Source organism: Oryza brachyantha, chromosome 10 (genome assembly GCF_000231095.2).
Source record: "Oryza brachyantha chromosome 10, ObraRS2, whole genome shotgun sequence".
Classification (NCBI taxonomy): Eukaryota; Viridiplantae; Streptophyta; class Magnoliopsida; order Poales; family Poaceae; genus Oryza; species Oryza brachyantha.
In genome coordinates this window covers 8,949,079-9,090,244 of record NC_023172.2, presented here as the reverse complement: position 1 = coordinate 9,090,244, position 141,166 = coordinate 8,949,079, and the positions used below count along the sequence as shown (strand labels likewise).

General features: G+C 40.5%; 15 protein-coding genes and 1 long non-coding RNA gene across 16 annotated transcripts; 11 read left to right on the top strand and 5 right to left on the bottom strand.

Moving 5' to 3' along the window:
* The first annotated feature begins 10,712 nt into the window (after positions 1-10,712).
* On the top strand, positions 10,713-11,692 carry LOC121055590 (protein TIFY 11e-like). Its single transcript, XM_040528432.1, has one exon. It carries the CDS (start codon positions 10,790-10,792, stop codon positions 11,330-11,332), a length of 543 nt encoding a protein of 180 aa, XP_040384366.1. The 5' UTR covers positions 10,713-10,789; the 3' UTR covers positions 11,333-11,692.
* A 10,372-nt stretch (positions 11,693-22,064) lies between these two features.
* LOC121055595 (protein TIFY 11e-like) lies at positions 22,065-23,291 on the top strand. Its single transcript, XM_040528443.1, has one exon. The coding sequence runs from the start codon at positions 22,069-22,071 to the stop codon at positions 22,798-22,800; it is 732 nt and encodes a 243-aa protein (XP_040384377.1). The 5' UTR covers positions 22,065-22,068; the 3' UTR covers positions 22,801-23,291.
* A 6,598-nt stretch (positions 23,292-29,889) lies between these two features.
* On the top strand, positions 29,890-30,620 carry LOC121055584 (protein TIFY 11e-like). The gene has a single exon (XM_040528415.1). It carries the CDS (start codon positions 30,004-30,006, stop codon positions 30,463-30,465), a length of 462 nt encoding a protein of 153 aa, XP_040384349.1. The 5' UTR covers positions 29,890-30,003; the 3' UTR covers positions 30,466-30,620.
* An 11,800-nt stretch (positions 30,621-42,420) lies between these two features.
* On the top strand, positions 42,421-43,626 carry LOC102700560 (F-box/LRR-repeat protein At2g43260-like). Its single transcript, XM_006662255.2, has one exon. It carries the CDS (start codon positions 42,421-42,423, stop codon positions 43,624-43,626), a length of 1,206 nt encoding a protein of 401 aa, XP_006662318.2.
* An 11,054-nt stretch (positions 43,627-54,680) lies between these two features.
* Positions 54,681-59,010, top strand: LOC102700273 (zinc finger CCCH domain-containing protein 62-like). Its single transcript, XM_015841761.2, has 10 exons — positions 54,681-54,946; positions 55,160-55,233; positions 55,666-55,780; positions 55,922-55,980; positions 56,168-56,219; positions 56,292-56,403; positions 56,508-56,606; positions 56,684-56,811; positions 57,419-57,511; positions 57,729-59,010. The coding sequence occupies exons 1-10, from the start codon at positions 54,681-54,683 to the stop codon at positions 58,828-58,830; spliced, it is 2,100 nt and encodes a 699-aa protein (XP_015697247.2). The 3' UTR covers positions 58,831-59,010.
* A 1,572-nt stretch (positions 59,011-60,582) lies between these two features.
* LOC102699991 (F-box protein At5g49610-like) lies at positions 60,583-62,550 on the top strand. Its single transcript, XM_040528283.1, has 2 exons — positions 60,583-62,188; positions 62,271-62,550. Exon 1 carries the CDS (start codon positions 60,618-60,620, stop codon positions 62,142-62,144), a length of 1,527 nt encoding a protein of 508 aa, XP_040384217.1. The 5' UTR covers positions 60,583-60,617; the 3' UTR covers positions 62,145-62,188; positions 62,271-62,550.
* Positions 62,551-64,200: 1,650 nt separating this feature from the next.
* On the bottom strand, positions 64,201-72,716 carry LOC102699717 (protein PHYTOCHROME-DEPENDENT LATE-FLOWERING). Its single transcript, XM_040528074.1, has 12 exons — positions 72,510-72,716; positions 71,347-71,419; positions 71,204-71,268; positions 71,011-71,088; positions 69,671-69,751; positions 68,886-69,047; positions 68,363-68,461; positions 66,974-68,283; positions 66,459-66,682; positions 66,208-66,335; positions 66,076-66,114; positions 64,201-65,988 (listed from the first exon to the last, which is right to left on the bottom strand). Exons 1-12 carry the CDS (start codon positions 72,645-72,647, stop codon positions 64,543-64,545), a joined length of 3,843 nt encoding a protein of 1,280 aa, XP_040384008.1. The 5' UTR covers positions 72,648-72,716; the 3' UTR covers positions 64,201-64,542.
* Positions 72,717-81,591: 8,875 nt separating this feature from the next.
* LOC102705845 (5-oxoprolinase) lies at positions 81,592-86,697 on the top strand. The gene is made up of 2 exons (XM_006661675.3): positions 81,592-81,958; positions 82,684-86,697. The coding sequence occupies exon 2, from the start codon at positions 82,743-82,745 to the stop codon at positions 86,505-86,507; it is 3,765 nt and encodes a 1,254-aa protein (XP_006661738.1). The 5' UTR covers positions 81,592-81,958; positions 82,684-82,742; the 3' UTR covers positions 86,508-86,697.
* Positions 86,698-86,773: 76 nt separating this feature from the next.
* LOC107305126 (alpha-N-acetylglucosaminidase-like) lies at positions 86,774-89,764 on the top strand. The gene is made up of 3 exons (XM_015841762.2): positions 86,774-87,534; positions 88,617-88,828; positions 89,588-89,764. The coding sequence occupies exons 1-3, from the start codon at positions 87,434-87,436 to the stop codon at positions 89,641-89,643; spliced, it is 369 nt and encodes a 122-aa protein (XP_015697248.2). The 5' UTR covers positions 86,774-87,433; the 3' UTR covers positions 89,644-89,764.
* A 79-nt stretch (positions 89,765-89,843) lies between these two features.
* Positions 89,844-92,054, top strand: LOC121055482. Its single transcript, XR_005812576.1, has 3 exons — positions 89,844-90,108; positions 90,894-91,007; positions 91,674-92,054. It is a non-coding gene; the product is annotated as an uncharacterized LOC121055482 (long non-coding RNA).
* A 1,924-nt stretch (positions 92,055-93,978) lies between these two features.
* LOC102699435 (ethylene-responsive transcription factor 1-like) lies at positions 93,979-103,168 on the bottom strand. The gene is made up of 5 exons (XM_040527988.1): positions 103,097-103,168; positions 102,888-103,012; positions 102,705-102,804; positions 95,026-95,349; positions 93,979-94,846 (listed from the first exon to the last, which is right to left on the bottom strand). The coding sequence occupies exons 1-5, from the start codon at positions 103,166-103,168 to the stop codon at positions 94,220-94,222; spliced, it is 1,248 nt and encodes a 415-aa protein (XP_040383922.1). The 3' UTR covers positions 93,979-94,219.
* LOC102705284 (alanine aminotransferase 2-like) lies at positions 102,179-108,189 on the bottom strand. The gene is made up of 17 exons (XM_006661673.3): positions 108,004-108,189; positions 107,867-107,923; positions 107,534-107,584; positions 107,342-107,407; positions 107,197-107,258; positions 107,013-107,091; positions 106,834-106,938; positions 106,322-106,432; positions 106,086-106,223; positions 105,937-106,011; positions 105,720-105,840; positions 104,617-104,771; positions 104,449-104,523; positions 104,135-104,338; positions 103,097-103,938; positions 102,888-103,012; positions 102,179-102,804 (listed from the first exon to the last, which is right to left on the bottom strand). The coding sequence occupies exons 1-15, from the start codon at positions 108,055-108,057 to the stop codon at positions 103,822-103,824; spliced, it is 1,470 nt and encodes a 489-aa protein (XP_006661736.1). The 5' UTR covers positions 108,058-108,189; the 3' UTR covers positions 102,179-102,804; positions 102,888-103,012; positions 103,097-103,821.
* A 1,776-nt stretch (positions 108,190-109,965) lies between these two features.
* On the bottom strand, positions 109,966-116,029 carry LOC102705008 (alanine aminotransferase 2). Its single transcript, XM_006661672.3, has 15 exons — positions 115,814-116,029; positions 114,257-114,307; positions 113,643-113,693; positions 113,505-113,570; positions 113,377-113,438; positions 112,867-112,945; positions 112,682-112,786; positions 112,452-112,562; positions 112,232-112,369; positions 111,910-111,984; positions 111,691-111,811; positions 111,457-111,611; positions 111,299-111,373; positions 111,019-111,222; positions 109,966-110,492 (listed from the first exon to the last, which is right to left on the bottom strand). Exons 1-15 carry the CDS (start codon positions 115,853-115,855, stop codon positions 110,376-110,378), a joined length of 1,452 nt encoding a protein of 483 aa, XP_006661735.1. The 5' UTR covers positions 115,856-116,029; the 3' UTR covers positions 109,966-110,375.
* Positions 116,030-122,778: 6,749 nt separating this feature from the next.
* On the top strand, positions 122,779-128,681 carry LOC102704737 (pumilio homolog 23). The gene is made up of 11 exons (XM_006661671.3): positions 122,779-123,060; positions 123,546-123,901; positions 124,028-124,391; positions 124,558-124,863; positions 124,962-125,126; positions 125,210-125,353; positions 125,906-126,025; positions 126,110-126,289; positions 126,632-126,780; positions 127,452-127,634; positions 127,712-128,681. Exons 2-11 carry the CDS (start codon positions 123,570-123,572, stop codon positions 128,292-128,294), a joined length of 2,526 nt encoding a protein of 841 aa, XP_006661734.1. The 5' UTR covers positions 122,779-123,060; positions 123,546-123,569; the 3' UTR covers positions 128,295-128,681.
* Positions 128,682-130,287: 1,606 nt separating this feature from the next.
* On the top strand, positions 130,288-130,962 carry LOC102704451. Its single transcript, XM_040528376.1, has 2 exons — positions 130,288-130,373; positions 130,538-130,962. The coding sequence occupies exons 1-2, from the start codon at positions 130,308-130,310 to the stop codon at positions 130,943-130,945; spliced, it is 474 nt and encodes a 157-aa protein (XP_040384310.1). The 5' UTR covers positions 130,288-130,307; the 3' UTR covers positions 130,946-130,962.
* Positions 130,963-138,039: 7,077 nt separating this feature from the next.
* On the bottom strand, positions 138,040-139,590 carry LOC107303399. Its single transcript, XM_015841763.1, has 5 exons — positions 139,027-139,590; positions 138,857-138,943; positions 138,710-138,780; positions 138,566-138,631; positions 138,040-138,476 (listed from the first exon to the last, which is right to left on the bottom strand). Exons 1-5 carry the CDS (start codon positions 139,327-139,329, stop codon positions 138,470-138,472), a joined length of 534 nt encoding a protein of 177 aa, XP_015697249.1. The 5' UTR covers positions 139,330-139,590; the 3' UTR covers positions 138,040-138,469.
* Between the last annotated feature and the right edge of the window lie 1,576 nt (positions 139,591-141,166).

Sequence of the window (141,166 nt, the reverse complement as noted above, 5' to 3'; positions counted from 1 at the left end):
TTAAAAGTGAGCCATCCTCCCGTTCCTCCATCCCCATTTCCACATAAATACATCTTGCTTCTATATATAAAAAACCGTCTAGTCAAAAAAGAAAATAGATTTCCCAAAACCCCAACCACGGTATAAAAACAGAACAACGAACTCGGCCCAAATCCTTCCACTAAACTAACATATATTCTCCCGTTTTCATATATTTTCCAAGCCACTAAATAATAAGTTTTTTTCAAAAGATTTCTATAGAAAAGTTGGTTTCAAAAAATCGTAACAAATATTTTTTTAAGTTTTTTTACAACTAATAATTAATTAATCATATACTAATCTCCCACTTTGTTTTCTGTGCTGGTTAATAAACCTCAAAAAACATGGCCTAAATAAATACATAAAGAAAAAGCAATCATATTTAAATATTTTCATTGGAGTCCAAATGGCAAGTAAAGAGGAAAGCTTAGCTAGATAGCCCCAAAAGAGGACAACCAACCAAGTACGTATGTATAGGGATATAAGTGGGCTGGCCACCAACCTATTTATAGGCCAAGTCACCTATTTAATTGATATATAAATAAATTTATGCATCGGTCCGCTTAGACTCCTACGCACACACCGGTACTCCACGGCACGAGTAGACCGATTTCATGGAGCTTTCACGCGATACGAGATCGAGCTAGCCGCGTTCGTTTGGTCAGCCGGCAGCACATTTTTGACTTGTTTTGCTCGCTCATCAGCTAGGTAGCGACAGCACCCACCTCACCTCGATCATGTAGTTTTCCTTAATTTCCCATTTGGAATTAATCGGGACTACGTGAGGATCGCTGCCACGAAGACCAACGCCGGCCAGGGCCAGCAGCCACACCACGTGTGTGCATTTGAAGCGAGGAAGAGGAGAGAAAAGCGAGACGGCGGCCAGACGCAAAAGCACGCGTTTTACCGACGTACGAACGTACGCTGGTAGTGGAGGTGAAAATGAAAGATCACGGGTCGCCTGAGACTGGCGTGCCTGCCAGCCCCATCTCCTCGTTCCTTAATTTAGGTGTGTTTGGATTCAAAAAATTTTTGAGAGAAGTATCATGTCAAATATTTGACCGGATATCGGAAGAGGTTTTCAGACACGAATGATAAAACGAATTTCACGGCTAGCCTAAAAACCGCGGGACGAATCTTTTAAGCCTAATTAATCCGTCATTAGCACATGTTGGTTGACGTAGCACTTATGGCTAATCATGGACTAATTGGGTTCAAAAGATTCGTCTCAAGATTTCTTTCGTAACTGTGCAATTAGATTTTTGGTTCATCTATGTTTAATGTTTTATTAGATGTCCAAAGATTCGATGTAATGTTTTTAGAAAAAAGTTTTGGGAACTAAACAATGCCTTATTCAATGACTACCATATTACTACCTCTGTGCCACAATAATTTTATTTTTCGTTTTCCGTATCCAATGTTTAACCATTCGTCTTATTTAAAAAATTTATACAAAAACTTAAAAATATAGTCACGCATAAAGTACTATTTATATTTTATTATCTAGTAACAAAAAACATATTAATCGTAAAAAAATTCAAATAAGAGGAAGAGTGAAAATATTGTATCTAAAAACTAAAAAATGACTTTATTTTGGGACGGGGTAGTATGCTTTCAATCAGATTTTATTAAAAAATCATTAGTAGTATGTTATAAAACTAAGTTAATAAAAATAATTTGATATATATAGATACCAATTATTTTTATTTGAAAATAGAAGAGAGTTGATGATGGAGTAAGCGACAGATTTAACATCACCACTGTCACCTTTTATAGGAGTACGGATATGCATAAATTGGTCTACGGTTAATATGTGGTCAACTCTAGTTTAAAATTAAAAATTAGTTTATTTATTTAAACTTGAGCCGGTCATGGATTACCTGTGGACCGACTTGTGCTCGTCCCTAATTTATTCCACTTGTTTAGATTTTCTTCATAGGTTAAACAACGAATTATCAAAGAAATTATTCGTTGGCTAATTTGAGTTGTGTATATATGTTATTTATAGTTGTATTGTTTTATGTTCATGTGTATTAATGTTCCATACACATTGTTTATACAGTAAGATGAACATTTTGGGACAATTAATTGTTTAATCAAACCATTTTACGTGTTATGCATCTTCTGGTTTTATAGCTGTCTTACTTACAAAATCCATTTTTCTTGGAAAAAAACCAAACGTCTTTTAGAGAAAGAAAACCCATAGTTGGAACCTCCAAAGAAAAATATCAGTGACTTTTGTAGCAGGTAATCAATTCAAACGTCACAAAATATCTCAATTTGATGTAAATACATCAATAAAATTTAACACACTATCAAAGTTCTAGACGCGGGATACCCCAACTTTCGTGTATATAACTCCAAGGAGTAGTATCACGTGCCATGTCTTATATAGATACAATCCTATGTGCATAGTCTAAAGTTCATAAGTAAAGTTTCCCCATAAGTAAGGTGTTCCTAGGAAACATAAATATGTCGAGTCCTATTTAGGTTTGACCTCTACGACTATCCTATGAATCAGATGACCCTATGTTCCCGAAATGCTGCAGTCGGAATCTCAGTACTTAACACACATGTTATAATGGCCATATAATTTTGCTGAATAATTGGTGTTTTAGGCATTGAGCTTGTCTCAATTTTTTAAAATATTATTGTTTCTTAGATATACTATGTGAACCATTCCATCGCATGTCATATGGGTTCCAGCTTATAGAGCTGCCTACTCTACCCTTCTAAGCCATGTGTTACATATTAAACCGTGTATTTTTTATAAAAACTTTCTACATAAATGTTTTTGTTGTTATGTTAAAAATTTAAAACAAATCCACCTTAAAACTTTGCAATACTTAATACTCCGTAGCTGGTTAACCAAAGGCATAAGCAAAAACAACATTTTTGAAAAAGGAAAATCTTTCTCCGCCAAAAGCAAAAACAGTACTTTTTTCTTAAACTAGCATATTACCGATACGTTGCATCGAGTTTTTATTAAAAGTGTCATTAACATCTTATTAAAAGTAAAGTTAATAAAACTTATTTGATATATAGATCTCAATTATTTTCCATTTCAAAAAACAGGAAAGAGCTGGTGGTGGGTAGGTGACAGATTCATCCATACCCACCATCACAACTACGAGTACAAAAGACTACTGTACGTGCTGATTTATCGATATATTGGGCTCTTTGGCTTAGCAAAAATGATATGATTTTTTGATAAAATACCATCAAAATCTTATTTGCAGATACTTTTCAGCACAACAAATTGGTTTCGGGGTTGGATCAACTGCAAAGGCATGACGATGATATCAAGCTAATAAATGATGTATGTCGTAAACTAGACCTTTTTGCCAACTTCCGAGTAATCAAGGGTTTTTTTATCTTGTACTGTTGTCTTTTAGTTTGTAGTTTTTTTATATTATGTCAATGTGCGTAAAATTTATTTATACATGAATTATGTAATAATTGGTCATACCTGATTGAGCAAAGACCGGAATGTTAAAAAAAATCGATACACATGATGCATACGTTCAGAGGCTTGGCACGTACGTACGGGCGAGCGACAAGTGGCGGCCGGACTCGGAGCAGCCACTGTACCCCTGATGGCGGCCATCGACGTCGACCGGAGCTTTCAACGCGGTACTGTCAGCCATTACACTCTTACAAATATTCATAATAAATTTATTATTAGACCCACATGTTATAGACTCAAACGAGTTCACGTGTCATAGACAGCAAGTGATCGTAAGAGTAGCAAAAAATTAAATTTCTCACCGATCGATGCAGAGTATCAACGATCGTCCAAGGCCGCGTTCGCCAGACACAGCTAAGTTAACTTAGCTTCCTCGCTTTTCACACGTTTTCCGAATTGCTAAACGGTGTATTTTTGCAAAAATTTTCTATAGGAAAGTTGTTTTAAAAATCATATTAATCTATTTCATATTTTTTATAACTAATAATTAATTAATTAATCATGTACTAATCTATTACTCCGTTTTCCGCGCACCGGGTAAGTTAACTTAGGTGGTGTTTAGATTGAGAAAATTTTTGGGAGAAGTGTCACGTCAAATATTTGACCGGATGTCGGAAGGAGTTTTCGGACACGAATGAAAAAACGAATTTCACGGCTAGCCTAGAAACCGCGAGACGAATCTTTTAAGCCTAATTAATTCGTCATTATCATATATTGGTTAGTATAGCACTTATGGCTAATTATGGGCTAATTAGGCTCAAAAGATTCGTCTCAAGATTTTTCTTTCATAACTGTACAATTAGTTTTTTGGTTTATCTATGTTTAATGCTTGATTTAGATGTTCCAAAATTCGATATGATGTTTTTTAAAAAAAATTTAGGAACTAAATCAGGCCTTACCCTCTCCACAACCGAGTGTGTGTTTGTGCAGCAGTATACTGTAACTCGCGTGGTTCACGTGCCTTTCTCTGCCTACTGCAATGCCGCGGCAGCCGGCGGATCGGTCGTTCCCCGGCCTGGGTCTGAATGGATGGCCAGCAGCCGGAAAACCGTGGCTGGAGGAAGTGGATGCAACGCCATGATTTGTCGCCTGATTTGATGATTTATCTTGTCGCGTTTATACGTGGAATATCCATATCTTGCTGTGCTGCGGCGAATGCATGCAAACGCCCGGATTTTGGTTTTGGGTAGAGCGACGGAAAGCCGCTGCTAGTAATGAAGCGATCGTGCGTACTCAGCCAACCACCTTGTTTTTTAGTTTTTTTTATAAACAGTAAAGTACTTAGACGGTCCTTAAACTTGTTGTATGGTATCATTTAGGTCCATAAACTTAGAAAATACATGTTTAGGTCTATGAACTCATTTTAACGTCTAAAATTATGGACCTGGATGATACATTAAAATAAGTTTATGGACTTAGATGGTACATTAAAACAAGTTCATAGATCTGGATGCTATATTAAAACAAGTTCGTGAACCTAAACATGCATTTTCTAAATTTATGGATCAAAGTGGTATCGCGCCATAATTTTAAGAACTAGCCATGTACTTTACTCTTTTATAAACTAAAATTAAATTGTTTACACTTAAATTTAGAGTTACATTTTAGGATTTTTTTCCATCATATTTAATTTTCAGTCTTTGATTTTAAATTTTTAACAACATGTATATAAAATTTTTATTTATATATTATTTCTAATTATACCATTTGATGATAGGACTACAAGTCGCAACCATACCGATTGGTTACGCAAGGAAAAAAAGGAATTGCAAGACAGAATGCGGAATAACGTGCAAAGATGAATCTGCCACCTAAAATTCTAAAGATCGGGATCTAGTTTCGATCAGACGGTGATTAGAACAAAAGAAAAGGTTAACCTGCCGGATTAAATCAAACGGCACTAGTTAAGCCTGTCGACAGACAAAAAAAATATATATACTCGGTCAAGTACGATACTCTCAGCGATGAAAATGGTCGAAAAATCTTTTATTTAGGAAACAATTAGAAACAACCTGTATTTTCCATATTTATAAAATTAACTATAGAGTAATAAATTCGATATGAGAAATTTTTAAAAAAATAAACAAAAATGGTTGAAACAGTAATTGTTTTTTAATAGTTCCCAAAAACAACATAGGAGTAGATACGACTGGGAAAAATATACCGTCTGGTCCGTCTGCACCCATTCCACTCGGATCACGCCGGCTCAAAGCTATGGGGGCCCTTTTCCATGTACCATGCATGCACCAAGGTACCCAACGCTCTCGGCCCAGCAGCCCATGTTTTCTTCTCCAGCGTCAGCACAGGTGAGGCCGCTCTGTTTTTCAAAGAACACACACGCAAAGAAACAGAGAGAGAGAGCCTTGTATTTTCAAAAGATTAAATTTCATAAAACGCAGGGTATTATGGCTCCCATCGTTTCGCAGTTGCAACTGCTTATAAGTTAAAATTTAAATTTTAGAACTTAATTTTAGACTTGATTTTCTACTGTTTTTTTTATCATGGTTTGTTTTACATATTTCACTTTTGAGCCACTATGGATACATATATAAAAGTTTTACATGCAAATTATTTTTTGTTTGAAAAAACGTGTTTTCACTTTTTTCTCTAATAAGTGAAACGATGGGAGCCTCTGACTCGAGTTGCATAAAAATCATACTTTTTTACACTTAGCACATAACCCCGGATATCATGGGGTTGAGGTTTCACGAAACCAGTAAATAAAGTTAACTCAATACTTGAGTGCAATGTAAAATAATTAAATTAGGTTATTACAACATTTATTTGATGTATTAAACAAATAGATAAATTTTAGATATAAGCCAAGGATTCATATGTATAAAAGATCAAAGAAAAATTGGTTGATGGTGTGGTTTTGAGTAACTATAAAACCATAATACCTGTGGTTATGTGCAACATGTCAAAATACTCATGGTTTTATACAACTTGAACCAAAAAATATGAGGTTTTGTGCATTTTATCGTATTAATTTATAGACAGATTATTACATACATCATCATTTTGTTCTTTTATCTATGTAATACCTCGTGAGTTAAACCTTAGGAAATAACATTCCGTAAATGTGGTAACTTAGTTGTATCGTAAATATGGTAACTTAGTTGTAGAAACTTTTCCTATTACTCCAATGTGTTTAAATAACAACGTAGTTATATGTACGACGATTTTTGTATGATATTTGTATGATGAAACGTTTCTCTTGTATTTAAGCTTTAGGGCCCATAAACATCGTTACCTTTATTTCATGTCCTCTGCACTGTTACATTTGATCGTATCAAAATCGAAAGTAAAGACCATATACATGAAAAGATATAAAATGCCCAAGGCTATCAAGTTCATATTGAGACTCGTCCACCTCTAATACCACCTCTTCCTCCCTTTATGCCGACTTCGTAAACTTTGGCATCCGTCTATCCCCTGTAGGACTCTGACAGGTTGCGTTGTGGGATGTAGAGCACTCCGCGGCATCAAACATAGTGATAGTGTTAGAGGACCAATAGACAAGGATCTTTATCCTACGCATAAATGTAAAACTATATGTCCCCTTCTCACTTGTTACTCCAAAATATTGAAACGGCATATTTTAGAAAACTACACCTACTTTCAAAATAAACTATTGGTTTGCTGCAGCTTTAGCAGGGTACGTATTTCATCTGTGGGCTTATTTGTCGAGCAATGCAGTTGGACCCACCTGTCAGTCACATGTCGATGGTAAAGTTCATCTTTTGATAAAATTCCTCAATATTATATGAAACATGTAGCAAAGTCTGTAGCAAAATGATAGTTTTAACAAAATAGTTGCAGTTTTTTAAAATGACAGGGACAGTTTCCACAAGTAAATAACCGTATTTACAAAATAAAAAACACTTTTTTGCCATTTATGTATGCATAACCTCTTTTATATTTTGGGGATGTTACAGTAAGGTATGTCGTTTGGAACGGTATAGTGTTACTTTATCTAAGTATTAACATGGTATCTCACATGTACCATGCATGATATCTAAATAATATTATATCTGGTACTAGTAGTATCATAAACAATATCATATCACCGGTTACGAATCCTCGTCGTCATCGTCGCCGTTGCCGAGCTCACCGCGCTGCCGTCGCCAGGCACGTCGTGCCGTCGTCGCCGTCGCCAAGCTCATCGCCATCACCATCTTCCTCTCTGGCACCAATAGGTACCGCTACAAACGAAGCTCCGAAAGCCCCATCGTGCACATCCTCCAGGTGGTCGTTGCCGCAGCTCGGAAGCGAGGGCTCATGCAGGCAAGCAGCCTCTCACAGCCACCGCGTTCTACAAGAACACTACGTACGTCCGGATCCCACGCACCGCTTTAGACACTATGTGTTCCGTCGTGGACGGTATACCGTCACGTAGTATTTTCGTTATATTTTCTATAAAGCGTTTGTTTGTGCTCACGCTTGCAGATATACACAACCATGGTGTGGGCGCTTGTGGATTTACGCTGGAACCCAGTTACCCCCACAAACCGGTGCCTTGAATGCGACAGCGGAGACACGGATCGTGGCCCACGCGGCCGCGCGCCCAATTGGCTCCGACGCGCTCTTGAAACGTCCCAAACCCAGCCGAAACCCCCCTCGCGCACGCACGCTCCACCTCCATGGCTCCACCACTCGGTCCAGTCCATCCCCAAACCACAAGTGAGTAACAACAAGTTTCACGGTATAACTGATATATGTCATATTATCAAAATTTGTATAGGGAGAATAAAATAGGTAGTTATTGACATAATAAATAAGAGACATATTTTATTAATATATTTTCAACCATGCAGTCATCCTCATATATTAACATATTACCTGCATTGGTCGACCTTATTTTTTTGAGCTTGCATGCAGCTAGCTATTACTTCAAGTTTAGTAGACCACTCAATCTCCTCTTCTCATCTCATATAATAAAGTTATAACTAGCACACTTGTTATACCCATTCTAGAACGAGCGCAATTCAAGCCATCCGCCGGACGACACGTTACCTATCCCCCCTTGCGCATGCTCCATTGGCAACGCGGTCGCCAATCCCTTCATTTCGTCCCCATGTGACGTGATCCCACGCAAGAGGCTTCAAAAACAAGAGAAAAACATGTGGGCACGCAGATCGAAAAGAAGTTTTCATGTTGCAATCGAATATTAATAAATCTATGTATCGTACGTTTAATGGACTAGAATATGGATGCTAAATATAGATCCAATGCGGGGTCAATTCGGATAGAGATCTGAATAGTACTAGTATGGACTTTAGAGGCATGGTTTCGAGTCTTATATAGACAAGAGCGAGGAGGCTGGTTCGGTGCGTGAGAACCCCTAGTCATCCTCGCGAGCTAAAAACCTAGCCCCGCGCTTACTGTTTCCACAAGTAAATAACCATATTTACAAAATAACAAACAATTTTTGCCACTTAGAGCATCTTCAACAGGAGGCTAAAAATTAGCTCCTAAAAATCCTGGATTGGGGGCTAGCCAATAAATTTTAGGGTCAAAAAATATCCCTATCTCCAACGGTGGCCCTATAATTGGTTCCAAAAATTTTTGAAATGAGCCACGTTAATCTTATGTCTCAATTAAAATCATTGGTATTCTACTTCAGAATACAATGCTGGATATAATCATTCTGTTTGTGTGCATAAAAACTTTATGAGTTAGTATATATTTGTTACAATACTTCAATGTATTACATCAATATATTTTTCAGATTACAATCCACGCTGAGCTAACCCTATTTAGATACATCAACTAGCAAAATCTATCAACCAGCCATGAAGCTAACCAGGAGGGAGACGGCGGTAGCAGCCGGCTGGCATCGTTCCCAAAGATGACGAATTATTGTATTGGGAACCCCATTAGAAAGCCAAAATTTAACTAAAAAGTACATGTGCTTGGGATGCTAAAAGTTTAGGAATGCTTTTGGGCATCGGTGAAAATGTGTTTTTAGTCTCTAATACCAAAATTTAATTTTCGGGACTCATATTAGCCTCTGGTTAAAGATGCTAATATACCCGAGCGTGTGTGGGCGCTTGTAGATTTATGCTCGTACCACTACAAACTGGTGCCTTGAATGGGACGCCGAAGACGGATCGTGGCCCACGTGCCCAATTGGCTGTGGTGCACTCCTGAACGTCCCAGACCAAGCCGAAAACGCCCTCGCGCACGCACTTTTTCCTCAAAAAGAAACAAACAAACCAAATCCAACCATTCAACCAACAACACTCCACCTCCACGGCTCCACCCCTAGTCCATCGCCACGCGGGGGTAAGAGCAAGTTTAACAGATATTATCTAAATTTCTATATACTCTGTTTTTTAATTGATACAATTAATTATCTAAGTTTAATCATTCGTCTTATTAAAAAAATTATATAATTATCGATTATTTTATTATGATTTAACTATTAGCATTCGTCTTATTAAAAAAATTATATAATTATCGATTATTTTATTATGATTTAACTATTACTATTAAAGTAACTTTAAGTTGGATTTACAATTTTGCATACTTGAAAAAAATTAAATAAGATGAATAGTCAAACGTAAATTTAAGTGAACTGCGGCAACTTTAAAAAAGCGGGAAAGGTACACAGATAGAGTATAAAATTAACATAGTAAATAAGAAACATGTTTTATTAGTATATGTTCAACCATATAACCGTCTTAATATATATTAACCTATTGCATGCATTGATGGTCTGACCTTATTTTCTTATAGCTCACATGCATCTGCTACTCCATATTTAGTAGGCCACTCAATCCTCTCTCCTCATCTCATCTCACACGTATAGTTATAACCAGCACACTTGTAATATTTGTTGTAGAACGAACACAATCCGAGCCATCCGCCGGGCGACACGTTCCCTGTCCCCCCCCCCCCCCGCCCCCCACCCCCCACCCCCCCCCCGCCCCCCACCCCCCACCCCCCCCCCCCCCCCCCCCCCCCCCCCCCCGGCGCTCCGTCGGGAACGCGATCATCGCCAATCCCCCCGTTTCGCCCCCGCGATCCCACGCGAGAGGCTTCAAAAAACAAGAGAAAAACACGCACGCACGCGCGCGCGCACACCACTCACCTCACCACCCGACCCTCTCCGCTGCTCTCGCGCGGGCGGGCGGGCCTCGTGCCCTCCAAACCGCCCGTTTCCACCGTCGCGTCGCGTCGCGCCCCGCTCCCTCGCATATATATGAGCCAGCACCGGCACACGCCCAAGAAGACAACGTGCGTTGCTGCCTGCAGAAGAGAGTCACAGAGACGAGCAGCATCCGGCCAGAGACAGGAGAGATGGCAGCGGTGGACTGCGGTGGCGGCCGGCGGAGGCGGTTCGCGGTGGCGTGCGGCGTGCTCAGCAGCTGCATCAAGGCCCAGGCGGCCGCCGGGAAGATGGCGAGTTGTTACTACCCCGCCTCGTCGTCGTCGGCGGCGGCGACCACGATGCTACTTATGCCGGGAGCGGACGTGGTGCCGGACGTGAGGGAGGAGGAGGAGGAGGATCAGGACGCGCGACGGGCGCCGGTGGGGCAGCTGGCGATCGTGTACGGCGGGCGGGTGCTGGTGTTCGACGGCTGCCGGGCGCAGAGCGCGGCCGAGCTGGTGCGCGCCGCCGCCGCACGGGGCGCGTGGCAGGAGGCCGACGCGCGGCGCGGCGGCGGGCGCGCCGAACTTCCGGTGGCGAGGAAGGCGTCGCTGCAGCGGTTCATCGACAAGAGGCGTGGCAGGCTCGCGGCGGCGGCGGCGCCGTACTCCCCACGGCCGTCGCGGTCGGCATTGGCGGCCAGAGCCTGGCTCGCGATGGGAACACCGGGATCAGGCTGCGCGGCGCGGTGAGACGTCTCGTCTGATGGTCGACGACGATGACGCCGCGATCGACTGACTTCCAAATTCATTCCTTTTTTTTCGAGTGATCAACGCATTTGATTTGTTTAGCTTTTGATTCGATTCGAGGCCATCTTACTGGCATACGTTTTTTTTGTAGAAGTATAGCTGAATTACTTACATACGCATTCATCTTATAAAAATAATTTAGTATGATAATGTGATGGAAATAATACGCTGTTAAAGGTTAATTATTTCATCAATTTCAAATCCTAATGCTAGACACACAGTATGTGTGTGCTGGATGGTTGTATATATACATGAATATGCAACAGGCTGCTTGGATACATGCAGAAACAAGCAACGGCTTGTGCTGATTTCTTGGCGAGTCAAGCTCGGTTTTCTTGTTGATGCGAGAACATGCGTGTGCGGCTGTTGCGGCAGCAGCGTATCTCGTGCAATCGATCCGGCCTAGACGCAACGGAATAACAGATGAGAGGAAATATTACCGTTTTGTGATAAGCAATATATATATATATATATGAGTCAAGGAGACGTCCTTGTAGATACACAGAACAATAGTCTCTGCTTCTCACTGCTTTCTCCATTGTCATCGTGCTGCGTCGCCGTACGATCCGAACCGGCCGTGGTGCTCGTCGTGCAGCGAGCATCCCGGCGAGCGGTGTCTCCGAGCCTTCGCCGCGTACGCACCTGCACGGGGGCGGTGTAAAGGTTTCTGGACAGCATAAATATACGCGGCCGCTCAACGTCGTCAACAATTCGATCTTCTTCTTAGTTTTGCAGCACCTGCACGTGAGGCGAAGGTTCGTCTTCGTCTTCGTCGAATCACTCCAGTGACTGCACTACATCGAGAGGTTGATCTACATCGATCTGTTCAGTGAGTATATATGTGTTGAATCCTTCAATCCATCTCACTGAATTCAGTTGTTGTCTAGTCCAGAATTGTTACGTACCTTTGTGTATGGTACTGTTCCTTTTAGATTAAAATATTGCGGCTAGATTACCAACTGAATAGCCCAATGACATGCATGCTGGTTTGCTAAATTATGTTTCGTTCACTAGCTAGCCTGATAGGCGGTATGAATATATACTGCAGTTTGGATTTGTTAAGTCTATTAGCTAATCTTGTAGTAGAATTAATTATTGTTAATTCTGTTATGCAAATGATTATGTTTGAAATTAAATTAGTGGCTAAGTATGTCTTAATTCCAACATAATGATCAAATGTACGTCTAATCGTTAGCGCTTTCATCTATTAAAATACAACTCTCGGATTTTCTTTTTCCCTTAAATATGGCAAGTAACTCAGGTTGGGTGGTAGGGATGGCAAAATAAATGAAAAAAAACAGACAAATGAAACACTCGGTTGGTCATCATCTCTTAGCAACCTAATTTACCAATGAAAAGGAAAACAACCTGCCAAAAAAATCAGCCCGATGGAACGGGATCCCCTGCAGTAGCATGGTGCTACTGCAAGAGGACTACAGTATGGTGCAGTTCACGGCATTAAATTACTGTTCTCCAAACATGGACAGTATTCCTCTGCATTACGGCAGAGGATCCGGGCCCCAGCCCGATAGCACAACCATTTCTGGCTTTCTCTCATCAAACAGATCTAGCCCCACCACCTTTACACCAGCTGTACTTAGGGCATATACAATGACGATTATTAGCTCACTCAGTGTGGAAAGAGAAAATTGATTGTTATGCATTACAACGGCTTAAAGTCGACTTTTAACATTTATTTAACAAAATTTTATTGTATATGATAGATTAAAAGAAAAGAATAGTAATAAAATAATATTTTCTAGTATTAATCAAGAAAACACACCTAACTCTACCTTTGTACATATACTTAAAAAATAAGTTAGGTTTGCTGACATGGTTAAGGGAAGAGTTAATACTAGACTCTACCTTTAAACATACCCTTAAACCTATATCGACCAACTTGAGAGTTCACCTAAATCTCCACGTTATAATAGCCATCAAAGACAATCCAATAGATACACGGTCACCAACACCACACTAACAGGAAACCTCCAATCCGACGTCTCCAAAAAATAGTGACATCTAGGATACCGTTGTCGCTTATCTAGAAAACCGGAACTAGGTTTTTCACATGGAGCGTTCACCCTAATGCATGGAGGTACGGAACAGGGCTTCATGACATTAATTGCCTATGGAAAGGTGCGCACCATTCGCATATGTCACCGACGTTAGTACTCCTCTATTTTCGTTGTGCTTTTCCTAGATCTAGTCCATACATTTGAGGTTGACCATTACCTTCACGTTAAGTGTTCCTAAGCACAATGAGTATATCTGCGATCGATGGTTGACAACAGGGGTATTCAAACATGCCACCGTGACCTTGAAGCTTTTGGGACATTGAGGCTACCCACTACCCCTAGGGTTGGCAATACCCTCACAAGGGCCAGGGACCCGGTAGGGTCAAGAGAGGTTTTGACCCCAAGGGAGATAATGGTCAGGGCCAAGCAATTTTCAGGAAAGGGGCGAGGGAAGAAAACTACCACGGGAAACCTACGGGTCTAGGGTATATGATTCGAATAACCATATTAAGGCTCATTAGCCCACTTTGTGCGCACTATATATAAGTGAAAACCCTATGTCCTTTCCTCTGTCTATTCCTTGTGTGACTCTAGTCAAGTAGCCATCCAGTTGTCGAACCCCCGGCCGCCCATGACTCCCAGTCTCAACCCCACAAGTCACTGCCAAACTTGGTGACCTAGTGGTTGGCGATCCCCAACCATGCGCCGGTGACCCCTCCCCCAGCCAACGCCTGCACCGACAAGGTGATCGATGATCCCTTAGCAGTACGCAACACAACAACGTTCAATGTGGTGAGCCAATGACACCTACCCCCCTCCCCCTACACACATACATCCGGCAACCTCACCCTCTAGACGATGCTCGATTTGATGTCATTCAAGGCCCTATTCGGGGCCAAGGATCTGCAAAGATCAGGACATGGAACAAATGCGCCCCTCTTCTGGTTTCGGGGTCAAGCCCAGGAACAAAACTCGAGGGTCAGGGTCGGGGCTAGAGCCGCTCTTGCACAAATTGGCCCCGACTAGTCTCTTTGCCAACTCTAACTACCGTCACGACATCACAGAGATTTGTTGAGGAGCCTTCGAGAGAGATGGGCTCAACATGACAAAGGTGGTCATCGTTTCGCGTTTTACAAAAAAGTACGTCATATTTGTAAATAAAAATAATTTATGAATTAAATTTTTATATATGTGCTCTTGACTATCTACGAGTAAAGGTTGAAAATAAATTATGATAAAAAACTCTAAAATCAATTCTAAATTTAAGATTATAAATTCAAACTTTAGCTTACACGTATAAGCATCGACAAAAAGATAAAATAGAAACCTTCGACCGAACCAAGCTTGGTGGTACAGTTTTGGCCGTAGGCACCACGACCATCCTCGTCTCCTCCAGCAAAAGCCAGTGGTGTCATCCATCTATGTTCACCTGCTATTATGGTGGTGTTTAGATTGTAAAACTTTTTGAGGAAATGGTCACGTTTGACCGGATGTTGAAAATAGTTTTTTTTTGACACGAATGAAAAAACGAACTTCACAGCTCGTATAGAAACCGCGAGACGATTTTTTTAGCCTAATTAAGCTGTCATTAGCATATGTTGGTTACTGTACCACTTATGGCTAATCATAGACTAATTAGGCTCAAAAAATTCGTCTCACGATTTCTCACATAACTGTGTAATTATTTTTTCGTTCATTCTATTTAAATGTTTAAAGATTCGATGTGATGTTTTTGGATGAAATTTTTTGGGAACTAAACATGGCCTAATTCACGGTCATATACATGCAGTCAACCTCAATCAATATAGTCCCTCCGTCCCTTAAAATAATTAGGTTTGATTTTTATGGAATAGAGGGAGTAGCTAGTTTTGGATTTTGTTTATCAGCCTAGAGAGCTAGCTACATGATTGTGAGTAGATTTGTCTATTATACATATATTCAGTCAAACCATACTAGTTTAACTGACTAAATTAAATACAAAATTTTTCACTAAATTTATCATTTAATTGATTTATGAGAGAATCAACTCTGTACCACCGACTTTGTTCCAATTCAACGTTTTACCATCGACTTTATCCAATTATATAATATACCATCGTCTTTTGTTTAACTTTTACGATTTGCCATCGCTGTCCAGTTAGCCTCCGCTAGTACTGCTTATTAATGACTAAAATACCGCTAGGACAAAAAATTTCTAACTATTCTGAAAATTCATATTATAAACATTATAATGTAAAACATCTAAAATTCAACCGAAAAGTTAGAATTTGATATTTCGGATTTTCTCCTAATTTTATAAGTTTCTGACCCAAGGTATTTTGGTCATTATAACAAAAACAAACAGTGCTAATGGAGGATAACTGTATGGCGATGGTAAATCGTATAAGTTAAGCAAAAACCTATGGCATATTGTAGAATTGAACAAACTCAATAGTAAATTATTGAATTGAGCTAAAAGTCAATGGCACAGAATGCATTTTCTCTTGATTTATTGTGGCGTTTCTCATAAGCCATGGCTTGTACTTGGATTAGGCCTTGTTCGGTTTGAGGGGGATTGGACAGGATTGGGCCATAACCTCCGGGAATTTTCCCCCCGCGGAATTAATCCTCTTCATCGGTGGTATGGAAAAATCCCACCATCTTGTGAGATAATGTGTAAAATCTCAACCTGATACTTTTCTATAAATCCATACCAAAACGAACGGATGTTTTTATGGAAGGGATTATGGAAAAGTTGGGGATTCAAACCCCACATGAATTGGGTGACATGGGATGGGTTCACCCGATCCCTCCCACGATAGATTTCTCTTGAGAATTAAATTTCAACTAACCGAACAATGCCTTAGAGGGTTTAATGTGGACGGCTTCTATGAGTTACCGCTCCAATTGTATGAAAACCTCCTTTGTTTGTAGTAATTTTGTAAAAACTTATGTATCTTTTTGTTCTCATTCTTTTTTAGCTCCTTGGGAATGCACTAATTTTATAATATTTTACAGGAATTAATGTAATTTCCATAAAATTTCTAAATAGAATATCATCCATTCCGAAGAAGTCCTTACTGTTAGCAACGTGGTTCTCGGAGTCTACCAAGATTATTGTTTTTGTGACCTGACACATTATACATTCGTACTGCCCAAATATAGAATCTGCACATGTAACACAAGATTTATCCAATGACCTCATATTATGGTATTGAACTTGTTTAAGACAATTTTTAGTGTGTGCATGCACGCGTGGGATTACTATTCTATCGCATTTTTAATACATTTACTATTTTTTAAAATAAAACAATCGTTTCATTGGAAGGCTATAAGAAAAACATCAATGTCATGTCATTCAAAACCACTATAAATCTAACCCAAGTTTGAAATATTCATAGATGTCATGTTTTGATTATAGTCCATTTGTCAAAAAAAAAGAAAGGTTGTTTTCCGAGCTTATTTATTTCTTTTTTTTTTCTCAAACGCGTAAAAGATTTGCACGTCAATATATTAGAAGGAAAGAGTTTTGGTACACGACGCACAGAAGCCTGACATGCTTAAGGCATAGACCCGAGAGGTGAAAACAGGGCGACTAAACTAGACGCGTAAATAAGAAACAAAACATAACACTAGGAGAGGGGAGGGGGACAAGACCGCTCTATACTCCTAACAGATCTCCAAAGGTGGCGACGCCGGCGGCCGACCACAACTGGCCTTCCGAGACTACTAGGGTCGCGTTCGTTTGAAGGCGTGGTAAGTTAACTTAGCTGGCGCGGAAAACGTAGTAATAGATTAGTACATGATTAATTAATTATTAATTATTAAAAAATATAAAATAAATTATTATGATTTTTTAAAACAACTTTTCTATAGAAAATTTTTACAAAAAGTACACCGTTTAGCCGTTCGGCAAGTATGCGCGCGGAAAACGAGGGGGTAAGGTAACTAACTGCAGGAAACGAACGCGGCCTAGCTCCTTCACCGAAAGGACAGGGACAGCGCCGAGTTGAAGATCCTGCGGTTTCTCTCTTTCCACAACTACCAGGAGACGAGGAGGATTAAGGAGTCGAAGCAGGTCTTCAGGTGGTGGGGAAGGTCGACTCAAGATGAAGGCCACCATTCCTGGAGGCAAGCACCACTGGGGAGAGAGGGTCGTCCAACCCGACGGCTGCAGTACCTGGATCCAGACCTACCTGGCGAATACACAACTAAGGATCGACATAGTAAAATACTAGGGATTTTGTACTATAACTTCCAGAAAAAAATTATCAAAATCAAAATTGGCAGGTTGCTTTGTGCTTCTGCATTCAGCCGGTAAAAGTATTTGTGCCAACGCAACCGTTTTCTGTTAATTAAGGCGAACATTTTCCCGAGAATCAAAATTGTCCGAGATGAAAATTGTGGGAAACCACCGCTTAGATTGCTCCTTTTATAACGAAATCAAAATTGTATTTTGGAGCTCGTTTCATGTCTAAAGTATTAGTAATTTACTGTTGTTTATATCTGTACTCCGCCATCTCTTAAGAAAGTTTGTACCGTCTCATCTTATTTTTTCTGGGGCAGATGCTGAGCCCTAATTTTTGTTTAAATCATCTTTAAATCACCATGTAAATTTTGGAGAATTTTGGAGAAAACTAAGGGCACCTTGATTGCTCGTGCAGTCGTGCCACATGGTGGTAGTGGTAGTGTGGTGGAACCTAACTTTTTATTTGTAGCAAGTGCTTTTACTTTGATGAGTATAAGCCGGAGCACAATTTTTCTTTTCATTTTATCCTTTTAGCATGAAGAATCAAAACCCGCATATAAATAAAGTATTTTTTATTCCTTATGACCTAACCTTAACCTTAAAGTTGTATATAGCAATATGCTCACGTGAACTTCTCTCCAAATGCATAAAGTTAACTATAAAAACCAATTTATTCCCTATAAGTTCACCTTTGCATGCAAATTGTACATGCCTAATAGCCCATTAGTTGAGCCCTAACCTACTCTTTGGTAATTTCTTGCTCCGTCAATGTAAATACTCAATTCATCGTGTATAATTTGGGCAAATTCTTTAGGCCCTGTTCGAATCTAAAGGTGGTAATAGGTAGATACCTAATAGATACCACGACCTAATACCCACCTCCACGAAATAAAATTTTACCTACTGGATTATCCATTTTACATTCATGGGTATATTTTTTCTCATACCCATACCCACGTGGGTATTTTTAACCCACGGATAATCCACACCTAATTATTACCACAATATAATAAAAATAACAATACAAGATTAATATCAATTGTAGTCTTGTGCTATAATTTAGCAATAAACAATGAGTACCACAAAAATAGTTAGCTAATAGTTTACCACATAATTAGAATTTTTTATGTTGGGCCGAATTTTTATGTGTAAATGATATAATTTATTTTTATTTATTTTTAGTGGGTACCCATTGGGTGATGGGTATGGATACTACCTACTCATACTCAAACCCAATTACTCATCGGGTATAAAAATTTCTCACTAAGATATCCGTAGATATAAAATCTAACCCATTTAGCCATCCTAATGGGGTAAATACCCATCAGGTATTGGGTAATGGGTCCCCATTGCCACCTTTATTCGAATCTCGTGTAGTGAGCATATTTTCTGTTATTTTTACAGTTATTTAATGATATAAAAAGATGAAATTAACTACTATAAAATTAGATATCTACATTAAAAGATTACAAACTTTTTTATATAAAAATATTTTAAAAAGCATAAGGTTTAGTAGTTCGTAAAACCTATACATAAAAGACGAGAATAACGCTGAGAATAACCTTCAAAATTTTAACATGATTTTGTTCTACCTTTTGATTTATTTACATTTTATATCTAGTAGATGATATTTTATTAGTACTTTTCTTTTAATATCGTTATATGGGTATAAAAGTTTGTTTTATTTATTTGCTTTTCCTTAACCCTTTATAGTTTCGGGGTCATTGTTACGATATATTTACAAACGAAAATAATTTAGGTATAAACTTTTATATATGTATTCTGATCAATCAAAAAACAAAGGCAAAGGCATGATAAACTCTGATGAAAAAACCCTAAAAACAAACTTTTAATTCAATGGTAACAAATTTAAATTTTAGATTATGAATATAAGCGAAAGCAAAATGAATGTTTTTTTCTTGACTGGGCCCTGCTCAACCCATACATGTTCAGGGGCTGTTTGGGACCCCTTGTCCCATCGAATGTTTGGATCATTATTATGAATAGTAAACATAGACTATTAATTAAACCCATCTATAACCTTGGACTAATTCACGAGACGAATCTATTGAGCCTAATTAATCCATGATTAGCCTATGTGATGCTACAGTAAACATCCTCTAATTATGAATTAATTAGGCTTAAAAAATTCGTCTCGTGGATTACCACTCATTTATGAAATTAGTTTTTTTATTAGTCTATGTTTAACACTTTAAATTAGTGTCAAAACATCTGGTGTGATATGGGGCTAAAAAGTTTTGGCTCCATCTAAACAACCCCTCTGTCGGTCGGCCAGCACTGCAGCCGTGCATGGTGGCCGTCGTGCCTGCCATCAGCCAGCACATCACACTGTGATGGAAGTACGAGCGGCTACGGTCCCGTGGTTGTCCGTGGGGTGGATCGGATGAAGTGCTCGCGCCGCGTGGTTCACGTGCCTGCATCTGCGCATGCGCGCGCGGCTGGATGCAGCATTTGCAGCGGGGCCGGTGTGCCGATCCCTGAATCTGAATTGGCCGGCAGCCGGAAACCGTGGCTGGAGTGGGCGATGATTGGACGCCAGAGTTATCATGTCGTGTGTTATCTCGGGGTGGGGAACGGAACGCTAAAATTTTGGTTGCAGCGACGCAAATTGCCATCACATAAAGCAGTCCTACAAAAGCCAATTCATCACGTTGTTTGGATGAGCGGAGAAAAAAAATAATGAGGAATTGCTAGAAAAGCACGGAGTGATTGATATATTTAGAAAAAAATAATTTATAAATAAAATTTTTATATGCATGATCTTACCTAAAATTAAAGGCTGGACAATAAATTATGGTAATAATTTCAAATTTGTCTTCAAATTTAATGTTGAAAAGTTTAAATTTTACTGTATAAATATAATCAGAAACAAAAAAGTGATGCTAGAAGACCGGGAAGCCGTGTATGGCTGCATCTGTTCAGGCAGTGTGGAGTATACTTAGAAAAGTTACATGTTTTGGACTGATAGAGTTTTAGCACTGATAGTACGTGCTCTGCTGTTCTGCCAGCCGAGTTTTGCTGTTGATTCTAGTATGAACGTAAGCTGGGCAGATACAGCGTTTCTGGTATGATTTTTGAAAAGCAGGCCGCTGAGCCTTTTCTATCTTAAAGATAAAGAAACACGAACCCTTAGTTTATGTAGGCTATCCGCACACGTGGTGTGGGGGCGCTTGGTGATTTCTGCTCGAACCCCACACAAAAACCAATGCCGTGCGACGCCAGGAACGGATCGGATCGGATCGTGCCCATGCGGTGCGGCGCCGGAAGCGGGTCGCTCAAAGCGCCGCCCCCCGCAACCCCAGCCGAAAATCCCATCGCCCGCACGCGATTTTTCCACGAGAAAACAAACCAAAACCCAACCAAATCCATTCAGCCAAACCCCGCGTGCGCGGTGCTCGCGCTGGCCCGCCTAAACAAACAAGCAAACGGGCGTGATCCACCGGGTGGCGATCGGCACGACGACACGTTCACCGCACGACGCACCGGCGGGTTCTAACGGGCTCGCCCGTTACCGTCGCGGACACTTTTGAAGTATATGATATAATATTAATTTTTTTTTATAATGGATGTCTATATGTATAGTAAAGAATTATATTTGTACTAAAAATTATATATATAGATAATTTCAATTACAAATAAATTTATAGCATATAAAGTATCAAATTTGGTAAAAAATAATATTTACATGAAAAATATCATTAAAAATACTCTAAATATTATATACTACAAATTATATATATATACATTTTTATATATATAAAGTTTACATTATATATAGAATTCGTACGAAAAAATTACTACAATAACACTTCGTACGAATTAATAGGCACGAACGATTCGTACGGATTAACAGGCACGCGAACCATTTGCAGGAGCCCCCATTTCGCACACGGGCAGCTCCCTCCACCGCACTCGCCTCGTGCGAGGCTACTTCTTTTTCATATTTTCATATTTGTACTAAATATTATATATATATATAAATAGATAATTTATATTACAAATAAATCTATAGCATATAAAATATCAAATTTGCTAAAAAATTAATATTTACATGAAAAATATCATTAAAAATACTCTAAATATTATACACTAAAAAGTTATGTATATAAATTTTTATATATAAAAAGCTTACATTATACATGGAATATACATGGAATTCGCACGGAAAAATTACCCTCGATGACACGTGAACGATTCGCGCGGGTTAACGGCCACGCGAACAATTTACCGGATAGCCCCATTTCGCGCACGGGCGGCTCCCTCCACCTTTCTAGCGTCGCGCGAGAGAGGCTATTTCTTTCTTTTTGTTGTTGTTGTTGGTTTTTACCCACGTTTTCGCCGGGGCGAGCGCGCCCAACCGCTCCTGTCTTTTGCCCCCACGGGGGAGTGGTGTGGTGGGAGTCGTCAACAACATGCGTGAACTTCGCTCGCTTGTGCTAGTTTTTTTGTCGTCCTTACCAGTAGCCTATATAGGCCAAATTGGCCATGAACAATCAAATCCATACACGCACACGCACAAAACCGGTGAGTCCAGAGGGAGGATCAACGTGCGTCGCGTGCTCAGAGCCCAAGGACAGAGAGACTCACCCACCGGGCAGGCGACGATGGCGGCGGCGGCGGATTGCGGTGGCGGCCGGCGGATGTTCGCCGTGGCGTGCGGCGTGCTCAGCCGCTGCGTCAAGGCCGAGGCGGCCGCCGGGAAGATGGCGAGCTGTTACCCCGCTTCGCCGGCGGCCACGATGTTGCTTATGCCGGGAGCGGACGTCGTGCCGGACGTGAGGGAGGAGGAGGAGCGCGCCCAGGGGAAGAAGCCCGAGATCGTGTACGGCGGGCGGGTGCTGGTGCTCGACGGCTTCCCCGCGGTCGGCGCGGCCGAGCTGGTGCGCGCCGCGGCGGGCGGCGGCGGCGGCGGGGGCCCCGCCGACCTGCCGGTGGCGAGGAAGGCGTCGCTGCAGCGGTTCATGGAGAAGAGGCGCGGCAGGCTCGGTGCGACGGCGCCGTACTCGCCACGGGCACGCGGGGCGCCGGCGGCCCCTTTGCCGTTCCGGCCACTGGCGGCCAGTGCCCGCAAGGACGACGACGGAGGCGCCGGGTGCTGGCTCGAGCTGGCCACGCCGGGGGGATCAGGCCGCGCGGCGTGGTGACACTGAGGCGTCTCGTCATCCGCACCCCGACGACGACGGCGGCGGCGGCGGCGCGCTCGACTGACATCAAATTTGCTTCCTTTTTCCTGCGATCAAGACAAATTGGCTCGTTGGGCTTTTGATTCGGATCGCAAGACTCAAGGCTAATTTACTGACATGTATAAAACAAGTATTATATATATAAATCTGGATTAGAGATGCAACAATTTATAAGAGAGATTGGGGTTAGGCGCCTCGATCGTTCTCTCATCTTCGAAGAATTTGCAGTTGCATTTCAAAGCATCAATGAAAGCAAACTAAACCATGTAATTCCCCATCCATAATTTGATATACATCACGCTAAAAATATCGTCTGGGCCACTGAAGTTTTTCCCCACAAGGGTGAAGGCACAACATGGCCCTTTTAATTCGTTCGACCTTAGGTCCATAGTGCAGCAGAATGTAAAAATACATTTGCAAATTTATGAATGGTTTTTTTTTCATATCGTTAATTGAATGATAATTCTAATAGTATTTTTTTTAATTCTTGGTAGCAGCTTTACCATAATAATTTAAACTACTAGCAAATTTACCATTTCCATAAAAGATAGATACGGAGTACATATGTGAGCAAACATGCAGAGCTGTGTTTTCCATAGTACTTTCTTTGTCCCAAATTAAATCGAACCAAAATATCCCTCGTCAATTAGTATGAGTAGGTGGATAGATAAAAGGTATTTACTTGTTTTAGGATAAAATGAAAAAACTAAAAAAAACAATTTATTTTGAGATGGAGTGTACTATATTTTTAGCATTTTGAGCGGCTTATATTCAAATCGATTTCTCCAGCAAGGTCACAATATTACAATAATCAATGCGATCAATCACGGACGTCCATTTATGGGTGAATAGATATGCATAAATCACTGAAAGTATTAACTTGTACTCCCAACGTCTAAAATATAGTAGGCTAGTGTTAGCTAGATTCATGTTAAGGGTTTTATCTAAATTTATAGTATTGAATGATATCTAATTTAGTACTTTTATTATATTGCTGTATGGAACGGGAGAGCAGCAAACAAAAAAGAAAGTTATGGCAGCACATCTTGGAGCGACGAAAACCTCTGCATCCTTCCTACCATACTCCTTTTATCCTAAAATATACTCCCTTCATTTCTTAATATTAGGCACAGTTGATTTTTTATATATATTTAATTATTCATCTTATTCATTTTTTTAAAAAATATGTAAAACTATATATATGCATATAAGTAAATTTAACAAAAAGTAAATTTAACTATATATATATATATATACGAATAGTCAAACGTATATAAAAAATCAACGACGTCAAATATGTAGGAACGAAGGGAGTGGCTATCAACAATCTTATCTTTGCACTTATATTATGCTTATAAGCTAAAATCTAAATTTTATTCTTAGACTAAAAGTTGATTTTTAGTTTTTTTATCATAGTTTATTCTGTAGCTTTTATTTTTAGATCAGTAAGTATATATATATATATAATATAATATAATATAATATAATATAATTTTTATCATATTTTTTCCATTGCTAAATACACCATTTAGTTTTTTTTGCTTCCACATACTTAACAATGACCTGTACTATAGTATCCGATTTGATAATTTATAGCATAACATAATATGCATTTGTTCAGAGTCGTCGTTTAAATCCGATGTACTAGCTATATTTAGGAAGGACTTGCCATCGGAGCAATGCATGGAATTTTTTGAATTTTTAATTTTATTTATTAAATATTTTACAAAATCAATTTTACGAAACAAACCTCCTGCCGCCCTCTAGGAGAGCGGAATGCTGATGTGGCAAACGGGCACCCGGCCGGGAGGAACGGCCGGCAACGGCACGTCGGGCCTTTTTACATTTAGTCCCTTTCCGCCCTCTGTAAGGGCGGCAGGGGGTAAATGCAAAATTGTCATGCCGCCTCGGGAACTTTTTATAATTAAACCACGTTTTGATCCATATATGTATAACATATGTATTTGTTTGATCACAAGCACTCTCTTGCTTTAGTGGTTTCATGTATAACATATGTATTTGTTTGATCACAAGCATTCTCTTGCTAGACCAGAGGTTGAATTCCCATTAGAGCATAATTATTCCTATTTTTGCCAACTAAAATGCCCAAACAAAAATATACTACTATGAGTATTCGACCACTGGTCTCCAAGATAGAAGAGAGTAGCAATGACCACTGAGCCAAGAGAGTATTTGTAATTAAGCAATTATATATGTTATACATATTTGTATCAAACCGCGGTTCGATCATGAAAAGTTCCAGGGGCACGCATGGGTATTTTTGCATTTAGCGGGGCTAAATGCAAATAGCTCGGCATGCCGTTGTCGTCTGTCCCTCCGAGCCAGGTGGCCGTTTGTCACGTCGGCATTCCGCCCTCCTAGAGGGCGGTAGGAGGTTAGTTATGTGAATTTTTGAAACGCAAAATTAAATTTATAAAATATTTAATAAATAAAATTCAAAATTCAAAAAATTCAGCAATACATCGCGGCAGCTACAGCCCGGCGTGGCCTGACCGATCCGATGCAGCCGGCGTGCGTGCCCGTAAATGCTGGCCCAGCATCTGGAGCTGGACCGGCTGTCCAGGGCTTGCGTCAGGAAATGGGCCCTACGTCAAGCCCAAAAGTCCAAAGCGTTTTATTAGTATTTTATAAGTAAATAGAGAACTCATCTATATTTTTTAGTGAAGTTATTATAAATATAAATAAAGAACAAACGCCCAAATGAAGTTACTCACGACTGTAAACGATAAGGCCCTAGCTGTGCCTCCTGTGAAACGTAGATCAATGGAATAGAAAAAAAAAGAGGCATTTTACAATTTTAATGCACGTGTAAATCAGATAATTAAAGAACATAGAAAAAAATATAGAAATGATAATTTAAATAAATAATAGGAAAAAAGAGAAAGACAAAAGAAAGTTTTCAGAGGGTTGGAATGTTGGGCCTAATGTTAACTTTTCTGCAAGACCTTTTGCAAGCCATCTCATAGAAAATTCATAGGATTTGTTGGAGTTTTAATCCTTTGCTTCAAAGGATCCATATATATTTTTTTCTCTAAAAAAAAATCAAATTATACATATTTGCTGATGTATCTATTGGCCCGGCCCGATCTATTGATGAGACTATAATCCGATTTGTGGAGGCACGATTTTAAGAATCGTGCTACCAACCAAACACTACTAGAGCCCTACAATCGTTAAACAGCACTTCCGAGATTTTGTTAGCCGTGCCAAGAACACGGTTGACCTAACCACGAGAATATCGGTTCGTGCAAGCAACGACAAGCGAGAACAAAGAAAAAGAGCAATCCAGAAATTGCTAGGTATAAAAGTAACCTAATTAGACGCGTTTAGTTTCCAAAAATTTTATTAGAGGGGTTACATTGATACGGTTACATATTTAAAGTATTAAACATAGTCTAATTATAAAACAAATTTCAGATTTCGCCTGAAAACCGCGAGACGAATCTTTTGAGTCTAATTAATCCGTCCTTAGCGCATATAGGTTAGTATAGCACTTATAGCTAATCATATACTAATTAGTCTTAAAAATATTTGTCTCATGATTTTTCCCGTAACTATGTAATAGTTTAATTCTTTCATGTATATTTAATGTTTCATTTAAGTATCCAAGGATTCGATGTAATGTTTGATGTAATATTTTGCAAAAAGTTTTTGCAAACTAAACATGTCTTAATATTGTGAGGTTATGTTAACACGAATCTACGAGTCGAACCGACTCTAAAAACAATTTGGAGTTTGTACGCCCACGGGAGCCAAACTAGTATAAACAAAACCTAAATTTTGAAGGCGCCGAGCCGCCGACGGCAGCAGCTAAAATAACAGGTTCAAGTGTGAACGCGGTGAAATCCAGGAGGCCCATGGCCAGCGCTGCCCTTTTAAAAGTAGGACATGGGCCTTGTGGTTTATGCATGCTGCATGAAAACATGTAAATTCAGCATGTTTCTATACATGTATTTATGTATAAGTGTAATAGTTAAACAAATGATTGAAATGCATGGATGTAGTGTTCTGTGAAACATTTTGCCTCAAACACATGTAATTACTTGAAACAAATTGCAAAAACCAGGGTTTACGTTACAAATGTATCCAAACTTATGTTTTCGTGAAATTTACTCTTTTTAAATAGATGAAGAGCAGACACATTCATGTAGCAAGACAAACAAGTTTACATGATAATTAAATAGTAAAAACTATGTGATGTTCCTATCATTTTCTATGGTATTTTCCTACCAATCGAAAGGGCCTCCACGTACCGTCAGATGTCAATTTCTCTCTCTTTTCTAAAGGAAATTTAGCAGGATCTTTGACAGTTTATTTACGGAGGACTATAGGTAGAATCACTTCTCTCCGCCAACGATCAACTTTTCACGTCTCGATCCTCACCGGCGCAGCCAAGAAACTTCTCATTGCTGGTACTACTACTCTAAGCTCGTCGTACGAGCCGTGTACGCAGTGACGGTCGTCAGCGTGAAACGGCGCTGCTTCCGTCTGCGGCCACGCGTCCGCGCCGTCTACGTTGTATGCGGACCGTACGATGTACGTCGTACGTGATGTATTTACCATACTACTACTAGTCACGCTTGTACCATAGTATTTATACGGCTGTATGAATAGCGGGAGTACAGTGCACGAGTCTACTGATCTATGTATATTTGTAAATCAAAATCACAACTTTTAATTCAAAGTTGATTTTAGGTTTTTCACCCCAGTTTTTTTTTGCGCTGGTTTTTATATCACTAGAATACATATATAAAAGTTTTATTAAAAAACTTGTTAGGGAAATAGACGCATAACCGAGAAACAGATTTAACATGGAAAACCCTTGCGGGCAAAAACCACGGGCGCCAACCGGCAATATCCACTATGAGGTGATGATTATAATAGCAGGAGAATACACCGGGCCATCACACGCTTCCCGTACAGCTTACAAGGAATATATATAAGAGGAAATCAAGAAGTTCTAATAGGAAAAGACTGACAAAATCCTGTTAGAAAACTAATCCTACTCCTACTTCAAAATAGTTAGGAGAAATTTAGTAGGAACTAGTAATATAATCCAAATACATTATAGATAATAATTCGGATCAAATCTAACAAAACTATTTTTCGTTTGTAAATATATGGTTCGACATTTTCGATCCAGCCTTTACAGTGCTGTACGGACGGACGGCGGGAGTACGTGCCGGTGAGTGCGCGAGTCTACGGCGCATCAGCGTCGGCGACTTGGCGAGCGAGTGGGTCGGTCTCCATCGCCTGCGCCGCCGGCGATCGATCGGCTCACCCGTTGCGCTGGGAAAAAAAAAATTGATTCGGTGACAGCTACGTACGTGGCCGGGATTGCAGCCCAGCCTGGACCAGCTTTTGCAGGTATCGGGTAGTGCAGGCTCACATCTGGAAATGGGCCCTGCCCAAAGCGCAAAAATCCAGAACGCTTAGACGATTTTGGGGTGTTTGGCTTGTTTAGGAAAACCATATTTATAAATATAAATATTCTATTAATAACATATATATATATATGTGTGTGTGTTTAGCGATATGAAAGCTAAGGGTGGAAAATAAAATAAAACAAAAAAAATCCAAAAATCTATCGAGATTGGAAATTTAAATTTTGACTTATAAACAGACACGAAAAGATGATCTCGTTTAGTGAAGTTATAATGGTAGTACCTGGAAATAAACCACCTGATTCGATGCAACCTAACAGCAGAAGAGAAGCAAATCTACATGTTTTAAGCTTCCAAGTTCCAACATATTGATTTGGTGATGCACTTTGGTTTACCCTCCTAAACTCTATCTTCTTAATAAATTGTTTATGGGTCTTCAGAAACAGAAAAAAAAAATAAAGGCAGCACTTTACCTCAGTTTAAAAATGTAGACATGATCCACAATAAAAGTGTTCGAATAACATTTACATTATAAATAGTCACTTCAATCATTTTATATTTAAGAGGGTGATTGTTTGGTTTTTTAGGAAAAACAATGAGCATATTTGCAAATAAAAATATTTGTGAATAAAAAATTTATATACATGTTCTTAGCTATCTAAAAGCCAATGCTACCAAATAAACCATGATAAAAAACCCCCAAAATCTACTTTATGTTTAAGGTCAAAAATTTAAATTTTGGCTTATAAGCACGAAGAAAAGAAAACAAAGATAGGGTTTGTCAATGTATTCCATTTTACTAGCAATTACTCTCTTCAGTCCAAAATATAAGTATTTTAAGATTGTTTAGCTAATATTAAGGTTGGGTGAAAGATATCCTTTAGCCACTTCAGTGATCAACTTTTGAATTTTGAATTATCTAGATTTCATTTTCCAAGCTTTTGATTGGTTGGGTAATCACTAATATGGTGAAACTGAGCCCCTGAATCAATATAATACATACTAATATTATGGTTCAAAATTTTTTTTAAAAAGGCTTCTATTTTAAAACCGACTGAGTAAATTCCAACCCTCAACCATCCCTCCTTTATTCAGTGCCACCAAAGTCTTTTATTAATAACCTTACTATCAACTTAAATAACATAAGAAATACCAAAAGGGGTTGGGGGGTTTTAGTTTATCGCATGCCAAACCAAACCGAATTATTAGCACGTTTTAAATCCACAACATGGGAGACCCAGCCACCCCTAAACATGTGCCAAACACTGATTATAAAAAACAAACAGGTCATTAAATAGGAGTCAATTGAATTTTTTTTAAAAAAGCGCTAATCTTTGTGATAATGAGAGCTGCCCAGGCGTTTGAGGCGTCGTCGACCCAGTCGGCGTGGCGCGCGACGTGGGCCCCACCCCGCAGCCTCCTCGCGCGATCCTCTCCTCTACCTCCACCTCCACGGCGCCACGTCGAACTGCGGCGCCGTCGCCGTCACCACCACCCCCCCCCAACCCCACACCGCCCCATGGCGACGCGATGCGATGCGGGGCGTCCTCACCTTTCACGTGTTCTTCGTGCCGACGCGAGCACCGGCCCCAGCCCCGCGCGCGCCTACAAAAAGCACAGCGCCGCGCCATTTCGCAGCGAGAGTACAAACCGGAGAGTTTCTTTTTCGTTTGGTTTTGTCCGATCGATTCGGCTCCTCGCTCTCATTACAGCTTCGAGGGCAAGAGATCGGCGAGGTTCCAACACCCACGCGCTGGCGATGGCGGCGGAGGCGGGAGCGGGCGCGGCGACGAGCCGGTTCGCGGCGGCGTGCGGCGCGCTCAGCCAGTACGTCAGGGCGGCGGACCAGAGGGCGACCAGGACGACGGCGGCGGCGGCGGTGCGGCCGCTCCCGCTCATGCCGGGCGCCGACGTCGTCAGCGACGAGCGGGAGGAAGCCGCGGCGGGGGTGGCGCAACAGCTCACCATCTTCTACGGCGGGCGGGTGCTGGTGCTCGACGACTGCCCCGCCGACACGGCGGCCGCGCTGCTGCGGCTCGCCGCTGCGGCCAGAGGAGCGGCGCCGAGCGGCGCCGCCAGCGCCTCCGCCGCCGCGGACCTGCCGGTGGCGAGGAAGGCGTCGCTGCAGCGGTTCATGGAGAAGAGGAAGGGCAGGCTCGCCGCCCGTGGCGGCGCGCCGTACCGGCGGCACGACGGCGACCATCTCGCCCTCGCGCTCTAAGCCTATACAATCCACGTTAAATTTATCATTTTTAACGACGCCGTGATGAAGATTACGCTTGCGATCCATCACATCTCCAAGATTTGTACATACGATGATTTTAAAATTTTAATGTGTAACAAGTACAGATTCTAGGTTCATAATTTCATTTCAAAGAGTTTACATGTACAGACCCCCCAAAAAAAAACTATCTATATTACTATATACTGAATGAATTGACGGTGGAATTCAAACGCCTAGATGACAAATTTGATCAAATTACATTTGCTTGCTTTACACCATCGACCATGTTGCAATTTGGACTAATCAACATTCGTACGAAAGAAACGCATAGATGGAGGAGTCCAACCCGTTTATTGAATTGTACTAATGCGCATGTGCGTGCATCCGACCGGCTTGAAGGGTAGCTTCCCTTTCAGATTAGAAAGAAAATGACCAGAGACACTGACCATTCCATGTGCCAAGTTGGAATAAAAGTGCTTATAGAATATACTCATGTATTACCATGAGCTTTTCAGCTTTGACTAATGATGCATCTGCAAACCTCGTATCCTGTCTTAATTAAGCACGTGGGTAAATTCTAGATATTTACTACAACCACCATGTTTAGGATATTACTACTAGTAGTAGTATATAGTAGTGCTAAAGCACAAGAAGTCAACAACAAAAAGACTATGGCCACAGCCATTTCAACCTCTTCACCGGTGTTCCTTTCACGTGACACAAAATATAATTCAAAAACAATTAATTAGTCAGAACCAGCCCAACGAGGCTGCTAGATTTATCGGTGTTTCATTAGTATTGATCAAGCTCCCTTGAGATGGTCCAAAGTGGACCTGCAGCCCACCCAGGCTTTGGCAATTTCAGAATCCAAAGAAGTTCAGGGGGGCTGAAATTCCAAAAGTCCAAAACAAATAAACAATCTCAAATTCGAATAGAAATTTGTTTAAGTTCAAAACAAATCAAAAAATTATGTCTCATGGCATGTTATGTGAATCTGAAAATTTCCAGCACTATATTTTTGTTTCTATTTATTCTTATAAGCCAAAATTTTAATATTAAATTTGGAGACAATTTTACGATTTTTTTATTATACTTTACTTTCCAACCTTACCTTTCTTTTAAAAAAAAAACCAAACAATCACCCTTTCAAAAGCACGAATCATGTATGCAGCTAAGCCATCTCCCCCTCGCAACCGCTACACACCCTGCACGAACACGCCTCTGTGGGGGGGGGGGATCTCTTGGGCTTATCGTGAGTCTGAGAGCGACGTTTCGGTTGGGGGAAGTGGCCGAGAAGTGATCGAGCCCGGCCGCTAAAGATGGAGAGCATCGCATCGCCTTTTTGTGCGCCACGGCGACGTGCCCGCCCCCGTTCGAGCACGGCGGTACGTTCGCTGCACACGGCCGGATCGGGGGACGCACGCCGGATCGGCTCGATCTCCTGCGTCACGGAAACGTGCAAATGCCCTAGCTTGCGAGCGAACCGCACGCAAATTGGCCCTGCCTCGCCCGCCCTCGATCGGGCAGGCGGTGTTTCCGCCGCTGGCTCACGGTCACGGCCACACTTCCTTTTTGATCCTCTCCGACCTCGCCTGTCGCAGTGACGTCGCCGGTGATGAGTGATTAGTGATGATAGCTTTTATTGTTTCAAACGTGTCTTAATTACGTGAGAGCCATAGTTTATACGGGGGACAATGGTCATGTGAACTTGTTTATGGCCCCGTTCGCAAGTGACTAAGGGGGTAAATTTTTCCGCTTTTTTCATGCGCACGCTTCCCAAACTACTAAATAGTGTATTGTTTACATAAATCTTTTATATGAAAGTTGTTTAAAAAATAAGATTAACCTATTTTTCAAATTTACAAAAGCTAATACTCAATTAATCATGTGCTAATGGCTTTTTCCGTTTTACGTGCGCTGACTAAGCTGGCTAGCTTGGTCACTTGCGAACGGGGCCTATTTAATCCTAACAAGAGTATCTACCAGAGTTTACTATCCCTACTCTCCATCCTGTTTTTGGCGAACTAAAAAAAACTCCAATAGTTTACCATATGTCTTTTCTAAATTTAGCAATTTATTATATCTTCTATTTATACATATATTTAAGAGTTTCATCCACGAGAAACAAGTGATCGAACCCGCTAAAGATGGAGAGCATCGTATCGCTTTTTGCGCGCCACAGCGACGTGCTTGCCCGCGTTCGAGCACGCGGTACGTTCACTGCACACGGCCGGATCGGGGGACGCCGGATCGGCTCTCCTGCGTCACGGAAATGTGCAAATGCCTTTGGGAGCTAACCGCACGCAACTTCACCTGCCTCGCCATCAAGCGAGTTTTGTTTGTTAAATAGTCCCATATTGATTATGGAGGGACAAAAAAAAATTAGAATATAAGTGAGAACATCTCACCTCAGTGGCTAGCTTTTGAGGTGGAAAATATCCTTTACGATCATACAGTGTTACGGTACTATGACTTTATTAATAAAAGACACAAAAAGTCAATAAAAGACAAAAAAAAGCCAGTATTATAAGTCTTGTGTTACGGTACTATGACTTTAAACATTGCATGTATAGTAAAACAATAATGGTACCGTAGGATATGTACTATTCATTGATACTGTAGCGATCAATCTCACGTGTTTGTTGCGAATCGTACGGCTAAAAATACATTTAAAGTCATAACACTGTTCATCTCTAACTTTTCTAAACAAAGTCAGAGAATCACATTTGCTCACACGGCCACACTTCCTTTTTATCTTCTCGGACCACGCCTATCACAGTGACGTTGCCAGTGATGCTAGCTTTTATTAATTGTTTCAAACATGTATTACGTGAGAATCTTAATTTATATGAGAGGTAATGAACATGTGAACTTGTTAATTTATTGAATCCTGATAAGGCAATAATGAGTTACGAAGTGTAGGGACTACGGGTGATCCCTCATTGATCGACCTCATTTTGTTTCGTTTCTTTTTCTTTCCTCCGAAGTATTAAAAATGGTGGTAGCTATCGTACCGTTCGATTCGTACGAACAAAAGGAGGAGACAAAGAAAAGGGAGCTGTTCAGATGCCCCATCGTGATGAACAGCTGGCTAGTACCAATGAGGACACACATCATATACGGGAGATCGAAGAAAACTAGTGGCAGCACATATATATGGATAATTAACTTCCATCAGGATGATTCGTGATTTTGTGCTGCGATTTCGTGGCGAGAGAGGAAATTCGTTTTTGGTGAGGTGTGTTTCGTTTTCTTTTATCCTGGGGTTCTTCGTGAGCTTGGGTATTACCTACTCCGTCTGTAAGAAAAGAGAAGAGTCCGGTACGTTAAATGTTGTTCAAATAAATAGAGGAGGACTTTCACCTTATTTTTTATTTTTAGAATATAATGTTTGACTCTTTATTTTACTTTAAACTATTTTTTCTATTAATATATTTTATTATTAGATGATAAAATATGAAAAATACTTTATACACGATTGATTTTTAAAGTTTTTTTATAAATTTTTTAGATAAGACGGATATCAGGTGGTAAGCTACCAAAAGTGAAGTTTTTAGGAGTAAGTAGCTAGCTAGCTAGTTCCTCTATCCTAAAATAAGTTTAGTTTTTAGTTTTTATATAATGTTTGACTCTTTATTTTATTTAAAATTTTTTGTGATTAATATTTTTATTGTTATTACATAATAAAATATAAATAGTACATTACACACGACTAGTTTTTTAAAGTTGTTTTTAAAAAATATTCAAATAAGATGGATGGTCAAATGTTATACACAGAAATCAAAAAATAAATTTATTTTTGAAACGGAGGCATAGCTAGCTACTATCTATGTCATATAATAACTTTATTTTTCAATTTGTATGTCCAACATTTGACCATTCATTTTATTTAAATATTTTATTAAAAACTTAAAAATATTAGCCAGTACTATTCATATTTTATCATCTAATAACAATAAAAATATTAATTAAAAAAATTTAAAATAAAACAAAGATTGAAAGCTATATCCAAAACCTTAAAAAATATGCAGTTATTTTGGGATGGATGCAGCAGGGAGGGAAGAAAGCAGGCATCGCAGCCATCGCTTTTTGTGTGCTTTTGGTGCCCGCGAGCGGCGTTCGTGCTTGGACTGTCGTCCGTGCAAACGCAACGCCTCCGCCCCGCGGTTTTCGATCTGTCGCGAAACGGTTTTGTCGGCGAACGAACGATGGCGGCTCCTTTTGCATGCCTCGCTTCGGCGATCCGGCGTGCGGCGCCACCCACGCCGTGTGCGTGTCCAGTTTGAGTATCGGTGGTTGTATATTTATTTACCAACGAAAGCTAGAACCTTTTTTACGCGTTTAAATTATCTATATTTTGCACTACAAATTATGAAAGGGACACTATTACATTACGTTGTAAGTTTATACAATTAAGCTATAGTTTTTCTAATACATACTTATATGAGTGCATTTCTATTACAAATAATCGATTACTCCCCGTTTTATATTGGGATAATCCCTCCCTTGTGTACCCATCGAAATTTAGCTGCTGAATTTTGCTTACTTTCTTGTATATTCAAAATTTGATTTTAATCTATTCCAAACCCCCTCATTAGTTGACCATCTAATATCTATATAAATGATAATTTTATCCTTTGTATGAACATAGAAATTTATTAATTACATTATTGAAAATATAAAAGTTTAACACATGAGACTATTAATAGTTATGAGTTTATCGTGTGATTTATGAAAAAAATCATAAAATTAAGAGCATTCATACAAATATATGACTACCAATGCTCACGATATATTTTTAAGAATGCCCCCCATCAAAATTCTATTGTCCTATTAAATTTCAAATAAAAAATTAATTTATTACATTGTTTTATTTTTAAAATTTATGTTAAATTTTTTACTAATTATTTGGTATCATTAGTTCCATAAAATGTACATACTATGTACTCAAATAAATTTTTTAATGGCTTTTCAAGCTTATATTTTAACCTAAATCATCAAGGTATTAAAGACATTTCCCATCAACTTAACAGTGAAATAAAGGAAAATATATGGTAGGGGCATCAAAGGGATCAAGTTAAGATTTTGGTGACATAGAAGGGATGAGGTAAATTTCAGGGATATATAAGAAATTAGGTGAGTTTTCAAAGATATATGGAGAATTTACCCTTTCATACTATAAGACTTTGTAGCATTTCTTGGATTCATCCATTAATGATATATAGTTTGTATGTGTGTTTAAATTCATTATTGTGTGTATATATATATAAAGGCAGTGTCTAATAATAAGATATGATAGAGTACAAGATACGAGGGATAGTAACATACATCCTCTCGTATTTTTTATTTGACGCCATCGACTTTTGAATTTATGTTTGACTATTCGTCTTATTGACTTTGTTTCACAAATATAAAAAGTTTAAATCAAACTTAAAGTTACTTTACTAATAAATTAAATCATAACAAAATAATTAATAATTATATAATTTTTTAAATAAGCCTGAGGTTCCATGTTTCTTGTTGGATAGAGAGATGATATTTAGTGCTTATTAAGAATAACGTGGCTATGTTTAGCAACTCAGGTGTGAATCGATTTATGGGTAATAATTGAACCATTTTAGTTCAATAAAATGAAACTATGTTTTTTTACTAGAATAAGATTGTGGTTCCTCTTCATTTGCTATAGATTCAGTCCTTCGATTGCTTTGGCCTGTTATTTGCTCGACTAATTTTAGACTTAACATTTCTTGGTAAATTCATTTCCTCCATTTTTTTTACTAGGACCGCATATCTCTGTTGTTAGTTCCTTTATTCCTGCTACTAAAATGCGCCATAAAAAAATCCATGTTTTATTTTTATGAATAATTTGTGTGAGTTTAAGGATATACATTTTTTGGAGTAAAGGGAACCTCATCCGGCGAGCAGCGGGTTGGGACATTCCACGAGATATTAGATTACAGGCCCACGACAACCTTTGCGTAGTTTTATGTTTCCCCTTTTCTCCCCCTCATGATGAAATAAAAAAAAAAGTTCTGGTCAAATAAGGCGCCATACGATTAAGTTTTTTTATTTTGGTAATTAGTCACTTGCTTACAGGAGAACACGTGGTTAATTAAATATAAATAGAGAATATGGTAATTGGACAAGGTAAAATTTAACCAAGTTTTCCTTCAGACCACTCTAGCACAATGTTTTTCCTTCAGACCACTAAGGCCTCATTTGGCAGCCCAGGATTGCGGTCCATTCCCCAGGAGAAAAGCCCACGGGCCAAGTTTCTCTGCTATTTGGAAGCAAGTGTGTGAGGTTGGGATTTCCCAGCCCAATCCAAAAGCCAACGGGCCAAGTTTCTCGGCTATTTGAAGGCCGGGTTAGGCTGCTGCCGGTGGGATTTGGGCCCTGTTCGGCAGGGGGCATAAGTTAACTTATGTCATAACATGAAAAATATAGTAATAGATTTATATATGTTTATTAATTATTAATTATTAAAAAAATATAAAATAGATTAATATGATTTTTTAAAACAACTTTTCTATAGAAAATTTTTATAAAAAATACACCGTTTAGCAGTTCGGTAAGCGTGCGCGTGGAAAACGAGTGAGACTTAGTTAACTTATGGCATGGCCGAACGCGGGGACAAACAACACTGTAAATACATCCGAAATCAATCTCTCTTCTGACTAATAACTACTTTAACAGCACTGTAAATACATCCGACAAGCTAGTGAAAAAGATCTGATGATTTGTACTAACTGTTGAGAAAAAAAAGAGTTGTTATGGAGTGTTCTATGTTTCCTATCATATATTTTTTGGCAATAAAATTTACAAAATTCTAGTTAGAACATATGTACAGCTTTGTCGTTCTGTTTCAATCTTTAGAGCCTTTTGGGTTTGTGCAGCTATGGCACTTTCTAGTTAGAACATACTTCTTCTGTTTCATAATATAAGACTTTCTAGTCTTGTCTAGATTCATATGATTCATATGGATGCTAATGAATTTAGACATATATATAAATTATGTATATTTATCAATTGATGAATTTAGACAAGTCTAGAAAGTCTTACAATATGAAACGGAGGTAGTAATTAAAGTAAAAATCAATACTGTGTCGCTGGATTTGTTTTGTGAGAGGACTCGAAACATACATGCCATGGTATTCAGAATTGAACCATGTTGGTGCTACTTAAGTCATGATGCAACACAAATGCTCTCCTGGATTCATGCCTCACATTTATAGAAGAGGCACAACTATTTGTAGTAGAAGTGACTAAAAATACTATACATGTGACATTTCTTTGGGTGTTTAGCTGAAACTTGGTTCTGTATGAAACAGTACTAGCTCTTAGGGGGATAGCTAAAGTATTACTGTCAGCATAATTATATTGCTTCCTAACCTTTGCTTTGTCATTGCTTAACTGGAAAATGTCATATTTCAGCTAGATTTATGTTCTTTTTTTTAAGGTAGAATTGTTGATTTGACTCTTATTTGAAAGCTAACTACCAAAATGGTCATTAATTTTCAAGTTTGCTCTTTTGACCCTGCTTTTAAAAATGAAGTTGCCAACTGACTATGTTCCGTGAAGTATAGTTAACAGTGTGATCTAGGGGATGAATTGACCGTTTTACCCTTCCTCAATGGAGAGGTATTGCGGGGGTAGTTTCGTAATTGCATAATTGCATTTATTTTTTATTTTTCTAAACTGAAACCCTAAAGGCGTAGACAGATGAGGATCAGACGGCGACTTGATTTTTGAAAAGCAGTGTCAAAAGAGCAAATCTGAAAAAGAAGGGTCATTTCGTTAGTTAGCCTTTAAACAAGGTTCAAATGTTCAAATGAACAATTGTCCCTTTTTTAACACGTAAAATTTATATGCACACAAATAATCTAGAAAACTCTGCTTCATGTATGCTTGATTGCTTTCACTTTCCTAGGCCATATGTATGGCACAACTAGTATAAAATTGGATAGAGTAGTGCTCTCTTTAGAATACTTGAGCATGTACTGTACTCTGTCTAATTTGCTACAATATGTTGTAGCTCATTGCTAAGTGCTAACCTGCAATAGTTTGGCAATAACAAATGTGCATCACCTTTCTGTTTTGAATCAGTGGATAAGTGGAGGATTAGTATGCTGCATACCCACCATTTCTCAGTTGGGGATTTGCATGAAGAAACTAAGAGTTTTTTGGGGATACTAGCTGAATGCTCATGCGTTGCGATGAGATTTCAATAAATAATAAAAGAAATAACATAAGAAATAAAACTAACTTTATTTTCTTTTTTTTCCTTGGTCCGAGGGACCCATAATAGACTTATTTTCTTCTCAACCCAAGGCCTTTATTCTTTTTCTTCAGGCAAAGGGAGGCTAAACAAACTTTATTTTCTCGGCCCAAAGCCCTTCATCCTTGCTTTGTTTTCCTATCAGTCGAGGGACCTCAAATAGACTTTTCTATGGCCTTCTTCGTGCATGCGAGCTCATCCGCGCACCCAGGTCGCAACCTGGGCCTAGGCAGCGTGTTCCTCACGCTGCGCATCCCCTCTTGGGCTTATTTTGGCACATTCGACGCTGGCCGTCCGATCAAGGGTTGGGCAATCGGACAGCTGGCCGCCCGGATCGGAGGCACAAAACTCCCCAGCCACCGCCAATGCCCGAACACACTAACCCTAAGCTCTGCCTCGTACTCCTCCCTCCGGCGATGCGATGCGCCATGGTGGCGCGCGCGGCCTCTCACCGGCGCTGTGCTCCAGCTAGCCCACGCCCGTCTCTTTTCCCTTCCTCTTGCCGGTGCTCGGATGACACGACAAGGCTCGGCGGCGCCGTCGCACGGCACTTCGCCGGTGCGCGTGTTCGCTTGAGGGTGAGCACGCCACCATCGAGCTCTCTCTTGTGGGATGGGGTCGATGGCGCCGACGGCTGGGCCGGGGAGCAGGGCGACGACCGAGTGCGGCGCCGGCCTAGGGTGCGGCTGGGATGGCGGGGAGCATGAGCCGGTGGGATTAAGTGTCGGGTGATGAGGTCCACCTCTACCACCGTTGTAGTCGCCTCGGCACCAGCACTGCCTCCGCCACTGCTGCAACCACCTTGTTGCTGCCTCCGCACGATCTCTACATATATCTCTAGGAGTTGATTGTAGCCTCCTTCGCCACAGTCGTAGTTGTCTCAATGTGAGCTCGACCTCCCTACTATGGCACTACCTTTATGTTATCACGCCCAGAAATTTAGTCAATTTCCAAACATTTTTGTGTATTAAACCTTTATCCAAAAGTTAAGCTAGGGTACATAGAATGAAATCAATATACAACTCTAGTCGATAAATAAACCGTAAATATTTACAACGGAGGCACTTAATCTTCACATGGAATGTTGGTGTCTCTATTTTGTATAAAGGAATTTGCAAACATTTGTATTTCAAAACAGTAAAACATGTATTAATTAAGTCAAGATTAATCACCATTGCTCATGTTCAACATATAAATAGAGAGAGCAATGGAGGTGAGGGGGGTGGGATTAAGTGCTGGCCTCGCTTACTCAAATAAGATCTTTAGCAAGCCCTTTTTTATATGTTTTCATTTATTCAATTGATTCTTTATTTATGATCCTGGAAGTAAGTGTTGACCCTACTTACTTAGCTTACTAGTAATGCTAAAGGATGTCCATATATGTCTGGGAGGGAAACTATTGTTTGTATCTTGACTTGTTTTCCAAAAGAACAAATTTTAATTTGATTCGTTTCTGCTTGTAGATGTCATGTTCTTAGTTTTCTTCCAAGTTTCATACTGTACGTGGTAAGTATTCTTTACTCACTCTTGTGTTTTATTTAGTTTTAGGTATAAAATGACAGAGACGTGCATGGATGGGACATAACACCCTTCATCTTCACATTTTATAGCACAATTTAAAAGTTATAGTCAGTTTATAATTTTGCTTAGCAGTAGTGTGGTTTAGTCTTGTATAAGACGTCTAAAGTTCGTGTTCATGTTATATGTGGTCATAGTGGTGTCCGTGGCAAATTTAGTTATGCGGTGATTATTGCTTTCTTGTTATCTTATAACTGCCTGTTTGGATGTTTCTACTTACGAAGGAGACTTTGTCGATATTTTTATAAAATATTAAGACATAGTGTTTGTAGGCTTTTTGGTGTAGCAATCCAAGTATGTTGATATCTGGGGTGTTACATCTGGTTATCTTAAAATTTGATAATTGTCAATATATTTAAACATGGGAACTAGGATTAGACCACTCCTTAGTTCAAGTTGCAAGGTTTATTGCTCATATTACTTTTCACCATGGCAATTTTGTAAATATGAGATGTCCCATTGGAAACACAGGGAAATTTAACTTTTTCCCACTCTTACCGGTGGCAACAAATTTGCCACTCCCGTTTCACAAGTCTTGCGAGATGGATTAAACTCTTCCCATAAAGAGTGGCAACAAGTTAAAATTCCCTGGAAACACACTATTCTACCATCGATTAATCAATATAGTGATTTTTGCTATAACTTTAAATAGTAAAGAGTTGGCTTTGTTTTTTTAAATTGATGCCCTTTCTTATAATACTAATCTTTCTTACCACCACGAAGGGACATTAGCTCGTACTTCTTCCATATTTAAATGTGTAACATACAAATTCGCTTGGGGGATTTAGGAGTAGGATCATGTTTTTTTATTTGGAGAACTTCATTAAACTGATTTAGCTAAATGACATAGAGTTAACTTTCAAGTCAGCGAAAAAAAATTGTTAAGAGTCTAACCTAAAGAAACCATATAATAAAAATTAGTTGTTTGTTCATTGCCTTGTGTTAGGCGTGTTTTTTTTACCATACAATGCACCAGTTAGTTTTACTCGTTCTTTTACGTGTCATTCATCATTGAGCAGTCCAGATTATTTGTATTTGATCTAACGTCCTACGTTATTCTGCAGTTACAACTTCTATGTAACACCCTAGCCCCTAAATTTTTATAGCCCATCTATACGTGAGTGGATCCATGTTCACATGATACCCTACCTACACTTCCATTCTCCCTCTATAAAAAGATTAACCTGGAGGTACTTAAACTATGTATATAAAACAATTCAAACATATCTAAACTTTTCATATGGAACTAATTCCACCGAGTGAACACCCGGGCCTAACCAGACGACGCAAACGCTTTTGAGGCGTCCGACCAAAATGAGAGCTTGCGGCACGTAAGTGTGTATATATATCCATGTTGCGTTAGTACTAGTGGATCTTAAATGCATTGCATGGTCGGGTTGATATGCATTAATATGAATAAGTAAAACCTGAATTAAAAGTCACTACAACATAATTGAGCTATCACCACCAATTTATTAGAAGAAAAAATAATTCGTGGCAATATAAATACTTACTGTCTTTCACAATGTAAGACTTATTAATATTGTAATATTGCCTAGATTCATATTCTAGATGTTAATGAATCTATATATATATATATAATATACATTTATCAATTGATAAATTTAGACAATGCTAGAAAGTCTTGTAATATGAAACGGAGGTAGTAGGTGCATATGAATCCTTACTCAAATTAACATACAACTTTGGAACACAGAAGGGATAGATTTCACTAACCACAAAATACAGTTTGTTTTTTATATCTATATATATATACTACTATAAAAATGAGTGGATGGTAGTGAGTGGTGGTGACTCTGTCACATACTTCACCATCAACTCTCTCTACTTTAATAACTTGCTAATGACATTTTTTAAATAAGATTTTGATGTAAATCATTTTTATTAACTCTGTTTTAATAACGCTGGTGCGGCCGTAACGGTTTCCGCATGCAGTGCGTGTCTGAATCGAACTAAGGTACGCGGTATATATATAAACCGACTAACCTAAGTACCAGTTACGTTATTCCATCGCTAATTTAATTAAATCGTTAGATTAAGCAGAGATCGGTATACTTGACCAGCGTGTCGATCCGATGACGCTACCACCTCCAGCCAAGCGGCGTTGCAAACCCGCCGCCGCCGCCGCGATGCACATCCCGGACGGCGTCTCGGAGCAGGTCCTCCTCCGGCTCCCGGTGAAATCCATCCTGCGGTTCCGATCCGTGTGCCGGTCGTGGCGCGCCACCATCGACGAGCCACGCTTCGCGCGCCTCCAGCTGCAGCTGTCCAAGAGCCGCCCGCCGTCCATGCTCATCGTGCCTCTCCACTGGGCGTACCCGCACGAGCGGCTGGCGAGCATCATGTTCATCCGCTACCCGGGGCACGGCGACGTCGCGCGGCTCATGCACGAGGGGTTCTCCCCCTCCTCCGGCGGCTTCGCCACATGGATGCGCCCATGGCACTGCGACGGCCTGGTGGTCGCGCCGGGCCGCTCGTCCGGGGAGACGGTACTCGTGTGCAACCCGGCGACCAGGGAGCTCGTCAGGCTGCCGCCCGGCTCGCCGGACCTCTGGGACGACTTCCAGAAGGTCGGCTTCGGCGTCGACCCTCTGACCGGCGAGCACAAGGTGGTGCGGTGCTTCGTGCGCCACGGCGGCGGCGACGAGCCGCCCGCGCCCCACAGCTTCGGCTGCGAGGTGTTCACCCTCGGCTCGCCGGCGTGGCGGCCGGCCCCTGACCCGCCGTACGCCATCAACGCCATGCTTCCGCTCTGCCTCCCGGGCGCCATCTACTGGAGCGCCTCCATCCCCCCCACCACCCAGCGCATGGCGCGCTTCGACCTGCACGACGAGGAGTTCACCGACTTCCCACCCCCTCCGTGCATGGAGGTCGGCGGCCCCTGCGGCTACCTGACGGAGCTGGGCGGCAAGCTGTGCTACACCCACTCCCTCGGGGACGGCGTCCAGCTGTGGACGGCCGAGGATGGCCATGGCGTCGCCGCCGCCGCCAAGCCGGCGCCGTGGTCGCTGCTTTGCACCATCAAGCCATGGCGGCCCTGTTGGGAGATCCTCCCTTTCGCTGCCTACGGGGGAGGCATCTTCATCAACGTGGACTTCGCCGTGATTTGCAGGTTCGATCTCGGGCGCCAAGTTCTGGAGAAAGTGGTGGACATGCGCGAGGAGATGAAGTACGTTTTAGCCGGGGCTCAGGGCTGTCCGTACTACTACCAGTTTAGTTGCCCCGGGTGGAGCCAATGTGTACTTCCATATTCAGAGAGCATGCTACCTATAGGAAGCTAGTCGTTTTCCTCTGGTTACGGCGCGGTAGAGGAAAACTGTTTATGTAACACCTTTTAGTCTCATGAGATTTGCTTCAGTCTAACAAAAAGTATCTCGAGATAACGCTACCTCGTGATACCAAATTATTTCTGATCGTTGGATCTAACAGTACACATCCTACTTAGATAGATCTAATGGTGGGAAAAGATTTGGTATCTCGAGATACTTTTTGTTAGATCGGAACAAATCTCTAGTCCCATAGGTCTAGGGTGCTAACTATGTTGTTTTTCGATAAATTTATGGTGATGCATGTTGATGAGGAAGTATGTATGAAAATGAAAGATTTCTCCCGGTGATTGCAGATGGTAGTCACATGTAATGCATGATCGTCTGTCCGAAAATCCTAAGGTCGTCTGGCCGTTGCCCATCGATCCGTTTGGAACCAATTCCCATCGAAACCCTCTTAGTATCTTTGAAATTCAATATCCACGTTCCTCCCTAACTTTCCCTAGGCTATGCCCAACTCCCTCTCTTTTCCTTTCACTCCTCCACTCGTTCCTAAACTGGCCTAGCACAACTAGAGATGGCAAGGGAAACCCGATCACCAATTCTTTGCGGTCACCCATTAAGAGATGAGAATGGTTGTTATCTACAATCCTTCGCGGTGAATTCACCCATTAAGGGATGAAAATGGTTGTTATCTACCATCTGTGGGTAATAAAATGGTCCAAAACTCATCCTCATCGTGGATGGCCCTGCACCCGTCAACCGATCGCCCACCCATCGCCTCAGCTATAGTGCGGCACTCTAGTTGTCTACGACTTCGTCCGTGGTTACGTGTCTAGCTCGTTGAAGCTCCGCCGATGGGGAAACCACGGGAAAATTCATCATGCGATGATCGGGTATAGGTTAAACATAGCCACATCATGGTTTGCGGTGACGGAGACGGAAAAATTTTATCACCATGGGAACAGGGATGTAGTGGTGACCCACGATGGTGAATTCCTTGTTGGCATCTCCAAGCCCAACATTCCATCCACTTTCCCCTCCTAGCCAGCCCACCTAGCCCGCACTGCTCCCTCCCATCCTCCTTCTTGATTGGCCTACCTACCGAGCAAGCCTCCCAGACCATAGCCATCAGCCCAGCTCCCCACACCGCACCTCTATGTCCTCCCAGGCTAAGGTTGAAACACTGGTCCATGGCCTAGCTATGGAAAATATTGAATGAGAGAGAAATCATATGATACACCGACCCTTGTGGATGTATTTATAGGGTACATAGGAGATAGAAATTTAGAGTACAAGATAATTCTATCGTATCTCTCTAGGATTTTATCTTTATCTCTAGAGTTTCTATTGGACTCTGTTATCTTTATCCTTATGTATCTATATCTCTAACATTCCCCCTCAATCGTAACAGGAGCACAACGAACGATTGCGACTAGATTTGAAATTATATGTTTCACCATCTTTTCTTCTTTGTTTCTCCATCATCAATTGCATCTCTGATGGATAATCCTCCATCTCAGTGACTGCGTCCCATTCTGTGTCGTCTCGGTCCTCCACATTGGTGATTGTGTCCCCTTCTATGTCATCCCTTGTCTCTCTCCTCTATTCCCTCCCGCAGTCATAGCGGGAGTGTCATGGATGAGAGTGATGACACGGACGCTTTTGACTAGAGATGTCGAGGATGATGTGTTGTAATTTCCGTCGAGGTAGTCGATCATGCAATAGCCGTGGTCGTTGTAGAAATGGTAGTTGATGTAGCCGCATATAGCCAAAGGCAAAAAAAAATAGAGACGGAGTTGTGATCATAGATGAGACACCTTACAGATGTCAGAGGATGCCATTGGAAACATCTTTGCATATGTCAGAGGATGCCCTTGGGTCATCTTGCAGATGTCAGAGAACGTTGTTGAAGTCGGATCACCAATTTTTTGTTGTACTCCGTACGTCATGTAGGAGGTCACCACCGTATTGATGCTAGGTTGATGCAGTCTTTGTCCGTCGTAGATGACACGGTTGATGCCGACATCGATAAAGCGTCTTGCAAAGATTCCTGTCAGAGGACGCGAGATGAATGCCCATCGCTGTGGACGTAGCGGTGTCGTGTTGTTTCCATGTTGATGTAGACCATCGGTGGTGTAACTTCAATGCATGTTGATGGCGGACGTGGAGACTCAGTGAAGATATTGACCGCTTGATATAGTGATTGCCTATGGTTGATCGATGTCGCCGCACCTCTGCTTCTGCCGTCAGAATTTTGGAGATTTTGTAGCCAGAAGAGACTAATCTAGTCTAATCTATAGATGATATGGGTGACTAAAAAGAAATTGATCTAATACTAATTATTAGAAAAATAATCTAATTTATGGATAATATATGGGGATTACATAGCTAATTATTGAAAGAAAAAACAAAAAGATGCATTGTGACGTGCGATCTGCAGTGATGGACGGATGGCATCATTGCTGTCTCGTCGTTGAATGGTCGCCCAATGTTGCCGGTCCTCTTGTGCGTTGTCCTCGCCGGCCGGCTGGCGTCCTCCTTGGCTTCTCGTTGGATGGGCTCACCGACGGCGAGCTGCCGTGGCGGCGTTAAATAAAAATCGACGACTTGTATTAGGATCTAGACTCTGATACCATGTGGAAAATATTGGATAGAAGAGAAATCATATGATCTATTATGATCTATTGTATATTGCACTAACCCTCATGGGTGTATTTATAGAATACCTAGGAGATAGAAACTTAGAGTACAAGATAAATATTCTATCGTATCTCTCTAGGATTTTATCTTTATCTCTAGAGTTTTTATTGGACTCTGTTATCTCTATCCTTATGTATCTATATCTATAACACTAGCCACCACCCTTGATCCCCTCGCTCCCTTGCTCTTGGCCAACGGCAGAACCATAGGGTGGTCCGAGTGGTCCCCGGACCACCCAAAAAAGTGTTGATGGAAAAACAATCACAGCATCGGCAGTCAGTCACGCGCATGGATGGAAGCCGAAGGGTCGCGCACGCGTCTCCTCCTCGCGACGAAACATCAACTCGTCCATCGTCTCCTCGTTTTCGCCTATTCAGTTTGGCGGTTCACTCCTTAGTCTTCGCCCGCTAAGTTGGAAATAGTAGTTAGCAAAGAGGGAACAAGTCACCGCCGGACCGCCCGGACGCCGGCGGCTGACACGACATCGCTGCACCACGCCTACATAGCCACGTCGTGCGAGTCCGACTTCGATGAACCGTCGGCTGCCGCAGTGCGCCCTACACCACCAAACTGGAAAACTAAAAGGAAAGGAGGCAAGGGCCGATGAGTAGGAGTGCCGCGTCACTGATGGCTGACACTGCCGCTAGGCCGCCCAGTGCGCGAGCCAGCGCCCAGGGACGGCTTCAGGCTTCAGAGTTCAGAGAATCAGAGGTTCGGTTCAGACTATTCAATACTTAAGTAGTTCTTGTATCACTCGTTGGCTAGTTGGCTCCGTAGCCTATTGCAACAGTAGTATCTATCTACTAGTAAAAGGAACCCATTGACAATTTGCCATTAGCAATTTTTTTCTCCTGCAAGAAGGACATGATTTTTTGGTTGTTTACCCAAACATCAATGAACCGGAAACTGAAAGTTTTTTTTATATGTTTTAAAATGCTTTATGAATATATCTTGGTATGCTTTTGGTTTATTATATTATTTGTATATACATTATATATATTAGCATCGTTAGAATTACTATGTTTAGAACAATTTTTTAGAACGGACCAGCCATATTCTAAACCCTAGATCCGTCAGACCGTCACTGCTCTTGGCTCCCCAAGAGTTCTCTCGTTCATAGCCACCATTCTAGGCCTACATGTTAGATCTACCCTCTACACCATGCATGCCTGCACCAACCAAATGGTGTGCCCATCTCCCTCCTTTCGTCAACACCCAATCAGCAGCAACCGCGCCTTGCATGCGGCATGTCGGCCCCTACTCCACCGCTAGACCACGGTGAGCTCCTCTGTACTTGCCACGCCACATGGTGTTGCCTGAGCCTTGACCAAGCCGTCCAAACTTCAGCCACCGCAAAGCCCACATCTGTTGGCTTTGGTGTCAGGCCTTGATGCCTCGTCACCCCATGCCACCACAGACAGGGCAATAATGCCCTTTCGCGACACGCCTTTTCCATCACCCAAGCGACCCCTCCGGCCCTCCCATGAGTAGTCCCTCTGCCTCCACATCTACCACCGTGATGCATGCTCCTCCTGCTCCTGGGGCTCACATCCCTGATCGCACCCTTTGCTACCGCTACGAACATTAACTTTGCCACTGTCCCTCTCCCCACCATACTAGTATGTGCCAAAAAATCTCCTGCGACATGCCCAACTCCACTCTTTTCCTCCTACCAATGGATACTATGACCGCCCCCCCCCCCACCCCCCCTTCCTTTCCTCCCCTATGGCTTCCGCCATGCTACCCATACCATCAACTGTAAATGGGAACAACACTGAGTTAATTTCCCTCCTCCCGGTCACCTCCATCACCGTTCTTCCCTTCCATCTCCGAGCCAAGCCCACTGTTGTCACACCCCAAGTTTCTATCCCAAGCCAAAACCAATAAAGAAATTGTTAAATAATATTTGGCCTAATTAAAGCTCAGGAAAATACCCCTCTAAAGAATTAATTTAAATAAATTGAAGTCCGCTAAATCATTAACTGTATTTAAAGTTGAAATTCAAAGTATAAAATTTGCTCTAAAAAGTTAAATTAAAATTTGGCAAGGTGAGGCTTTTTCCTCCTTTCTCCTTTTTCATGTTCTCCCCTTTTTTTTTCCTTGGTTCAGGCCACAGCCCAAACACTCCCCTCCCTTCCCCCCTTCCTTCCCCCCTCCCCCCGAGCTGGCCAGCCGCCGCTTGGCATGCTCCCCCTCCTCCCGCGCGCGCCTCCCCTCCACCGGGCTGACGGCCCAATTTCGCCCCTCCTGTGCCGCGAGGTCTGCCCAGCCTCCCTGTCGCCGCCGTCGCTAATGCCTCCTCGCCGCCGGTGAGCGTCTCCACTCTCCTCCCCTCTCTTTCTCCATCCCCGGCCGACCGTCGTCGAGCCGCCCGCCGTTGTCAGCCGCGTGAGATGCTCGCCATCGCCGTTGCTCTCTGTCGTCGACGTCTCCTCCACGACGTCATCCTCGAGTCGCCGGCGGCTGCGCCTGAGCGCGCCCGTCACATCGGCCGTCACCGTCGCCGTGCCGCTCCTCCTCCCCTCGGCCGCGCCCTGCGCCTCCTCCTCCCCGCGTCGCTCCGCCGCCGTCGCCGCCACCACCGGACCACAGCCGGTCAGCCATCCCGAGACCGCCACCGCCGCCGGTCACCTCCGATCCCTTCCTCTCCTCTGTTCTCTCCGACTGACCGGCGGGACCCACCCGCCAGCCATCCCCCCTTCCCCCTCTCGGCTAGGCCCACTAGCCAGCCACCCATGCCCTCCTCCCTCTCTCTCCCAAGGGGCCCACCCGTCAGCCTCTCCCGGTCTCCCCCTCACCGACAGGTGGGGTGCCACCCCCTCCTTCCTGGTTGATGTCGTAAGCCTCATTAATTGTGCAATAAATCAATTTAGGATTTTTCATATTTTATTTTTTGGAAAAATATTTTCTTGATCTTAAAACACACCCACAAACTATAATGATTTGTTAGGATGCTAGACAAAAATTTTCATAGTTTTCTCGATCTTCTAACATGATAAATTAATAGTCAATCTTGTATGTCTAAAGGGCATTTTGGACATTTATTACAAATGCATAGGATTCAAGGATATATTGTAGAGAAAACTGCTAACCGAGCGTATATCTTAGAACTCGACAAAGTCAATGGTATGGGGTAGATTTTCTCAATTTCATTAAATCCAAAAAATGCCAAGAATCCATTAAAAATAGTTTCTTTTGTTGTTTCGGTAGAGTTTGTGCCTATTTATTTATTTTTGTGCTTTGTCACTTAGATTCGGACCCCGCCGAAGCGCTGGTTTACTTCGAGATCATCGCGGAGATCCCTCCTAAAGCTGAGCAAGGCAAGTGACACTCCGTTTGATCATATTGATCCTATTTATTGTAAAATTCCCGCTTATTTAATTCAAACATGCATTATTTACTTATAGTATTTTCCCTGCTTTACTTTATGTTATTTTTCCAGGTTCAACCTATTGTACTATGTCGTTGTTTATCCATTCATTACTCTTGTTGTACCTAGGGTAACTGAAGTAGTTTTATGTCTAGGTTGTGCTTAGCCCTGCTTAGAACAAGTAGCACATGGGAAATTATAATCACTTGTAGACTGATCTAGGTTAATGATTCATTACCCGACAGTGTTAATTCCAACTAAAATACTGATAATAGTGGGTCATGGGTGCATAGTTTTGAGTCGCACCCATGACAATTAAGGACCGGTTTAGGGGATGCCCTAGAAGTAATCCAGTGCTAACCACATGCCGAAATGGGTAAGGTGGGATTTGAAACATGGCTTTGAACTATTTGACGTACTAAGGCAAGGGTGAGCGTGATAGAGTATGGATAAGAGTCGTGGTGTAACGATGACCTATGCTGCTTTCGAATTCATTAAGGCATAAGATGGGACTGCTCGACTTGGTGTAAAGGAGGGGTGAAACCTGAAGTACGGTGCGATTAAATAGGGAGGGTTATGTAACGTGTCCTATCACAATCTCCTATCCGATGTGTCGTGGTGACATGCCGACGCATGTTCTAGTGTAGTGGAGTCATGTCTTGTGGGTACAGTAGTACACCTCTAATCAGAGTAAAATCTATTCAAATAGTTGTGCCCACGGTTACGAGCGGACTCCCAGATTTACTGTGATTAGATGAACCTTTAATAACCCAGGTAAACTGGCTTTCACTTAGGTCTACTACAACATGGTGTAACATTGAGTAGTGAGTTGTGCCTGTTGCAACATGGTGTAACATTGAACGGTGTAGAGAAGTTTATTTAAATGCTTTACTTAAATGCTTTATTCTTTTACTTTAACTCTCTGTTCTACTCAACTGCGGCTTTTGTGCATCTAACCCTAGCCTATCCTTGTGTTTACCTGCATTCATTTATTACTCCCTTTCCGTGATGCTTGTTGAGTATGTGGTTGTACTCAGCCTTGCGTATTTCCCCTTCAGAGGTAGAATACTGTTCAGATGGAGGTGATTCTGAGGTTTGATGCTTGTCCATCGACAAGGTGCTGCCTGTGGTTTGGGGCCAAGCTGCGATGGAGCCAGAAGCCCTTATTTTATTTTTCCGCTGCGTGTTGCTAGACTTGATTTGTTATTTTTTGTTGTTTTAAGAACGATGGTGATGTAATCAACTTTGTCTATTGGTGTATCCCAGCTGGTCCTAAATGAGGATTTTAATACACAATAAAGTTTAAAAATTTATGTGAGGAATTTCTGGGCGTGACAACTGTTAGACCCAAGCTACCCTGCCCATCCAAGCACCACCCCTACCCTTCCACCCTATTCGGGCGAACCTAGTGATCCACCGCCGCCTGACTCACCTGCTACTGCAGCCCCCAGTGACCTCTATTGTTGGCCCCTTGCCACCGCCCTTTCCTATCAGCCTAAGAAAGAAAGTAGGAAAAAATAAAGTAGAATGAGAAAGGAAAGAAGGAGAGAAGAAAAGAATAAGAGAGAGGGGGAGAGAGAGAAAGGGGGAGAAGAAAAGACAAGGGAAGAAGGAAGAAGAGGTTGACAGATCAGCCTAGCTCTATATTTCAGTTTTTCCCCTATTTTCAAGATTATCTAAGCTTCTCCATTGTTAACACCAAAATTTGCTAAAATTTCTTATTGGATTTGGATAAGGAAAGGTGCAATCACATATGAAAATTTTATCCAAAAGTGTTCGAATTCAATAGCGAATCGTGAAGACCAAGACATGGCAGCATAATTTTAATTAGAGTGAGTTTAGGATTTTTTCAATGTCTCTAAGAGGGTTAGAGTTCGATCGGGACTTATTATTTATTTTTATCTATTAGGAAACAGTGTCGTATTCAATAAGGATTAGAGGTAAGTCCAAATAGGATTTTTATTATTTTCTTTTATCTATTAGAAAACGTGTGCCGTGGTCGACATGGACTCGTACTCACCCGTGGGTATAAATGTATGCCCGGGGTCATTGTAAATCATCTACATATCACACAGATCAATATAATTTTGGCACATCGCTACCCTCTTTCCCGAGGTTTCAACATCGTCGGAACTTGGCACCCGACGCGGGGCTGCATCGATTCGATCTTCAGCGAACAGGTAAGTCCTACGTTACGATCGCCAGGGTAATCGTATCAGCTAGATTAGAGTTGTCTCGGTTCGGTCTGATCTTCTGATTTGGTTGCGCAATTGCTAGTTATCATATCAGTTTCAGCTTTGGTTACTCTCATATCTTGGGTTAAAGATCTTGATTTATCGTCAGTCGTTTATAGCCGATGATCTTTACTTTACTGCTTATACACCAATCGGCTTTGTTTATTTAGATTGGTAGTTATTTATGTTGCATCGGCTTATGAGAATTACATACTAGTTGGTGTTGGCCGATCATAACATATAATTCACTGTTCATTTAATTATTCAAGTATATATGTATCGGATCTCCAGCCGATTCAAGTTTTCAACAGCCGATCGATTAGCATATCGGCTAAACATTACCATGTCAACATCCGATCGGCTGGATTTTTTATTATCTATCGGCTCGATAGCCGATCAGCTGGTTTTATTCTTCATCTTGTTAGTTACAGGATCAAACTGACATGCACGCCCGTGCATTCTAAGAATTTAGGTCTTACACTGGAGCGATCTAAGAAAGATTCCTAGGCCTTCGTGTGTGACACGTCAACGGGTCAACTTTTGATGTCAACACTATTTTGGCATCGGCTCATGATACTCTAAAGGTTAGGTTATTCCTGCTGTCACTTTCTGGATCGACGTTCACATAGTTTTCATCATTACCTCCAAATTCTATCAGAAGCTGAGCCGAAATAGAGAAACAATTTCACAGATACTTCTTTGCTGGCATGGATGAGATGAAACTTACAAACTTAATTCTGGTTAAACAATAGGAAGGTGAATCAACTATGAAATATATACAAAGATTTTGTAATATTCACAGTCGATGCTATAGTTTGAGGCTAGATGATAAATAGTTAACAAATCTTGTATTTGGAGGACTGTTAGAACCAATCAAAGACAAAAGACAAATTCTTTTGCGATGAGTTTAAAAGTTTGTCACGTCTAAATCAGACAATGTCGACTCATGAAAGTCGATTGCAAGAGGCAAAAGAAGAAAAGTTTTGGAGTCATCGAAGCTGGAAAAGTGAAGATAATTTTGAAGCATGAGTTCTCGTACTTCAAAACTTGCACAGTTGGAATTTGGAAACACACTATTCTACCATCGATTAATCAAAATAGTGATGTTTGCTATAACTTTAAATAATAAATAGTTTTCTTTGTTTTTTAAATTGATGCCCTTTCTTATAATACTAATCTTTCTTACCACCACGAAGGGACATTAGCTCGCACTTCTGCCATATTTAAATGAGTAACATACAAATTCATTTCGGCGATTTAGGAGTAGGCTCATGTTTTTTATTTCAAAAACTTGATTAAACTGATTTAGCAAAATGACGTAGCGTTAACTTTTAGCTCTCATCATTTATCCCACAAACTATATTTTTTAAAAAATATTAAATTAGAGTTTGTTAAAGTAAAGTATACATGCATTGGAATTTGTAAAAAGTATGGGACAAATATATTGAAATTTTAAAAAGAGAAGGCATTATAATCTTCATTATTTTATATTGGTAGTGCGATGTATACTAAAAATGACATTTTTGAAACGGATGGAGCATTTATAAATGAATTATCAAATTGGTTGATTTTGAAAGCCAACAGTTGGGTATACTATCGAGCTTTTAGATCCATAAGACCATCATTTAGGAGGAGAAAATTTCATGTCTCTAAAAATTTAGTTAGGTCGCGTTCGGCCTACCGCCTAAGTTATCTAAACTCTCTCGTTTTGCACGCGTACGCTTACCGAAATATTAACGGTGTATTTTTTATAAAAAATTCTTTTTAAAAAAAATCATATTAATCCATTTTATATTTTTTAATAATTAATAATTAATTAATCATGTACTGATCTATTACCACGTTTTTCGCGCCGGATAACTAACCCTCTCAACCCCCCCCCCCCCCCCCCCCCACTGCTGAATGCAGCCTGCAGCCTTAATTCCTGGTATACTCCTGAGTTTTGGCAACTCTTCTGGATACCTCTAAATATTTGTTTTGATCACTTCTATACCCCTACCGTTAGTTGACTATGAGTTGACCATTAAATAAGGGTAAAAATGTCAATTTTATCCATGGATATATGTAAGGAATGAAGGAATAAAATATTTACACGTTTAAATTATCGTACTTTGTTGTACTATATAAGTATGCATGAGAAAGTAAATAGATTTTTAAATAGTAACCATAATAAATTTAAGTTATAGTATTTACATTAAAATTTTAAATATATATTAAAATATATATATGTAATATTTTTAAATGGTAACCATGATAAATTTAAGTTATGGGCAACATTTTTTTTAAGTTATAAACGTAGCAAATCTACTGTACTACTGTAAAAAAATAGATTACGTATCTTTTTAATAAAAATGATATGTTTTTTATTATTGTAAAATATTTTTATTAGTAAAACCTTACATCGTAAAGAATATAATAGTCACACGCAATGAACTTATAGCTTTTAATACTGTATTCCACATGTTTCTATTGTTTTTCTTCAGTCAAAGGGGTAAAATTGACACTTACAAATATTAAACGGCCAATCGACTAAAAGGACGTGAAATAGATCAAAATCAAAATTCAATAGAATACCTAGGAGTTAGCAAAATTTAGGGGCACGTCGAAATGCTAAAATATGGAGGGCATACCAGGAATTTCCCCTTTTTTGAAAGCTTCAAACTTGCTGCTACTAGTACACGCCAAGCCCAAAAATCCAGCTGTCACTGTGGGCGGCCGACCAACGGTCGACCGACCCGAGGAGGAACCCGCCATCGCCATCCATGGCCGCCGCCGACCACCGCGCCGCCCTGCCCCGTGAGGAGGAGGACGAAGAGGAGGAGGTGGTGGAGAGCGACGACGAGGAGGAAGGGTGCGATGTCGGGTCGGAGGAGGAGGAGGATGCCGCGGGCCTCGCCGGCCTGTGCGACCCCGACGCTGGCTCTGACGAGGACCCCACCTTCGACCCCGCCGCCGACGGGGACCTCGAGGTGGACGCGGTGCTGCGGTCCAGGATGGCCCGGATGTCCATCTCGGCGCGCAACGGCAGGTTCGGAGGCCGCCTTCCCTGTTCCCTCCCTTCCATTGATGAATGATCTAGCATCTAGGCTTTGTGGAATTTCTGGGATCACATGTCGAGGAAAGGGGATTTGGTCTGCGAATTTGGGATGAGTATTTTTTTTCTGTCTCGATGAATTTTACCCCCTTTTTTTTGAAAAGTGGTTGACTAGGTTTGGCGTCTGTATGAATTTCGCAATTTCAGTAAAGGATCACTGATGCCGAAGATGGGGAAGGAGGAGATAGATCTTTTAGCCATGGTGGACAAACTGATGCAAGGTCAGATCTTTCTTCAATTGCCATTGTGTGATATTTCCAGTAATGTGGTACAAAGTGGTAAACCTTATGAAGAACAAGCGATTGAGTGGCATTAAGGAAAACAATAAACAACCTTGCAGAAGAAAACGGATTGTTTTATTTGGTAACATGATATGGATGTCTGTTGTAGCTTCATTTTTTGTACTTCGGTAGCAATTCGATGGGTTCCAACGGTAGAAACTGAATCTGAGAATTGTCATATCTTCTGCTGTTTCAGGTATACCTTCGGTTCCTAATATAACTTTAAGTCTAATAAAGATATAAGTGTTTGCTGAAACTGTGTCTTAGCATGCTGCAGTTTCATGGTTTGATCATCAGAAAAAGTCTCCATTTTGTTGGTAGTCACATATATTCATGCCTAGTTAATAATATGAGGGATGTTGCAATGCACAGATGGCCAGTTGGAGAAACTAAAGGTTTATGAATGTAAAGCATATTTGAGGATGCACAAGTTGAGATTGTCAGGCAATAAGCTAGTGCTCCTGAATCGCATCAGAGAACATTTTGAGTATGAATTACATCCTTTACCTTTATTGTGTGATCTGGCCTTCTTCTTTATATATTTATCTTCAACTTCTCTTGTTGAGATTTATAATACATTTGAACTACTGCTTTTGTTTGATTACTTTTCTAATGCTTCACAAACCAGGATGAAAAATATGGGAGAGGTGAAGTATCCAGTGTCAAGCTTTGTTTTGAATTGTCAAGGTGATTAAACTAACATCCATCCTATCATAATATAGTGATATGCATGAGAAGAAATGTGGAAAAACGTTCTTAATTTTTTTTAGTTAATGGATAATCCATGAATCATGTATTTAAGGTCATATGAAATGCCACCATTCATATTGCAGTATAACTTTTCCCATTCTTATGTACCTCTTCAACATTGTAGGTGATTCATGCAAAGGTGACGTTGTGATGTTTGAGCAAAATATTTACAAAAGGTAATACATATTCAGCGGAAGTTTTGAATTTACTTAAAATATTCTTACTTTGGCTACTGAGTATCACTATAGGAAAAAAGGAGCTCCTCGTGGTGTCAAGGGTTGTTTATGCGGTCAAAGGACAAATGCAGGTCGAATAATCAAAGAAAGCTATGGCAGTAAGAAGCAACAGCATACATTCACTGTAAAGTCTTACTTTTCTTGCCAGCATAAGCTTTTGCCTTGAGTTACAACAGTCAATTAATCATTATAGACCTCACAAAAGCAACAAACAAATGTGCAATGCAGATTGAGATTTTATGGAGTAAAGGGCACAAACCATGGCCTCCTCTCCATCCACTCCTCATAAAGGGTAGAGATCTTTACAAGGATAAGACCATGAGACAGGTTTGTTTCTTAATGTTAATTTTGATCAGGGAAAGCAAGACTATTACTATAGAGGCTGATTACTGTTATACTCACAGCCATGGCCAGATGAAGAGGGCAGAAACAGAGTCCTCCAAGAAAAGCATGCAAGAGGGTTTGTGGCACGTAAGACAAGGGAAGTCAGGATTAAGGAGAAAGAGCATGAACGGGTGAGGAGACTAAATAGGTAAGCCCATTAGCTGTGGCCTGTGGAATGTTATGTTAGTGATGATTATAATATAACGTTTGTCATGGTGCGTATGCATCTCAATTATTCCTTTTGTTCAAAAACTGTTGTAAGACATCACATCATTTAAGGGCCAACAGAGGTAAGATATGCTGTTGAAAACGAGAATGAAAATTTGCTACTTTGAGGCCATCTCATCCTGAGTTTGAAGTTTACATCCAATACAGTGTTTGAACATTGGAAATAGTTTCTGTTCAGGAAGATGCAAGTGGATAAATTCGAATGTTTGAGCTGATTCTAGTTACAATGCCTTGGTTATATTGCTAGGATATATTGCATATATGACTGATCAAGAAATCTAACTATTATTCTTGGAGATCTTGCTATGCTTCCCAATTTTCTAACCATTCTACTTTCTGTGCTTAGGACAACACTTTCTCTAAAATCAAATTAAATTAGGGTGGTAGCACATGCTATGGTATTTTTTCCTCTCATCAATAGGAAAGTGCATGGCTTATTTAATAATGTACATCTTAAAGTTGTGATCATAGTTCATAACATGGCAAAAGAAAACTTTGATTTCTCAAAATGTTGTTATGGTGGATAGGAACAAAAGCAAAGGACATGAGAACATGAATAAAAAATCGTCACAAGAGATTCTTCAACAACAATCAGTGACCGTGAATACTGCTCAGCAAAGGTACTTTCTGAATGCAATCGCTCTTTTGTTAGAAAGAAGGTGTGATTTTGCTTCATTGTTTAGCATATTTTTGTCAGCGGTACTGTTGTACATTACCATCTAAATATGAGATGTACATCGGAAAGAAAGTGACCACTTACTATTGCATAGGAAATCTTTGCTATTTAACATATAAATATGCTGTCATTCCTAAGCTATTTTGTCTCGCATGTATTAGGTCTGATGAGAAGATAATTCATTTCTTCCAACATGGTGAACCTAGGAACACAAGGCAGCAACAGAAATCATCAAACCAAATCCCTACAGAGAAATTGTTCCATTATCTGCCGCAATTCCCTTACCCTCAACAGCACAATGAAGTCCTCCAAAAGGAAACATCAAGAACTAGCACAGCACGGGTCATTAACCTTCAGGCCCCTTCCCTCCAACATGCCATAAAAGAGGAAACAACGCAGCATCAGCCAGAATCGATTAAGCCTACTCATATACAGCAAAGTTCTGTGTACCAACAGAAGTATCCCAAACATCAGCAACACAATGAAGTTCTTCAGCGGGCTCCTCCTTCCCAAGAGCAAAGGATGGCCGTATCCCAAACAACGGTTGTCAGACAAGACTTTCCTATCACCCATCACCTGGCTCCTCCATCCAAACATGGAGGATCAGAGAGCATGAGGCAGCAGCAGATATCTTCAAGGTCTACTCATAGTCCTTCACAGCAAACTGTCAAATACAGACAGCAGCCCCCTGATCATCAATACAAGAATGAAATGTCCCGGCAGCAGTGTGAGACAAGTACTTCAAGAACAGGCTTCGCAAGTCATCAGAGTAACCATTGGGGCTCTACAGACCATGATCGTCCAGGCTTCCAGCCTCACAGGGCGTTCACTCAGCGGGCAAAGACACACCAACATGGTACCAATGGCAGTGGTTATCAACATGCCCGCATTGACCACAAGCAGCATCAACCTCTCAGATCAAGAAACAAGGATTACTACTGGGGGGACAAAAGTTATGACCAGGATTACTCTTTAGGGGACCAAAGTTATGATCAGTATTATTCTCAACAGAGTCATCATCAGAATCACCATGGTCACAGGCAAATGTCCCAATATCAGTATCATTACCAGAACTACCATGATCGCTGGAAAATGAATGGGAACCAGTACCATGCCGAGGAGAACCATAACCATACTTACCGTGACCACGGGCGAATGAATGGAAACCAGAATCCCCCGAGGTTTCAACCATGGCGGCCATGCCAGTATTGTCGACAAGGATACTGCAAGTATGGGGAAAACTGCAAGTTTTGGCATGACTGATGAATACTAACAATGTACTTTGAGGCGTTGTTTGACAAATGAAGAGGGAAAGCTGCTGCCTTTTTGAGGGAGCAATCTGGTTGGCCAAGTGGGTCAACCTTACCTAGGCGGCGTTCGGCAGCTATACTAGTTAACTTATCTTCTCTTCTTTTCTGCGCGCACGCTTCCCAAACTGCTAAACGGTGTATTTTTTATAAAAATTTTCTATATAAAAGTTGTTTTAAAAAATCATATTAATTTATTTTATATTTTTAGTAATTAATAATTAACTAATCATGTACTAATTTATTAGTACGTTTTTCGTGCCAGGATAAGTTAACTTATCCATTCACGTCCGAACGCGGGCTAGCAAGTAAAACCTGAGGTAGCTCACCTTTTTTTGGTTCCTTATTTTGGTTGCTCACGCTCTTCTATCAGCTGTCCAGCTGATTTTTTTTTTGGCACAATCATGTGATGAGTTGCATATCAGACATGAACAGCAGGCAAGGTTTCATACTTTCTTGACCATAGTTTATGAATGGATTCTGTAATCAGCACTCTATTATATAGTATTGTTAAGGGAAAATTTTGGCTATGTTTGGTCAACTAAGTCTTAATTTTCTAGATTGTTTTTATTACCTTTTGGATTCAAGAATCAACTTTAACCATATCATACTCATACACGTGTATAAAAGTGATGTTTAGAACAAGAGCCCTACAGTGCAACACATTAAGTTGCATTAATTTAGACACAAATATCACGTAGAAATGTTAGAGCATGTCTAACAGCTTATCCAAATTTAATTCCCCGTATCTCTATTTGAGGAACCATCCAAAAAAGATCCATCCTTAGTATCTATATAGGGGGTGTTTAAATGGGGCTAACCTTTTTAGCCTCATGTCACCGGATGTTTAGACACTTATTATAAATATTAAACATAGAGTAATTATAAAACTAATTACAGAAATGAGAGCTAATTTATGTGACAAATTTTTTAAGCCTAATTAATCCATAATTACAGCATATTTAACATAAGCTAATCATTGATTAATTAGGCTCAATAGATTCGTCTCGCGAATTAGTTCAAGATTATATATGAGTTTTTATTAATAGTCTACGTTTACTAGTGTTCAAACATTCAATGAGACAAGAGACTAAAATTTAGTCTCTTGTCCCAAACACCCCTTATACTCCAGTAGATCATCCATATTTTATTATATCATGTCAACTACTCATTTCTTTTTACGTATTTAAAAAATAATTTTTATCCCTATTTAGAGTAAGGAGGGATTAACTCCAAATTCTCTCTCACCATATGGATTATGGCTAAAAATATCAACTACTCATTTCCCTTTATGTATTTAAAAAATAATTTTCATCCCTATTTAGAGTAAGGAGGGATTAACTCCAAATTCTCTCTCACCATATGGATTATGGCTAAAAATAAGGATGTGTTGGAGAAATTTTCATTGTCCATCCTCTATTTTGTAGACAAAATATAAGATGACGAGGTGCTGGGTATGCTTTTACCTTTGATAAAGCAGTTCATATCTCAAAAGATCTCGTACAAATTCTGAAAGACCCTTTTAGATCACGAAGCGACAGTCCGGATAAAATAAGGAGAAAATTACGGTGAAGAGACGAATTCGTTGTTTTCATGTCGACACCAAATCTGAGCCGTTGATCACAGATCGGACGGCCCAAAGAAGCGCGATCTCCTGCTTATTAGTCTCCCGAACGTTTACCATCTCCTTCGCGTCGACGATACTGTATCCGTCTCGATCACTCTCTCCTCCCTTCCGCCGCGATGGGGAGCTCGCCGGCGGCGAGGATGGCGGCGGTGGAGGAGGAGGAGCTGACGAGGATTCACCAGGAGATGCTGCGGAGGCCGACCGCCGGGGAGGTGGAGGCGGCGGCGGTGCTGGCATCGGCGGAGGCCGAGGACGCCGCCGGCGCTCGGGTGGAGGACGCGGCGCCGCCGGGGGAGGATGTTTCCGGGGAGCTCGTAGACGTGCTGCTGGATGCGCGGGAGAACGCCGTCCCGTCGATCGGTTTGCTTGAGCGGGCGTCGCGGTTGGTTGCGCCGTTGTGTGAGCATCCGGCTGCTGCTGCTGCTGCTGCTGCGGCGGCGGCGGCGGCGGAGTCGGCGGAGGATAGGGTCGACTCTCCTGAGGGGCCGACGACGCCGGAAGAACGGGCAGAGGCCGTGAAGAGCCAGAGGACACCTTGCCGCTTCGCCGGTGGCCTCGACGACGAGATGGTCCTGTGCGAGATCCTCGTGCGCCTGCCGGCGAGGTCCCTCCTCCGCTGCCGCGCCGTGTGCAGGTCGTGGCGCCGCCTCACCTCCGACCCTTCCTTCCTCCTCGACCACCACCGCCGCCAGCCGGAGCTCCCGCTCATCTACTTCCGCCGCGGCAACAGCGACTGCGTCGACGCCATCGACCTCCAGGCCGCCCAGCTCCGCCCCATCGTCCACGACACCTCTCCGTTCGGCTACAGCGTCGTCGCCTCCTGCTCCGGCCTCCTGCTCCTCTCCTCCCCCGGCCACTTCTACATCTTCAATCCGGCAACCAATCAGTGGACCACCATCCCGCAGCTCATCGGAGCCGATTTCTTGGGGCTTTACCAGCACAGCCCGTCGGGCGAGCACAGGCTGCTGTACGGTGAATTCCATGGAGAAGAAGACTGCGTCTACAACATCCTCACATTGGGCTCCGATGAGCCAAGGCGCATCACAATGACCATGGGATCAGATTCAGAGCCTGTGGAGCAGCCACTGGCAAGGGAATTCCTGATGCACGCCCGTGGCGATCGGTCGGTGCTGGTGCGCGGCAGCCTGCACTGGTATCTGAGGCACAGAGATGAAGGCTGCAAGATAATGGTGTTTGATACAGAGAGTGAATCGTTCCGGTGGATGCGCCACCCCGACACTCCCGGTTGGATGCTCTTCTTGGAGATGGACAACACCCTCGTCTTCTCCGCAGTCGAAAGCATGTCAAGGTTGAGCATCTGGGTGCTGCAGGACCATGAGAGGGGCATTTGGGCATGCAAGCACAGCATCGAGTTGCCGGTGGCGCAGATTAGGCAGTTTCCAGGGTGTAATGTTGAGCACACTGGCTGTTTCGCGACGGTTGTTTCCGTGGAGGGGGATGTGCTGGTCAGATGTTCGAATTGGATTTTTCACTGTGATAGGAAGGGCAATTTGTTGGCAACTTTCCAGTTTGATGGGCAGCTGCCAATGAATTGCTTGCATAGGCTCAAAGAAAGTCTTGCCCTTCATCCGCTCTTCCAGATGCAACATAACAATGGTGTGTGCTTGCCACCTTTATTGTGAGGGTGGCAGAGTGATAGCATTGGTACTTCTACATAATTTTTGAGGTACATCACCTGTCATCTTATGAACTCGACCAAAATTGAGTTTGGCTACCCATCATTAGTACTCACACTCATCATTTCCTAGGTGGCTTGCCAAATGCTGTCATGGTGCTGCTTCTGATGGTATTTGCTGCCCTTTGGATATTTTGTCTGATACTAGGTTTGTCTATATACAGCTCCCAATACATAATTTGCCCTGGACTTTAGAATAAAAATGAGTTTGTTGTGTACCTGTGGTGATCTGCCTATATAATGAGCTATATGACATGGTGCTATTTTCCATATTTGCTCTACTGTCGGTCTGTCTACTTTGTATCGTCTTATTTTGGTGATCTTAATGAACTCCAAAAATAAGTGTGCTTGCATATTGTTTACTAAGTGTTGTTGTGATTCCTTTTACCAAAAGCAGGAGCTCTTTTTTATTTGCAAAACCAAAAGCAGTTCTATTTTTCAAGATAAAAAATGATTACAAGCAAAATGAGAACAAATGCAACACTAAAATATAGTGCCTAATCTTACTAGAACAGAGATAAACTATTGCGAGTATTGACACAATAAATTTTGATAGGTTGATAGCTAGGTTGAGCTTTTTAATTACATAAGGTTGATGGATAACTTGTACTACATTTGTTTCACAATGTTCTACCATTACCTAGATTCGTATAGACATATATACAAGCAATATACATTGATCAATATATGAATTAAAGTATAGCTAAAATGTCTTAAATTACGAAACAGGAGGAGTACCTGATTGTTTTTATCATTCTCTGATTCTAACCAAACATGAAAAGAAGTGCTCTTACGTTGAATAACCTTTTCTTTTGAAATAAAATTTGTGGTCTAATGAAGCCAAAGATTTGATGTCTGTCTTTGGTTCATTAGTTATCAACATGCTAGGTATGACTCTAGTTTATCGGTATGGTTGGATGGAATCCTAATTTCATTGAAAATCTTGTGGACTTTGATTGTAATGGTCTTTGAACTCATATATAAGATCTTCCTTCCCCCACCAAAAAAAAGGAGAAGAAAATACAAAATAGTAGTCTAATGAAGATTGTTCATACACAAGGACAGGGGTAACAATCTGCTGTGCCCTTTGATGTGAGGTTCCATGACTGTTTACTAAGACATAGGTTGAAGGGAAATCTTCCCTCATGCAGGAGCTTTGAAGTTTGAACATGTAAGTTTGGTCGATGAAATATCTTATTGGTTGTATACTTGTATTATTCCTGTAAAGATGACATTTTCTCAAGTATGTAATGCTCTTTCATCAAAGTTATGTGGCATCGATGAAAAACCAAAATTTGCAATAATGGCTAAACGATCATGATTGAATTCATTAAGATCTTGGGATATGTCCTCTCTATGCTATCGCGGATCGTTATCATGAACCTTACCCTAGAATACTTTATCCATTTCAAAAAAGTGTTTTAGTTGTCTAAGGTAAATTTCTCTAACGTTGACCAAATATCTACAATACTAAATAAATACACCATTAAGACATTTCATAGTTGATTTTAATTTTACCAATTTGATGGTGTAGATATTAATGTATTTTTCTACTATGAGGAACTTGGTCAAAATTAGAGTTTGACCTAGGATAAAACTGAAACACGCACATCTGTATTAACCTGGGCTCTCACCATTCCAGATAGCAATCTCTCTTCCGAATGAAATCAATAATATTTTGGACTTCTGGAGTAGATTCTGTTTACTTAAAAAAGGCATTATTTACATTTAGATGCCACGTTTCAGGCTTCTAACATCAACTTGGAAATTCGATACATTGATGTTACACGCAACATGAAGAGCAGAGCACACTAATATGATATTACATGAATTGTTATGACACGAATTAAGAAGTTTGAGCACAAATGCAAGGGCTGATACAGATGGTATAACATGTACTACGGCAAGAATAGGATGTTGTACACTTCCACTAAAAAGTGTGGAAAAACAAAAACAACTCAACTGAAGTATCAGATAACAAGAAACACAGGGTTGATATTTTTACTATCAAATGAAGATACTTATTAATAAGCACCATAGGTTACGTAGTTATTCCACAAATATGACAAATAATTTAAACAAGAAAGGGAAGTAGCCCCATAAAACAAAACTTTTCATCAGTACAATTCTCCTAAGGGAACTAATTTCATTAACTGAAAATCTACAGCATTACAAATCTTCACGTAAAGTTTGTTCCTCCATAAGAACTGCATCTATTGGCTATAACTTACAGGACGCCTAATTTAACATCATTTACCACAACAAATATGAAAAGTGCTGATCATTGCCGATATTTGTACCTTGTGTAATTTTGTATGTCCATCACAAACAATTATTTGCAGTCACTACATGCTACCTGGACCTCCTTTATTGGCACCTTGCAACTGCTCCATTGGGGAGTTTGCGATGCTGTTGACCGACCCATGGGTCTGTGAGCTGAGCTGCGGACTAGGAGGAGGGCCTGGTGTGGCTACATGGTTCATAACATTGTTATTCACTTGCTGCATGGTGCCTGAGCTCAGCTGTGGACTCATCGCGGCCATTTGCTGTGGACTTATTTGCTGATGCTGTGACATCACCAATGACTGTTGCGAACCAGCAGGTGAGCCCACCTGTGCCGCCTGCTGTAATGGAGAGCCCATTTGTTGTTGTTGTTGCTGCTGCTGCTGAATTTGCTGCTGCTGTTGTTGCTGCTGCTGCTGCTGCTGCTGGATTTGTTGTTGTTGCTGCTGCTGCTGAATTTGCTGCAGTTGCTGTTGCTGCAGTGGGTTCTGTTGGAACTGCTGGAGTTGTATTTGCTGTTGTGGAGTCAGCGCGTAATTACCTCCTGGCATCTTTGGCGGACCCATAAGCATTGCCCGCTGCTGCAAAGGGTTAATGTTGCTTCTGTTTAGCTGATTCATCATGGACAAATTGGCAGAACCAGGAAGAATAGGAGAACTGCTCCCGGGCATTCCAACCATTCCAGTCTGGGGATAAATGCCTGCTGCCCTTTGCTGCTGCATCAACCCCATACGCATCTTGGCAATAGCAGCTTGGTTCATACCTGGACGAATCCCAGGTGCAGATAGATTGGATGCCATTCCAAGGCTCATCTGATTGGGGTTGTTCCCTAGGCCTGACATGTTTCCCATTGGGGACGTCATTGGCCGCACATTGCCTCCCATAACATTTCCAATATTGTTGAGGCCAACAACATTGTTAACCATACTACCCATGTTAACAGTTGAACCAAGTCCCATTATCATTTTCCTCGACATCTGGCCTGGCAGTTGCTGCTGCGCTTGCATCATCTGAAGTTGCACAGAACTAGGAGCAGCCTTGTTACCCATATGACTTGAGGCCATCGGAAGATTTGAGCCAGCAGTGCCTAGCATCTGAGATAATGGGTTTGTTTGTAGAAGTTGTGGTCTCTGCATCTGGTTGAGAGGAAGAGAAGCTGGTTGCTGCAGTTGTGCCTGTGCATTTTGCTGCATCTGTTGCGGCTGCTGTTGCTGCTGCTGAATCAAATTCTGGTCAAGTTGTTGACTCCTTGGAGGCACCCCCTGCATGTATCCTTGCTGCATTGCTAACGCTTGATTATTCACAGACGGAAGCATCCTATTGGCAGGGTGTTGTTGTAAAGGGGTTCCAGGTGTCATATTTGCATGAGCTGCAGCATTAAGTTGCTGGCTAATACCACCTTCTTGTTTTACATCATTTACCACATTGTCTGGTGAAATTCCTAGGTTACTAGGAGCATTGATAAGCTTGACTTGATCTTCTATCTTGTTATAGCCTTCTTTTTCCATCTAGGGTCAATGGTTTAAAAGATTGCAAAAATCAGAACAATGCCTTAACTACTTATTTTTATCAGATTGTTGGGATATTTTACTCACCCGGGCAATAAGTTGCTTCGCAAGCAGATCAGCATGGTACTGAAACAATCAATCATAAAGTTATCCACAGAAAGATAATATAGAACAAAAAATTGCATTGTACAGTGTTCAGTTTCTGTGATTGACACATACATTGGTGGGCAATATCATTGTACACTCATATATGTTCTGACCGTCAAAATCTTCTGGATCTCCATATTGGATCCCCACTGTTCCATCAGGCTTCTCCCTGAAAATGATACGGAATGGCTTTGTAGGGCCTGTAGTGCAGATCAGACAAATTAGAGGTTTTGTAATACTTCGCTTTTTCAGCAACAAATTTTGTTTAGGGTTTGTCATTAGTTCATTCATTTGAACAATAATGGAGAGAGTATAAAACTCACCTTGGAACATGCGGTTGTTGACCGCGAAATTTAGTACTCTAGTCTTAAAGGTATTCATTGTTCCACCCAACATAGAGTTACAGAGAGGTTTTATGTCATCTTTAAAATCTTCATTGTGAAAGCAATTGGATATAACTGTAGCAACTTTCTCTTGACTTGCATTAATAATCGTTTTTCTTTGAGGTATATTGTCAACTTTGTTCTTCTTGATGTTCAGCTTGTGCCTGGGAAAAGTATGACAAACATAACATGAGCTGCAATATAAAACAATGCCATGCACCAAAAGAAATTATAACAATTCAATGGCAAGGACGTAAAAAGGTTTTATACCTTTTATAATCATTAATCAAGTTATGATTTCAGCTATGAACTGCTCTATACAATAATAAATAAACTGCACAACCATTGTAATGTCTGTGTTGCACACTTCTACACATAACACTCCCAAAACAAAAGAAATGTCAACAATAAACAATAACTTAGTGTGAACAGATGCTGTAAATGTTATTTCGTACCGTTGGGATATGGCATCAATTTTGATAAATCTCTCAAGGATTGCCTGGTCACCCATAGGTGTGGTCCCAATAGATGGGCTGCTAGCATTAAGTACAGCATGCATGTTTGAAACACTGGCTGGAGAACCTACACCACTCACAGGTGGTTGAGTTTTGGGAACGGAATTCGATTTTCTCTTTGAAGGAGCAACTGAAGGCTGCTGTACCCGGTGCATCGAATCACTAGGGCTAGAAGCAACAGAGGGATAGCCAACTGCATGATTGAACTTGTCCTTCTGTGATCCCATTACAGCAGATGTCACAGCAGGACCAAATTGGCCGCCGATTGAACTGCTTGATATCTCTCCAGATTTTGAGGAGACTGGAGACTGAACCATTGGTACAGAAGGTACACGAGAAGCAGCAGGCAACTTTCTTCTCTGAAGCATTTCTTCTTTCTTGAAGTCCTTCTCACCTGAAAAACGAGGATTCTGCCACTGTTGAATGTTGTTTCGTGTGCCTGCTTGCTGTGGCAAATTGTGGCTCTGAGGTTGTTGTTGATCCAGCACAGAATTTTCAGGTGCCATAGCATGCAAGGTGTCTTTTGACTTGTCCATGCCATCCATCTGCTCTTGCTTAGTTCCATGTCTCATAATTTGCTGGTTTAAATAAATGGAAGCTGGTTCTTGTATATTACTACTCATTTGAGGATATCTCTGCCCACTCAAAGAAGCATACTGCATCCCCTTGACATCTAATTGCTGATGCAGCTGTTGATTCTTCCATTGCATGTCCTGCCCAACAAGTCCAGCTGGTTGATGCCTTGTTTGCTGCTGCTGCTGCTGCATATCATCAACACCAACTGTTGTTTTTCCTCTCTTAGGGTCTTGCAGTGGGGCATCTGGCATTTCCCTCTTCACAGACAGAAGGCCATTGGTATTCTCATTGTAAGCCATCAAGTTCTGTGGAGATGAAATGCTTGAATTGATTCCAGCATAGTTATTAAGAGTTCCAGCCCCACGATCATTACCAATAGCAGGATAATTGACAGTTTGCTGGATACTGGTTTGGGACAGCATTCCCATTCTAGCAGCATCCTGTGAAAAATTAGCTGGTCTAAATGTCTGAGAGCCACTTGACATATTTTGAATTGCAATGTTATCAAGGACTTGATGGGCAGCATTTCCACCTGCAATACCCATCTCATCTGATTTGGAATTTTCAGAAACCCTATCAATGCACACCTTTTTACCATGAGACATGTTATTGGATGTGACAACGACTTCAGGATTCTGCCTTAGCCTTCTCTTTTTTCCAATACCAAGGTTCAGCTGCAAGATATGTAAGACAATTAGTTTGAACAGAGGTATACCTTCAGTAGCAGTTATGTCTGGCTTGTATGTGTTGTACCTTATGAGGAACAGGGTCCTGACAAAGTCGGTCCAACTTAGGAGTAGGATCTAAACAAAGTGCTGGCTGTAGAACTTTCACAATCCGTGCCTCAGCTTCCTACAAAAAATGCACAGCACCCGAGAAGATATGGTTCAGATAAACATATTAAATTAAGTTATATCCCAGATCCTTCTTTTGTCTACTGCAAGTGGATACTTAATTCCACATTTATCCCACTTCGTGACGTTCCATTGCCATAAGTTGTTGGTAATGAACCAGTCTAGATATAAGTAACTAGGCAGTACCAACTTTCATTAAGAAAAAAAATGGTGCTCATGGGCTCACATAAACAGTTCTCAATTCAGAGATTCAATTGGAGAAACTGAGAGCCCTAAATGCTTTTTGCAAATAAATCAAAGGTATTTTTACAGAAAAGAAAAAACACAAGCATGCGTCAATCCATTTTGCAAATAAACCAAGCATATGGAATCCATTTTGCAAACAAACCAAAGTTATGTTTTTTTACAGAAACAATACTTACCATAAAATCTCTGTAACTCCAGGAATCATCGGATAGCCGAGGAATGTCCTTTACCACATTTTCAAAAGTCATTTGCAGCCTCACTTTATTCACAACAGGTAGTCCTAGCTCAGCAGATGGTGTAGGTGCTTGATTGGATGCATGCTTTCGGTAGTCACGTATCTAGAAATAAAAACAATGACTTATTTCTGATAAGAAAACGCATAAGGAAGCAAGCATTGCGAACCAACATTGGTTAGAAATGCTGGAGGGTCACTAACATCTTATGCCACCAGGCACCGGTTAGCCTAGAATAGCATTCGAGCATGAGATTCATGTCGTTCAAATATGGTTTATTTCGTTCACGGGGATAATTTTTAATTTCTGTATTACTACTAGTGTTCTACCCCCAATTTTTTGGGGAATTTTCCACATAACGGCGGATGGTTTAAGATGTAAACTGGTCACAGAAGCAAAAGAAGTGTGAATGAACATTATTTAGCATAAGTACTACTAGTATTGTTGCAAGATCCACTTATGCACTATCAAATGTTTGTTTTAAAAATCACCACTATAAACATCACCCCTATGGTAAATTGGTTGGCTCTGATGCATGTGAGAAGGTTAGGCAATCTTCTAGACAAATTTATATCTCTACCATATATGGAAATATAGACTAGCTGAAATGGAGAATATATAACATATGGAAAAAATAATCAGCATAAGTCCTATGATAAGATTTTCAACAATGGTTTGCCTTACATAGTTAATCACAAATCATGCCTCAAGTCTATGAAATAACCAACCTCACAGATAACTGATCCATTGTAGTACTTGCTTGGTATCTCATCAAGTATGTCACCAGGCAGTCTCCCAGATTCTATTGCCTGCAGGTGACGAAGCAAAACTGCTTGTTAAAATGTATTGGTATTCATTATGATCAACATGGATTAACTGTTTCAAGTGATTTTAGTAAGCACCAAGCTAAAAGGACGTAATTTGACCAATCCATTAGAACAAAATGAGCAGCATTATTTATATCATTATATGTTGTACACGAACTGCCAATTAATAGGAAAATAATCAGCTAACATTAAAAGTTCATAAAAATCCATAATCTCTGCATCTAACACAAGTTTATATTGAGAAATGTGATTTGTTCTTACAATAATACATTAGAAAAATAAAAGAATAGATTAATTAACTACTCAAATCTTATGGCTGCGTTCAATCTGGATTATGGATTATGGATTTTTGCCAGCACGTTTTCAAATTTCTAAATGATTAATTTTGTAGAACTAATCCTATATAAAAGTTCCTCATATAGCCATATCGTAGACAAAGAAGAGAATTTGTTGGTCAGTCAAGTGATACCAGATTCTTTCTAAAGCAAGATTTTCAGTTTTTACTAGTTAATTTAGTCATTTATACCCATAAACAGCTATCACAAAAATCAGATAATCCTTTAATTTCATCTATCTCAAACACCACCATAATATTGAACCAAGCAGAAGCAACAGAAGTTTACTCAACGGCATATCCATTTAAAACTCGATGAGAAATTGCCTAAGACTGAGTGCAAGCTTCTAAGCTAGAGCTTGGACTGGCAAGTTGAAGCTTCTTGAGCTTATGCACAATACATCATGTTTAAAGGAGTCATGCATTGTTCAACAAAAATGCATGATCATATATAGTATGTGTAAAGATGATGCTGACCTAAAATGACTAGCATAGTGTTTACACGAATGCAAAGGATCGATAAGATAACATTTACTAGATTAACTCATGCATTAGATAGAAAAGTAAGGTGTTACATTATCAAGAAAACTAAATGAAGGTTATTGTCCTTCATATTGTTTCTGCCCATGCCATTCATATCAAATACTCATGATATTACTCTACACACTCCGCTTTCATCCACCATAAGTAATAGGACAGCCAAGGCTGGTGAATCAGCAAAATGCAGGCAAATTGATGTATCTTGTACATTGAAAATCACATGGCTAAATATCATGGACATCCCATAAATGTAACCTCAAAGCTTTCCATTCAATAACCCACCATGAAAGAATGTTGGTCAAATAGAAAAGACCATCTGACATAGACCACCAGATGCAAAACTACAAAACAGATACAAGATACTTACAGAGAATAACTTTTCAGACGCCTTATCATAGGGATGAAGTGTTTTTCCATCCTGTATTGGTGGCTGGCAAGGATCCATCTGAAACAAAAAGCGTTTAGATCAAAATATCATTTTTCTGATGAACCTCCATATGACACAATATTTCTTTTAAATTTATTAGTCATTACAAAAATTTTATAGTTGGGGAACACACCGCTGCTGACTTTGCAATGAGATAGCCTCTATCATAGAGACTGAAAGTGAAGGAAACCTCATGCTCTGCACACAATGTTGACCGCTTAGTATCAAATGTAGATAAACAGATTGATATTAGATAAAAACCTTCGCTGAGAATACCTGGCAAAATCATCCTAGAGCATGTTGGTGAAATTGTGATGCCATTGGCATCAGTAGCTCTCACGACACCATACTACATAAAAAGGCACATGTCAGGATTTGATGATACATAGGAAAAGTGATTCTTAAGTAAGAAAAGTTGCATACTAACATCATGAAACAGAACAAAAACTGAAACAAATATCTACAACCGAATGAAATACTAAACAGACAAAATATACTGCAGAGGATGCCTTCCTAGCTCCTATGGATCAAGTTGGGCTAAGTAAACACCAGCGATCAAATTTCAACTGGCTACTGCACAGTGTAAGTGGAACACTCAGTGTGTTGGTCTCACAGCAAGAACCTAGCCTTCATTGCCACATCGCCTACAATGATTAACCTGAATGGTATAGATGTCTCCACCAGATGGACTATACGCTCCTATGACAACCAAGCAACGTGGGACTAAACAAATAGAAATGTTGTTTTGCATGCTTAATTGTGAATATTTTTTCCAAGGCCGAACCCTCCCCAAACTACTCCTGCATAACAAATCACAAATCCAACAAATATCCGTGGTCAACATTTTATTTTAGGATCTAGGATGACACAGAAAATAATAAACAGAAAGGAAGGGTTATTAAGTCTTTATTACTGAGCTGCTACTATCCTGTAAATCCACTAACCCTAGATATCAAGCTTCCGTGTTAAAACCTTCGGAAGAGACACGAGAAAGTTTCGATTTTTCTCATGAACTCCTTTGAACTCGAGAATCCAAAACCAATTCGCAACCAAAGGGCATCCCAGATACAATCCCTAATCCCGCAATTTCACTGAAGGATTTGTCTTTTCAGAAAGGAAAAGAGAAAGGCACAATTGGGCATAAAATCCCCACCGCAGTACCAAAAGCACGAGGTTTGCAGACGAATCGCCGGGGGTAAAAAAAAATCGACTTTTTCCGCGATGAAAACAAGCCCCGCACACACAACCCAAATGGGGCGCAAATTCGCCACGAGACACCATGAATTGGAACTAAAATTCGAATTTTTCTCCACTCTTCCGCGCGCGCAAAGCCACCCCCAACTTTCCCTCCTCGGCCCAGATCGCCGGCGACACAAAACCCAACCGACCAAGCAAGCAAGCAAACAGAACCCCCCCCCCCCTCCTCCTCCTCCTCTCACCTCGCGTTTCGCCTCCGGCCCGAACCCCTCCTTCTCGCCGGCCTTCTCCGCCTCGGGCGCGACCGCCGCCGGTGCGGCCACGCGCGCCGCCGGGTGGACCCGGACGCCGACCTTCGACAGCCTGAATGAGATCCCCATCTCCCCGCGCGAGTCCGCCTCCTCCCCGAACGAAGGGCTCCCGCCCGCGCTTCCCCCGCGGCACGGACTCCACCGCCACCGCCGACGCCGCCGCCGCCGACGAGCTCGTGGCGGGTTAGAGAGAGAGAGAGAGAGAGGAAGAGAGGGAGGTGAGCTCGGTGTACGGGTCACCTATGTAGGAGCGGCTTGGGCATGAGGAACGTGCCGCTGACTGGTGGGCCCAGAGGCGTCGGGCCGGTCCACGAGCGAGGGTGGTGCGACCGGTCCATGGGCGGTTGAGAGGCTGCGGGGTTTGCGTGCGTGCGTCGCGTGCGTGGACCTGCCCCGTCCGATCGAAATTTGACGGTGTGGATGGACGGATGCAGCATTTTGTTTTCAAGGAGGAATACTGACCCTCACAACTAGTATTAGGCTGTGTTTTTTAGCAGAAAGAAGACGAAAGATAATTTAATTTTTATTGTAGCTCTTTGATATGTAAATGATGAAATTAGATATTGTAAAATTAAACAACTACTCCACAAAAGTTGATACGATGAACTTTTATATAGGACTTTTTGTAAAAAAGAAAACACCATTAGTAGTTCGAGAAGCATGCGTATAAAAGCTGAGGGATAATCTGACTCAAAAGAACACAGTCGTCTCTTAGTTTCATATTATAAGATATTATGATCATATCTTGATTTATAATATATGGATCAATTAATATGTTTTATACGTGTGTCTAAATTCATTTTAGGGATGATCAAAATATCATATAATATGAAATAGAGATAATATTATATTTGTCTCGAATATAATATTACCTCTCAGATTATCTATCAGGTTTTATTCACCTCTTTCTATGCACGTTATCATGGGTTTTTGTTCATATAACACTTACTGTTGTCCATCTCAAAATATTAAAACATACTTTACTCTTAACACTGCTAGTACCTTGACACATATTTTTTAGATTCATAGTAGTATATATATATATATATATATACTTAATCCATTGTATATCATAATATTTTTTCTTGTCTCATATAGATTGACAATTGATCAATTTATCTGGTATCCAAATAAATATTGGCAAATGTAAAACATCTTATATTTTAAAACGAAGATTTAATACTGGGTTTTAATATCTGAGATAGATAAAATATGGTAACGCAATTAAAAATATTTTTTTTGAATTGGTAGGGCATCGCACACCATATGGTAAACCCAACCCAAACAAATCAGTGCAAAAATATGAGATTTTCTCTACGAGCTTGGCCTTGACTTGTCACACACTGATCACCAGGGCCCCGTTCGGCCGCATGGCTAAGTTAACTTAGCTGTCTCGTTTTCTACGCGCACTCTTTCCAAACCACTAAACGCTGTATTTTTTTTAAAAAAATTATATAGCAAAGTTATTTTAAAAAATGATATTATTTATTTTATATTTTTAAAATAAATAATAATTAATTAATTATGTACTAATATATTACTATGTTTTCCGTACCGGGTAAGTTAACTTATCACCCAAAAAACGAACGCGGCCCAGGTCACCTCGACCACACGCCAAAGTTCAGGGCTTCAGGCCAAAGAGAAAGCATGAGGTGAAGGAGAGGAGAATAGTACAGGTATGGTAATTAAATTTTAAAATATATATTTTTAGGTAGACATGAGTTAACAAGGAATCTCTCATAAGTTGCAACTGTCCAGATTTCAGTTTGAACCAACAAAAGTATGAAATTACAAGCTTAGCAAAGAATAGAAAATATGGCACATAGGCCTAGCTTTTCTATAAGGCCAACCAATCAGCAAGCAGAAGACCCGATAACTCCATAGACAAACCTGAGATAAGTAGTAATCCTATCATGAGCAACTTTGGCTATGAATTAATCCTCTAAACCATATTTTACAGGGGGTAAGTATGAAAATATCAAGCAAACCACGACCACAATAAGAAAAATATAATGTGTGCAAGGAGTAGAGTTCATCAAGGAGGGTTTCATAACAAAACTATGAGAAGTAGTTTTGCCCTACTTTGATAACATTTCATTGGTAAAAAGCGTACAAATTAATATTTTAAAATGGTAGTAATATTAAATTATCATCATCCTCAACATTATCATACCCATAATTTAATTATAAATGATTACTCAAACCATAAGAACATGAATCACCTCATGACATATCTCCATTAATCGAGAGCACGACATGCTTGAATACAATACGACCCTGCATCATCTGCCTAGCTTTTCTGAGGTGATGTCAACAACTAGTTGGGTTAAGGACAACATTGTCGTTCTAGAGTTCCACCTACTACTAGTTACTTCACAATGGGGGGTCTGGCCAATCATAGTAGTTGAACTCTTCACTCTTATTAGGCATAAACAAGGATATGTATTATCATGCTTCCATGAGTCCCACAGTTGTTAGGGCATGTCAAGTTGCACATCATACGGGCTCGTTGTTGCTTGTCCTCTCTAGTCACACGCATTAAACAGGGAGCTACATTGTGCCTTAACCCCTACGTAACCACTCGATCCAACTATTGGCAACCAATTCATACATATGTTCAAACTGATACTATAAAGTGAGCAATTTTTAGCTATATGAAAAGGATGGGCACCAAACGTTCTTTGTGGTAGACACGCTAGTGGGCCACATGGAGTCAGAGGTAGAGGTTGTGAGTCTCATAGGAGGATGTGTAACTATGCAATACCATGCAAATAATTCACACTCCAGATTTCTTATATTCTCTCAATGTATGAGTTAAACCATCCACTGTCGTGGCCAATTTTGATCTTATTATATTTATCATATCGGAGTTATATGAAGAAAGTACACCGGAAACTTCACTTTCAGAGTGCATACAACTAGTAGGTGGGCTAGTGTGGCCAAGAGTGGACCCCATAGCCCATACGAGAATGCACGTTAGGGTTCACAATCCCTATATCGAATCAAAAACTACTCGCAAGCAGTGTCTTTGGATTTCATGAAAACCATTGATAAACCAATAAAAACCAATGAAATCCAAATGAATTGTGTCAAAATTTTAAAATGTTGTTTATTTTTTTGAACTTAATCAAAAAAACCAAATAGATTGTGATATCGATTCGAAATGATTTCCGTTGGTTTGTGAACACTCATGTGCAACTTGTGGCAAGACTAAACTCCATACATGTATTTCCACATTTCCTTGCTAACGAATAAAGAGCATGAGGCACACCACAAACCACATAACATGTGGATGAAGTTGAAAGATATGTTAAGCTCTTTGAGACAACCACATGAAAATGATGCTTTCTTAGGGCATGCTGAATGTATTTAGCTCAACCGGGCATTAGTGTGGGACACAATGCAAGTGGTAGTATTCCACAATGTAGATGTCTGACGAGGGGAATAAGGCGGGGTCAGATGTGAAAAAAATTATCGCTATCTAGGCATCCACATCCCGCAACACGATGGAAGTTCTCTATGTTGGAAAACATTGTACAAATATTGTTGTTACTGCTTTCGCAATGGTTTCTATCGGGTTGTAGGAGGCTATTTTTTAAAAAAAAATTTCCCCGAAATTCTTGGTTATGATTTTTAATTACACCGGAAATACACTTTTTCATGAATTTCTTTGACAAAACTATACTATATATATGAACCTATACAACATTTTTTGGGTTAAATTCTCTCAAATTTTTTGAATTCTCCTCAAATTTAAAGTCAAAATCGTGGCCATACCGAAGTCGTGCCCCCACGGACCCCTCCCCCGGTTACAGCGGTTACCGCCGCGGTAACCGTAGGATCGTAAACCCTGCTACCTACTACAGGAGGTAGCCATGACAAGTCGACAACCCAGCTGCATTGCACGACCCCATTGCGAGGTTGGCTGAGCCACAACGAGGGATCCTGCTGTGGGTTAGTTGCTTGAAAATTGAATTTGAATTTGAATAGAAACATTGAAGTATATCAACCGGTAGTTTAGTTACTCTGAAATTTGAATGGGTCAATTGAACTAGATGCACTGATTTAGATGTAGTTGATAACAATATTGAAATGGACCAATATTTGATTGAGATGTAGATGCTGTCAATATTGTTTGATTCCATTCATTGAAAATGGATTCATCTTGCTGGTTAAGGATAAGGACATAATCACTCATTTTCAAAATACCAAGCATCAAAAAGTTCTTCTTTAAATTATAAGATTTCTTATTATTTTTGCTATCTTCTATCATCTATGTATTTGATATGTCGAACAATTATTGATTATTAATTTAATTATATGAAAAAAATGAAATTATGCTTAACTGTCTGTTATATGTGCTACATATTACTCCCTCTGGATTTTTGTTTGCCGTGATTTTGGATCTATGTTTGACCATTTGTCTTATTCATAAATTTTCTGAAAAATATCTAAACTATAAATCATGGTTAAAGTTTTTTTAAAACAAATCACAATAAAATAATTAATATTACGTAATTTTTTTTGAAAAAAATGAAAGGTCAAAGGTAGATACAAAAGTCAATGGTGTCAAACAATGACGTAGCTAGGGGCGACTAACCCAACCTAGTGACAGAGAAGCCAAAAGTTAGGGGGAATTTAACTATTTCCCACTTTTAGGTTTGGCAATTAGCCAAATACACTTCTTAGGATTGCACTTATTAGTTTGCTATTAGAGATAGAAGCTTTTCTGTTTTTTGCCACCTTTTGCACTATACACTGCCATATGTGCATGCCAGCGTGGAATGGACGCACGAAATTACCACTCCACCCTTACCTTCGAAACCCTAAATCAGTCCCTATCCCCCTCTCTCTCATTTTCCTATCTTCACACGTCGCCATCGATTGGCCACGTCGGGCCGTCAACGCCCCCCCCCCCCCGTGCTAGCCCCGCGCCATTGACGCTCACAGACCCAACGCCTGCCGGGGACACGACCGCCAGCCCCGCACCCCTGCTAGCTGCACGCTCGTCGGCTCAGCTCTAGCCGGCCCCTCGCCCTTTGGCTCGGCACCTGCCATCCATGTGCCCGCCGGCTCAGCACCCATCGGCTATGCGCTCGCCGACCCTGCACCCATCCCGCCGAAGAGGAGTCTCACTTTGTCGTCGGCCGCTAGTCCCACATTCTTGAGTTGATGTCGATGAGTCAACATCTGTCTCCATCAATCCGCCAGACCAACGTCGCATCGTGGATAGGGATGACAATTTGGGTACGGGTACAGGGTACCCGCCAGGTACCCGACTCGACGGGGATGGGTACAGGTATAATTTTTTACCCGCGGGTAGTACCAGTACCAGACCCGAATCAAAACGGGTATGGGCACGGGTATTTTTTCCCACCCGTGGGTAGCCCGTCGGGTACCCGAACGTAGCCATTGAATTTTGGCTAAAAACTTATTATGTTAGTCATGCAATAATATTTGTGATGTACTCCCTTTTAGCTAAAAATTTTGATGTGACCTATGTCTTGAACTTTTGATGTGTGATGCAATATTGAATGGTTGAATCTGAACATCAGATAATGTGCTATGTACTATTGTTATTGCTATGATTAGTTTGTTGTATTTGTTGCAATATTTTATTATGAGCAATATGTTGTATTTGTTGAACTTTTTATGTGTGATGTAATATTGTATTATGAGCGGTATGTTTAGTTTGTTGTATATGTTAAAATGGTTATTTTGATGTGCTTTTGATATGTGAAATAATAGACCCGATGGGTACCCGATACCTGCCCGGTACCCGATGGGTATGGGTATCATATTTTACCCGCGGGTATGGGTACGGGTAGAAAATTCTACCCACAAGCTTCGAGTTGGCGGGCAGGTAATTGCTCTACTCGCACCAAACCTGACCCGTTGCCATCCCTAATCGTGGACAAGGATCTCCTCCTAGTTGTATTCTCCGTTGCATGCATGGAGTTAGATGTGTTTAGACTTGCTGTTAGGGTTGCTACATATGTTGCGAACCTAGAGTATGGAATGCTACAAATATCAGATCAGAAATATGATTGGTGGGTTGATATTAGCAGCATGTATAGTTTGGATCAATTTCGTGATGAATTCGCTAGTAAGGTAATTTGGCCAAGCCAAGAAATTATGGTTTAGGGTTTGGACACTAAAAATGGCACTGAATGTAAATTGATAACCAATGAAGAATTTCGACAGTGGATGAACTCAATGTGGGATGAGAAAAAACAAAGGTGGGAAGGAAGAAAGTTAAGGGTGCTAAAGATGACCAACCCACTACCACTTAAGGTCAACCAACTACACCAAAAACAAGAGCAGCTGCAGCCAAAGAAGCAGGTACAGAATCCTAACTAGCTACACAAACAAGCAGCTACAGAATCCTAACTAGCTAAAGGGTCTGTTTGGGGGAGCTTCTCTTAGCTGCAGCTTTTTCCAAAAGCTGCTTCTGCCAGAAGCTGCCCCAAACGGTCCACATCCACAGCTTCTGAGAATCTGTATTTACAGATTCTGGAGAATGAACTAAGAATCCAGAAGCTTGCTAGTTACAGATTCTGGAGAACGAACTAAGAATCCAGAAGCTGGCTACCAAGCAGCTGCTTCTCAAAATTGAAAGCTCCCCCAAACAGGCCCAAAGAATCACTAGGAGGTAAGGCACTGCTGTGTTGTTTTCCATATTATTCACTTAACTTTGATTCTTGTCTTACTTACACCCATCACAAACATCAGGAGATTGGCATTAGAGGTAGGTCAAGGGTCCAGTGAAACAACACAACCAGTTGAGATGCAAGCACCAGTGCAACCAACCAAGAAGCTCACACCAAGGAAAAAGCTAGCTCTCTAAGCAACAGCCCAAGCTTTGAATTAAAATGTCTCAAACTGCTAGTATTTTGAACTTCTAATGTGCATGGCCTGTTTAACCATTTTGTTATGGCCTGATGATTGCAAGGACGTTGAATTTCTAATGTGCTTTTGTAAGGATGTATGCCATGATGGACATGTTTGTATGTCATGATAAACCTGTTATGTATGGACTATTTGTGTGACCAGCTATGGCCTTATAGACCTCTGGCTTAGTTGTGTGGCATATGATGATGAACATGTTATTTGTATCGTTGATGAATCATGATAATGAATGCCATGTTCTCCATGAATTGAGGCACTTATGTTGTATGTATGGTTTCATATTTCAATCTGAAAGGCTGCTCGATTTTTTTAGATATTGGATATTAATTAATCCTTGAATATGTATGTCAAACTAATTGAATTGACCAAATATTCTCTGATGGATGCTTATATTGCCAAATATTGTTTCTGTTGCATATATCACTGCAACAACTATTTAATGTGCATGCAATATTGTAGCTCTATATTGCTAAACATTGTTTCTGATTCAACCCTATATTGTAGCTATTTGTATGGTAAATTAGGGGTAGAGTGGTAATTTCACACGTCACATCTGGCATTATACATTGCAAAAGGTGGTAAAGAAAGAAAAGCTTTCCTCTTCAATAGTAGGGATGGCAATTCTGCCCACGGGTATAGGTACCTGACGGGTATGGGTATGGACGTCATTTTTTACCTGTGGGCATGCCCGCCCGTAACCCGACTATCTAGTGGGTAGCAGTTGGATTTTTAATTTTACCCGCAGGTAACCTGTACCCAACCCGAAAATTATATAAAGGATGTTTAATAGGCTTCTTCTATTATAGCCGAATTGGCCCATATACAAAATGATATATATGCCAAAAAAACCTAACTAATTCCATCATCTCACTCTCCCACTTTCTTTTCAACCGGCGGTGGCGGCATCAATCTCTCTCACTCTCTCGGCTAGTTAGCTTTTCTTTAGGCGTCCGGAGGGAGAGTGGCATCCGTGGGGCAACGTGCGTCCACGGTGTGGCAGCCGCCATGGGGCGGCGACATCCAGGTAGGGCAGGCAGCCAGCGGCGGCTGCGTCCGTGGGACGGTGAAATCTTGGCATGACAGGCGGCCAGCGGCTTCCACGAGCGGGCGACGACATCCACGGGGCGGCGGGCGACCACCGACAACGTCCACAAGGCGGCGGCATCCACAGGGCGGTGGCGGCATCCACCGGCACGGCGTCCGCGGGACAGCGACATCCTGGCGCGACGGGTGGCTAGCGGCCTCCACGAGCGAGCGGCGGCGTCCACGGGGCTGTGGGCGACCATCGGCGGCGTCCACAGGGCGACGACGGCATCCACCGGCGGCGGAGGCGTCCACGGGTGGGCGGAGGCGTCCATGGGTGGGCGGCGGCGGCTCCAAGGTGCAGGCGATGGTTCGACTGCTTGGGCGGGGCAGCTGGCAGGCGAGGGGGGAGGAGGAAGCGGGCAGCTAGCGGGTACCTGGGCACCCGTCGGGTATGGTTTTTTGCCTGTGGATCAATTCGGGTACGGGTCGGGTACGTAAGTGCGGGGTATTGGGTCGGGTATGTTCCTGCTCTACCCATACCCAGTCCGACCCATTGCCATCCCTATTCAATAGCATAATAAATGCTAGAAGGGTATTTGACACGTTGCCAAACATAAAAGCGGACTAACTAGTTAAGGGCCATGTTTAGTTCCCAAAATCATTTCTCAAAAACATCACATCGAATCTTTAAACACCTAAATGGAGCATTAAATATTGATAACAACTAAAACTAATTACACAGTTACGAACGAAACCGTGAGACAAATCTTTTGCCTAATTAATGCATGATTAACCATAAGTGCTACGGTAACCAACATACACTAATGATGGATTAATTAGACTCAAAAGATTCGTCTCGCGGTTTCCAAGTGAAATCTAAAATTTATTTTATAATTAAACTATATTTATTTAATACTTTAAATATACGACCGACCCGCCTTCTAAAAATTTTTGTGAACTTAACGGGCCTAAATTTCACAAAAGAAAATTTGGGATAAGACGCAGGTGCGCGGCTGGCGGCGGTAGATCTATCTAGAGCCCAAGAGGCGAGCAGCGAAGACAGCTGTGCGCGCTGCTTCTCCATCGCATGTGCAGCGGCTTGTGGCGGCGCTCCCTCCCTCGCATGTGAACCGCGCCGCCGCCTAGCCTCCGTCCGCTCGCCCGCCTCCCCGCCGTGGCCGCCCGCCCGTTTCCACTCCCCGTCTCCCCACGGCCGGCGGCCCGTCTCATCGCCTGCCTCCCCGCCCGTCTCCAGTCCCTTCCTCCCCGTGGCCGGCGGCCCGCCTCCAGTCCTCGCCTGCCTCCCCGCCGCCCTGGGCGCCTTTGCCTGCCAACGCGGCTGCGCCTGGCCGGTGGTCGCTGCCCCGCCTGCCTGACCGACCGTCTCCTGCACGCTGCACGGCAGCCAGGCACCCCAAGCAGCCTCTGCGAGTCTCCGTGAGACGGTGGGTCAGTTTGCTAACTTACGATTCGTGAATCGTGAATGGATGGAAGTGATATTTGCAACTGATATTTGACAATTTACAATTCGTGGATGAATGAAAGTGAATAAAGCACTAGTTTAGGATTGGGTTATTTTTTGGAAGATTAGGATTGGGTTATTCATGAAGAGGAGTGGGATATTGCATCATTCTTCCAAAACCATGAAGCTGTTATCGATTAGTTATGTATGGTTGTAACGATTAGTTTTGCATAATTGTATCGAGTTTAAAATTTGTATTTATATATGGAAATTGTGGTATTATAATTTTTTTATGTGCTGCCAAATTATGCTGCAGGACTACCCAGGGAAAAATTCCTAGCTACGCCACTGGTGTCAAATAAAAAAAAATCAGTGATAGTATAACACTATTAGTTTAGAATCAAATATTAGAGTTTTGGTTATAATTTTGTTTTCCTCCCCATTTCGAATACCCAATTTCAAAATCCTAGACCCACCACTGCTTATGGGGAAATGGAGATTGATCCATCCGCACTAGTACTGTCTTTTTCTTCCAGTCCTCGCAAAGTCTTGGAATCTGTGCGAATTCTGAGCTCGGATTTCTTGCCCTCGTTTGATTAAATCACAGTACAGCTCCGTGCTGCACCTCACTTGTGCAGCAATCCATCTCTCATTACCAGATTAATCTCACAGAGTTGTATCAACACCATTTTGGTGTTTGTTTTCCAGGGGACGCAGATTCTGAGGTTCTTCAACCTTCTTCTGGTGGTCTGCGGGAGGAGAGAAGGATGGGCAGCACGGAGAAGTTCAGGTTCTGCATTGACAGGGGTGGCACCTTCACCGACATCTACGCCGAGGTGCCCGGGAGGAAGGAGGGCCACGTGATGAAGCTTCTATCCGTCGACCCATCCAACTACGACGATGCCCCGATTGAAGGGATCAGGAGGATCCTAGAGGAGTTCTCCGGTGAGAAGATCCCGCGGTCGTCCAAGATTCCCACCGGCAAGATTGACTGGATTCGGATGGGCACCACGGTGGCAACGAATGCGCTTCTTGAGAGGAAGGGTGAAAGGATCGCGCTTTGTGTGACGCGCGGGTTCAGGGATTTGCTTCAGATTGGTAACCAGGCTCGGCCGAATATATTCGATCTCAAGGTGTCGAAAGCGTCGAATCTGTATGAGGAGGTGGTTGAGGTTGATGAGAGGGTTGAGCTTGTTGGCGATGGTGAGAGGGATGGCTCATCTGCTGTTGAAGGGATCTCGGGGGAATTGGTTAGGGTGGCGAAGCCAGTTGATGTCGAAGCATTGAAGCCTTTGTTGAAAGGTTTGCTTGAGAAGGGGATAAGATGCTTGGCAGTGGTTTTAATGCACTCGTACACTTATCCTCATCATGAGCTTCTCATTGAGAAATTGGCACTGGAGATGGGATTCAAGCATGTATCGTTGTCTTCGTCATTGACACCGATGGTCCGTGCGGTACCTCGTGGCTTGACAGCCAGTGTGGATGCTTATCTCACACCAGTCATCAAAGAGTACCTATCAGGATTCATGTCCAGATTTGAAGGGGGAGGTGACCAGGTGAATGTGCTGTTTATGCAGTCAGATGGTGGTCTGGCACCAGAGAGGAGATTCTCTGGGCACAAAGCAGTATTGTCTGGTCCTGCAGGTGGTGTGGTTGGCTACTCACAGACCTTGTTTCAACTTGAGACATCCAAACCACTGATTGGGTTTGACATGGGTGGTACATCTACAGATGTGAGCCGCTACGATGGAAGCTATGAACAAGTTCTGGAGACCCAAATTGCTGGGGCAATAATACAAGCTCCCCAGCTTGACATAAACACAGTGGCTGCTGGTGGCGGATCGAAACTTAAGTTTCAGTTTGGAGCTTTCAAGGTTGGACCAGAATCTGTTGGAGCACACCCTGGTCCTGTTTGCTACAGAAAAGGTGGTGAACTGGCCATAACTGATGCTAATTTGATTCTGGGAACTGTTATTCCTGATTACTTTCCATCCATATTTGGTCCTAATGAAGATTTGCCCCTTGATTATGATGCTACAAGAAAGGCGTTTGAGAATCTTGCTGTTGAGATAAATTCTCACCGAAAGAGTCAGGACCTATCAGCGAAGGACATGACAGTTGAGGAGATTGCCCTGGGATTTGTCAATGTTGCAAATGAGGCGATGTGCCGACCTATACGGCAGTTAACTGAAATGAAGGGGCACGATACTAAGAACCATGCCCTCGCATGCTTTGGTGGTGCTGGTCCTCAACATGCATGTGCTATGGCAAGGTCCCTTGGCATGTCTGAGTTACTTATTCATCGCTACTGTGGTATACTGAGTGCATATGGGATGGGCCTTGCTGATGTTATTGAGGACTTGCAAGAGCCATACTCTGCTGTCTATAATGATGATTCTGCTGAAGAAGCATCTCGAAGGGTAGAGCTTTTAGTAAAGCAAGTGAAAGAAAAGTTAATAGAGCAGGGTTTTGGAGAGGACAGCATCAGGACATATTCGTACTTGAACATGAGGTATGAGGGAACTGATACAACAATCATGGTTAAACACCCAGAGGAATCTGGAAGTGACTATGCTAATGAGTTTGTAAAACTATTTCAACAAGAGTATGGCTTCAAATTGGTAAACAGAAAAATACTCATATGTGATGTGAGGGTCCAGGGTGTTGGTGCTACAAATATCTTGCAGCCTCATGAACTGACACCAGTATCAACAAAACCTGTGCAAGAAAGTTCATGTAAAATTTATTTTTCATATGGATGGCAAGAAACACCACTTTACAAGCTTCAGAATTTGGGCTATGGGCATGTATTGGAGGGTCCTGCAGTTATTATGAATGGGAACAGTACAGTGATTGTAGAAAAAGACTGTAAAGCTATTATCACCAGGTATGGTAACATAAAAATTGAGATTAGTTCTGCTCCAAACACTGTAAAAGTATCAGAGACAGTCGCTGATGTGGTCCAACTTTCTATCTTCAATCATCGATTCATGGGTATAGCTGAACAGATGGGTCGGACACTTCAAAGAACTTCCATTTCTACCAATATAAAGGAAAGATTGGACTTCTCTTGTGCTCTGTTCAGTCCAGATGGTGGCTTAGTTGCAAATGCCCCTCATGTCCCTGTGCATTTAGGAGCTATGTCTAGCACCGTGTGCTGGCAGCTCAAATATTGGGGTGATAATCTCCATGAGGGTGATGTTCTTGTAACAAACCATCCATGTTCAGGGGGTAGCCATCTTCCAGACATAACAGTTGTCACACCTGTTTTCAATGAAGGCAAGCTTATCTTCTTTGTTGCTAGTAGAGGTCACCATGCAGAGATTGGTGGTATCACCCCAGGAAGCATGCCTCCTTTCTCAAAAAGCATTTGGGAGGAAGGTGCTGCCATCAAAGCATTTAAACTTGTTGAGAGAGGTGTTTTCCAAGAGGAAGGAATAGTTCACTTGCTACAGTCACCATCCTCTGATGAACTTACAAACCATAAGATTCCAGGAACACGTAAGATCCAAGATAATCTTTCTGACCTCCGTGCTCAGGTGGCAGCAAACCAGCGCGGAATAACGCTAATCAAAGAACTGATAAGTCAGTATGGCTTGATCACTGTTCAATCTTATATGAATCATGTTCAAAACAATGCTGAAGAAGCTGTTAGAGAAATGCTTAAGGTAGTTGCATCGAGAGTTAGAAAGGAGAATGGGTCTTGTGTCATCGAAGATGAAGATTATATGGATGATGGATCAGTGCTCCATTTGAAGCTCACTCTTGATTCTAGTAAAGGTGAAGCAACCTTTGACTTTGAGGGCACCAGTCCTGAGGTGTATGGTAACTGGAATGCTCCGGAAGCAGTAACAGCGGCTGCTGTGATATACTGCCTGCGGTGCTTGGTGGATGTAGATATACCTCTAAATCAAGGGTGCCTTGCTCCTGTGAAAATCCTAATTCCCAAGGGCTCTTTCCTTTCACCCAGTGAGAAGGCTGCAGTTGTTGGTGGTAATGTGTTAACTTCTCAGAGAGTGACTGACGTTGTCCTAATGGCATTCCAAGCATGTGCCTGCTCTCAGGGTTGTATGAACAATCTGACATTTGGAGATGACACTTTCGGTTACTACGAGACTATTGGAGGTGGTTCTGGGGCTGGGGCAAGCTGGGATGGTACAAGTGGCGTTCAGTGTCACATGACAAACACAAGGATGACTGACCCAGAAATCTTTGAACAGCGATACCCCGTTCTTTTACATAGATTTAGCATCAGGGAGAATAGTGGAGGTGCTGGTTTTCACAGAGGTGGTGATGGCCTTGTAAGAGAGATTGAATTTCGCCGGCCTGTTGTTGTGAGTATTCTTTCAGAGAGAAGGGTGCATGCTCCCAGGGGACTGAAGGGAGGGGAAAATGGGGATCGCGGTGCAAACTATCTCATCAAGAAAGATGGCCGCAGAATTTACCTTGGTGGGAAGAACACTGTCATGGTTAATGTTGGTGAGGTTCTTCAGATTTTCACTCCTGGTGGTGGTGGTTTTGGATCTCCTTGATGGCCATTCTTGTGGATGCTCATCTAGCTTGGTTCTTACCGTCATTTCTACTTCTATAGTCCTATGTATATCCACAAATAAAACATACAGAAGGCAAGTACCTGCACAAATATTGTCTGATACAGATTTAAACTGTTCTTGCTTCTGAAACATTGGAGCTGAATAAAGAAGCATTGTTGTTGCTTGTTTACATTACTGGCGTTCAACTTAATATTTTTTCTGTTAAACAGATAATAAGAATTACTGCTACCATGGTGCTTATGACTGCACTCATTGAGTTCATTCTGTGTATTACATTTGAATACAGGTGCATTAGATATAGCAATTTATCGAACCAGAGGCCATGAGCCTGAATAAGGAACTGCAAAGAACATAAAGAATTCAATAATATAATCAAGATAAATTATTTGATATGAGCACTGAGAACAATACAAGAAAGAACTAAGATGTATAAATTAGTATAGGGCTAATAATTTGATACATTTTTCTATTTAGTTCTATACAATAGATTTCTGTCATAAATAAATCACCAGAGTTAAGGTGAGATCACATCCTGTTGAGCCACAGTATCATACACACAACCATCAAGGAGATCCAATACATGCTTTGCATGAAAGCTTAGTTCAGGTTCTCACTTCTGAATCTAATTTTGAGCTGAAAAAAATTCTTTGAGCAGATATGTGATGCACATTTCCCCCCTACAACATTCTTAAGATCCTCTTGCATACTTAAAAAGAAGGTAGCACCACCCTTTTCTTGCACATCTAGAGAAAATAAGCAGAAACTCTGCACATTTTAGCATCCCATATGCACCCTTTTCACTTACAGTACGTTCTGATCGAATATGCATCCCAGATAAAAGTATTGTCTAGTTCTTTTTTCTTGTTTTCTATGTCATTCTGTGCAGAGGTTTACTGGTGAGCAAAATGTATGAGACGGCAAAGGATATCACACTTAATCTTGTATATCTTGTTGAGAAATACGGTTTTGTCCTGAACAGGGCAAGATCGTACTACACTGACCGAAGGTGACAATCTCTCTGTCGTAGCATTCTGTTTGGTAAATATGGTCTGTACTTTCAACATCCATGCATATTTTTATATGAAGTTTAATGGACCTTAATTAATTTCCCTTCACTGAAAACTCCTTTCGGTCTTAATACTGCAAGCGAAATATACATAACTTAGAATGCAATGCATTTCTAGCAAACTCTTTTAAATCCTCGAGGGAATATCCCTCGTTTCTTGCATGTCATCTAAATGGTTATGAAAAAAATTTAAAAGATAAACTAATGAATGATATATCACTACACCAATATGTAAGATCAAATTTGAATTTCTTAATATGTGTATAGTAATCATAGTTTAATTTTCTATTTTTATTACAATTTATAGATGTCGAATTTGCGTATGCATGTTTGTGGAATGTTATATCACATATTAACATATCTTGTGTCAATTTCTTTATAACTATTTGGGTGATATGCAAAAACAAGGGGACATCCCATGAGAGTTTACAATCCATTTCCAATATTTCTGTACAGTCGTTGTCTGAGACCTTGTCTTTGTGCAGCCAGCCACCACTTTTAAGTTCCATGATTTTAGACTGGTGATATGGTTTTTGTAAAGAGGGTATTTCCTTCACTGCTGAAAGAGCATAGTTTCTGGATGTCAGGTAGCTGATAGTCTGATATTGAGGTAGCTGATAGTCTATGATATTGCTGAAAGGGTATTTCCTTCACTGCTCCTACGGTTTAAATTTAGGAAGCTACAATATATTCAGTGATAGTCTGTGATATTGAGGCTGGGTTTAGATAGGAGTGGTTTTGCAGGACCTTCAATTAAGTCTGATGCCATCTAACTGCTAAAACATGTCCATTAGACTGATGAAAAATGCGAGTGCAAAGTATCTATTTCTACAATTGTCCCTTTTTTGGGTACTTGCATTTTTTCATAACTCAAAACGTTGTCTTGAGATGAACTGTCTTAACATAGGAGAATCTGTGGAGAATATTTCGTTACTATATCTAAATGCTTCCAAAACAGAAAAAAAGTGCTACGGTTTGGTTTCATTGCAAAAGTGAATGCAATTACCTCACATGGTGTACAGGATCCAGGGTACCACTGCGGTTGAGCTCACATCCGGTCTTCACTGGTATCTCAAATACTGGTGTGGCGCACACATTTCTTGGGACAAGACTGGCGGTGCACAGCTGGCATCGGTTCCTTTGCCTGAGCATCTGCCACAAGTAAAAGGGACAGGAGTGAAGATTGAGCACCCTGTTCCCTGGAATTACCATCAGAACGTTGTCACCTCTAGCTGTGAGTTTCATGATTTTCCTATTTATCGTAACGTTTGTTCTGCTCCATAGATCATAACCAGACCACTCAAATCAAACTGCTGCTAATATTTTATTGCACTCCAAAGAAATACTTTTTTTATTTTTGTTAAGCTATTGAAATTGGTCATCCAGGTCTGCTGCAAAACAAATGCTTGTATTTATATGTTGTTAGATGGATACAAAATGTTGTAACCTACTGAAGCTATTAGTTATACCACCGCTCATGTGGATGATCAGTACTTTAATTTGTTCCATGTACCGAACAACGTGCTATTTTTGTGCCGAACATGTAAAATTTCACTTAAGCTATATAACATTTATCCATGTACTGGGTGTTTCCATGATTTAAAATCAGTGACGTATCATAACTTATGTACTTCGAAAAATGTACCCTCTTTATATCCTAAATAAGTCTATCTTTACAGGTTAGCATCCACCATTAATCCCAAATTAAGTTCAATTTTCTGTTGTTCTCCTTCATAGACATGCACACTTACTTTCTTGTTGTAGTCAAATGGAGCCATTAGTGTTTCCTGTTTAATCACCCAAAGCCTTACATCCATGCTTTCAAAAGTGATTGTCAAGTTCACCATTCATTAAGATGTGTTGTGGTGGCTTTATCCTCAACTTATAAATTTTGTGAAGGACACAACTCAAACTGAGCTCTTTTTTTTTGTAAAGGAGGAAGCTTAATTTGGATTAAGTACATGTTATTCTCTATTCTCCTTGAATTTCGCAGTGTTATTTTGCCCTGCAGTCTTTCACGGATGGTGTTTGTGTTCAGTAGGTGGCTGAAGCCATCAAAATTGGTATTGAAATGAGCTCAGGTAAACTTGGTTCTCAAACTTGGTATGCAACATATACGAGTTGTGCACATGGGCATCTCTGCGGACTCTGTGCAGCTGTCAATTTTGAATCACCCAACAGTAAGGTTAAGATCTGACGTTTCAGCAAAGTTCTTTAATGTCTAACTACAAAACTGTACATCATTCTTGCAGTGTGTTCGTGTCATCGATAAAGCAAAGTTGACGATATATCCAACTGCAACAGATAGGTCAAAACTTCTATATGTGCTGCATATCCTTAAATCCATGCTTCCAGAAGTGAACGTCAGGGTTATCATTTATGAAGATGTGTGCTGGTAGATGTGCCATTTTGGTGCTATTTATGACCTTTCTGCTAATGAATCCAGGGTATTCGAACTATTGAAAGAGCTGCTATCAGCCAGACTGAAGACAGATACACCTCATTACTTCAAGGGTAAGAGTTTATATTATTCATAGTTTTAGTACCATGAATGTTCAGGTTGTCATAGTCTCATCGATAAGGCAAAGTTCACGACATATCCAACTGCAATAGATAGGTCCAAACTTCCATATGGGTTGTACAGCCTCAGATCCATGCTTCGAAAAGTGATTGTGAAGTTTACCATTTATTAAGATGTGTGGTGCTAAATGTGCCATTTTGGTGCTATCTCTGGCTTTTGTACTAATCAATCTAGGGTATCCCAACTATTCAAAGGGTTGTTTATCAGCCAAACTGAACACAAGCACAGCTTCTTAGTCGAAGGGTGAGAGTTTATATTATTCATAATTTTGCTACCATCAATGTTGACGTAGTACATTTGTTTGGCCATTGTTAGAAGTTTATTGTCATATTTTTGTAGATACTACAGCTCTAGGGTCTTGTCTCTTGTTCATGACTTTTAGTACCATCAATGTTCAGGTTGTACATTTATTGACCTTTGTTACATGTTTATTGCATTATTTGTATATATATCCCTATGATTCCAGGGTGTTTACACTTGGAATGACTTATGAGTTTCTGCCTTAGTCCAATTTCTTATTATTTTCCTGCAACAGTACAATACTAATCAAAAGTTATGTAATTACAGAACAAACCTATTGGCAATACTGGGTACTCCAGTACATGTGAATTTGTGCCATCAGCAGCTTTTCTGTTCTCTGTCTTTTTGTTTGCCAAGCAACATGTACCGTACTTTAAACTCTAATTTCTTGTTTGGAACATGTTTTCTGCTGTTCCAGCGAGGACAAGCCTAGGAAAATATGACGTAATCTGTCGGAGCTAAGCTTAAAGAAAAACGCGATGAGGACAGCTTGAAGTTTGTTCAGAAGGCGGTTCACACACCGAGAAAACAGGTAGTTTACTTTCATTGCTTTGCTGAACTCTTGTAGGTGGAAGGAAAAAAATTGTACCAGTTAATGATAATCAAATGCATACATATTGTCAACTTAATCCAAATACATATGTCAGAGATATCCTGATTTTGCAACACCAGATAACTGAGGGCAACTTCTAAAGGTCATTATGTCATCACATAGTTCTGCTTTTGACATTTTGCTACCCGCATCTAATTTAAATGCATTGAACCTTGCATGTTTGGAAAGACCTTTTTTTTTTTGAGATAAAAAGACCTGTTAATCACATAGTTTCATGTTTGCAATTTTACTTTCAGACCCATCGTCGTCATAGCTTACATGACCTTTTTTTGCTTTCCTTCCACTATTTGCCCTATCTACCTGAAAGCCATAAAATACTATTACCTATTTACATGGCTTTTCAACTTTCTATTGCCATCAAGATCAAATGTTCAAACAATCATCCCCAACATATTTTGCGTTTGTGGTCCGAACACTTGCTCTTTACGGGTCACCAATTGTTCGCTAGCCGTATGGTTAATTGTTATTCCCTGTCCCGTTATAACTTGACTTTGTCATTTCATTTCTTGCACAGGTTTGCATACAGACATCCATCTAAATCATCGACATATTTTTAAGGCTAATTTTGTTTCTTCTATTTTCTAGGTCGGCTTCTTTTGCGTCGCAACAGGCGGGCAGTGCAAGTCATTATGATACACTGTTCTTTACAGACATTGCCAGTTAAGCCACTCCATTATTTGGTGCCGTGGGTGCAATAAGATGATGCTTCCGCTCTTATCTGTTGGATTATTACTTTTGTACGTCAGGTCCACTGAAAATAAACTGGTCAATTTTGTATGGACTACAATTGTGTTGCTTTATGTGGTTATTTTTGCTACTGTTTGGTTTGCACCTGGTTTGCTTTTCGATGGCTGCTCTCTACTTTTCTATACAACGAGCTATTGCCCTACATGATTAGCAAGATTTTCCTTCCCATTGCGTGTAAATTTGTAATCAAGTTGTTATATGGTTCGGTCACCATATGGTTTCCATGCATTCTGTGCTGTTAACTACTGTGCTCAATGTCGGTGTTCTCTGTAAATACCGTGCCAAGCTCCATCCTTCCCGGAATTTAAATGCCGTTTAAAATTAATCCACCAACCACGACCAGGTCGAGGCCTTTCCTTCAAATGAGCCCAAATACTGTACATACGAACTGCTCTATATAATTTGATCAGCAATTAAGACGGATTCAGCAAGTTATGGAGTTCGTCATGATATTAGAATTCTGAACATGTAGTTTATAGATTCAGCATGCTTTGTATAAATCCGGTTTAGCATTTTTTTGTAGTTCACTTATTCAATATTAATGTGGTCATAGTAGCTAGAGGTGCATGTTGAAACAAAATATTCTTAATTTGTTACAAGCCAACAATGTTCAGAAATTTGACATGATCCTTTGTACACAACTCAGATGGAACAGGACATAACTTTCTTTGCTAAACTCATTGAAGAGAGCATAATATCAGAAAGATTTTCAGAGGCTTCAAAAGCATGCCATAATGCAATTGAATCTGTTCTGTGGAACTGACGTGGAGCAATGGCTTGACTACTGGCTTCCTACTGATGGAAACTGCCAGGTTCTTACAAATGATCTCAGTTGATCTCTTCTAATCTTACCCAGTTGTGAAAGCGCCTTTGATTTTATTATCTTGATAGCACTATACAGGGAGTCTACCAATGGAAATCTAACTCGTAAAACCGCATAATTTTTGCTTCTAATTTTGTACCTTTGTGGTTAAATGCACAACATTCAGGGTCCAGTAGAAAACCCCCCTGTGTTTGTTTTCTAATGCAAAGGTTCAATGCTTTATTCTGGGAATATATGGAAATATATACGCATATTTCATGAATTAGTGTCTTGTTCTGAATTTGCCTTTATGAGGTGTAGCATGAGTATCCTGCGAAATTAAATGGCTAGAAACCGTACAATTAGTGCTGACAAATCTTTTACAAAGTATCTAACAACATTTTTGTCTTAATTTGTCACATGCTCATACTTCAGGATGTGCAGATTCGATTTGTCCTTTATCTTACAATCTGTTTATCTTTGTCACATGTTTATAACTGCTTGAGCTGTTTTTAGTACTATAACGCTAGTGATCACGTCAGAACTCTTTACTCTTTCTTCTTTCTTTCTTTTTTTTTTTTTCATGTGGGCTGGGGGGTACGCAAAAGATTTGCATGTGAAGAGTAAAATTTTGCATTACATCCTGCGAGGCTCCAGCAGCTGGCGACCACCCCAGTTTCCAGCTAAACAATAGTTCATTCTCTTCAAGAAAAAGTTGATGCATTCTATCATTGTAGCTTTTCACCCCTTGGGTCTAACCAAAACCGGTGCTGCGCCCTTGTATCAGTGAAGCTGGTATTGCTGCTGCTGCCTGCCTAACCTAAACCAAACCGAAAACTCATCACGCAAGCACCCTCCTTGGACCTAGATTAACAAGCTAATTGAGCATAGGTTTTGATGCGATGAGTTGGAAAGAAATGATAAACAACTCAATCACCAATCGTCACATAGGAGAAAAGGATAGGATCTCAAAGGCCCACTTGGGCACATTGCGATTAGTTAATGTGTTATAGCATACATCTGTGACAGTGCGTAGATGTGTTGTTTTCCTAATTCTAGTTTAGTTTCTAAGACAATGCTAAACTAATCGCACGTTCCAATTAGTCATTTTGCAGGGCATTGTGTATGTAATTGAGAGGTAAGTTCATCGGTGAAGTGTCGGTAACTATTGAAAAATTAGGCGAAAGCTCGGTCTTGTTCTTGTTAACCACTGAAAAGGAAGCTAAGTTCTGAACTTCTGATGCATGGTCAATTACTCAATTGTTGCTATATCGATGAATGTATATATGTCTATATTTATTAGCATCCAAAACTAAAAAGTCTTATGTAATGAAACCGAGGGAGTATCTTGTTAATTACACATAACTGCGTAAATCCATACAGCCACTTCTAAAACAAACTCAAGACACATAATTCCATCATATTGGTGATGAACTCATGACTGATCAGTGAAGACTACTACATTACTGCTGTGAAAAAACAAAAAAACTGTACAAAAAAAAAACTGAAAACGCATCAAGAACAAGCACGGCCACTTCACTGAATCAGCAGGTTGCAATGTGATGATTCAGACCATCGGAGTTCAGAAGCAGAACGAGCCGTCGTCGGCGAAGCTCCACAGCCCCACCGGCCACTGCTCCTCCACGCCGGCGGCCGCGGCGGCGGCGTTGTCGCCGTGGGTGAACAGGTTCTCCAGGGACTCGTAGGCGCTGCCGGCGAAGTAGGAGGCCAGCCCGCCGCCGTGGAAGTCGTACGGGTCGAACACCTCCGGGTTGTCGGCGCTCGCGGACGCCGCCACCGCGGGCGGTGATGGCTCCTGCGAAGCATGGTTCGTGGTCGTCGTCGGCGGCGGCGGCGGCTGCTTGGCGGCACCGGGCTCGCCGAAGGAGGAGGCAGCGAACGCCGGCGCCGGGGAATCGCCTGACGCGGAGGAAGCCGTGACCTCGCTCATGGCGGACAGCGACGGCGAGCGCGTGGTAGCGCAGGCGCGGCGCCTCCTCTTGCGGCGGTGAGCCGAGGGCGGAGCGGAGGAGGGGAAGTTGGGCTTGGCCTTGTCGCCGCGGAGACGGCGGGCAGCGGCGTCGTAGGCCCGCGCGGCGGCCTCGGCGGTCGGGAAGGTGCCGAGCCAGACGCGCACGCCGCGCACGGGGTCGCGGATCTCCGCCGCCCACTTCCCCCACGGCCGCTTCCGCACGCCGCGGAAGCGGAACTGCCTCGCGCCACCGCCGCCGTCCCCACGGCCACGCCGGCTCGCCGACGACGTCGCCGCCACCACCGAGCCCCTCCTTCTACGGCGCTCTGCATCACAACAAAATCGAACGCAAGAAACCATTTCACTCCATGCAAGAAAAAAAAAAACTGCTGGTGCAAATCAGTTCTTGAGATCGCCTCACCCTGCTGAATCAGAGGACACAGCCGCTCGCGAGCGAATCGCGGCGGCGGAAGAACCACCCCCTCCTCCTCCTCGCTGCCATCGTCCAAGACCTCCACCACGCCGTCGCACTCGCCTTCCTCCTCGGAGTCGGCGCCGTCGAACTCCTCGAAGGCGGCCTCGAAGTCCTCCTCCTCCTCGTCGTCGCTCATCATCCGCCGCTTGTTCTTGGCCGGCCAGGCCCGCCCAGACCGCGGCGCCGGAATCAGGTCAGCGAGGATCGCGCCACCGCACATCTCCCCTCTCCGGCTTGGGTTAGGTGGAGGTTGTTGGAGTTCGGGCTTGAGACATCGGAGAAGACGATGGGGGTTTAAATAGGAGCAAGAAAGCTTCAGACGTTACGCTTTGGCGGGACGGGAGCGAGCACGTACTTCACAAAGTTGATATGGGTTTTGTGTACTCATTTTCATTAAAAAGGTTTGGTGTTTTGTTTATGTTTTTGGGTACAAAACTACAAATTTGGTCGTGCTTAATTACTTGGTAGATAGGCTGGTTTTATAAATGGTGACACGTTATTTTTTTTCCAATTAAATGTTTAGAAGGGTAGAGGTAGAAAATTGATTCATTGGGATCAGAATATACTAATCTTATTTACTTTATAGTATTATCTTTCTTATCGGATCTATAAATGGATCCATTAGATAAAAAAACCACAATTCAAGGTACATAGGGAGATTCAACTTTGGTCTGGCCTAGCCCGAAGAAGCCATTCACCGGGCTAGGCTTATGCCTATATGATGAAGCCCGAAAACAAAAAAAAACAAGATTTTTGAAAGAAAAAACCAGCCCGACCTAAGAAAACCTGGGATCGGGCTAGGTCCGGCTATGTTTTTATTAAGAAACGTCGGGCTCGGGTCTAGGTTTTTTTTGCCTTACTTTTTCTAGGCCCAACCTGTTTTGACCAGGCCTATACATACATATGTAAAAAAGGAAAAGAAATTTCCTTTGTAATATGTGATGATTTTTTGATTAGAATCCTAATAAACTACTAACCATCTTTATTGCGTAAACAATTTAATCATGGATTTCGTCCGATGTGTCAAAACACTATGCCTCTGCCGCTCTTTTGGGTAGAAGTGAATTACAGTGCATTTTCAATGAATAAATATATTGTGTCAAATGCTTATCATACAGTTCCATTTCTATGGAAGATTGAGGCGAACATGCACCAAAAGTTTATCTTCCACTAGGATTTTTTTTTTTGAACGGTCTTCCACTAGGATTCTATTTTAGCCTCGTCGTTTTGCTTTTGGTTGATTGCAAGGGGTAACTGTTTATGAACGATAAAGAAAATATATGTAAAACTTTTATGTGTCTCTTTAGAGATTTAAACGCAAACTTAAAAAAAATAATCCATAAAAACCTGAAATCAACTCTGAAATAATGCTTTAAAAATCAAATTTTCTCAATAGCTTGTAAGCTGAAAAGCAAACAATAGTCTTACCTTCTCGTTCATGTACTCTCGGTCTTAATTACCTTAGGGCCCCTCCAATTTGTATGAAAAGTATAGCAAATTTATAGGATTTAAATCGTATCAAAAATTTTTCTGTTTGGTCTTTTGAAACAAAGAATTGGTACTTTGCTACACACTGGCCCAAGATAAGGAGATTTTCGAAGAAAGTATACCCCTCACATCCTATATTTTTTTTGCAGCTTGTTCAAATAGTTATTTATGTGTTTTTAATCCTTTATTTTGCATATACATTCATATTAAACCATACATTTTAATGTTTATACGGTCCTTCCTATACTTCAAATGGGCCTTAGTATGTTTTTAAGGGAAAAATTCTTGAGCTAATCCACTCGTTGACTTGCATCAACTATTTCTAAATATGTGTATTTACGCTCCAGCCTATAGCTATATAGCAGTAGCACTCAGCGCAATCAAGCGGCAGGAACATTAACACGCAAAGACAGTGGAAAAAACAGGAAAGGTCAATTTAGGGTACATTAATATTACTATAGTAAACAGTCTCTAGAGACTTCAAAACCTTGTAATTTTTAGTTGATATAACCCAAGACGATAACAAATGGCATGCTTATAAATTGGTGACTGTTGTTATATCATTAACGAGTTCTATATTAAGAATAACAGTGAGAACAAGTTATTTTCTATATTCATCTTAGATAAGGTTGACAGAATAACCCACGGATATAAAACCGCATGGAACCCTATCTAGCTACTACCCCTCTAGTCTCTCTCTCTGTAGGTATTATTTTTCTCTCTACAAGCTCATACGCTTGTCTTTTAGCTTTTACGTGAGAAAAAAATTAAACAATATATTTATAAAAAATAATTTATAAATAAACATTTTATATAAGTGTTATAATAATAACTATGATAAAAGTCTCAAAATCAGTTCTAAATTTAAGGCTAAAAGTTTAAATTTTAGCTGAAGCAAAAAAAAAATTGAAGTATCACTCTTCACTTCTCCCATCACTAAACGCGAGAGGTCGACCCAGCCAAGTAGGCAGAAAAATAACATCTGCTGGATATATGTATATATATAATTCATCACTCGACGACCATATCGTATTCCCCATGCACGTATAGTAGTCAACCATGCGGCAACACACACGCAACTGGATCGATCGCTCGCAGGGCGAAACCGCGACGGCCGCTGCCCGAGCATCGACCAAACCAAGTGGTATCGTTGATGATTGCTGGTGACTGATCAAACTGGTATCACAAAAGAGTTCCATTACATTTACAGTTTAGAGATAAGGCCGGCCGGCCGGTTAGTTAGTGGAGTAGCTAGCTACTAATAGTAAAGGTTGGTTATCCATAAACGCACCAAAACCAATTCACCAAATGAAGCAAACGCTTTGGTTGAACTAAAGTACTCATGTTTTGTACTTGTACTCTAGGTTTTTTTTTTGGCAAAATTTGCTATAGGGCATAAAAGAATGTGTAATTAGCCGGTGGAGATTGTCCTCGGTAGCCAACTCGTTATGCGCCCTCGCCACAGCTGGGTCGCCGCCTGCTCACTTGCCCTATAGGCTAGGGTTCGGGTGTGGTATGGCGCCGAGACCGATTGGGTCTAGTTCGATCGAACCCAGTCAGTATAACGAGTTGGCCACTGAGGGCAATCTTGTCATTTTTAAATTTTTTTACCCCGAAAATAATAAAAATTTGGCCGGAGTGCCCTATAGCTAATTACCATATTTTTGTGGTGCTCTGCAACAAATTCGTGATCTTACGGTGTCCACCGGCTAATTACGCGTTTTTTTCGATTCCCTGTAGCAAATTTTGCCTTTTTTTTACACGACGTCGTTTACTTTTTGAATTTATGTTTTGCTGTTCATCTTATTTAATTTTTTATCAAATTATGCAAAATTATTAGGCATGTTAAAATTCCTATAATAATAAACCATATTATAAAAATAATTAATAACTATGTTTTTTATAAGACGAATGGTCAAACATAGACATAAAAGTCATCGGCATCATATAAAAAATATAGAGGCAATAATACTGTTAAGGATATTGTACTAGGAATATGTCTCATCATCTGAATTGAATCGACTGCGTCGAAATTAAAGCGTACTCTATTCGTCTTCTTAAAATATAAGGACCTAGTACTATATTTGTTCTAAAATATAAGCATTCTAATTTTCTTAGCATAGATTAAATTAGAAAATTATACTATATTACATCTCAATAAATAAGGAACGGATTATATTACATCTCAATAAATAAGGAACGGATGGAGACGAAAGAATATGTGGGAATAAAATAAGAAAAAATTGGAATAAAAAATAATTGATGTAACAAATAGTAATATAAATAATACCAAGAATACTTGTATTTTAAAGTAAGATTTAAATCCTGGATATGCTTATATTTGGAACAAGGGTTACTAGATTGGGCATAGGGAGTACTCTGCTTTGATGCATCATAACTGGGGACTGGGGAACCAGTTTCTCCTCTTTCTGAAAGAGCCTGTAGCCTAGTGGTTACAAAGGCCCTAGTAGCACTTGAGTCTTGGGTTTGACTCTTAGTTAGAGCGATTTTTTCAGGATTCTAACGGCTTTATGCTTTTAGTGGTAGGCGACGTACCCGTCGACAGCGAGGCACCTATGGTGACTTCGTCAATCTCTCCAGGATGTGCTAACTAGGCTTCGGAGGTGCTCACAGGGGTAGGATTTGCATGCGTGCGTTCTCAGAAGTTGGTGTATGTTGTAAGCGTCTGCGTTGTACTGTGTTCTCTTAGAACAAAAGTTTCTCCTCTTTCTTTTTTTTCTCTTGGAGAGAGAATGACGAGGAACTAGTTAACCGGGGAAAAGGAGAAGTGGGCTGTGGGCCGAACACATTTGGTGATGGGCCATGACTGTCATACCCCTATATCAACCCATGTAGAAGCACACCAGGGAGGCAAAGGATCGATCCATCAGTTCATCTTCTTCGTGCCTCCAACAGCTTCAGACCTCACGTTCATTATTACTCCCTTCCCCCAGTTTCACAGACTAGACTTATCTAAATTTATATAGATGTTAATAAATCGAAATATATATATATATATATATTATATACATTCATTCATTAATTAATGAATTTAGACAAAACTAAAAAATATTAAAATATAAAACGGAGGTAGCAGTAGAAATGATACGCTCAGTTCCCACTTTCTCCAAAATAAAAAATGAGAACAAAATAAAAGTAGATTTGACCCCTGAGTTAAGTTGCAGCCTCACCTCCTAATTAACCATCAATCTAGCTTACGGTAAATAAGGGGTTGTTTAGATGGGGCCATGTCATATTGGATGTTTGGACTATTAAACATAGACTAATAAAAAAACTAATTCCATAAATGAGAGCTAATCCACGAGACGAATTTTTAAGCCTAATTAATCCATAATTAGCAAATGTTTACCGTAGCCTCACATAGACTAATTATGGATTAATTAGGCTCATTAGATTCGTCTCGTAAATTAGTCCAAGATTCTAAATTGGTTTTATTAATAGTCTACGTTTACTATTTAATAAGTGTCCAAATATCCAATGTGACTATAGACTAAACTTTAGTCTCTAGAAACAAACGCCCCCTAAATCTTGTGCATTGAAGCCTAGAAGACGGATAGCTCGGATTAGTTGCCGTCATATCAGATGGAGTGCATATTACATTTGATTTTTCTTTTTACTACGATGGTTTTGCTAAAGTAGCTAATTAGTGTATGCATTGACAGATAATTCCACTAAAATAGGAAGCACTTGCAATCAACCTTACAGAGTCACGGACTAATTAAAATGTCATGGCTATAGTCAAAGGTCAAAATATTAAGATTTTGATAAGTAGCCGATGAGAAGCTGACTTTTTAGAATCTAGAAAAACTTGGTTTTACAGATTTTGACTTCTCTAAGACATTTTTAAATTCTATAACTAGAAATTCCTAGAAGCTGAGTATTGTATAGGAGAGTTTCTAGCTTTTAGTGATTCTATGAGAGGCTATAACTAAGCATGTTCAAATTGGGCTCAGCTCATCCATGCACCGGGCTAGGCTCAAGCCTAGATGTTGAAGCCTGAAAGTCTAAAAGAAACCTAAAATTTATGAAAAGCTCGAAAAGTCCTAGACTTGTCCGACAAAGTCTAGAATTGGGCCGAACTTTGAGCCTAACTTTTTTTACATGGGCTTTTTCTAGACCTAGTCTAAAGGCCATCATAGCCCGATGCTTAAACAGTAGTAGCTGCAGCTGCCATAAGAACATCCCCAATAGCTATTTATCCCATCATCTATTCTAAAAATAGAGGATAGAGGCTAAAGATAGTGCTCCAACAGAACATCTATTCCATTCTCTATTTTTAGATGTCCTCTACTACTCCGTCCCAAAAAAAGAGCATTTTTGAGTTTTCTAGGTTTGGCGTTTGACCATCCATTTTATTTGAAAAATTTATTAAAAAGTTAAAAAAAATTAGTCACTAGTTATGTTTTATCATGTGATAACAATAAAAACATTAATCTTTAAAAAAATTCAAATAAGACGAAGAGTTAAAAATTCTATAGAAAAACGTAGAAATTCATCTAAAACCCAATTGTCCCCACTTTGGCCACTATAAAATATAAAACAAATGCATGATAGTTACATGTATCAATAAAATATAGACTAGAATATAGATGCTCTAATATGGATGATCTGCTGGAGCATACAAATATATAGAGGATTATGGATGATCTGCTGGAGTATACAAATATATAGAGAATAAAACTGTTTTAGATTTCCATCTAAACTAAGATATAGAGAACCAAATTTAGATGAGCTGTTGGAGATGCTCTAAGCTCCACAAAATAGAGCCAAAGACAGTAGAGTAGTCTAGTACAAATGGCATCAAGTCTTTATGATCTCACTGCAGCTCATATCTTATATCATAGGTTCATTGTTATCCGGGGACTCTTCCAAGTTTTCTCTTGAAAACGCCAGCCGTGCTTGTCAATGAGACGTGACTAAGGGCTGCTGGACTCGTTTTCCCCGGTTGACCTTTTTTTAGAGAACGCTATTTTTTTATCTACATCCAACCATATATCTGCGGCCTTTTTAAATTAGAAATCTAGCCCCTCAAATGATATATGCAGCCCTTTTACATTGGGAATTTAGTCCCTCAAAAAACCTAATCTAAAATTCGCTCCTACGGAGATTTTAACTTGTGTTGACCTACGACCATTATTGTTTGGTTAAGAGCAGGTACAATAGCAGGCTATAAGCCAGCTATAAGCATATTTTAAAGAGACAAGAGCAGAAAGAAGAGAGATGGATTACTGATTTATAGTCAGCTGCACACAAGCTCCAAGACAAAATGTGTGTATGATATGTAGGACTATGTATTGATGTTTTGTATATAACTATTGTATTAATTGGTCATTAGATTGATTATAGATGAATTAGAGCTATTAGTTGATTATACTATTGAACTTGCTCTAAACAGCTAGTGGTAACTTGTTAAGCTGAACCAAACCAAGCAAATATGATTCAAGCTAAATATCCAAACTAGGCTCAGAATCTCTGGATTATGGTAACTGCTCAACTGCACTTTATAAAATTTTTGAAATTCAATTTAATCTTTGAATTTGACAATGATTCCACAAGAATTGATTGCCACCAGAAATCAACCGAATCACAATTCAGGACAAAAACCTCTGTTTCGTATGCAATCCATCCATCTCAGGTTCTCAGACATCATTTCTTCTTTCGAGACTACAAAAAGAAGCTTCAATTCCTACGAAGCAAACTCTTCAACTTTCAGAGGATTTCCTACCAAGCAACAGATTGACAGGCAACCAAATTGCCTAGCTTGGTACGACGGGACACCGGGAATCTGAACAACTTGAACTAACATTATGTCAAAAGTACTATCATCCAAGCAAAATATATTCAGTACATGATCTCTTTATCCAATGGAGGCCAGGAGCTGACCAGCTGGATCAGCCTCCTGCCCTTCATTGTCTCCTCCTAATCCTACCTACAGGCATCATCCTTATTACCAGAGCAAGCAAATAGCAATGGAGATTGACCATATTCAGATCCTATGCACACAGCAAGCATACCTTGTTTCTACAAGATCTGAAACATTTACCATGAAACTAATCTACTGGACTAAACTTGTCATCATCTTTACTTCTTCAGTTCTTCCCCCATACTGACAGGCTTGCTGACGATGGTCTGAAGGCTGCTCCAGTCGACCCCGGCAACGCCGATCTGCAGCATCCTCTCCTGCTGCCTGTCTTCTTCAGTTTTCAGTGCCCTGTTGTTCAGAGCACAAGGCAATGGTCAGCTCAGCTGTTATGCATTGTACTGTTCAAAATCTGAAACCTGAACATGACTTACTTCTCCCTGTTGATCTTCTCCATGTCTTGCCATGTCAGCCTTGGGCCTTCGTCGAAGCCCTCGCAGATCAATTCGCCGCTGTTGTCGGTGTAGCAGAGGATGCCCATGCTCTTGTCTTCATAAACCTGAAAAACAGAAGGATTCATGTTTCAGATTAGCACGCAGCAGAGATGTCTCAGATGCTCACAGAGGCTTGCAAGAACAGGTACCTTGTTGACCTTGCTGGTGAAGCTGACAGAGTTGGGAGCCTTCTTGGATTCAGAACTGGAGAAGCTATCCATGCAGGCTCTGATCAGATTCTTGGAGCGAATCTTCTTCGGAATCAAGATCCGGTGAGATGAGTAGCACCTCAGGGAATCCATGGATGGCTTGTTGCAAGAAGGAACAATACTAATAAGTAATAACAATGGAGTGGATGTCATGAAAATGGCCATTAGTGGGTGGTGGATATCATTTTAAAAGAGGGGAAGTTAGGTCAATGAAGTTCTGGCAACACAAATCATTGGTTAAGATGCATAGGTTAAGGCACAATTGCATGGCAATTGAATTGACACATAATTGGTGGCAAAATCCTTTTCTACCTCCTGTATCATTCATTATTTTTTTTCTTGAGCCCTCTCCTCTAACATTATTGGATTAAAAAAACTTGGTTAAATATTCAGCATCATGACTCATGACAAGGACTTCCAACTTTGTCCACCTCGGTTGTTACAGCACACTGAAACCGATGTTTTCATCTGAAAATTTTAGGATGGTAGGGCCCTAGGAGAATTTCATGATGGTAGGACACTACTAATGTGACAATTCTGTACAGGATTGAAGCATGACAGCTGTTAGGTTCAGGTTGAAATCCCACACTTATCAGTAACAGAGATAATTTTTTGCTTAAATACATAAATTTATATTACAAATGGGAAAAAAGTCCTCGCGCCTTTTAGCTGCAGAACTCTTCCATAAATGCTTTATGGAATGCCTTAAAGCGCGAGATCATCAGCTGTGTTTTCTCCTCCTGTGGCAGAATTGTGCATCTGAAATGCCATGTCCCAGGTACCTGTAGAAATATAACCAACAAAGCGAACATGTATTAGAATACCAGCAGAAAGGAGAATAGTTCTTTCTCTACAAGGACATGAACATATATTAATGAGCAAACATCTAATCATTGAAAAGTACACAAAATATGTCTCAAGTTTCTGTTCTACTATGAATAATATACTAGTGGATAGATGTAAGAGTTATATGCTCACTTGTCCAAATACAGAGCCAGGCACGACGACGATCCCGGTGCTTTCAAGAAGACGGAGAGCATAGAACACATCGGGCTCTGTGTTCATCGCCTCAGCAGCTTCAATCACCTGTGGCGGCAACTGGACAGATGGGAACACGGATATTCCACCTTCAGCCTTGCTACAAGTCATCCCTTCCAGGCTGTTGAATGTGGACACCATGGCCTAAAACACAATGCACAGATGCAATTTTCAGTTTTGGCCTTTCCATGGTTTTTTCCCGTTGTAAAATCAGAGTTTAAATCATTGTAGTGAAGAAAGAAATAAAACAGAACCTCTGCACAGCAAGACAAAGATGATAGGATGCTGTCTCTTTCTGCGCGGTAAGAGGGGTATGACTCATCTCCAACCTGACAAAAAGGGAGAATTGTTAAGGTATGTAAATGTTGATGCCTTTGCTTTTTGAAAGGGTTGATGCCCAAGGCGAAGAAGAATTCACAGACCTTTGGTGGGTTCATGACTAGGCTCATAAGGATTTGGCCAGAGATGTTGGAGCATGAGCTTAGGGATGCAACTTTGTATACTTCTTTCCTTACTTCAGAACTGAAGCCAGTGACTTCCATGTAACCCCCTCTTCTCCCACACTCGCCATAGTACCCTAATGAGAAACATAAGACTTCTTATAACATCCATGAACAAAAGAAGTTCGTAGTGTATGCTGATCAATAAAGAAATTGTAATGCATGCTGCATCACATCCAACAGTTCAGACTACTTGAGATTTGGAAGAAAAGATCTGTATAGTATATACAGGATTTGATTGGAGAAATAAAGGAAACACGCTGTGAAGAACATTCTTAATTAGACAGTCTTAGAGCTTGGGAATTAGAAATGTATGATATATTGATAGGCAGAGTGCATGTCAGATAAGTAGGTAGAGTTTGGCCCTTTTCATGTAAACCTAATAAGTTCATCTTACAAAAGAACACTCACTCATTTTCGGTTGAGAGTATTCATGCATGCTAGATAAGTAGATAAGGCTGTAAACCCAATAAGTTCAGCTTATAGAAGAACATTCACTCCATTTGATTGACAGTGTTCATGTAACATCTGTAGAAATTCGTGTTCCCTGATAATCTTATATGTATTTTTTTTTCTCTCTCGATGAGTTAAAAGGACCTATTGAACAAATTAGCTCCTCCAAGACAGCTAGCTCAGCTCAGCCTTTGAATTTCGGAGAGGAGGTGTCTCCTCGCGGCCCATGTTAGCTGATATGGGCTAGAAAAAGCAAACTTGGTCAGCAATCTGTTTTCTTCTTTTTCCTTATACTGTAAATTATCCTTTCTTAATGAAAATCTGGGCATGCCTGTCTTCAGCTACCCCAGCCAAAAAAAGTTTGAGAGGGTATAGCTATTTGCTCTCACATACAATTTAGCCGCTATAGCCCCATGTAGTCGGCTATTAGCTGTTTTATGAGACCAATTGCTAAATACCTTAGCCCGCTATTTAGAAATTAACTTTTTTTTATTTTTTTTCAAGTAGCAATAAAAAAGGCATATACTACAACTTGAGAAGGAACATTGATGAGACAAGTAACCAAGTCATACCATTAGAGACCGAATGAAATGATACTAAAGATATATCTCCTTCTCCATAGCCTATGGATCGTGCTACTTTCTTGAAGGAGTTAAATTTCTTTTCATCTGTGTAGATGTTTTCTTGGTAAACCTATCAAATATAGTCATGAAATGGTACATGTCATATTTGCAATAGGAAAGGAAAATGATAAATCTGCTCTTATTAAGAAAGATACAACAACGTCACCTCATCTGCTAGGAGAACAAGGCCTTCATTCTTGCAGAGCTCCACTATCTCACACTGGTCTTCCTCCACAAGAACCTACGGGGAACTCAAATCACATAGATCTCCTTAAAATCAAAGGAATCGTGCAATTCAATGGTCCGTAAACAAACCTGCCCAGTAGGGTTTCCTGGATTTACCACCACAAGTCCCCTCACAGCAATGCCATTTGATCGGGCATCATCCAACTGTTTCTTCAGATCTGAAATGTTCACTCTCCAACCTCTAGATTCGTCAAGGTAATACGGTACCTGAAAATGCAGATATTTTCTTTCTTACATCAGATTGGTAAAAGACATGAATTAGTATTAATGGAGATTTGTTTCTGTCTGGTTTATGCTGTACGTACAAGGGTTGCGCCACGAAGAACCATAGAATCTGTGTACAAAGAGTGTGATGGAATTGGGCAAAGGATGCCATCTTTCTGCCCACGTATCAACAAGTGCATTATCATATGAACCTGTATGGAAATCAAGAAATACAATGATCTTCAGTATTGAAAATCTTATCAGAATATGAGGCAGATATTAAGAATATGAGTAGTTCATATTAGTGCCGAGGACTGAAGGACAAAAGAAATAATGTTATAAGAAAAAAGACCCTAGCTTGCTGTTCCACTCGTATGGGTTCAAACTGAATCATCCATTCACCAAAACCTTTATATCCACAGAATATCAAGCCATTTTTAGATTGTGAGAACGGTTGAATGCATCTTCAAAACCACAAATTTCTTTTAACAAAATAGTTTGATGTGAGTAGTAATCCAGAGGCCAAACAATTACCAGTTGTAAAACATATTTGAATCATCATCCAGAAAAAAACTCCTACTACTATGTGTATAATGATCAAACTAAATAGTACCGGTGCAGCTGCTCCATCTGTCAGGAAAATGTCCTCTGAATACGACGGCAAACCATCACGAGAAGCTATTCCAGCAGCAATGGCATCACGCAATCCTTCAATACCCTGTCGAAATGTTCAAGTTAGATGAAAGCTCATTCCCATATTTGTCATCATTTGCTCTGAAACATTGCACTTGCCTGACAGTGACTGTATCCTCCAGTTGTTTTTCCAGGAATGACGCCTAGAATCTCCTGTGCCCTCGTTATCGCATCAGAGCTGCAGCATCAAAACTTGGCAATCAAATACAATTTGCAGTTCATCCCTCCCAAAATTACCACTGCCACAGGATCAACAAAATACTAAATTCTGTTCAGTTCTTGCCTGAACATGAAGCTGGTTTCACTGCGGTCTAGGAGATGGGGGTAATCACACAAGGCAAGAACCTGGAGCATGGAAAGAAAAGAAACATCAGAAATCAAGAAAATATGAGAAATGACTAGTAAGTTCATAGGGAACAAGGACACACCTCCCGGAAGAACTTGTTTGGCTGCTGCCCTTGGGAGTGTGGGTTGCTCTGGTTGCAGTAGATAATCTGGTCGAAGAAATTGTGGGGATTAGCATAGTAGAGTGAAAGAAACTAAACTGAACAGAAGCAATATGCAGAGAAACTCTGAAAACTCAGGCATTCCTACTGAAAGTACGATTCAAGTGAACGCACCTCACTGAAAGGGTGTGCCGATGGATTAGCCTGCAGCTCTTCTTGCATGCTCTAGAACCACAAACCAGAAAAGAAGATGAGTTCATCACACAACCTTAAACTGCATTCCCTTAACACTCTTAAACATTAGGATAAAAAAAAGAAGTCATCAATCCAGCAGATAATTTTTTTCCCCAAACAAATAACAATCCAACGAAGAACATTACACATTTGCAGGGTCTAGATTTCACTCTGAATCTTTCACTAACTTAGCTGAAGTTGAACAAATGCAGTTTGTGATGTTGCAGACCAAATCAACTCCGTTTCCATCTCCCGATGATCAAATGAATTTACCTGCGCGCGGCGGGCGACGAGTCCGCGGAGGTGGTGGTGGTCCGCGAGCGCCAGCACCTGCAGGGACGCGAGGGTTAGGCAGGTAGGCGCGATCGAGACGGAGGAAGAAAAACCCCCACAGGACAGAAATATCCCACCTTTGGGTTGAGGGAGCCGACGGTGAGCGCACGGGCGGCGGCGGAACGAAGCATCTCCTCCTCCTCCTCCTTCACGTTGTTTCTTTCTCGGCCGCCGCCGGCGACGAGGAGCAGAGAGTGACGATCGATGAGCGGCGCGGCGGCTGCTAGGTGGCGGCCATGGATGAACAGCTGGGGTGGCTGGCTGCACGCACGTACGAGTAGGACGAAGCAGAGTGACGTGTCACGTGCCCACTCTTTCTGCTGCGGCCGCGCCGTCTTGGTGCACGTGAATTGTGAAATGGACCCGTAGCGTACTGGAACTCTTTTTTTTCTTCTTTTTGAAACGTTTTTATTTTTTTTAATTTTCAAACGGAACGCTCCCAAAACTTTTTTCAAATTTAAATCCAAATAATAATGTAAGTATGTATGTATCAGGATTTTATCTTACCGTGAAGACCTTTGAACCCGGCGCTTGACGGGGCATTGTTATCGTGGTTTTTCTATGTTTTTACACAGAGATATTGGCGAAGGAGAAACCGCGGGTTACGCTAATATGTATTATTCTTGTCACCCTAAGCTGATATGACCAAATAACGAGGCGAGACAAGGATAATATTTTAAATATTGCCACGCTACGTAAAAGTGTTAGTGTTATTTGACCATGCTAAATAGAGTGACAGAACTAATACGTTAAATTTAAAATTAAAAATAAAATGTTAAAATAATAATAATAACAATTGTAGCCTACTAGGGTGACACTAGGATATAAGTAGGAATATAAGTAGGCTAGCCCATCAACTCAATTATAGGCAAAATAACTTGGAGCATGTCCATTTGTCAAAAGGCCAATGACTCGGAGCTTATAAGCTACTTTTGCTAATAAGGAGTTGACAGACTAGCACATTTACACTTCACTGGGCACGAGCACTCTGTACTGCAGCAGCGGGTATCCTCCATGATGCTGGAGCCAGCCATCTGCTGCGAGTCATTGGCAGTTGGACAAATGGACATGGTCCAGCTCCTCTTGTTATTTTTTCTTTTTCTTTTGCATATATGATACGCACGGCACATGGCAAACATGCACATATCTATGGATTCTCCAAATTACTGTTGAAAATATATTTATATGTGTTTAATATCAGGGAACATTGGCCTCACTAAATTCTGTTAAAAATATATTCACGTGTGTTTGATATTAGTATGCTCGGGAGAATCTAACCTCTAATGGGGTTGATAGGGTCGATATAACCTTATCGTGTCACTTTTGATACTTCTTCGTTTAATTTTCTTATTTTAATTCTGGTACTTTTTCGTCCAATATTTATTTATTTTTTACAGCATTGTGCTTTTTGAACTTGGGAGTGTATTTTTAATCTCTGAAGTTGACGTGCATGCATTAATATGTCTAAGCATGTAGTTGTCGTTTACTATTTTAAATTTGTCCTCTTTCTTCTTATATATGCAGATCGAATTCAAACTTAAGGGATAATAGAATATATATTTTAAGAACATTGCACTTTGTTTTTCGAAAATGTTCATAAGATTTATCTTTAACAGCATCTTTGGATGGGTTAGTCCCTTATCTCATCAGAGTTCAGATTGATAAGTCTTTTTTTTTAAAAAAAAAGACCAAAACAATTGTACTGTTTTTTTTTTTTTGCCAACCACACTTGTCCACAAAAAAAAGATAAGTTTAATCAAAATGTTAATGAATTTTTAGAAAAGTTAGATTTGATAAGATGTGGTAAATATTTCATTCAACTAACCTTGGATGAGTGTGACAATTTTTATTACCACATGATGACAAATTACGGCAGAAAATCAAACGGACCCAAGCCAATCTGTTTCCAAGATTCAAGAGAATCTGTTTCTACGATCAAGGCAACAAATACCATGTGCTGCAGGAATCTTTAACCTAGCATTCTATGCAACTAATAAAGATTACTATTTGCAAGTTGCGATTTACAGTAGACAGCAGAGTAAAAGACACTAATAAAGGTTTCATTTTATTCAGAGCATGGTGTTCAGCAGCTCTCCTACCAAGCACCACTATTCAAATCAGAGATGAATAGCTGGTGTCTTACAATCAGATCAAGCCATTTTCATAGTCTAGCCAACCTCAACATTCAAAACTATAGCTGCATCAGCATCAAAACTTTTTAGCATTTATACAGTAACATTTTCCTCAATTGCCATCAAAGGCATCAGTTTTCAGTACCCACTGTTTCTCCAATCAAAGATCAGCACACTAAAAAAGCATGTCTGGCTTGCTGCTTTATTTTGTTTGGTCTACAGGATGATGCTATCAGGGTGAAGAAAAAAAAGGAAGGCCTGGGGAAAATCAATCAATCAGGCTTGTATAGAACTCCCCATCTGTTGATGGTAACAGTTTAGTCGCGGTATGCTGCCATGAACGACTCATGGAATGTCTTGAAGCGGGTGATGATCGCAGGGATCTTCTCCTCCTGTGGCAGGATTGTGCATCTGATGTGCCATGTCCCAGGAACCTTTCAAGTAGAAGGGAAAAAAAAATAAACAACCAGTATCATGGATTAGCAAAAGAAGGTGCATGCAGTATCTTTCAGATTTGGACCCCCCACCCTAAAAAAAACTATGATAATTGTTGATCCAGAATAAATCAGGCAGAGACGTGGTGTTTCCTGGGAATCTTTTTAGTATATGACATCATCATATTAGGACACAAATCTGACGTGCACCACGATTGGACCTATTTTTGCAATTTTTTTGGGCCGTAGGATAGTAAAGATCCGATCGCATGAAAAGTTCTGTTCAGCACTAGTTTAAGATATTTGTTGAACAAGCTCCGCATGAAGGTACATTTAAGAACATTTTAGGTTATAATATAAGAGAAATCCCCCATTGTTTAGTTGGTGGCAAGAGAAATGAGGTTGGCTTTGTTAAAAAAAGATGGAATACTTGGCTTTATATTTCCGAACAAAATAGTATTTAGCGGCTACAGGCACATGCATAGTATATTCTTCATATGAAGAATTGAAGATTAAGTTGACTCACTTGGCCAAATCCAGATCCAGGGACAACAACAATTCCGGTTGACTCGAGGAGCCGAAGAGCGTAGAATGCATCAGGTGCTTTGTTAGCAGCTTTAGCAGCCTCGATCGCCTTTCGTGGCAAAAGGAGCTGAGGGAAGAGGTACATTGCTCCTTCAGTTTTGTTGCATGTAATTCCCTCAAGATTGTTGAATGCATCCTCCAATGCCTGCCATAAGAAAAAATTCTACAATTTGTTTCCAGAAATCATTTAGCGGTATAAGAGAATTGGAATACTGGCATGCCTTTGCACGACGGGCTAGTGATTGGAGAATTCCATCTTTCTCTGCCTTGTATGAAGCATATGATGCATCTCCGGCCTGCAGAATCAAGTAATGTTATCTAATTGGAGGCTTTTTTGCATTTTCTTAGGTAGAAATTTAAACAATAACATAATACTGACCTTTGGTGGGTTCATGACGAGGCTGGCAAGGATCTGGCCAGTGATATTGGAACATAAGTTCACTGACGCCACTTTGTATATCTGCTCTCTAACTGGAGCACTGAAGCCAGTAATCTCCATGTAGCCTCCTCTTTTGCCACATTCTCCATAATATCCTAGTGATAGCAAGAAAATCCTTTTGAGAAGTCAGTGTTGATACAAATTGAAAATAAGAAAGTGGATCATTGCATCTACCCTTAGATACAGATTGAAATGATACTAAAGGGAGATCGTCCTCGTTATATCCCATAGATCTCGCTATCTTCTTGAAAGAGTTGAATTTCTTGTTGTCAACATAGATGTTCTCTTGGTATACCTAACAATATTTTGGCATTGATGTTACAGACGACACAGTGAAAAGGAATTAAGAAGCTCAAAGTTTGTTGTGGAGTTTGTATGGTAACAATTACTTACTTCATCAGCCAGAAGAACAAGTCCCTCATTTTTACAGAACTTTACTATGTCCCGTTGGTTTTCCTCAGCAAGAACCTGCATGAATGAAACACATCCATTACAGTTTTTTTTTGTTGGGTAATTGCATCAGCAACAAATGCTTCATGCACATAGCAGAGGAACAAAAACACATGAACTCCCTAGCAAAAAGAAAACCATTTCAAAGGATACAAGAATTGTAAATATGTACTAATATGCCTAAGGTTTTTACAAAATATGGTGTGAAAAGAAATTGCAGTGATCAAGCATGTACTTTAAATTAGATGAGAAATTGAACACAAACCTGCCCAGTCGGATTTCCTGGATTGATAACTACCAAAGCCCTAACATCAATGCCTTTCGACCGGGCATCTTCGAGTTGCTTCTTCAGGTCGGAGATCTCCAAACCCCAGCCTGTTGATTCGTTTAGATAATACGGGACCTGAAACAAAATGCTCTCTGTTAGGCTTTGGTGCAGCATTAAATACACTATATTGACAATATTATGGGCAACCGAAACATACAAGAGCTCCACCATGGAGAGCAATGGAGGCTGAGTACAAGGGATACTGAGGAATCGGGCAGAGAATGCCATCTTTCTCATTCCTTATCAGTAGCTGCATCATCATGTGGACCTAAAACATTTGTTTGGGGGGGGGGGGGGGGGGGGTATCATCATACTGAGATTTGAATTTCCTGTTTATTCTAGAAATGTCCAATAACATTTAGTTTAAACGGAAGGTAAATTTCTTACTCCAGGGCTTGCTCCGTCAGTAAGGAAAATGTCATCTGCATTTGCAGGATATCCATCACGTGAAGCGATCCCAGCAGCAATCGCATCACGCAGTCCTTTGATGCCCTAGGAAAAATGATAAGATTAAAATTAAGATCCCTTCATTTTTCCTTGTGGTTATAATTGTAGCAGGCTGAGATGCTTACCTGGCTGTGGCTGTACGCTCCTGTTGCTCTTCCAGGAATTGAGGCAAGAATTGTTGTTGCCCGAGAAATTGCATCAGCACTGCAAAAGGATGGGGCATCAGATACACACTACAATTTCAAATTTCAGTACAATAGTTAATTAGTGTATGGAAATCTCTGATGCAAAGATATCTTTTGTATTTAGTTGGGTGATATGTCAGGAGCATGGTTATTCGATATCATCCTAACCCTTTTGATTAGGGATAAGCTCACTTGAAAATTTCTCAAAAAGATTGCAAAGTACTCTTATAAATGTTCAACTAACATATAGCATTTCAAGTCCAAATTAAATTGGGACAGAGAAACAAAACAGGTAAACTATATGGCAAGCTTCACTATCAGATAAAAAGAACTCCATAAAGCAAACTAAAGGAATGTCTGACAGAAGTTAAGTGTTTGCATTAGATATCTCCATTTAAGTTCTCTGCATATTTGTTTGATACCAATGAACTAAAAGGTGTTGATATTCACCTGAACAATGATTTGGTTTCCGCTCTGTCCAACAAACATGGATGATCACAAAGAGCAAGAACCTGAAATACAGCATGTGAATATCGTGCGAAGAAAAGGTAAAGCTTTAATGCAAGAAAACCACATACCTCCCTGAAGAAAGTAACTGGTTGCTGACCGAGAGACTGGGGATTCCCGATGTTGCAATACAGGATCTGCAAGGGGAAAACGGAATGAGATAATAAATTACTAAGAAGCTACTTTATACTAAAATGGTAGTTAAGTACCTCATCAAAAGGAAGAGACCCTGGTTGAGTCTGTAGCTGTTGCTGCAAGCGCTGGAAACAGAAGAAAGCATATAATTATAAGTAGTTACTTATTGTCAAAACAACAAGACAGTTTACTACTGCAGGAGTCAGGGAGCGGTGCATAAGAAGTTTATATTGTTAGAGAAACACGATAAACTAGATAAACCTTTAGAGTGGACTATCCCCCATTCACATATCTCAACCAAGGACTACTATACTATCTGCAAGCTAGGTAGCTAAGCAATTAGTTTAGACTAATTGGTGGTAATCTCCAACAAAAGCATATGAATTCAGCACTTTGCTAAAGAAACTAAGGTTGTGCGATACAAATACCATTTCTATAATCAAATTTAGCAAAATATTTGAATTGTCACCGCACTCTAATAGATATATTCAATTATCAATAATTCACTCCCCATACTGTTGTCAAAGCACCTAAAGGTTATTGCACAATAAAACAATATCCCCTTAGTTTCAAAGGTCTACAAGACTCCTGGTTAAGTATTCATCAAGAAGAATTCAAATGAACTTTAAATAAAAAATACATGGATTTCAGCCATTATAAAGTAACACATGAAGGTCACTCAAGATACCTGAGCATGGATCACAATCTCTCCACGGACTGCATACTCACATTTCAAAACCTGCACACATAACCTCATTAGTCAGATAGTAGAATATGCACCAGGTTGATCAAGAGATGGAGAGAAAATAATTGGCCATCAAACAGAAAACACAATCTTCAGGAAGGAAATTGCAATTGCATTCTCAAACTAAAATTGTTATGAACAACTTGTCAAGGGCATCCATTTTTTGGACTATATGGTACTCAATGCTGCTACAAGATCCCGTGATTGCAATAATAATAATTCCTGAAGGGAAGAATATGTATACATAGATAAGGCGGTCATATAGTGTAGTATATTACTGTTTGCTTCTGTTCAGCTGATAAGGCTAAATGCTAGTAATTAGTTATCGAAAGTTGCAAGTTGAAAATTAAAAGCAGAACACACGGGCAGTACTTTTAATAGTGTCAGACAACATAATATTATCCTTTTTGCCAAATAAGCAAAGCATCAGAATCATTTTTTAACCATTGGAGCAACTAAGCTAGCATGAAAATGAATTCTTGAGGAAACTAGCAGACATTTATTCTCCATATACAATACCTAAAATACATTACTTTCCAAAGTTTACAAACCTACAGGGCAAAGGAGTTTGTTAAATGCACAACTAAGGCACTAAACGGGGTTAGGCAGTTGCTATTAAATATTCGCGTGTGCATTATATCTTCTGAAAAACCAACAGAATATTCGCATGATACAATTTGCCATCTGAGCAGCACCCTCTGCTCTCACCAATATGGTGCTTCAGCATCAGCATGCCATTATTTTGTAGAAGAAAGTGGGGCAACAGTCCATTTCAAATTGTCATATTCCGTTTTGAAAGGGAAAAGAGATGCTGACGTTACGTGGCACTATGCAATAACACCAAAAAGACAAAAACTTCACGGCAGCAGCTCAAGCAGCACTGAGATCTACCTCTGGGTAAATAGAGATGTCAGCAACCGGGTAAAAGGAACTAAATCACTAATCGACTGGAATTATTACAGTTGCAGGCTAAGTTTCACTTCAAAATAGCACCAGCACTACTACTTCAAAAGATCTTTGCTGCATGAGTGATAAACTGATAATTCCTCATTTCTCGGAATTGGAATCTTCAACTCACAGATTTAGGTCAACCGAATACAGGAGCAAGAACTAAGCATAAGCCTGTCAACTACACTAGAGCAAAACCAGAGCACAGCCCAGTCCATCAAACCAGAAGATCATCTTGCACAAAAGGCTTCCATTATCTTAAAAGATGTAGTACCACTGATATCGATTGCTGCCATAACAAAACATTGGATACTCAGATTTCTCTATGCAAAGAACCGAGCAAGAATAAGCACCAAAAATCTCCCTTTAACCCCAAACGCCACCGAGCCGAGCCGCCTCGAGCCAAACAAGAACCTGAACTCACTATCCTGTATCCTCACGCCGCATCACACCAAAAATCCTATCTTTCCTCAAAAGAAACCCCCACAAATCCCCCCCAAAAAAGAGAGTAAACAATACATTCAAGAAACGGGTATGAGGAGAAGCAACCACCTTGGGGTTCAAGTTGTCCACGGCGACGCTAGGAGCAGCCATGGATGAATCAAAACACCAAGATCACACACCCTTCCAACCCGTCTAGTCTAGACGCAAGAACGGGGCGCGCCGGAGAGGATGAACAGAGAGAGAGATTCAGCCAGCTGCAGCGTTGACGGGTCTCTTCTCTCTCTCTCCGGTTTCGTGGCGAATCGACGGCTCCCGCACCGAAATGGCCGGTCCTTATAAAGAAGAGAAGGAAGGGGCCAGAGGAAAAGAGAGGCGCAGGGCGGAGGCGCCCACCGGATGGAAAGCGAAAGCGAGAGCCGCCGCCCTCAGCTGCGGTTTTGGCATCAAAATCTCTGCAGCAAAACACCAAAATGTCTGACCTTTGTATGCGATTAGCGCCGGTGCTAAAGCTGTGGGCACGTCATCGCGTTGTGGCTAATCGGACTGTATTAGATTACGTGTATTTAGGAGGAGGATTACAGTTTCGCCTTTTTGTTTCTTTTCAAAAAAATTTTGGTGACTTGTATAAGGTTGTCAATTGCTTCGGTCACCCGTTGGAACTCGGAAAGAATCCAAATAGGGGTGGAGTGTGCAGTGGTTGCTCTTGGGTTGTTTCTACCATCTATGTGTGATGACAACATAATTTGTTTTGTTGTAATGCAACAATGATTTGATGAGCCATGTTGTTGTAAAGTACTACCTCCGTTTCTCATATTATAAAACTTTCTATTCTTTGTCCATATTTATCCATTGATTAATGTATATAATTTATATATATGTCTAGATTTATTAGCATCTATGTAAATTTGAACAATGTTAGAAAGTCTTACATTACATTGTGAAACGGATGAAGTAGTAGATTGTTCAGAGTGACACAACGAGTTTGTTACTTTGTTTTTATCTTTCTTTATTTTCTCCTTTTCGCAGAAATGTTTAGGAGAATTGTTGTTTTACGAGTTTTTTTTTCATCTCTTCCTGCCGTTTGGTTTTCCTTTTCTCTTGAGAAAAGAGTTAGGTTGGGAAATAAGGTTATAAATTGCTTTTGACACCTTAGGAACAATCTAAAATGGCATGATACATAAGTTTGGTTTATCTATTTTTATTTGCTGACATGGAGCCTTGTGCTAATGAATACAAAGGTCGGTAGAGATAAAGCAAAGAATATACATGACAAATTATAAAGCTAAAACTTTACTCACCAAAGTTCAGAGGTTGCTATATTTTGTTTCTTTTTTCTACTCCCTCTGTTTTAGGTTATAATATACTCCCTCTAATTTTTTTTAATTTGATATCATTAACTTTTGGATCTATGTTTAATTGTTATCTTGTTCAAAATTTTTATACAAATATACAAATTATAAGTCATTTTTAAAATTTCAAATCAAATCATAACAAAATAATTAATAATTATATAATTATTCTAATAAGAAGAATGGTCAAGACCCAAAAGTTAACAACGTCAAATAAAAAAGAGAGTGTTGTAGTTTTCTCTAGATTCATTTATGAACTAATGTGTATTATATTATGTTGTTATATATATGTATATATATCCCAATTCATTAATGTCCATGAGTATAAAAAACCAAAACATTTTATAACCTAAAACGAAACGAAGGTAGTATATTTTTATAGTGTTGTTTAATGCTTGCGCACTCGTATTTATGAGGTTGATCTACCTTGTACAGTTGCCTATTTGTCCATTTAAAAATCATGTTGTGATTTAAGATTTTTCTTTATATACACTAATTAGAGCATCTCTAACAGATAGCCCAAATTTGACTCTCCAAATGACTATTTAGTCACTCCTCATTTTATTTGGCAAGTTAAATTCGTTTTTTATTTCAACAGTCTCTCCATTCATCCTCTATTTTGAGTGTATGACACCAGGGCCCCATACGTCAGTCTCTTCTTTCTCTCTTCTCCCCTTTCTCTTTCTCTCTTTCTTTTTCTTCTCTCTTTCTCCTTCTCCTTCTTTTCTTCTCTCAGCCAAGGAGGCAGTGGCTCACCGCGCGCGCGAGCGGCGGCGCGGGAGGGAGGCGGCGGAGCGGCGGCGCGGGGAGGCCGATGGCGACGGCGGCGGCTTCCCGCGCGCGTCCGAGCAGCGACGGCGGCGGCTTCCCACACGCGCGCGAGCGGCGGCGCAGGGAGGGCGGTGGAGCGGCGGCGGATCCCCCCGCGTGCGCGAGCGGCGACAGTGGCGGCGCGGGGAGGGGGTTGGCGGCGGCGGTGGCTTCCTGTGCTTGCGAGCAGCGACGGCGGGCTAGGGACGGCGCGGCGCGGCGCGCTCGGCTTGAGACTGCACGGCGGGGCGTGCTCTCCCGACGGCGGCGGCGACGAACTTCGACGATGGGCTTCGACGGCGGCACCGGCGGGCAGTGGGGGCTGGTCGGACGCATGGGGGGCTGGCTGGATGGAGAGGTGGAGCGTTGGTCCCACATGTGGGGCTCACATATGGCAAGTCAGTTTGAGTGGCCAAATTTAACAATATGAGGGCTGATTTGGCCAGCCAGATGGCTTGGCCATCCAGTTGGCCATTCTGTTGGAGTGTATTTTTTGGGCCAAATGACCAAATTTTGACTTAGAGAGTAGGATGGGGCATCTGTTGGAGATGCTCTTGCTAGGCAAATAGAGGAAGGCAAGTTTGCCTATCTTCTAAAATAATGCACTTTGAAGGTAGCTGAATACAAGTGCCATGCATATTGGTTATATGCCAAACAGTTAAATAAATAGGGACAAGTGTAAGAATTTGCTTCCGAAGTCTAGAGTACGTATTGATAATATTACTGTTACAGTGGCACGTTTGTGCTTAAACAGCGTTCGGATTTTTCTTAAAAAACCTATATCAACCTATACATATATGAAGTACAACTTTCTTGCATATTTTATCCTGAACTTTTTAGTAATTTAGATATATATGCAATACATAGGCACAAGTAATATAGAAGATTAGTTTCAGAAAAAAAGTAATATAGAAGATTCAGATCACTCCCACAAAGTAAAAGATAAACGTGCACGGGTAATATAACAGAGCTTGATCGAGAGGGTGCATAGTCTCTGGATGTGTGATCCTAGCTTTGATCACATCGTCCGGTTGGCCCTGCTGCTTTATTAGAGCAGGTACCATCGCAGACTATGAGTCAGCTATAAACATATTTTAAAGAGATAAGAGAGAAGAGAGATCGACTACTAATTTATAGCCAGCTGTATACGGGTTTCAAGATAAAATGTGTGTACGATATATGAGACCAGGTATTGATGTTTTATAGTTAACTATTGTATGAATTGGCTATTAGATTAATTATAGATGAATTGGAGCTAGTAGTTGGCTATACTATTGAACTTGCTCTTAGAGCAAGTATAATAGTAGGCCATAAGAAGGTATAAGCATATTTTAAAGAGACAAGAGGAAAGAGAGAAGAGAGGTAGACTACTAATTTGTAACCAGCTGTATACGGGCTCCAAGACAAAGTGTGTGTATATCATGAGGAACTATATATTGATGTTTTATAGTTAACTATTGTATGAATTGATCATTAGATTTAATCTATGAATAAATTAGAATCAGTAGTTGGCTATACTATTGAACTTGCTCTAAAATTGGCAGAGCTAAATCGCAAGCTTAAGCTACACGTCAATGGCGCGTGGGGGGGCCCAAGTCCATGCTGAAATGAAAACGACATGTGGATGCATTCTTCGTTCTTGGGAAACAAGTTGAACAGCCGATTAATTTGGACCTTACGTGCATGTGTTGTACGATCTGGTGAATCAATTCCCTTCTGTACGAATCGCCAAAAAGTAATCCTTTTTTTGTTTTGATGAGGTTAATTTTTGAATATATATAATCCTCTATTTTAGTTATTTTTTAAAATATGTATAATTATAAATCATGTTTAAAGTATCTAATAAATCAGTTCATAACAAAATAAGTAATAGTCATGTGATTTTTTAAAACATAGAACCAAAATTACATGGCGTTAAATAAAAAAACTAGATGGAGAATATGCGTTCTTTTCAGCTTATAGGTAGTATTATTGAAATGAATTATTTGTGCGTGCTTCAAAAATATGTTTTCTTAAAAAATGAAAATTCTTCTACTGTAATATAATTACTTAGCCTACTTGTTTTAACCAACTAGTTAAATTTATTTCTCAAAATATTTAATTTGTACACGTAATCAAATTCATAATAGGTGGAAATAATCTGCACAATAATTTAAATCAAACAGGGGTATATATAGGTTGTTGGTGCTCTAAAGCCACCCTTCCTAGGAATGAAATTAAGAGATGTATGTAGATGATGTCAGTCATCCACCCTTGCTCGGCTAGGTCCTATATATCTGGTTGCATGCTTCGGTTTCTGAACTTAGATGATTAAGGTTAAAGTGCAGCCACAAGTAGATTTTATTTATAGCACGCTAAAAGCATTGTAATGAATTACTAATTTGGTCAAATCTTCTTGCGGTATGGTGTGCCTACAAACCAAACATTCTCTAATATTAAACTACCTAAAGACACCATGTATCATGTCAGAGTGTTAGTGTTGTAGTATCTCCGTTTCATATTGTAAGACTTTCTAGCCGTATCTAAATTCATCGATTGATGAATATATATATATATAGATTCATTAGTATCCATATGAATCTAAACAAGGCTAAAAACATTTTATAGTTGTGTTATGGGTTCTAAACGATGGCCCCAGCAAGATAACAAATTTTGGACCTTATGTTTTAGCTTATGCTAATGCCTAGATAAAACCAAAATTTATTTATCATTGATTTTTAGGGTTTTCACCGTAACTTATTTTATTGATAGTTCAGAATGCGTAAAAATAAAATATTACATACAAATTATTTTTTAATCGTTAATAAGTTGGTTGGCTTATGCTCAAACAAAAAGATGTGGCTTTTGAATGAAATCCCACTCATTTAAAATGAAGTTCGAAAACCAAAATCTGAATTTTAACTTCAGGTGGTTTGCAATTTGAATGAACCGAGAGCATGGAAAGAGGGAAGGATCTAGTTCCCTCTCAAACTCTGAAATGTGCCCATTGGTTCAAAAATCTGTATAAACATTTAGCAGCAATTTTGACATTTTAGAAATTTAAAAACTTATTTTATAAATAGTCTCTTAAAAAAAATTTATTGCATGAATAGATCTTTTTTTACTGCGCCAACTTCATTGGCACCGTTGAATAGGACGATGTGAATATCATTAGTGCCGTCCTCTGGCCACGTGATCACAATATAATAACTTAGAGGACGGTGCCAACGATATTGACGTTGCCTTATTTAACGACGGTGTTAATGACGTTGGCGCAGTCAAAAAGGTATATTTGTGTAAGAAGTCTTCTTAGGGGTCTATTTGCAAAATAAGTTTTTTAAAAGGACAATAATGTCAAAATTCTAGAACATTCACCGTATAAAGGCCTTTTCTTTTTCTTTTTAAAGAGGTCCCATACAACAGGTGATTTTTTTAAAAATTAATTGAATTGTTTATACCACTTACTACTAACATATCATACTGTTCATGGGATTTTTTTAGCTTTTCTGTTTTCTATTTTAATTTGATTTATCTTCAAATCCTATATAATTCCCCCCTTGGAATTTCTTTTTGACCCGACTCGAGACAGTCAAAATTTGCACAATTCAACTGAAATACATCAACATGTGAACCTACTGGCTGGTGGCCCATCTTTTTGCTTTTACTTATGTTTATAAACTAAAAATTAAATTTTCAATCTTAATTTATAGTAGATTTAGTAGTTTATTTTTTAGTCTTGATATTTAGATCGTTTAGAATATGTATATAAAAGTTATTCATAAATTATTTTCTATTTATAAATATGACGTGAGGTTTTTTCTCTGAGAAGCCAAACAATCACCTCTAGTGGTAGCGGTGAAAGACAAAGGAGAGTCAGGGAGAATGATGGTAGACACGTAGAGAGTGTATGCACGGAGATGTATATTTATCAGGTACCCATACATCATAAGTATACACAGTGTATTTAATGCTGTATAAATTATTACGAACTCACATGAGTACAACCAATTCAAGATTTGACTATTAGAGCAAGTCCAATAATAATACCTTTTAGACTAAAATACATGTAAAAAAGAGAATAAGGACTATTCAGTTTATAGAAAAACAAAAGATTTGGATTAATTCCTATGAAAAGCATTCAATATTCAAGAATGAAGTTTAGAAAAACCAAAGAAAATTTCCTTTCCTACAAGTTATAGAGATAAAACATAGGAAATTTATATCAATTCAAATATGTTAAAAATATTATAAATTAATATTTGACAAAATTTTGACAAAACCTTAATAAATTTAGTATGCATCTTTGCACAAACAAAACTATGAGAAATTATTGTCAAATAAGTAAGCGTATAAATGGTATTTTGGCCTTTGAGTTTAACGTTGTTAAGATGACTTCACGGAATATGGCCAGACGGTAGTTTTATTTTCAAAAAAGCAGGGTTAAATAATCAAAGGTAAAAAACAGAGTCAAATTGGTAGTTAGACTTTAAAATAGGCTCAAAAACACAATTAACCCATTTTTAAACGTTGAATCGATTCAATTTCTTTTATAAGCATATGATTGGCTGAACGATTTAAATCATGTAAATCAGTGCATAAATACTTATACTACGGAATAAAATTTAAAACCTATAAATATTTATATCTTGAATTTTGGAATATAGAATATTAATTGTACGCGCGTATTCTGGCTGTTGTGTAATAGTAATAGACGAAGTGACGGGCTTTGCGGCTCGTTCCTCCGTAGGGCGGCGATCGAACGGCCACAAAGGCGTCGTTGGTGCAAAGCCCATAAAAACACAGATCCAACGGCCCATATCAGCCCGCAGCCCTACCGCCCAGCCTCCTAAACCCACCTCCCCTCGCCGGAGCCGCCGCCGCCGCCGCCGCCGCACTCTCTTCTTCCTCCTCGCCGTCCTCCTCCCTTCCCTGCCGCCCCGATACTCCCCTCCACCGCCTTCCCCCCTCCATCTCATCGTCACCATCACCATCATCCTGCTGCATATCGCCCCCACCCAAGTCCCGACCTCCCCGCTGGGGCGGTGCTGCTGCAACCAGGGTGGTGGCGCAGCGTTGAGGGGAGCACGGCGGTCGGTCCCCGGCCTACGGTTTCCGGACCGGTGTGCCGCGCTTGCGAGAAGCGCGCTGCCCCCCTCTTCAAGACTCCACCCTTTGTTTCCGCGGCCACGAATGAGCATCGGACCTAGCTGAGTTGAGGTTAGGTTTCTCGGCTCTCGAGGAGTGTAATTTGAAGCAAGTATGGAATTATTTCAATTTATGTTGATTTCGTCACAAGTTATAGCTGCTACAAGTAAATAGTTTGAATTGGGAATAATAATTTCGATGAAGTTATATCCATGTACTGTCCAATTCGTTTTCTTTAGCTTCAATTTTTTTTTCATGCAAAGAGAACAAAATAAACAGCACGTGCAATATGTCGGAAGTGCAACATGATGTGGCCATGGCAAGTTCATTTCTTGATCGGTTTAGAAAGGATTTCCAGGATAAATTGTCTGAATCCACAATCACCATTTACTTGTTTTCTGTTGAGGATATGCTGGCATGAGAAATCATTGATTCCCACTCGTGCCTCCGAGGACATTGTTTAGTGTGGAGGTGGTTTTGTGTGTTTTAAGTTCTGAAGTTACTGTTACTTTGGAATGCCGCTTATGCCCATGCGCCCTCATCTGTTTTCGTTGCAGTTGTTGTCAAGGTGCAACATTACCATGGTTTGTTTTGGGTCAAAGGCTCTTCGACGGAAGGGTGGCAAACAAAAAGACTTGCTTGAGGGAGATCTAGATGATAGCTTGCCGGTGAGGAGAGGAAGGAAGGATAAGAGTGAAAAGACTCAAAAAGGGGGTTCTAGGTCAAGCAACAGACCTGCTGCTGAGAAGAAAGCTAAACATGGGAAGAAAAGGAGTGAGGATGGCAAGAAGGGTAAAGGGCATGGGAAGGGACGCCATTCAGATGGTTCCATGGAGATGAATCATGGCCCAATGAAGAATGATAATGCATTGCTGCCCTCCAAAGCATTGAAGCCAGTAACAAATGTTCTCAGGTAAGAACCTTTGCTTCAAAATATGCATGCCCTATTTACATGTGCAAGTGAGATAACCAAGTTCTATGCAAGGGGATGCTAAAGTTCTGAAAGGGAGTTTCTGTTTCTCTTGTTGAAATTTCTCAGGAAAAAGGTTGATCCAGAAACTGCAAGGTATTTTTTGGAGATTTCTAACCTATTTGCCAACAAGGAGATTGATTTGGAGGAGCGCTCAACTATATGTGCCAATGCCTTGGAAGAAACTAAAGGGAAAGAGCTTGAACTTGCCACTGATGGTCCAATAAGCCACACTTTGCAGGTCCTTGTAGAAGGTTGTGAATTGGAACAGCTATGTGTGTTCCTTCACAATTCCATCGAGTCTTTTCATATCATTGCTGTCGATAAATTTGGATCACACGTGGCTGAAGCAGCTCTCAAGTCTCTAGCAACGCATCTTGAAGACGAGACCTCCAGGGACATTATAGAAGATATACTGAATAGGATATGCAAGGTATACTTTTCAGTTCGTTCTGTTCTTCCTTCCCATAGTATCAGTGCAACTCACTTTTGAATTGTTGAAGATGTACTGAATAGGATATGCAAGGTATACTTTTCAGTTCGTTCTGTTCTTCCTTCACATAGTATCAGTGCAACTCACTTTTGAATTGTTGCTACAGGTCATTGCTGCAGATGCTGCTAATGTGATGTCAAGTTGCTATGGATCCCATGTTATACGAACACTTCTTTGTCTTTGTAAGGGGGTTCCCTTACAGTCATTGCAAGACTTCCACACCACAAAGAGATCTGCTGTTCTTGCTGAGCGGTTGAGCTGCGGTTCAAAGCAATCAGGTGGAAATGATCCAAAGAACCATGGAGTTGGTTTTTCAGACATTTTTAAGTCATTTGTTAGAGAGATGCTGCAAAATGCAAAACATGACATTTCAACTTTACAAACTGACAAGAACAGTAGCCTGGTATTACAGGTTAGTTTCTTTTGTATTCCATAATAATATAATTCATGTAACAAATTCGGATTTTGCTTACTGCGCCTCGTCTTATTATATATTGCATGCTTTGGCAGACCGCACTTAAACTGTCAGCTGGTGATGATCATGAATTGAATTATATAATATCAATTCTTCTTGGTTTTAATGAGGATGGCACTGCCCATACAAAAGATTGTAGGGAACAAAAGAATGAAATTATTGCTTTACTTGAAGATACTGCTTACAGCCATCTGTTGGAGGTATTCTTTTTTTTAGCTGTCTATTCTGATCATCCCGCAGTTTGTTATACAAGGACAATACATTCATTGGATCTAAATGGCAGGTCATTGTGGAGGTTGCCCCTGAGGAACTGCGCAACAATATGCTAACAGGTACTCTTAAGGGTGCATTATTTGCGATCTCATCTCACCACTGTGGCAATTATGTGGTTCAAGCTTTAGTAGCATCAGCTAAAACCTCAGACCAGGTATTCGCCATTCAAATGTACATTGGCAATTTTCTTAATTGCTTTCACCCAATCAATATCCTTACATCAAATTGGTTTGCCTTGCATAAATAAATGCTTTCTTCTCTCTATTTGTATCTTTGAGTTAGTGAAACATTACTTAGATCATCATGGAAAGTTAAGAGACATTTTGACTTGTAACACACCTGCTTCCTTTATTATGCTAGAGTAATCATAGTTTATTGTTATGTTGAACTTGCAAGATGCAACATACGCTGTTAGACCTAACATTTATTAGGGATGAGGGACATTGCTAGTGCATGATAGATTATATTTTGTGTGGTAAACAATCCTATGATTCCTAAACCATAATTTATGTGCTACTCTTGAGAAGGATAACTGCTTGTGTCTATGTGCGAGTGCATGCCCAAAGTTTCTACATAGTGCATACAATGTGATTAGTGGCTTGATTATATTTCACCCATTTCCTTTTTGTAGTGCTTGTCAACTACACAAATTTAAGTTATAGATTTTCCTTGTTCAACAACCGGTTAATCCTTGATTTGTTGATAGATGGAGCAAATTTGGGATGAACTTGGTTCCAGTATCAAGGAGTTGCTTGAACTAGGAAAGACAGGTGTTGTGGCTTCCATCTTAGCGGCATGCCAGAGGCTTGAAACAAAACGCCTTGAGGTTATCATTTTTTCAACCAAATATTTCTGCATTGATAATTACTGCTGACTTCATGATATCTAATTCCTCTGATTTTATCTGCAGAGTTCCCAAGCTCTTTCTGCAGCATTAAGTTCAAATTCTGAATCCCCTGATAGCATTGTTGCACATATACTTTTTCTTGAGGGCTACCTCCAGAAGAAATCTTCTTGGGAATGGCCTCTTGGTGCAAAAATGAGTGTCCTGGGTTGTCTGATGCTGCAATCAATTCTGCAATACCCACATGTATGTCAAAACTGCTGTACTCTTGTTGCAGCACTTAACTGTTCCGTGGTTGCAATATCCCTAGTACAAAGGCCTCTGCTCTTGAATGTTCTATGTTCCCTGCTGTTCTTGTGATTTTTTTCAATTTTGTTGTGCTAATTCAGTCCCTTTTTGTGCTTTGATCTTCGTGATCCAGTTTCTTGACCTGGTCTTGCTATGCTAAGTTAATACTTCATTTCTTGCTCAATTTGATAGGAACGCATAGTTCCTCAGTTTTTATGATCTTGTCTCATTGTCATCTTAACTAAAATGCTAATTGCGCGAAAAATAATAAACCTTAAGTTATTTCCATTTTTTGTACAGCAATATATTCGACCATATGTTTCTAGCTTGCTGGCAATGGATGATGATAAGATCCTTCAAATTTCCAAGGATTCAGGGGGTAGCCGTGTTCTTGAGGCTTTTCTATGTTCTAGTACCACTGCAAAGCGGAAATTTAAAGTTTTTGCAAAGTAAGCCTTATCTGAATACCTCAACTCTTTGAACATTCCTTCTTATGATTCCTAAGATGTTTTTTAATATTCTAATTGACTTACGCATAGTTTTCTTTCAATGAAAGCTGTAATGCTTGGGGAGCACTAGTAGTACTATTATGCCTCTCTTTACTCTTTCGAATAGCAATCACGAGGCAGCGAGGGTACAAGATATTCCCTTTTTTTGCTGTTTATGGTGTTGCTTAATAGCAATGTAGAATTTTTAGGTTTTCAATGGCATAGTGCATTGGATCATGTGGGCAAACATGGTAGAAAGTGGCATTCAGCTCCACCAAACCTATCATGAATTAGGGAATGTGCCTAAATATATTCTTTTCTGTTGTTGCTGCACTGCACGATCCCTGTAGATATGCCATTTCAATGATTTCATGGTTGCACTATGACTGTGTAATCAGTACTATTGTCTACTATCAGATTCAATGTGTAAGGTTATGTAGTGACAATAGGTTATTTGCCTGGAGTATGTTAAGTTGAAGTACCTTTGTCCTATAACTGGCATGGATAATCTCAGTTCTTCAGTACACTTAACTGCTGTTTTGGCATAGAATAGCAAAATGAAAGTTGCAAAGATGTGCTGTATGATTTCACGAGTACGCAACCTTTTTTTACTAGCGTTTGCTATCTGACAGGTTGCAAGGCCATTATGGAGAGATAGCTATGAATCCTTCTGGCTCATTCTTAGTTGAGAAGTGCTTTACTGCCAGTAATTTTTCTCATAAAGAGGCCATTGTGGTTGAGCTTTTGGCCGTGCAAACTGATCTGTCTAGGACAAAACATGGATTCCACTTGTTAAAGAAGTTGGATGTTGAGAGGTAATTCATCTTTCTGTTGTATATCATTTTATGCATTTTGTCTCATGTTAGTCAAATTACCATTTGATTTGTAACAGGTATTCAAGGCGACCTGATCAATGGAGGGCCAGCCAAACTTCGAAAGAAACTACTCACAGAGAATTTCAAGTGGAGTTTGGCTTGAGCAGTAAAGGTGCTGGGCAGAGCATTGAAGAACATCTCTCTTCTCAAAGTCCTGCTAAGAAGAAGCGTAACCAGAAAGACAAGGCTGATGTAATTACTGAAGATGCCGGTACCAACAAGCCACATTTATCCCACGTAGGCAAAACCAAGAGGTTGAAGTCCACGGAGGCAACTTCTGAGAAAGCATCAAGCAACAAGACACTCATGAGTGAAGATGCCAGCACCAGCATGGCATTCCCGAAGAACTCCGGCAAGAGGAAAGCACCAGGTTTCCTTTCAGACAAAACAAGTTTCAAAAAACAAAAACATCATAAACCCAATGCTGGTAAATCCGATGGCAAGATGTTTGTTCGGGATAGCTCTAGCACACCATTTGTCAGGAATGCTGGCAAACAGAAACAGTCTATTGCCGAGCTTGCTGATCTGGCTGGTAAGGAGAAACTGAGTGCAAGCGAAGTGCGCAAACTGCTGAAACCCGAGATGCCATGCAAAAGTTAGCAAATTCATATTTTTGTGGGTAGTTGTAGAAAACATGATCATCTGAGCTAGTTTTCCCCTTCTCCTTCAAAGGTGGGGATGCGCAATTTTGTTTACTATTTATCCTTTTAACTTTTGTTATGAGCTCTAAGATTCAAGGAATAGAGTGTTACTTGGTAACACGGGAAGGCTGAGATAGTTTTGTTGAAGTGGAGATTTTTCTGAAAATTCAGCAAACCATCAGCATCGTCTTCGCTGAACATCTGAAAACAAATTCGTACCAATTCCATATCATACCTTTCAGCAACACTTGATGTGTATTTTACTAGAAAAGATGAACATGTCTCTGAACACTAGCAACCAGTTTAATCTTCGTCAAATGTCAAATTATAGCTTGTAGGTGTTAGAGTTGTGGGTCCAGGACAAGTTCTTGTGAGCTGCAGTTGTGTTCTTATCTATTATCCCTATTCCCGTGCAGTGGTGACAAAAGTGACAAGAAGCCATCTAAAACCTAGGAATCAGTACGGGAGAATTTCTGCCAATCTTTTTACAAAAAATCATGCTCAAATAATCATGAAAAAATTCAGAGAAAATTTACCAATATACAACCTCTAAAGACGCTTGTTCCTTGTCCTAAGCGACAATGATCTTGCTGTGGGCGATGTCACAAGCACAAAGTACACACAAAATGCCATGGAAAATAATACCTTCAGAGTAGCCAGAACAAAGCAATGTTCATATGTCATATGTGCATCGAGTGCATTAAGCCGTGATATCCGCAATGTCCCACATGCACCCAACACATGTGTTTGTCTCAACTCACAGCACTCCCAAGTCACGTGACAAATCTTCAGTTCAGAAGTTGTCTGAAAAGATTCAGTCTACATGGCAGGCACATACTTCCATTCATGAACTAGCACTGTCCTCATGCCCTACATGGTACTACTGTCCAAGATGTTTTGTCTCATTGGTCATATATTTTCCAATCCAATTGAAGGATAGGAATTTCTCCTCTTTTTTTTTCATTTTGTTGAACTTAGCTTCTCTAAAAGAGTGTGTTGTTGCAACAGCATGTTATTAGCCAAAGCGAAGGAATCTCGTAAGAATTTTGTCATTGTGTGTAATTGTGATTTTAGTTTAAGTTAGGTCCAAACAATCCCGACACTTGAAAAACAGCCGTGAATATTGAACAGACCAAAACATCCTTCAATTGTTAATACTTAGTCCCAAATGTAAACATATCTAGATGTATTCACAGGAATAGGGAAGTAGGTAAATTTGAATAGTAGAAGATAGTAATTAGTTGATAAGAGAAAGTATGCGTAGAAACTAAATAGCAAATGGTCGTGATAGGTCGATACGAGGAGGTAGGTGTAGAAATAGCTACACTTTAGGAATCTTAGAATAGCTATCTTCGCTTTACATTATAAGACTTTCTAGCGTTGTTTAAATTTATTAACTAATTTGTATATGTCTATACTCATTAGTATCCATATAAATCTGGACAAGATTAGAAAGTCTTACATCGTGAAACCGACGGAGTCAGGGACGGTACTAGGCCTAGGGCAGCTATGGCTGGAGCCTTAGGCCTAGGTCCATAATCCCTTGAAAATTATACAAAATTAACATATAAGTTTTAAAAATCAGTTAATACTGCATTAGTTTAGCCCTACTCTTTAAAAATTTTCAGTTCCGCCATTGAACGGAGTATATTTAGGATAGATAGAGTATACAACCTACGAATACAAGTGCAAGGGCATCTTTGTAGCATCCTAAAAGTATTTAATAAGTAACCAGTGCCTTTATCCTACTGCAGCTGCTGTTTTTGTTGTAGCCCTGCCCTCATCTGCCAACTGACACTGATCAGGTATTACACTCTGAAAATGTGCTAACACTTCCTGATACATTGTACCTTGCCATGGCCTTCCCTTGAGTTTTTGGATGCCTCAGATGGCCTATGAACTCCCGGAAGTTTTTTCTTATAGCTTTTAAAGGTTTGATCCTCTATCTGCCGGTGAGCTTTGGCTGCTGAAGATGAAGAAGAAGAGTTGCCATGGGAGGGCTACAGCTGCTTATGATCTTCAGCACAGTCTTCCCAAGGTGATTCTACTTGATGCCTTTTTTTTCTTGGATTACAAGAACTACGCAAGTTTCCACTTTATCTTGTTCAAGTTCTGTGCAAATATGTTGGGACAATCAGCAATGCTGAACTCATCATTATGTCTCAAATCTGAACCTTGATCCATTGCTCTTCTTGACTTCAGATCACTGGAGAAACAACAGATCATCAGCATGGCAACATTTCAGGTACCCAAGCTGCAAAGAACAAGACATGGAAGAAGAGATACCTGACCTTCCTCTCAAAGTTTCAGAACAAGATGAAGCACAAGAAACCTGACAGCACCAAGGCAGCAGGTGGCTCCAAGAATCATCATCATCATCATCATAGGAACCCAACAAAACGCAGCCTTCTCCCCTCCAGCCAGATCCTGGAGGAGTGCAGCAACCTGGTCCAGGTGATCCGGCAGACCACCGCCGACTGCTTCGCCGCCGCGGCGACGGCGGTGGCGGCGTCGGTGGACTACGAGGATGATCAGCCTTACATGCAGCTTGACCAGGTGAACTATGGGGTGAAAAGAGAGGCCTTTGGCCCCGTTTACTTGGTCACATAGTGATGGCAGACACTTCAGTATAGAGGCTACTCATTCTGATGAATGTTGTTGTAATTTTTCTGCATTTCCTGGCAACCAGAAGATGATCACTAGTCTTGTTGCTGTCTTAAGCAACAGTGTGATCATTGGACTGAAATTGACAAGGCATTTCTCAATGCCTTTTTACCCTGCTTGTTTTTAGTTAATTTTCTGAAAAAAAAGGGCAGAATCTTGCTCTACCATGTAACACAGAAAGATTGCTTGCTGTCAGGATTGCATGATATCTTGTGTCAATGAGTCTCATTGTCTAAATTGTTTTCCTTGGCCAAGTACATGCTATAAACATTAGCAAAGAAAGAAAGAAAAACCTGCAATTCCTCTGAATCTGTCACAGTTCCTCTATTCCTAACATGCTTAAAATAAATAAGTTTGCGTTTATTCAGATGGGCATTTTTAACATCCTTAGAAAGTATCATGAGCTACCAAAAATTTTAGTATTAATTTCTGATACCTCAAGGTACATTATATCTTAAGTTACTAAACTTTTACATTAAAAAATATGGTACCTTGAGGTATTTTTTTAAGAATGTTAAAAAAACTCTATTCAGATTTATATCACCAAATGTGCATTGAGATAAAAGCATAGGCTCCCATCGTTTCGCTTTTAGAAGAAAAGCGAAAACACGTTTTACAAACGAAAAATAATTTACAGGTAAAACTTTTATATACGTGTCCATAACGACTCAGTTATAGAAAAACGATGAAAAAACCACAAAATCGAGTCCAAAATTAAGTTTTAAAATTTAAATTTTGGCTTATAACCAGTTGTAAATGCGAAACGATGGGACGCATAATTTCCAAAACAAAGTTAGACATTCCATTTTATTTTTGTACTAATGCCTCTTGCACAATAAATTCCAAATGGGAAAGGTGTGAGTGGAGATGCATTTCTCAAGGCCTCACCACCATGAATGAGAAGGCCCATTTGCTCAGATTTTCCCAGCCAAGCCAGCCCAAACATTCACAAGGAGTTTGTTAAGCCTGACCAAACTGCAGGTCAAATTTGGCATTGCCTTTTGATTTAAGACAAATACGTTCATCAGCTTCTCCTAACAGTTCTTCTGAAGCCTCCAAAAAAACATCTGAAAACAATAATTTTATGAGAAAAACTGGCGCAGGAAAAATAATAAATAGGAATGGTTTTTTTTCAACAACGAGCTGGCAAGGCTTTTGTGCTGGATGACAACATTTTTCAAGCTCACGCCTGTCCGAAAATGATGCTTAAGATGATTGGGTTAGGAAAATAATAAATGATTGGGTTAGAGCAAGTATAATAGTAGGCTATAAGCTGGCTATATGTTTATGTGGAGGAGAGAGTGGATGAGAGAGTGTAAGCATGCTGTTAGCTTGTAGCCAGCTTGAGTACAGGAACCAAGAAACTCTATGAGAGTGACATGTGTGCCCTGTATTAATAATGAATAGCTAACTAATGTATGGGTGGGCTAAGAAAAGACTATAAAATATCTTATAGCTAGCTTGTTGGCTATACTATTAGCCTTGCTCTTAAGCGCCTTGACTGCTGCTGCTGCTAAAGATGAGACGATTTGACATCTCATCTGCCAAATTAAATACGATAGGCTTGTCTTGTAGAGTCCTTTTCATTGTTGATCCATCATTTAATCTGTTGGAAATAGGATGCTAATTAATCTACAACTGTTTGCTACAGTGGATAAATTTCAGTACCAAATTCAATATCTCGAGTTTTCAACTAGCGTTTTAATTTTGAAGTATAATTTGGATCTTAACACTCCAAGCAATGGACCAAACTCAATAGATGCAAAAAGGAAATATCTCTCTCGGGGAATAATATAATTTAATACCTTTAGTCACATATGTCAAGTAGTATCAAGTACCACCAATTTGTAAAAAGAAAAATGTTTAGAACACTAGCAAAGATATCGAAAAAGGGAAACATAAATGTTCAAACAGAAAAGGACGAGTGACGATTAAGCACTGTTGGTGTGGTCCAAGGCCCATAAGGCCCTTGTATTTATATCCTCTGTCTTTTTAGGGTTGTGATTAATCTAATCACAATTTGTAACATGGTATCAGAGCTAGGGTTTTCTCTCTCTCCTTCCTCCCCCTCCGGCCAGTGTCGCCGTCGGCCACCATGGCTGGCCACCGGCCGCCGCCTCCTCCTTCCCCCTCTCCTTCCCTCCTACGCCGCCGCCTTGGCTGTTGCGCCGTCCCTGCCACTGCCGCCGGCTGGCTCTGCCGTCGCCGCTGCTCCCACCCCCATCGCCATGGCCGCCGCGGGCGTGGGCGCCCCGGCCGGCCCACGCCCGCGGCCGCTGCCGCGGGCACGGGTGCCGCCAAGCCTGCCACGGCCCTTTCTCCTCCGCCTCTGGCCACCCCGTCGCTGTGCCCCTCCCCTACACCGGCCTGGGCATGCCGCCGGGGTTCCTCTCCCCTATCGCTCTGCAGCAGTCGGACGGTTCGGGCTCAGGGGCCGGACGGTCCGGCCCGGCCTCTCTGTCTAGCCGAGCCACCCGGCCGGATGGTCCTTCCCCGACAGGACTGCCACAGCGGACGCCGCCCTGGCCACTGCTCTCATTGCAGCAAAGACCGAGGCGTTGGCGGCTTAGGATCAGGTCCACGCAGCCGCTCTTGCCTGGGAGCGTGAGCGGACTGCGGCGGAGGCTCTCGTTCACCGGGTCGCTGAGGCGGAGCAGTATCCGCTCCTCTCCGCCGGTCCGCCCTTTGCTGTCCCTTTCACCGACACTGCTACCTCTCCTTCCCGTCCAGAGCCTCCGTCTAGGGGTCCCAGTCCCCGACTCGCCACGAGCGACCCGATGGTCGCCCAGCTCCACCTCCAGGCTGTCGGGGTCCAGAACATCCGGGATCTGGTTCCCGTCGTCCTCGATAGCTAATTGATGTCACCTAATAACATAATTTTTACACACTTAATTACGTGGAGACAAATCAAAAGATGAAATGAGAAATGTGGCACGTACGCACGCACGATGCCACCAGCTGCAACATCATATCAGCCTTGAATTGCACAACGACCTAATAATCCCCCTCCCTGCTTTTAATTAATTGATTCCTTGCAAACGTAAGCTATAGATAATCTGTTCGTACAAATCAAGACAGCGTAATAAAAGGCTTTATGGCAAAGACAAGGAATAATTAGAAACTGCCATGATTTGCTCTTCTTGACCCTGAATGGCTGCATGTTCATGTCTCAATTTTTTGGTAGTAGGTGCTCAGTAGATGACATGGTCACATGGCACGTGTAACTGTGTAAGGTGTTGGTAATTTGTTTGATTTCAGGATTGAGAGCTTAATTGAATTGCTCTACATGAAATCGTTACCAGAAGATCATAGCAACTGTCTAATTTGAAATTAAATTGAAACAAAAAGTGTGTAGACCAGACAACTGTTTTGAGCAATAGCAACTATCCGGTACATTTTACTTGTAGTATAATACTACCAGTAGGAAAAAATATTTTTGTACTTTATTAAATATAGAATATATAATTTTGATACAAATAACAGGAGTACTGCCATTAATTAACCTACAGATGAATTTGCCAAACAAATATATATGCTTGTCTTTCGTTTTTTTTAAATGTGCAAAAAAACTTGTGCGTCATTTCATTAAGACGGGAAATATCAAGGAACATAATACAAAACAGAGTGAATTAAGGGGACACCTGGGAAATAATTTTGCAACTACAATGTGTGTTTCATGTTTCATATTGGAGTTTCTTTTAACTTATTTTTCAAAACCAAATGATGAGCCACATGTAGTAAAATTATATTCAGCATAGTTAGCAAGAATGCACTTTGTAAAAGTCTTAAAAAGGACCCGGTGGTTGAAGAGTTTTTCTGAAGTAATGGACCAACCTAGTTGATGGACTGATGGGTACTGCTTCACTTGATCTAAGGCAAAAGGGCTGACTGAGACAGTCACACATAATTTGCTTAAAAAACAAAAGCTTCATATGGCCTCATTTCAAAAATTTTCAGAGTACTCCAAAAATACTTTGGCGAATAACAACAGTTTGAAGAGACAGGGACACATCAAATGAGAACAAAGCTTTAAATTAAAGAGTGGTGTTCCCTTTGATTTTGCTCTACTTTGAAGCTTCATTTAGGGATGATGATTCCCTGTCACAAACAGATTTGCCTGCATGCATGGCCTTTCATGAAAGATCATCTCAATTTGTGACAAGGGCATGCATTGTTCTCCTTTTTTTAAATTCTTTTTTGGGTTAATTACACATGTCAAGTGTTCAATCATCCAAATCCTAGGTAGCTTGAGCAATACTTATATGTGATATGGCACTGATGCTTGTTTCATGGATTGCCTTGGCTAGTGGAGTTGGTTGTCTCTTGCCACAAATTAAAGGTACTCATGAAGCTCTCAGGTTAGGTTGTCCTTTGCAATGCTGTTAGTTCCAGTGTTGCCATCTTTCGCATTGAGGAAGTAATTAACTAGCAAATTGATTGAAGGACTGAAAGATGTTGATTGGATGAATGAGTTGATGGTTATGTACATTACTTCATTTGCATGAATTTTTTCGACCATCCCGGTAGTTGGTAGAGTTTAGTCGATCTGATCTGTCCATTTCAGTCAACCAGATCAGGATTCCATGGTCCAAACAAGATGGCAAAGTTTATAAAACAAGGCAAGTTCAAGTTAAGAAAAGTTTAAAAAGGTAAATTAATGCGTCATCCTCCATATAATTGATATAGGTAATTTGTTGTCTTCACAAGTATGGAGTTAAAAAAATATTGAATAAAGGATAATCTGTTCTCATTTGCAATATATACTGCCCTTTCAATGATAAACTACACACGTTCTAAATCAGTACTAAGTGGCATAGACAGCTCTATTCAGCGTCCACTGTGATAGCCACTACGGTCGCTCCAAAATACAACTTTGATGGCTAGTTCGTACTTGTAATTACTTACAAATACATAAAAATAGGAAAGTATTTTCTAAAAAAAGTATTCACATTGTTTTTATCTGTTTAATCACAACAATAGTAGAGATATTAGTAGCTGAAGAATTATATAATTTAATTCCACCTCAACAATACACATTTCTCCTATTTCTATCCAAAAGAAGTATAAAACTACGCATCTCTATATATTAGATTCAACGATAAACACAAAAAACAATCTATAACTGAAATGGTTTCCTCCGGTCAGATTGACATTGCTCGTCTTGTCGGACCGGATACTGTTCACACACTAAAAACAAAACAAAAAAAATCAATTTTAATAACATATGAAAATTATTCATTATATAATATAAAATCAAGACCATAATTTCACATGAACAGATGAGCTTACCATGACACGTGAAATGACTCAAATCATTAAAGTATGATTGGTTAAATATTTACTATTATAAACTTGAAAAATAAATTCATTTGATTCTTAAAAAACTTTCATGTAAAATTGTTTACACAGAACATACCATTTGGTAGTTCAAAAACGGCTCATCAAAAACAAGAAAGTAGCTAAACAAATATTTAGGAGGTTGACTCTGGTGTATTTTACTGGTAATAGAATTTAATCCACATCATTAATCTATTTTTATCGGACGACTGTTACTAAATTATACTATCAACAATATTAGGTTAGTAGAACCTTGAAAGGATAGTATCTTTCTTTTTTATTATGATCTTTATTACCAAAAATAAAATTATAAAATACTACTAATCAATTAATTAATAAAATACAAAAATACCCTTTTAAATTAATGGTTGTGATTTGTACCAGAGATTTCCCAATATTTAGTAGTTTGCACATTCTAAAATAGATACCTCTGTCGAAAAATAAAATATTGGTACCCTGTTAAAACCGAATAGGCCAAGGAGAATTTCATGAACCTTCCAGAACAATTCCTACAGCTAATGTTTAAATTCTAGGTGTTTTTCCAATTGTACTGTTGCACCATTTGTTTCTTCTGGTCATGTTCTTTAAAAAAAAAACCAAAGTCCCATTTTCCTTTTTTCCACCAATAGTTATTTCCTACACAATGTTGCAGTTCAATGTTTTAAAGTAATCTTGGTGGTATGTATATGTCATTTTTTTGTTACCATTCAAGCCCTGAGGTCTATGCTTCTCCCACATGTAAAAGGTACCCGATAGTGAAAGGAAAATGGAAATAATAAGGAAATAACTTAAAAACATTTTTCTTACCAAATTTTCGAGTATCCCCTTACCTATTTTCTCGTGTTGCTAGGTTATGTGGGAGTGAGGTAAGGTCGGCACACTTTATTGGTACATTAACCCTTAATTTTTAATGTTGTGGTTATGCTAACATAGCTAGGATCACTATGCTATGTTTTTAAATGCTATTGCTTACAATAGCAAGAACTAGGAACCAAAGTTCCCTTCTTAAAATGAGGCAATTTTAGACTGTCTCGCTATGGTTTAAACAAGGAAAATAATACATGAGAAATCCTGATTAGATCAAAGAAAAAATGATGAAAAATGTTAAAGAACATAACTACCCCATCTTTTTCACTTTTGTAACTTAAAATTTGTTTTTTTTCCAACACAAATTTGGGGTTGATTTAGGGTTTTATTTGGGATATGGGAGGTTAACCTCATCAACTCATTGTGGAAATGTAATCAAATCGAGACATGCCACATCAATCCCTCGAATGTTCGCTCCATCCCATCTTATCTCTCCAACAAAATAAAAAACATAATTCAATTCATCTCTTTAACCAAACAGAAAAATAAGACCAACCCATCTAGATTCGACCCATACGAACCAAACACATCCAGATGGGTCCCAGTGGGCAGTTGATCACATCACGTGTATTCGTCAATGGCAAGTGCTGGGTGTACGCCTGCTGTTGTGTACAAGTACTAGCAGCAAACGCGCGCTACGCGCGCGGCGGCGTCATCAGATAACAGAGGAGTATATAGAGCAAGAGTAAATGCATGTGAGATAGATGGCTGCACTATGCAGTCATACATGGATACAGTCGGTTTATAATATCTGTTGATTGATGGTTCATGCTGGTAATTACATATAATTAGGTTGGTAGGATATAGCAAGAGGTTAGCTGGCACCGAGGCAAATTGAGAAATTTTTTCCTTCATCCAGGATGCATTCAAAGGATACGAATGGTTGCATGTAGATGGCGTGCAGACGGTTAAAGTGCAAGATAGAGGCATACATGATATTGGATAATGCATCATACATGCATTCATGATATTGGATAGAGTGGCACTGCTAACTAATAAGTTGGTATGCACGTAAAGTGCAAGGCTAGTATGTACACAAAATACAAAGACGTTTCTAGCAAAAGGAACTATAGTCATACAAGGCATTTCAGTACAGAGAGGTTTTGAGCAAAAGAAAGTATGGCCAGACAAGGTATTTTGCACGATATATAGTAGAGCATGCGCAATATAGCAGTGATTGCATGGTGCCTGTCGACTTTCTGGTATGTAGCAAGGTAGAATATATACATGGCCCCAAAATACTCTCCAGCCTCTGTGAAGGGCTTTTTAGTTGCTGTAGAGGAAATTAGTATATGGATTAGAATGGTTTGAACAGATATAGATATGGATTGATGAAAGTTGGCAGTGATAGATCGACAATACCTTGGTTCAGTACCGCTTTGTTTGAATAGCTTTTTAACAGGTGCAGATGGAGACAGAGATCGTGCCCTGATTAAAGCATGTTAACACAAGGTTACATGTATGTGGGATTGGATGTTCTGAATAGGAAGAACAGTATATGGATACCTTTTCTTGGTAGATGGCTTGCCAGTTGCAGATGATTGGGCAGGCTGATCATCATCTTGTGATATTGAGTCCTATTTTGCCTTAGTATGTTAATATGAGATGAAAGGGAAGGCAGTAAGAATAACAATGACAAGAAAAATATATTACCTTCTTTTGAGGCGCAGATATGTGTGTTGTAGCAGGAGATGCATGATAGGTTTCTTTTTGAGCGTATGTTTTAGAGGTAGCAGATTTCTAAAGAATGCAAAAAGCTTGAGTTCAGGTTTTGTGCATGAGAAAGCATAATGCATCTATTAGTATTATTGTTTGGACAATACCTTTGGATCATTGGATGGTTGTGGCAGTGGCGATGGCTTTGGACAGATTGAGACAAGACCTTTTTTCTTTGCTAGGTCTACTGAGGTGAGTTTGCTTGTTGGTGTCAGTTGTCCTGTGGAAATGACAGAGGCTTTCAAGGATGTTGATGGACTGTCCTGCAGCGCAGTAATCTCTTTATCACTGTCTAATATGTGCGATGGCCCTGCCGTTTCGCTTGTCGATGCCGGTGCTTTCAAAGAGGAGGATGAATCTGCCGATGCATTGGCTGATGCTGAGTGGGAACTGGATGGACTCATCAGCATGAGTGGGGTAGATAAGGAGCCTGAGGAAATGATACCGTTGACCTACAGTGATTCTTGGTTTCTCCTCAGGGCCTCCTGTGTATAACTCACATTCCAAGATTGGTCAACAAGATTTAATATTTCATCTGGTAGAAAATCCTTATCAGGCGGGTTTTCTTCGATTAGAGACTCAACAGGTCTGCGAACAAGTCGTTGTGCTGTTTTCCCAAAAAGGATGAATGTCGTGCTAGCACTATGATCTGCGGCTATGAGAACAATCTTATACCTATGTTATAAAGGTTAACTTGGTATCGGATAGTGCAGGAGGGGTGAAAACATATAGCATGAGTAAAATACAAAAAAAAGGATGTACCTTGCAACAGGGAGTCCTATAGCAAAAAGCATCCGGTGCATCTGTAGCTTGAACCGTATGGTTTAGAGGTCCGGTAACATATATCACATGAATTGTACCACCAAGAATTTTCAGCACATATCGTTTTAATTGTTACATTGACAATGTAGCGTGCCCCCTACATACATGATAGCTACTTGTAAGAGCAGATAACAAACTTCAAGAAGCATGGACATAGAATGATTGAGTGAGAAAAAAGTTACCTTGTTCTTGTGAGGGTTAATCGCAAGAATTTGTTCGATGTTTTTTTCCTGTGGGCTGTCTTGTTCGTGTGCTGCTTCTGCACTGTCACTCCACTTGATGGGTTGGTAGTTTGTAGCAAAGCTTGTAAGGGAAAAATCAGAAAATTTTTTATTGCTATATGTAATTGAGCCTGTCTAGGTACAACGAAGAACAAGTGCAGAAATAGGAGTACCATTCTTTTAGCTGAACAACTTCCGGCATATTAAGATTGATGTACCACTTGCATGGTGAGCTACCAGTAATTGTCAGTCCTGAGACATATATAAGCAACATGCAATTAACATGTATATCTAGAAATGTAGTTTGAGTCAGTACAAGAGGGTGGGATGAATGTAACTATGCCTCTATAATTTTTGACAAGTGTACCAACGAACACGACAACCTGAGGATGAGTTTGGTCAGCCTTGTATATACTATCTGCATTGAAGGCACCGGCTCTTTCTCCCCACAATGTGACAGGAAGCGTTGAATTGTTGTATATATATTTGTGGGAAATTTCGTTGTGTAGTGTTTAGGAGAAAACTGGCTATTCTAGTGTACAGGTTACTTTGTTAGGCATGAAAACATAGGCCATTGAATAGAAGCAGCGGATGTAAAATGCATGACAAATACTATTGTAAGCAATTAACCTTTCGTTACAGATGTGCAGAGTTCTCTTGAGGCTATCAACATATCTTGATTTAGGACGGATGACAGTAGCATCACCTATTTCAGTGATCACGCTCATAACATCTGGTTGAGAAATGAATTTAATGAGCGAGACAAAGATGAGTAAATAATGTATTGATAATGAGATATGTGTGTGGCTGAGACATATCAACATAGAACGAATTCCTGTCTGCAAGAGACGATACATCTTCAAATGGTGTCAGGGAGAAAGTTATACCTGGAAATTCATCAGGAACCTGGAGGCATTCTTCGAAAGATGTCCACTTAGTCAGCGACAACATTAAATCATTGCCAACCGGTCTATATGTCTTATTAGCTTGCTTCACACAGGAAGAGTCAATGTAGTAAACTTTTCCTTCATGCAACATTGATTTAAGCTTCTGAGCAGTAGGAGGATAGACCTGTCCATGTATACTGGCTCCTTGTAAATTTGTTAGCTGTAAGGGACCTGCAATTGTGGTTCTATGTGAAAAAAACTTTAAACAACACGAAGGATATGGGCTCACCTTTTTATCTAGCAGTACCATGTTTGTA

What these genes read in the sequence shown, in the direction of transcription:
- LOC121055584 (XM_040528415.1), top strand. Translation starts at nt 30,004, where the DNA reads ATGGCGGCGGAGGCGGGAGCGGGCGCGGCGACGAGCCGGTTCGCGGCG.
- LOC121055595 (XM_040528443.1), top strand. Translation starts at nt 22,069, where the DNA reads ATGCGTGAACTTCGCTCGCTTGTGCTAGTTTTTTTGTCGTCCTTACCA.
- LOC107303399 (XM_015841763.1), bottom strand. Translation starts at nt 139,329, where the DNA reads ATGCTGATGAGTCCATCCAGTTCCCACTCAGCATCAGCCAATGCATCG. An exon ending in TATCTGCGCCTCAAAAGAAG is followed by an intron (nt 138,781 to 138,856) that starts GTAATATATTTT and finishes AAGGCAAAATAG; the next exon opens with GACTCAATATCACAAGATGA. An exon ending in AAGCCATCTACCAAGAAAAG is followed by an intron (nt 138,632 to 138,709) that starts GTATCCATATAC and finishes TGCTTTAATCAG; the next exon opens with GGCACGATCTCTGTCTCCAT.
- LOC102705008 (XM_006661672.3), bottom strand. Translation starts at nt 115,855, where the DNA reads ATGGCTGCTCCTAGCGTCGCCGTGGACAACTTGAACCCCAAG. An exon ending in CAGTTACTTTCTTCAGGGAG is followed by an intron (nt 113,439 to 113,504) that starts GTATGTGGTTTT and finishes GCTGTATTTCAG; the next exon opens with GTTCTTGCTCTTTGTGATCA. An exon ending in CTCTCCATGGTGGAGCTCTT is followed by an intron (nt 112,370 to 112,451) that starts GTATGTTTCGGT and finishes ATTTTGTTTCAG; the next exon opens with GTCCCGTATTATCTAAACGA.
- LOC102704737 (XM_006661671.3), top strand. Translation starts at nt 123,570, where the DNA reads ATGGTTTGTTTTGGGTCAAAGGCTCTTCGACGGAAGGGTGGCAAACAA. An exon ending in CCAGTAACAAATGTTCTCAG is followed by an intron (nt 123,902 to 124,027) that starts GTAAGAACCTTT and finishes GAAATTTCTCAG; the next exon opens with GAAAAAGGTTGATCCAGAAA. An exon ending in TACTGAATAGGATATGCAAG is followed by an intron (nt 124,392 to 124,557) that starts GTATACTTTTCA and finishes TTGTTGCTACAG; the next exon opens with GTCATTGCTGCAGATGCTGC.
- LOC102700273 (XM_015841761.2), top strand. Translation starts at nt 54,681, where the DNA reads ATGGCCGCCGCCGACCACCGCGCCGCCCTGCCCCGTGAGGAGGAGGAC. An exon ending in CGCATCAGAGAACATTTTGA is followed by an intron (nt 55,781 to 55,921) that starts GTATGAATTACA and finishes TTCACAAACCAG; the next exon opens with GATGAAAAATATGGGAGAGG. An exon ending in GAGCAAAATATTTACAAAAG is followed by an intron (nt 56,220 to 56,291) that starts GTAATACATATT and finishes GTATCACTATAG; the next exon opens with GAAAAAAGGAGCTCCTCGTG.
- LOC121055590 (XM_040528432.1), top strand. Translation starts at nt 10,790, where the DNA reads ATGGCAGCGGTGGACTGCGGTGGCGGCCGGCGGAGGCGGTTCGCGGTG.
- LOC102705284 (XM_006661673.3), bottom strand. Translation starts at nt 108,057, where the DNA reads ATGCTTCGTTCCGCCGCCGCCCGTGCGCTCACCGTCGGCTCCCTCAAC. An exon ending in CGGCACACCCTTTCAGTGAG is followed by an intron (nt 107,408 to 107,533) that starts GTGCGTTCACTT and finishes TTCTTCGACCAG; the next exon opens with ATTATCTACTGCAACCAGAG. An exon ending in CAGGAAACCCTACTGGGCAG is followed by an intron (nt 106,012 to 106,085) that starts GTTTGTTTACGG and finishes AGTTCCCCGTAG; the next exon opens with GTTCTTGTGGAGGAAGACCA.
- LOC102699991 (XM_040528283.1), top strand. Translation starts at nt 60,618, where the DNA reads ATGGGGAGCTCGCCGGCGGCGAGGATGGCGGCGGTGGAGGAGGAGGAG.
- LOC102699435 (XM_040527988.1), bottom strand. Translation starts at nt 103,168, where the DNA reads ATGGATAGCTTCTCCAGTTCTGAATCCAAGAAGGCTCCCAACTCTGTC. An exon ending in TCACCAGCAAGGTCAACAAG is followed by an intron (nt 103,013 to 103,096) that starts GTACCTGTTCTT and finishes TCTGTTTTTCAG; the next exon opens with GTTTATGAAGACAAGAGCAT. An exon ending in GAGAAGATCAACAGGGAGAA is followed by an intron (nt 102,805 to 102,887) that starts GTAAGTCATGTT and finishes TCTGAACAACAG; the next exon opens with GGCACTGAAAACTGAAGAAG.
- LOC107305126 (XM_015841762.2), top strand. Translation starts at nt 87,434, where the DNA reads ATGTATGAGACGGCAAAGGATATCACACTTAATCTTGTATATCTTGTT. An exon ending in TCGTACTACACTGACCGAAG is followed by an intron (nt 87,535 to 88,616) that starts GTGACAATCTCT and finishes CATGGTGTACAG; the next exon opens with GATCCAGGGTACCACTGCGG. An exon ending in GAACGTTGTCACCTCTAGCT is followed by an intron (nt 88,829 to 89,587) that starts GTGAGTTTCATG and finishes TGAATTTCGCAG; the next exon opens with TGTTATTTTGCCCTGCAGTC.
- LOC102699717 (XM_040528074.1), bottom strand. Translation starts at nt 72,647, where the DNA reads ATGGGGATCTCATTCAGGCTGTCGAAGGTCGGCGTCCGGGTCCACCCG. An exon ending in GGCCGGAGGCGAAACGCGAG is followed by an intron (nt 71,420 to 72,509) that starts GTGAGAGGAGGA and finishes CTTTTTATGTAG; the next exon opens with TATGGTGTCGTGAGAGCTAC. An exon ending in GGAGTTACAGAGATTTTATG is followed by an intron (nt 68,462 to 68,885) that starts GTAAGTATTGTT and finishes CATTTTTTGTAG; the next exon opens with GAAGCTGAGGCACGGATTGT.
- LOC102704451 (XM_040528376.1), top strand. Translation starts at nt 130,308, where the DNA reads ATGAAGAAGAAGAGTTGCCATGGGAGGGCTACAGCTGCTTATGATCTT. An exon ending in TTCAGCACAGTCTTCCCAAG is followed by an intron (nt 130,374 to 130,537) that starts GTGATTCTACTT and finishes TCTTGACTTCAG; the next exon opens with ATCACTGGAGAAACAACAGA.
- LOC102700560 (XM_006662255.2), top strand. Translation starts at nt 42,421, where the DNA reads ATGACGCTACCACCTCCAGCCAAGCGGCGTTGCAAACCCGCCGCCGCC.
- LOC102705845 (XM_006661675.3), top strand. Translation starts at nt 82,743, where the DNA reads ATGGGCAGCACGGAGAAGTTCAGGTTCTGCATTGACAGGGGTGGCACC.